The sequence below is a fragment of the Anabrus simplex genome, chromosome 6, assembly GCF_040414725.1.
Source record: "Anabrus simplex isolate iqAnaSimp1 chromosome 6, ASM4041472v1, whole genome shotgun sequence".
Taxonomy (NCBI): domain Eukaryota; kingdom Metazoa; phylum Arthropoda; class Insecta; order Orthoptera; family Tettigoniidae; genus Anabrus; species Anabrus simplex.
This window is the reverse complement of record NC_090270.1, coordinates 139,279,890-139,424,068: the sequence shown is the minus strand read 5'-3', so window position 1 is coordinate 139,424,068 and position 144,179 is coordinate 139,279,890. Positions and strand designations below refer to the sequence as shown.

General features: G+C 39.4%; 1 protein-coding gene across 1 annotated transcript; it reads left to right on the top strand.

The window, feature by feature from the left end:
* Positions 1-46,055: 46,055 nt before the first annotated feature.
* LOC136875565 (zinc finger protein 358) lies at positions 46,056-110,815 on the top strand. The gene is made up of 6 exons (XM_067149112.2): positions 46,056-46,215; positions 72,864-73,059; positions 82,785-82,877; positions 96,412-96,495; positions 101,540-101,613; positions 110,124-110,815. The coding sequence occupies exons 2-6, from the start codon at positions 72,925-72,927 to the stop codon at positions 110,644-110,646; spliced, it is 909 nt and encodes a 302-aa protein (XP_067005213.2). The 5' UTR covers positions 46,056-46,215; positions 72,864-72,924; the 3' UTR covers positions 110,647-110,815.
* The last annotated feature ends 33,364 nt before the right edge of the window (positions 110,816-144,179 follow it).

The following is a 144,179-nucleotide window of genomic DNA, read 5'->3' as shown; positions in this document are numbered from 1 at the left end:
TTATCTTCCCAAAACTTCCTCATACTTTACTATGGGCTTGTCATCTCTCTGATTTATTTATTTTATGCTTTAATTTGTGGCGAAGTTACGGCTCACGACCTTCTTTTACGCATAACCACATAATAATGAATATAAACTTTAGAAAACATGATAAATAAATAATCGAAAATCCTAACCACATTCATTCTTCCCTTCATTCTGGCATTCATTAAATATTTAATGGGTAATTTCGGCAAGACCGCTTAAAACAGGCTAAAGAGGTGTAATCCCTGACACTAACTGTAAACGAATTGCATAGCCTTGCACCAGGCACTTGAAAGGAGCGATTATATGTTGAACGATGTACAGGCAGTGATTTAGTTGGAACAAAATATTTACAGGAACTCACCTTATTAATTCAGCAATTTCAAAAATGGACTCGTTTTGGGTGTCAACATCAGCGGCCTCATGTTTCCGACAAGTTGTTTCATCAGCCGAACGTCTCCCCACGTATGGTTGTGGGTTAAATATATGCACAGGAGGTCCAACGCTCCTTATGAAAATAAGTCCGCTTGATCAGTCCGCTTGATCTTGCAACCAGGAGCCTATTTCTCTTTTCGGTGTGGATCTCATTCAAGGTACTGAAAGCTATTTCAGCTTCTGCTGAAGAGATGGAAATAGACTGTGGTACAGTCTTGATTAAAGGCATCAGCTCCACTGGAATTTCCTTTCTAAATGCATTAATGTACCTCCTCTTGTATGACATGTGGAAAAAGTCACAAAGGTTGCCAACACTCTCATCACCATAGCAGATATCCAAAGTAGAAGTGGAGGGCCAGTTATTTTTGTATAGTACCTTTGAATCACTGATAACTTTTGTCATTCTCTCATGTCTCTGCTGACTAGAGCTGGAAATAAGATGAGATGATGTGGACACATTTTCCATAAGCCTGTTATTTAAACTGTCCACAAGACTTCTAAAAAACTGCTTTCTGTTAATTTTTACAACTTTTTTAGAATCATGTAATCCTATGTTTCTAAACTTTTTTGTTTTCTGCTGCACCCATAACGTTTCAGCGCTATGTATAGATTATAAGATTTTCTTACTGAATTTAAAAATGTTACGTCATTCTAAAGCGGGTAAATATTTTCCGGAACGGCGTTCCGGTCCGTTCCGGTCCAACTAAACCACTGTGTACAGGTGTTGAAAGTGTAGAAGTCCATCGTGCGTTATGTTCATGAGAGGAGGAGAGTAAAGTAAACTTTGAGTATACAGTAGATACTGGCGTTATGATTCATTCAACAGACGAAAAAGTTCTATTTACCGTTATAAAATTGGTTCTGATGAGTATTCAGGAGTGGAAGCAGCCTTCTTAGAGCCTTGATTTAATTTTTCTTCTAATGAAAGACTTGAAAATGTAGTTTCTTGGAGAACACTGTTTCCCCCATTATCGTTTAAAATTGTTACTGTTACAAACATAATATGTAAGACATATTCGCAGTAACACTGGTTTTCACGCTGCTATAAGTAAAAGGAAGCAACGCAGGTCTCAGCTGCAAACTCATTCCTACGCATGTTTCGTAAATGAGATTCCCCTTCCTGGTGAAATATTAGACTGTTTGCTCCTAAGAAAATAGTTTATCCTAATCCTACTTACAGCTAGCCAGCGAGTAGTGTATAAACTTGCCCCGTTTCATTTACTTTAACAATAGCTGATATACACTAAGTGGTCAAAAGTCATGGGAAGACACTGAATGTGATCTTAATAAAGAGTTGCTCCTCCGCGAGCCCTCAAAATGGCAGCGATACGGCAAGGCATCGAATCTACAAGGTATTGGAAGCGTTCTGGAGGGATCTGGACCCACGCATCTTGCATTGCTACCCACAATTGGTTTTGTGTAGTTGATGCGGGGTTCATGGAGCGTACATCAGCATCAACGGCAACCCATACAAGCTCGATTGGATTAGGATCGGGGGATCTGGAGGGCCAATCATTGGTCACAACTTCATTGGAGGCTCCTGCAACCACCTGCGTGCCACCACAGAGCGATGGCATGGCGCATTGTCCTATTACAACATGGCATCTCCATCAGGGTACTATAGGACCAGAAAAGGATGCAGATTGTCTGAAGGAATGTCCACAACACGTGCACCTGTCAGCGCTCCCTGCAGCCGGACAATGGGGCCTAACTGCGACCATGAGAACACCTCCAAGACCAGCACTAAGCCACCTCCCGCCTGGACACAACCTTGTTGACACGCAGGATCCATAGTTCCATGGGGCATACGCCACACTCTCGCGCACCCATCAGCTCGATACAACTGGAACTGGAGTTCATTGGACCATACCACACGCCGCCGTTGTTCCGCGGTCCATAGCCGATGTTCGTGTGCCCAAGCACGTCGTTGAACTCTGTATCGAGGTGTCAGCAAAGGAAAACGAGTTGGTCGTCGGCTAGTGAAGCCTCCTTACAGTCCTGATAGAAATGGATTCCAGACTCTCAGCGTTCAACTGGGCGGTGATCTGACTCACAGTAGCCCGTCGAGCGCCCAGTATGGTTCTGCGGAGACAACGTGATGTCCGTTCGTTAAACATCTGTGGTCTTTCCGTGCGGCGGTTTATGTAGGTGGTAACATTCTCTCTGCGATATTGAAGATCCATCCTCGACACCATTGACCTCAGAAACCCGAATTCGCATGTAATCTCTGCAGTGCTATGACCCAGGCGCCGTGCGCCGATGATCATCCAACGTAGTGTTGCCAGGTCTCCCTGAATATTAGGAGATCTCCCGATTTTTTTTGCAACACGGCAGAAAATCCGAAAAAGCAAAAAATCTACCGAAATTCCTTCTAATCCAAATAATAATAATAATAATAATAATAATAATAATAATAATAATAATAATAATAATAATAATAATAATAATAATAATACAATTTCAGCTAACTATGTCATTCTTTAATTTAGTTATATTACAACATTTCAGTGCTCGAGAAAGCCTCCGTGGCTCAGGCGGCAGCGCGTCGGCCTCTCACCGCTGGATACCGTGGTTCAAATCCCGGTCATTCCATGTGAGATTTGTGCTGGCCAAAGCGGAGGCGGGACAGGTTTTTCTCCGGGTACTCTGGTTTTCCCTGTCATCTTTCATTCCAGCAACACTCTCCATTCTCATTTCGTAGCATCTATCATTCATTAATATATCACTTTGGGAGTGGCGACCCCATCGTAATAATAGCCTATATATGATTCATTCATTACATCCCTGACCCGGTCACTGACTGGAAAACAGGTTGTACGTTTTCATTCAGTGCTCGAGAAACTACCGAAATTTCAATTAACACTCCCGAAATTTTTACGCACAATCTACCGCTTATTTATTTGTAGACCTGGGAACACTGATCCCATGTTCAAAGTCAGTTAACTGACGACTTGTTGCCATCTTCACGACACTGGTGTCTGTGACAGACTCCTCAGATTCGTCGCAACGCTCAGGGGTCATATACGGCACATTTTCTAATGGGACACCCCTTCCCGTGATTTTCGGCCACTCAGTGTAAAATAATTTAACCCACTGAACATTGATTTAAGATTTTTCCCTTCTTTTTTTTTTTCACTCAGACTGAAATATTTGTGTGTTGCAGGTTTTGTACACAAAATGGTCGAGGAGGAGATCAGCTGATCATTGTTCCAGAAAAAAGAAGGTTGCCTGTCATTCGTCGGAGAAGCGATTCTTCAGAAACTCTATCAGTTGTCGTATAAGTGCGATAACTAGGCGTTCACTGTATTCGGTAGCGGCGAAAGAAGGTAACTTCTCACGCTCAACTCTATCAAAACCTGGGCGAATTCGGAAAGAAATCCTTGAAAGGTTCGAGAAAAAGAACTTGCTTTCCTCGGGAGTTCCAGAACGTATTCCTGATTTGCTCATGAATACATCCTCTCCCGTCATTACCCTGCTAAGTCGCGGAAAACCAAAAGCATCGAGAGGCAAACTACCCCAATGTCTTAGAGAGAAATTTGAAGTTATGAGTTGAGTTCTTCCCTCAGAGGTGGAGTTTAAGTTCTATTTATTGCATTATATAGAACTACTGTATACCAGTATATAACCATTTTGTATGAAAGGTATTCTCCCATCGTTATCGTCAAGGGTTGCAGGTTAACTATGTTCATGTGATATAGACATTGTAATCATATTTTTTCATATGTTGGATTTTTCCTTCCCATTGAGAAACATTTTTCTACTGTTCTTGTTTATTTATTATTAATAATCACTTTAAAAAGAATTTATATTGAGCTTAAAACATGAATGCGAAAAGCAATATATTTTACAAAGAATAAATAAATATTATTATCATTGATCTAATTTATTTCTTCAAATAGAAAATAAATAATGTTATGGCGAGTCTTGAAACTAATTTCAGATTTGATATATACACCGCAAAAAAGTTTGGAATATCAAGGATTCAGTGCCGTAATAAAGTTACGGAATGTTGTTTATAGTATCACAGAAACACATGCTAGAAATGTAAACTTTACAATTTTTTCCTTCTAAGATTTAATGCAAATAAGCAGTAACAACGAACAGGTTACAATTTGTGTGTGTGTGTTTCCCTTTAGTGAATGTCCCCCCCCCCCCCATTCACTCTGCTTTAATAAAGTGTATGACCACCTCTGGCATTGTTCAGGTCGGTGACAAGGTGTGGCATGCCTGCGATCGGTACATTGACGCCATCTTGAATAAGAAGGTCTCATTTCATCTGGGCAGCTCTAATGAGGTCTGGGAGTGTCTATGAAGGTTGTGAACGAAGAAATACATGCGATTTCAACATGTTACATGCATGCTCAATGCAGCTCGTGTCCAGTGAGTTAGATGGCAAATTCATAGGACTGATGCCCCCCTCTCTCATGACCCCTCTGTGGATGGGGGCAAATCTGTCCGTCTGTTCTACTGGACCGATATGCTTTAGTTTTGTTTTATTATCTCCGGAATTACCTGCCGGTGAATCATAAGACATTGATTGGCATCTAAGTTCAGCCGAATCAATCAATCAATCAATCAATCAATCAATCAATCAATCAATCAATCAATCAATCAATCAATCAATCAATCAATCAATCAATCAATCAATCAATCAATCAATCAATATATCAATCGATTGATCCTGATCTGCATTTAAGGCAGTCGCCCAGGTGGTAGATTATCTATCTGTTGTTTTTATAGCCTTTTCTTAAATAAGTACTAATAAAATGGAAATTTACTAAACATCTCCCTTGGTAAGTCATTCCAATCCCTAACTCCCCTTCCTATAAACGAATATTTGCTCAATTTGTCCTTTTGACTTCCAACGTTATCTTCATATTGTGCTCTTTCCTACTTTTAAATACACCACACAAACTCATTCGTCTACTAATGTCATTCCACGCCATCTCTCATCTGACAGCTCTGAACATACCACTTAGTCGAGCAGCTCAACCTCATTCTCCCAAGTCTTCCCAGCCCAAATTGTGCAACATCTTTGTAAAGCTACTCTTATGTCCGAAATCACCCAGAACAAATTGAGATGCCTTTCTTTGGATGTTTTCCAATTCTTTGACCAAATAACCCTCGTGAGGGTCCCACACACTGGAACCATACTCTAGTTAAGGTCTTACCACAGGATTTTATGTCCTCTCCTTTACATCCTTACTAAAAAAACACTAAATACCCTCATAACCATGCGCAGAGATCTGTACCCTTTATTTACAATCCCATTTATGTGATTATCCCAGTGAAGGTCTTTCCTTATATTAACATCTAGGTACTTACAATGATCCCCTAAAGGAACGTTCACCCCATCAACGCAGTAATTAAACGTCAGAGAATTTTTCTATTAGTGAAACTCACAACCTGACTTTTAAGCCCGTTTATCATCGCACGATTGCCGACTGTCCATCTCACAACATTATGGAGGTCATTTTGCAGTTGCTCACCATCTTGTAACTTATTACTCTATAGAGAATAACAAAATTCGCAAAGAGCCTTACGTCTGATCCCATTTATTTACTCATGTCATTTATATATACAGTATATAAGAAAATATAAGGGTCCAATATACTGCCTTGAGGAATTCCCCTAATTATTACAGGGACAGATAAAAGTTTGCCTACTCTAGTTCTCTGAGTTCTATTTTCTAGAAATATTGCCACCCATTCCGTCACTCTTTTGTCTAGTCCATTGCATTAATTTTAGCCAGTAGTCTCCCATGATTCACCCTGTCAAATCTCTTAGGCAGATCAATCACGGCACAGTCCATTTGACGTCCTGAATCCAAGATATCTGCTATATATTGCTGGAATCCCACAAGCTGAACTTGAGTGGAATAACCTTTCCTAAATAGGAACTGCCTTCTAACGAACCAGTTATTAATTAAAAAAAAAACATGTATGATATAATCAGAAAGAATGCTTTCCCAAAGCTTACATGCAATGCATGTCAAACTGACTGGCCTGTAGTTTTCAGCTTTATGTCTATCAACCTTTCCTTTATACACAGGGGCTACTATAGCAACTCTCCATTCATTTGGTATAGCATCTTCATGCAAACATTAATCAAATAAATATTTCGGATACGGTATTATATCCCAACCCATTGTCTGTAGTATATCCCCAGAAATCTTGTCAATTCCAGCCGCTTTTCTAGTTTTCAATTTTGTATCTTAGGTATTGTAATTACTGTTGTCATAGGTAAATTTTAATACTTCTTTAGTATTAGTCACCTCCTCTATCTGAACATTATCCTTGTAACCAACAATCTTACCATAGTGCTGACTGAATACTTCTGCCTTTTGAAGAGCCTCGCATACACGCTTCCCTTCTTCATTATCGATTCCTGGAACGTATTTCTTGGAACCTGTTTAAGATCCTCGCATACACGCTTCCCTTCTTCATTATTGATTCCTGGAACGTATTTCTTGGAACCTGTTTCTGCTTTAAATACCCTCCCATTTTTTCACTAAAATTTGTATGACTGTCAATTATACTTGACATCATATTATCCTTAGCTGTCTTCCTTACTAGATTCAATTTCCTGGTAAGTTCCTTCAATTTCTCCTTACTTCCACAGCCATTTATAACTCTATTTCTTTCCAACCTGCGTCTCCTTCTTAGTGTCTTTACTTCTCTGTTATAATAAGGTGGGTCTTTACCATTCCTTACCGCCTTTAAAGGTAAAAATCTGTTTTCACATTCCTCAACGGTTGCTTTAAACCCACCCCAGAGTCTGTTTACATTTTTATCGATTTTCACTGATCATAGTTACATTTTTAAACTTCCCTACGCCTGCTTTATCAGCCATATGGTACTGCCTAATACTCCTACATTTAAGACCTTCCTTTATTTCACATTTATTTTTAACTACGACAAAACAGCTTCGTGATCTCTAATAGGATCTATTACTTCGGTTTCTCTATAGAGCTCATCTGGTTTTACAAGCTCCACGTCCAGAATATTCTTCGCTTTTGTTGGTTCCATCAGTTTCTGAGTTAGCTGTCCTTCACATATTAACTTATTTGCCATTTGTTGGTCATTCTTCTTGTCTTTCGCATTACCTTCCCAAATGACATTTGGTAAATTGAGATCACCCTCTACAATCACATTCCTTTCCATGTCATGTCCTACATAGCTGATTATCTTATCAAATAATTCTGAATCATCTTCAGATTTGAATTATCCTAAAATGATATCGTTGAATGATCACTCCATTAATTGCTGGTGAAGGCTTACTCTAACTCGCAATACAGTACATTCTGTACTTAGCAGGTTGCTAAGCGACTAACACTTTCATTAATATTTTGATATATGTGATTTTCATCCTTAGTAATGTAATTGCTTGCAGTCATATTCGATTTCTACCTATCAACCAGAGAGTACATACTTCCTTTGATCATGGAAAAATATTATTATGTGCTCTAGGCCTATACTCTTTGATTCTGTGACATTTTCCAGCTTCTAAATATACACCACAGATGGCAGAACTTTCCTAATAACTTACGTGCTGTTAAGAGAAAACACCGACGTACGCGCAGACGGGAAGGTATCCAGTCGACTAGCTTTCTGTATGGTCATTAATAAAACGGAGGGATAAACTGTTGAAAAAGTTTGTGTCTACTTACCCAAACCAGTACGCAGTCACGGCCAATACGTTGCATTATCTCGGACAAAATCGTTTGAAAATGTTTAGATCCAGATACGCCCGAATGGTCGAAGCAGAGTGAATATTGTAAGGAAAGAATTGTTATAAACTACATTACGAATGAATGAGTTATTATGTACCGGTATTAAATGTTCATTAAACGACAGTATTGCAAAGCGCAGGGAAAAAATATGACTACGACAGGCGTAACAAGACGAGTTACCTGACCTATTTATAACGAATGCTGTGGAGAAACGCGAGTCCTCTAGTTAGTATTAACAGAGGATGGTTGCCCAGTTGTACTTCCTCTTAAATCAATGATCACCACCACCACCACCACCACCCCTACCTCTCCCTTGAAGTTCTTCACTGATGCATCTCGATAAAGTGAGCATTGTCGTCGACGAAAATGAATTCAGCACAATATTCATCCCTAAAAGGTTGTACAAATGCTCAAAGAATTTCGTCCGTATACCGCTGGGCAGTTAACGTCCCTCGAGTTGGTATCAAAGGTGTACAACGGCCATGCATAACCCTATTCCAAAACATTACACCACCACCACTCCAAATGCATGTACCTCTTGAACATGTTGGTACTTTCCACCGCATCCTTTACGTTTCCACAGCCTTCGTCGGCGGGTATCGGGCCTAAGTTATATCCGTGTTTCATCTGCAAACATGAAATTAGGCCATTCGTCTAACCTCCAATTAAAACGTTGGATGGCGCAGCTTCTCCTCTCAACGCGATGATGATACTCTAATGGAACACGTTGAATCGGTCGTAATGATGTTCTGGGTCCTATGTGGCCGACTGCGTATAATTTGTATAGGCACGCGGACCCTAGTTGCCCTCAAGTAGTCATCTCGTTATTGTTGAGCATTCGACGTTGGTCTCCTCTGCGCTGTTACGCGGATGTACTGATCTTGATGTGGCGCTGTTACCCTCGGTCTGTCAGTCACACCACTGGTCTCAACGGTACATTTTCCACGTTTTTGACTCTGGACTTTGGGTAACCCCTACGATGAGTGATACTGTTACTTGCGTATGTCCATCCTGAATCAATACCGCAGTTCTGGTTGGGTCAACTCCCCTGTGGGTGGGGGCGGTAGAATAACACTCACGGTATCCCGTGCCTGGCGTAAAAGGCGACTAAGAAAAGCCCCAGAGGAAGTGTTCACGCTCATTACGTAGCCTTTCCCGGGCCCAAAAATTGTGGACGCAACTACAATGTACAAAAATACTCACACGGACAAAAGCTTGTATCTTCTTTATGTAATAAAAATTAAGTTTGTAAACGGCACAACAGTGCAGGAAAACACTCACGCTTGTACAGTGTACAATAATTTTACGAATTAAGATAATTACTGCAAACTTTGTTGCCATTGATGCTTTCATGACCCGTACTTATAGACATGATATAGACTTTTGGGGTTGTGCCGTGTCAAGAAAATAAGGTGAAATTCTTTGCGTTTTGCAGAGAACGTTGCTCTGCGTCTTCAGGATTAAATCTCGAGTGTCCACGAGAAAGGCTTCTCAAACAATGAGGTTTGAATTTAGACATGATAATAGAAGTGGAAGTGGTACGTTCATTCGTCACCAGATGGCTCACCGGACGCGGCATAGCGCTAGCGTTCGAAGCGGAAGCTGACGGAACCATCAGAATCAGACTGAGAGGTCACATAACATAACATATGTACGCACATACGAAGGTATGACATAGACACAAGCCTGGAATGAAACATCTGACGATGAGGAGCGTACGAATTTGGAAAACACCGAAACGAAATAACAATAGTGAAGGGACAGGGAAGGGAACTACCTACGTAAATCCTTAATAGCTGGCAACCAGGTACTACTCCATTGATAGCCAGTGCCCCTGTTGAAACTGTTAGGATTTCTACGTATTTCCACACCTCCCCGTATAATCCTGGACCTGTAGGTCTAGTGTGAGTAAGAGCTCGAGCATTTTGGAACACGACATCATGATCCGACGATAGAGCGTGCTCAACTTTTGCTGATTTGTCAGGCTGGTTGAGACGAATATTTTATTCATATTCCGTGATACGAGTACCAGTGGACCGGCATGTTTGGCCGATGTATACCATACCGCAAGTACAGGGAATATCGTATACCTCAGGATGTAAAAGTGGGGACAATTTGTCCTTGGTTTTACCCAGACTGTGAGCAATTATTGTGACGGTGCCAAACGCGGTTTTTATATTTTGTTTGCGGAGGACCTTGGCAATTTGATCTGTGGTGGTGTGAATGTAAGGCAGGTAGGAAGTTCCCTTAACTTCTTCCTTCTGTGAACTTTGCTTGGTCGTTTCTCTGGGATGCAGGGCTCTATGAATCTGCAAATCGCTGTAACCATTACCCTTGAACGTGACTTTGAGTGTGTCCATCTCCACCCGAATATCTGATGGCTCACAAATTCGTCTCGCCGTCTTGGTGAGTGTCGTGAGAATGCCTTGTATTTTTTGCTGGATGGTGGTGAGAATCTGCATGAAGATAGCGATTTGTGTAGGTAGGCTTAAGATAGCCGGTATGTCCTAAGGAGCCGTCCGGTTTCCTTCTTACTACTTCTTACTACTTCTTACCACCTACTACTTACTATGACTATTTTTCTTACTAGAACAGAAACCGGGCCGCTCCTTAGGACATACCGGCTGTCGTAAGCCTACCCACACAAATCGCTACCTTCATGCAGATTCTCACCACCATCCAGCACAAAAACAAGGCATTCTCACGACGGGGTTCATTCTAGACGGACCTTGCGCACATTACATGAATTGAAAGCCCGTACCAGTATATTGCGGATAGATGGGCTTAGCAAGCTTCGAGATTGACAAGGGAGTTGTGAAAATTAAGTAGTTGAGGATAATTTGATATAAACTGGATGATCATTGCTCCATTGCGCTATACCAGAAACCGCCACTGGTCAGATTGATGATACGAAGCTGGAACAGGTAGGTAATTGCAAGTATTTAGGATTTGTGTTCTCCCAGAATGGTAAAATAACAAGTGAGATTGAATCAAGGTGCAGTAAAGCTAATGCAGTGAGCTCGCAGTTGCGATTAATATTCTGTAAGAAGGATGTCAGCTCTCGGAAGAAACTATTTTACATCGGTCTGTTTCCAGACCAACTTTGCTTTGAGGGAGTGAAAGCTGGGTGTACTCAGGATATCGTATCCAGAAGTTAGAAGTAACGGACGTAAAAGTAGCGAGAATGATTGCTGGTACAAGCAAGTGGGAAAAATGGCATGAGGGTACTCGGAATGTGGGGATAAAGGCTTAGTTAGGAATGAGCCCGATGGATGAATCTGTACGCATACGGTAAACCGGCTTCGGTGGAGGGATCATGTGAGGCGAATGGAGGAGGATAGGTTGTCTAGGAGAATAATAGACTTTGTTATGGTGAGTAAGAGAAGTAGAGGGGGACCAAGATAGCAATGGTTAGACTCAGTTTCTAACGATCTAGAGATGAGACATATAGAACTAAATGAGGCCACAACACTAGTTGCAAATAGAGAATTGTGGCGACGTTTAGTAAATTCACAGAGGCTTGCAGACTGAACTCTGAAAAGCATAACGGTCTATAATGATGTATTGTTACTTCTTATCGTTTATTTTTACAAAATGTAGCTTTTACTCGTAATTTACTTCTTGAAATAAAATTGTTATCGTTACATTCTCGTAATCGATATACATCGCATGGAGTTTTAGCAAAGTTGGAGTCCAAAGCATTTGCAAGTCGTCACTCCAGGAGTATAAAACCAAGGATAGGAAGCGCACTTGTTCATTTACTCGAAACTTGTTGTAGTTTCTCTTTGAGATGTAGATAATCGTACACTACGACGTGGCGAGGTTGCTTATGGTCGATAATGAAAGCGGAGGAAATATGAGCCGGTGAATAGGTTAAGGAATTTCCATTCTCCGTAACATCAGGGCAAAAATAAATTTCAAATTTCTTAGTTTGGTCACAGTGAATATGGCTAGCTAAAGTCTCTATGCTCGAAAAGCACAGCAAATTGTAAACTTTAGCGATATTCCTGTCCCATGCGATAAAAAAATGTCGGTGGTTTGGTTTTAAGACTAGAGTTCTGTGAAGTAATTACTGTACTTGTAATTTTACTGATTACTTGTAAATGTAATTCGTAATTGTAAATGAGTAAAATATGTCTCAGGTGATTGTAATTAACCTAATTACCGGTACTTTTTCCCATCACGAGATTCGACCATCACACCACCAGTGACGTTTGTTCGGTTGCTTAACAACAGAAAAGGTCCGGCGCAGCGGTTTCACCCGGTTTATACAAATTATTGTCTTATAAATGTACTGATAAACCCCTCAACTAACCAAGAGTCTATTTTAAAGGAATTTATTTCCTCTTGGCCTTGGTCTGTGGAATGACATTCTGTAATATAGAGCTGTCCAAATGAGTGCGCCGGCTCACCAGCGTGCCATCCGCAGAAGAGAAAACTGTATCTATTGGAAAGCTAATTAGAAGGAGAAATCCAACCAGGGATGCAGTGGTGCCGGAACGTGCCAAAACGGAGTCTGAAACCTATCTGGAAAGGCGGAATGCAGTCTGGAACCTATTCCCCTTTAAATTGACTGAATTTTCTTTGTTTTATGACATTTTAATGTTTTAAATCTCCCACAGTATTTCAAAGGCCAATAGTGAAGAACTTCTGTATTAAATCACTACTGCCAACTGTATTTCTACTTACACTGCTTAATCAAATCCCTGAAATGTATGATACTGAATATTACCTACTTCAAATTTCTAAATGTGGCAGAACCTTCTAATTTTTAAATTAACTGAAAAAATATTAACCGTTTTCAGCAGTATTGTTTCTTTCTTTCTTTCTTTCTTTCTTTCTTTCTTTCTTTCTTTCTTTCTTTCTTTCTTGTTTTAATACTTGATCCCGCTTGTGTCGATTTTTGCTGCTGGAAGTCTTGAGTCTTGATCAAGTTTATAAAGTATATTAAAAAGTTAACTTTAATAAACAGCAGATGTCTGTTTCACGAAAATGAAGAAGACCTTGTTCAGTTATTTTAACAAGCGAACGGGCTATATAAGGAATTTGGAGAATGTACTCACAAAAATGTTACAGATGATGGCCACATGGTTAATGTATGTGATTTAAGTTCAGATGCCAGTAGTAGTTCTACCTGTAAGCGAAAGTTTGCCTTCGTATCCAAAATACTGCACTGATCAACAATCAGAAAACTACTTGAATACCCTTGGCTAGTTACTGGAGATCAGAAAATTTGTTGTATGGTTGTCCAAAAGAAATGGAACTTGGTTTGGGTGTTGAAAAAGAATCAGAGTCTATATTTCAAAAGAATGGAAAACACTGAGGTTATGTATTATGGAAGCAAGAAACGGAAATAACATATTTTATTAATTAAAAGCCAAGGCAAACAGAACAATCTTAGATAAAGTTAACTTTGCAGAGAAGCAAAAATTACATCTTATTGTTAAACAATTCAGTATACAGCATGCAGATACCAATAACGCTTTTCGTACAGAATACTGTGCAGCTAAATGCTGCATTTCATATGATATAACAAATACCTTGATTTAATAGATCTACAAGTAGCCAGTGAACTGGAAAAGGGCATAGGCCTCCAGAGTCCTACATCAGCCTCCAGTATAAATAATTGTATTAATATTTTGCGAGGGAATTGTTGCAGCTGATTCTAAATTGTCTCCGGTCTATAAAGCCAAGTATAACGGCCGAGAAGATTCGTCGTGCTGACCACACGACACCTCGTAATCTGCAGATCTTCGAGCTGAGCAGTGGTCGCTTAGTAGGCCAAGGCCCTTCAGGGCTGTAGTGCCATGGAGTTAGGTTAGATTATAAATTGTCGTTTATTATATATGAATCGGCAACAATATAATAAAATCCTTTAATAGTATGCATATTTCACTGGTGACGAAACAATAATGTATTTCTTTAAATTGCTATACAGTAATTGGAGTCCAGTTCTTCTGAGAGTATAGTGAATACCTTTTTTAATTAATTATATTCTAATGGCCTCTCATATGAATTTTTAGTAAAAAGTTTGATTGGTGTATATAAAGATGGTGCGAGTTCTATGATGGGTAAAAATGTGGTGCGCTAAAATAAATGAATCTGAAGTATCCTACAATCACCAAGTGTTATAGCCTTTGTAACAGAAATAGAACTGAGGGAGGGTAAAAACGTAAACTCCGTGACTCGAATAAATTAATTTTAGATTTTCATGGGTAAAGTCTATTCAGTGTTCCATAAACACCAAAAAATCAATGCCAACTGTAGGCAAATGACATAGGACTGCAAATAGCAAAAGTAGGGAGAATTCTCTTTGTGCCCTGGGTACCTTTATCTCATAGAGTTTCTGACACAACCGTGAAGAGTTACAAAGCTCTGTATGTACATCTCCTAATGGCATCAGACGATCAGAATCACAGTTTTAAAGAGCATTCAATGTATAAAGGTCGCTGCTCTTTTACTTGTTCACACGAGGTTGTTTTAAATTTAGCACCACTGTATTTCCCAAAGTGATGCTGCCAATGCATCAAAGTTCAAAGCACTGATTGAACAAATTAAGTAATGGAACCTTCTACATGGCCAGTAGATGCAGATGTTCCATGGCTTGAAGGAGATAACAAATTTGCACAACTATGTGAAAGGTTCTGCATACTATTCGACATGATTCATGAAGACTTCAGGATTTCATAAACAGTAATGGTAAATGTGTGAAAGGCAATTTGAATAAAGTGAGACTGGCTATATCAACATTGCCAATAACTAGCGCTGACTGTGAAAAGTGATTTAGTCCTTTGAATGTCATCGTGACACCATCCAAGAATCGTCTTGTGATTGATAATATGCCTAATATGATGTTTATCAACTTATTCGAGCCAGGATTTCTGTGGGATACAACACTGTATGTACAAGAATGAAACATGGACGGCTGATGACACAAAAATCAGACAGCGTCAGCTTTAAGAAAATTACAGATACGAGACTCCCTGTAAGCTCTTTTGACTGTGAGTGCTTGCATTTTATTGCCTTTTGCAAGTATTTTTCATATAAAGTATTATAATGACAAATACTGTGCAGCTTTTATGTTATGTTATGCTATGTTGTGTTGTGTTATGTTATGTTATGTTATGTTATGCTATGCTATGCTATGCTATGCTATGTTATGTTATGTTATGTTATGTTATGTTATGTTATGTTATGTTATGTTATGTTATGTTATGTTATGTTATGTTATGTTATGTTATGTTATGTTATGTTATGTTATGTTATGTTATGTTATGTTATGTTATGTTATGTTATGTTATGTTATGTTATGTTATGTTATGTTATGTTATGTTATGTTATGTTATGTTATGTTATGTTATGTTATGTTATGTTATGTTATGTAGAACTGTATTACAGGTCAGTTAAGTTGGTATTGAACTTTTATGTGAATTTGAAAAATACCTTCATTTGTTTTGCTATTATTGTTATCGTTATATTTATTGTTATTATCATCATTATTATTTACCAAATAATTTAGAAAATTAGTAAGATATATAATAACTAATTTACAGTGCGTGTGGTAAATATGTCTTAACTAGCAAATGTACCCGTGCTTCGCTACGGTATTCTAAACTGTATACGGATTTCTACGTACATTACTGTATACGCAAAGAGTGAGATTTTATTACATTTTATGCCTCGTAGCGTTATCCGAGAAACACCACGGGGAGGTCTCCATACTTTCTTTCCGAGGTAAGGTGCGCATTGGTGAGTTTTGATGATCAGATTCCTTTATTAGTGGTCCACATGGTTGGTCCTATGATATTTTCTCGTATCTCCTCTATTTAAATGTTTGACTGAGTTATAAACTACGAATGAGGTAAATTTTCACACTTTGCTTTATTGTTCGCATACTATGTGGCAGCTAGAATCATAAATTTTGGCTCGCATATTGCTACTGTTTGTAGCAATGGGCTGCACTCTGCGGTACTGCCACAGGATGGCAGCTTGACGTCTCTCGCCTTCTACCCAACGAACAACCACGAGCTTACAGGAATGATGACGAAAAGGACATTACGTTTCTTCCCTGCTGGCGAGCAGTCAGAGACGTTTCCATGGTAACCGATAGGTTCGTTGTCGGTCTGCGACAGAGCACGAAACCCGCAGAAAATAGCAATTATCTCCTCATTTGAAGAGTAAACAAAAACATTTAAAATGAAGGGACGTTTCACACGCAGCCTACAGATTTTACAGGAAATCAATAGTGTATGAGAGACAATATAATCTGCCTATAGATCACCAGTCTATTCCGTAAATTTTAAATCGCATGCATATCACAGCCAGCTTCTGGATAAGTATACTGTAAAAACGTATGGTCGAGATCTATCGAGCCGTTTTGCGTGATGGTGGAACAGACAAGCAGACAAACAGACAGATAGACACGAAAGCTAAAAGCCACTGATATGGTCTTGACCTAAAACAGATAAATATCTGAAAAAATGCCAACATAAGGAAATTATAGACATCGGACCCCCTATAAATTTATTTATTTAGAAAAATGAAATTTTGAATCGAAAGGCTTCGAGTCAGGGGTTTGCCCAAGTCATGAGAATCAGGATATTCCAGGTCGCATTTTTGCGAATGACATCCGTTTGCCCACATCGACTCCCGCTAGCATGCAGGGAAGTATAAATGAAGCGGTAAATTACTGTAAAGAGTTGAATTAAAAATTAATGTACAAAAAATAGGATATCAATTGTCAAATAATAAAAATGGTGGATAGGTGAGACGAGATTAGAAGTTGTCAAAAAAGTAGACTATTTGGGTATGATATTATGTGCAAATGGAAAATGGTCACAACAAATAAAAAGAACTAAAGGGTATGAGTTCACTGACAGATATTAACATTTTGGATAAAAAGATGCCCAACACTGACTACAGAGTGTATAACAATACTTTTAATGCATTATTTAAATCTTCTGTCTTGCTTCACCGTAGAAGAGGAGCATGTCAACATACTCATCTTTTGAATACATAGCGAACAAATGACCAGGACTTCTAGGCTACACCAACTACACATTCCACATGCATGCTATTGGTCGAATGTGGCACGAATGGCCTCTTCTTTGATCCTCAAAGTTTAAAATGAGAATAAAAATATTCATCGGTGCTGGGATTCGAACCCACCTACCAACGCAGCATGCGTCAACACGTCTGTGGGTAGTCTACTACACCACAGTGACTGTTGCCTCCAGCTTATCAGAAAGCTTACTTGGTGTAAAACTGTGTCCCGCTTCACAAACTCGCACACGTTTTCTATCAGTATGTCATCGCTTTTAGCAACAATTTCATAACCATTCGAAAGCTTATAATTGGCACGAGCATTTTACATAACCGTATGACAGTTTGATCTATTGTTTAAATACCTATCACATACATGTTTTTTGCGAAAGTCATGCAATGATGACGCAGTAAGTGCTTTAAAGGCGACTGTAGCTTGGTATACGGCAAAGGAAAATCGACCATCACCCCACTTACGTTAGGTGGGATGCCTAACAGCATAAACCGTCAGGCGCGGCTGACTCACCCGGTATAACTCCGCTGAAGTCTAGAGCAGTTAGGTGCGTAGATTATAGTTATAGCATACAATTAATTTATCGTCGTAGTTCTATTAGTCTGCATGTTTTTGTTTTTCTTTCGATAGTCAACATTAATATTCATTTCAGGAGTCGTACATGATATAGAGAGATTGAGGATGACTACTGTGGTGGCCTCTTTGGGGGGGGGGGGGTCATGTTTCTGGGGTATCTGATGAACCTCGATAGCATGTCCTAAAACTTTAATTTCTTACAAAAATGTTTCTAACACAGTTTTCAGGCCATTCTCTGTTCAATTTCGAAATCACAAATGTTAAATTTTGATTCCTGTTGTTTTCCGGACACATATGTTTTATTTGTGTTTTTACTTCTTGTTTTTCAGTTATGCTATATTCAGTTTTGTAAACTACATGTATCGAATTAAGATTAACATAATCAATACCCTCTCCTAGATCTGTGGTTTGCGAGATTATGGGAGATGGGTAGGTATCTTATCTTAAATCTCTACTATAAATGTTTTCATTCCCCACCCTGAAGGGGTGGGGCGGGCCACCTAGAGGGTTACGTCCTCTCTCTGGCCAAGAGATGCGGGCGGGTTGAGGAGATGTGATGGAAGAAGGAGGTGGGTAAAGGATGTGAAGAAGGAGGAGATGGGAGAGGAATTTTGCCTATGCCTAATGATGTTACTACTGTATTTATTTATTTATTTATTTATTTATTTATTTATTTATTTATTTATTATTGTGTTAAGAACGTACATACAAGCTACAAGTATATGCATAATAAAATGGAAGGGTTTCGTACAGTTAGCTTTTTTTTCGTAATAACATACTTTACAGCTTTAACAAAACTTGAGGGATTGTCCATTATATCCGACGCCTGGGATACCAGGTATGAAAACAGACAGCGAACAGTGGAAATATTTGACCATGGGACGATGTTCTTGTACAACACTTACAGACCTGCAAGATATACGGTAGAGTACGGGAGGTTAAACCAGTGTTTCCAGAGGGGTGAAACTGAAATGAGAATTCAAGCCGGAATGCGTGGTGGAGAAGTGGAGGTTTAAGGTTTGGTTGGCTGCGGCCTGCAGGTGATGGAGGACTAAGGAGCGATTGTAGGGGTGAGTGTTGAGTAGATAAAGAGTGACGAAACTGGTGAGATCTTCAAGGTGGGTGGTGAGAATAGACAGCGATTGGGCGATGTGGGCGGGTCTATGGTTCTAATAGGGGCCACAATGTCTGGGCGATTATGGGGAGGTGAAGGGTGGCTTCTACAACGACGGGAGTATACAGGGTGAGTGCCTCCACAGGTATGACAGTGGAGTGGTTGGTGGGTGTTGGGACATCGGGGCGTAGCGTGTTGTTGGTTGCAGTGTCCACATGATGGGCTTTGGGCAGTGTAGTGCGTGGTGAGATGATGGTTGTAGGTGAGGCACCTCTCACACCTAATGGATTGAGGAGGCGGTGCACGTGAAGGTTCAACCTTATGGTGGTGACGGTGAATCGAGACTCCACTGGCCAGTACCCGGTCGATGTCTGCTGGTGTGGGGAGAAGAATCCGGACCATGTAAGTTGAACCCGTGGCGTTCCTGATCCGGAATGCCTTTTTCGCTTGGATGCCTTCTGCGTTGAGCTCGGAGATGATGGTGTCTTCAGAAATAGAGGGGTCGACGCCCCGAATGACGCAACTACGAAGGCTGTAGCGTGATGGGGGAGGTGGAGTTTTGAGAGGTGGCTGTGGGAGGGGTTGAACGGAGTTGTTAGATCCGAGACGTTGAGCGCCGATGGCCGTGGTGAGAAGGTTAGCAGTAGCGTCTCCGTTTGACTCCATGTGCAGTTTTGCGGATATCCGCTACGTCTTCTCGGCGCATGTTGTAGCGTAATAGTGTGGAGAAAATGGCATAGGGTGAGTGGAAGTCAGAGGAAGGACTAGTAAGTAAGAAGGAATGAGTTCCTGATGGGGCGGGTTGGAGGAAACGGGAGCGAGTGATAGGGCGTCGAGTACCGGAAATAGCGGAGAAAGTACGCTGGGGAGAAGTGGAGGTAGGAGTGGCAATAGCGGTTGGAGGAGGAATAGCCTGAACGGAGGTATCCAAGGGTAGCGGTGGGTCAGTTGGTGCCACTGCTGATGCGTGTTGTTGGACTCGTTCCTCTGCTGCTGGAGAATTTAGCGGCAAACTCGAAAATTTAAACTGGAAGTTGGAGACATTCCGTTGTGTATCCGGCGTCGTTGGGATGAATCTGGCCTGGTAATATGGCGCTGCATAACTCGACATGAGCGCCGAGTGGTACGCGACTGCGGCTGATGGGCTGAGATCCGTGGTGGTGGTAAAGGTACTAGTAGTAGTCGTTGTAGTAGCCAAACAGTGAGGAGAACATGGAAACATGGTGTTCACGTATGTTCCAGTAGCCTGGCAGGACAACGTAGTTCCTGACGGTGGGCTCGTCCTGAGGTGAAACCTCCCCGATTTTCGTTGTCCACCTGTTCAGTTCATTTTTTCAATAGGGAATGCCCTACGTTCCTGACTTGTGGTGATTGAAAACCCACCGTTGGACGGCGAAGGATGCTTAAATCTCCTGCTAACCCTATGGTTGTGAGTTTTTCTATAACCCATCAGCTACGGGTAGTACAGACAGTGTAAATATATTTAGCCTTCTATATTTGAATATTAAATAATACTGCGGTTAAGAACTGTGATGTTGAATTTTATTTAGCGAATATTATAGAGATAGACAAAATTATCCATACATAGATGTTATGACCATTCATTGATACCAACATTTACTGTTACGGAGTTTTTCCGTGGTAGGTAGAGGTGAAAGAAGGTGCGGGTGTGAATAGGTCTCCAGCTACGAAAGCAAAATTAATTTAAAATTTAACAAGGTTATATTTTCTTTTCAAAAACAAAGAAATAACAAGCATGGCAGGTACAAAGTAGCAAATCAAAAAGGGTAGTTACAATATTTACAGGAATTGGGCTTCGCGCCCTGATTTTACACTGCTTGGGCAATCAGCTCAGTTTTACCCCAAACACGAGTTTTAACAGAGAGGCAGAAAACCCCATTCATACCTAGGAACCCTTGCTCCAAATTACACAGAAAAGCCTCCACGAGGCATACAACACTCCATTTTCAAAAGAGCCACACGCTCTCAAAATTTAAGCCTCTCCCAGACCACACCAAACTCCACCTTCAAGTTGTCCTCACTGGACATAGACACAGGGGTAAAATACCCAACCTACTGAGGTCTATTAAATAAAAAAGGGCAATTACATGACCTCTAAAATAACAATTTGAGAGGAGGCGATCTTGCACTCCTAATACACTTGTTTTTAAAACCCTAATCTGGCTCTAGGCCACTAATGCAGGGGCTAATCCCATACTACCGAGGTGACGTTAGAAAAGAGCAATTTGTTTTACATTAACGAAGAATAGGTTGAGAAAATAAGTTCACCTCAAGACAATGTGAGTGGGAACTCGAGAGGGTTAGCACTCTCTATCCCAATATGCAGCTTAAAAGAGAATAGAAGAAAAGATCGTTACATTTTAGGAAAAGGTTACATGGAGGAACGCTTCGCACCCGCCCCGAGAGTTAAACTGCTGAGCTAGCAAAGAAAGAATTTATTAATCGGCCATTACCTTATTGATGACCGCTGCCGAGGAAAGAGGCGCTTCCCGCCTCCAGCTATGTACTTTATACACTGAAAGATGGAACAGAAGTGGCCCGGAGACCCTAAAATCAGCAGTTTATATCCTCTCGCGGAAGGTTCTAGGCGTTAGGGGAATGAAAACACCCTCCCACAAACTTTTTATTGGCTCGGGTACAGAAACATATCCAAGTTGGGGGAAGATACATCGGATTGGTCGGAAATAACTCAAAGAAATTCAGGATTGGTTAAATGCAAAACAAGGGGAAAGAGAGGGGTATACAGCCAACTTAAACAATAACTGAAAAAAAAATTTAGCAAAGACAAACATTTGAAATAAAAATTTCTCCAACAAAATAGTTCTTTGACTCCGCACTAGGTTGCACTATTGTTGATCTTCAGTAGTGTCCTCTAGAAGAGAAAGTTCACACTTCTTACTTCAAGTGAAACAAAACCACATCAAAAATGACACAGTTCAAAAACTCAAAATTTTCCACGTGGTGACATCTTCTGAGAAAGTAGAGAATTAATAGCGTAGATAAAGTTCAGACTTCCTCCAGCAGAGGAGTTTCAACTGGCGCACATTTTAAATTAGCGGAGTGGAGGTGTACCGCCCGGTACATTTACAATTGAAGCTCTTCACAGCAACTGAGCATGCGTCATTTTGTCGATTCACCTTTCACCGCACGTTTCTTCTCTCTTGTCAAATCGTGGGTAGAACTTCTCGTAGGTCCATCTGTCGCATCTATAGTATGTGATAAATCCACGAAGAGCAGCAGCAACAACTATAGCAGAGAAAGCATTGAAGAAACAGTTTACACAACACCTTTCAGCAGATCTAGCTGGAAGCTATCAAAGAAAGGTACTCTGTTACCTGTTTCTATTGTTAAAGTGATCCATGCCCTCACCCGTGGGGATGATCTAGAGATTCAGAGTGTGGGTTTTTTTCAGAATGTTTTCGAACGCCAATCTGGAAGTTAGGAGGAAGCTGGAAGACATCAGCGGTCTCGCAGCCAAAGAAAGTAGATTTTACGGACATAACCAATCATCCAAGGAGAATTTCGTTCAGTCTTGACATAACTGCAAGTCGCAATGGTGGCTACAATTCAGAGAGGGGGTGGTGGTGGGGTGCACTTTGTGTGCTTTCGGACGCGCACCGTACGCAACACTTATTTGCTGATGCCTCCGAGACTTGAGTTGGCCCCGCGACTCGGTCGCAGACTGATTCTAAAAACAGGTCAACAGTCCTGGACCTCGTCTGGAGTTCGACTGTCATCCCAAAGACACCATCAAATACGATGAGGGTCTCTTGCTTCCTTGACCTAACGCAGGAAGCTTTCGTAGAGGTGATGGCCCCTCCCCGCCATCACCCGTGGCGACCATCCAGTAAGTCGATGCGCTTTGTCGCCCCCGGAATCCTTTCGGACGCGCACCTCATCCCGCGTATTTGCCAATATCCCAGAAGTTTCAGTCGTTACCGACACTCGGGACTGAATCCCCAAACAGCGAAGAACCCTGTTCTGAGGAGCAGTGACCTCGTGTCGAGTTCGGCTGTAACCCCGAGGATATTAACAAGTACAGTGGGGGTAATACCAGCTGCGATCGCAGCAGGCTTCCCCGTAGTGATGGCTCCTCCCCGCCATCACCCGTGGCAACTATCCCGAGAGTCAGCACGCTTGATCGCCCCCGGAATCCTTACGGACGCGTGCTGGGTGAACGGGGAATAGCGAAAACTTTTCTTACCGTTCTTATATTAACTGAATGCGGACTGCACAGTAAGCGACCTGTCAACAATAGTATGTTTCTATCGTGTCTTGGTGTTGACTGTGCGCCGAATGTGTTGTGACTATAGAGCAGAATGAAGCCTTCTCCCAATCCCATTATTTCCTACCAGATATTAAAATTGTTATATTAAGGAATAAAGCCGTAAGAAAAAAGCACTGAGTTTCTCTCATGTGTTTTATTCTTTCCTACCGGAGGATTGTTGAATTGGGTTGTGGAACTCCTGCTCTCGCATCCTATTCTGGACACATATTCCTTTAAGGATATCAAATACTTTAGTAGTGTTACTACCTCAATCCTGTAGATGGTGCACCACGCTCAATGAACAGTGATTGCTATGCATCGCATGTATTACAAGCTGCCATTTCCTCATACATTAATACGTTTTTTTGACAATAATAAGTTTGTACGTTTCCTTAGAAACAAGTCCGACATATCAAGCTTCCAAAAACTGAACCGTAAATTTACTTCCAGTTATTTAGATCACTTCCTTCGTGATATAGCCTACAGGCCGTATCGAGGCTTCCATCGACCCGAGAGTCCACAAGCACGTCCCATAAAATCTAAATACTCCCTTAAACCTTAACTACTGACGTGAGGTCACTGTGACTGTTCAGCCCCGCATTTTCCGCTCTACACTTGCATCAGTATTGTCTTAAAAATCTCTTTCTTTATCTAGCTTCCAGCTTCCAGTCTTCTCTGTGTTCCCATTTTGACGAAAGTTGTCAGTATTTTCTGGAAGTGACTGTTGTAACCATTCTGTCCCTGGGACCTCACATCTGTAGTTACGTAACAAAGTGCGATTTTTATATTCCTCATTTGTGAAATGTCCGCTTCCGTAGTGTGATAGCACGATGACTTGCCGTCTTCAGAGGCCCGGGTTCAATTCCCAGTACGGTACTGCCATAGATTTAAAAAATGGCAGGAGGGCTGGCATATGGTCAGAATGGTACATGCATCTCACCTCTATAGAGAGTGTGGGCCAGAAAGGAGCTTCACCACTTCGGGACGAGGATATGACTTTACTTTTACTTGTATTTGTAAAGTACACACATTCGCATTAAACTGACATATGGGCAATAATCCTGTACTGTCAAAAATGAGACTGACGGACCCATGTTTTCTAAACAAAGATACACTTATATTTCAAAAATCTCAGAAGAGTAGTTTGATTTATAAGGTGAAAGGAAGTGTTGCACATTTTTTTCTGTTACGTGTGGTAATAATTCTAAGCAGCTTTTAATGTGCTCCGTTGTATGAACAGAACCTTTAGGATGCAGTTATGTAAATGTGTGTTACAAACTGCGAATACTCCGACATTTCCCAAGCCTCTTGTTTTGTTCCAAAGAAACTGCAACCTTACAAGTAATATTAGATTTCTTTTTGCTAGGGGCTTTACGTCGCACCGACACAGATAGGTCTTATGGCGACGATGGGATAGGAAAGGCCTAGGAGTTGGAAGGAAGCGGCCGTGGCCTTAATTAAGGTACAGCCCCAGCATTTGCCTGGTGTGAAAATGGGAAACCACGGAAAAACATCTTCAGGGCTGCCGATAGTGGGATTCGAACCTACTATCTCCCGGATGCAAGCTCACAGCCGCGCGCCTCTACGCGCACGGCCAACTCGCCCGGTAATATTAGATTTGGTGCTTTAATATTGCTGTAAACTGCTTATGTTTTATGTATCTAAATTCAGTGTTGTATGCTTTATTATAATACACAGTTAATCAGTGCCGGATTAAGGTGTTTGGAGTCCCTGGGTTATTTAAGAATGTGGGGCCCCTTCTTCGTAATCAAGGCCCCCACCCCAGGCAGCGTCGGGGAAGGTACCTGGGTTTTCGGGGGTGGCAGTCATTATTGCTACCACTACACCAACGAGATCGGCAATTTATTATTTACGACTCCGAGTATTCCATACAATGTGACTGAAGCTTAAAATACACATTAGGATTTCCTTTCATTGTTCCTAAAACCATCTTCCTAATGGTCATGCTTTCCAATTCCGTAAAGACCTAATCTCTCTTAAAACAGCAGACTTAGATATTCGCTTACCTGTAGAAGATTCCAATTCACCAGTAACAGTCTCTTCAGTCGTCGGTACACTTGTAGACTTCCTGTCAAAAAATGTTGATATTTTCGGCAACTTTTCAATTTCTTTCAAATGTTGTTCTTTTAATTTACGTTTTTTGGCACCACTAGGATATTCTATCCATTTTATAAGAACATTACAGTTGTTACTTATGAATGGTTCAATAATCAGAGGTGAACTGGAAGTTCTCTTCCTGATGCAAAGATATAGTATAGCATGCGCATTCCACCGTGCTTCCCCTGTCCCCTCCCGCTCACTTCCTAGACCTCTTCCTCCCTTCCCCCTCTGCCCGTACTCGCAAGCTGCCAGATTTAAATTTTCGTCAACAATAACCGTAACAATAATTCGTTCGTTCGTAATCTGTTTACCATCCAGGGTCGGTTTTTCCCTCGGACTCAGCGAGGGATCCCACCTCTACCGCCTCAAGGGCAGTGTCCTGGAGCTTCAGACTCTGGGCCGTGGGACGAAACTGGGGAGGATGACCACTACCTCGCCCAGGCGACCTCACCTGCTATGCTGAACAGGGGCATTGTTGGGGGGATGGGAAGTTTGGAAGGCATAGACAAGGAAGAGGGAAGGAAGCGGCTGCCCGTGGCCTTAAGTTAGTTACCATCCCAGCATTTGCCTGGAGGAGACGTGGGAAACCACGGAAAACCACTTCCAGGATGGCTGAGGAGTAGTGATGGGACATTCGATTCATTTTACTGAATCGATTCATTTGATTCCGTTCACGTTACTGAATCGATACAGTGATCCGATTCACGGCTCATTGGTCACCGCTCCTACTGCATCTGTGTAGTATGTGCTGGTAAGACAGCAGCAACAGCATTCAGTGCTCGCAGCTGTCATCTGGTCTTCATACTATGAACTCCTTTCTTAATAATAATAATAATAATAATAATAATAATAATAATAATAATAATAATAATAATAATAATAATAATAATAATGTTATTTGTTTTACGTCCCACTAACTACTCTTTTTACGGTTTCCGGAGACGCCGAGATGCCGGAATTTTGTCCCGCAGGAGTTCTTTTACGTGCCAGTAAATCTACCGACACGAGGCTGACGTATTTGAGCACCTTCAAATACCACCGGACTGAGCCAGGATCGAACCTGCCAAGTTGGGGTCAGAAGGCCAGCGCCTCAACCGTCTGAGCCACTCAGCCCGGTGAACTCCTTTCTTAGAAAAAATGCTAGTTACTCTAATACATCGAAGGTTTCCGGTGACGCAGGGTGGGAAAGGTTAGGATTAGGTAGCTAGCCGCCATGACCTGAATTAAGGTACAATCCCAGCATCTCCTGGTGTGAAAATGGGGAAACTACGGAAAAAACATCTTAACGGCTGCCGACGGTGGGATTCGAACCCACCATCCCCCGAATGCAAGCGCATAGCCACGCGATATTAACCGCACGACAACTCGCTCAGTCACTTAAAAAAAAGTATTTTTCTATCAGCTGAGGATTTTTTTAATAGTCATATTTTGTATAGGCTACCCGAGATGTACAGTAGCCCGCTGGTTTTCTGATTCAACATACTGTTATTGCGTCTGTCCACATATGATTGAAGTCTTGTGCAACGATATGACATATGAACTGAGAGAATACTGAGCCGTTATTCCCAATATAAAACAGGTACTTTTGAGTGGTCATGAGCATGACTCATAGTCATAGGGCAGGCTAGAGTCGAGTTTAATTGTCAAATGTCAACCAAGTTATAATACTAAGATTCATTAAACTAATAAATAGTATAACCTAATAGCCTACGTACTTAATAGCTACTTCAGAATTATGTTGTGACTACCTTTTTAACACTGCAAATAAATCCATCTATTATTTAAACCTCCCTGTAAGAAGAGGACAGTGAATGCAAATGGGTATTATTTTCAAATGAGCTGAGCTCGAGAGTCCATTATAGCATACGATTCTTTCAGTGTAGCACGGCTCTCTGTATGTCTCGCTGCAGTGAGCCGATAAGGAGCCGTGTGTACCTTGTGTCTCACTGAGCCGCGCTCGTTCACGATTCTTTCGATGTGCCATGGCTCACTGTATGTCTCGCTGCAGCGGAAGCTCGGCTCTCCGCGTGTCCAGTGAGCCGATAAGGAGCCGTGTGTATCATGTGTCTCACTGAGCCGCGCTCGTTCACGATTCTTTCGATGTGCCATGATTCACTGTCTAAATGCAGCGGAAGCTCGGCTCCCTGTCAACGTCCAGTGAGTGCGCCACTCAGCACTGTCCGCTGGGAGTAAGCTGAATCATGTGCCGTGAGCTCGCCGTTCCTGTGAATCGATTCACTCGGACACTTGAATGAATCGATACACTGCTTCGAATCATACATTCAGTAGCCAACACTACTGAGGAGGGAATCGAACCCCCCTCTACTTAGTTGACCTCCAGAGGCTGAGTGGATCCCGTTCCAGCCCTCGTACCACTTTTCAAATTTCGTGGCAGAGCCGGGAATCGAACCCGGGCCTCTGGGGGTGGCAGCCAATCACACTAACCACTACACCACAGAGGCGGACCTTTACAATAATTACAGTGCTTAAGTAGCAACGATTCGTGTCTCCGGGCGGTAATTGATTCTAGTAGTGATGAAATACTAATGCGGAAAGCTGATAAGAAGGAAGGTAGAGTGCGTGTTCAATATTTTGCGAGCGTAAATATTCATATACATGCACGAAGGTGGAGTAGCAGGCCTTTCTATACAATTTTAGGTTCGCACGCGGGGCCCGGGGCTGCAGCCCCTTTAGACCCCCCCCCCCTCCTCCACCACTAATCCGGCCCTGTAATTAATACATAACAATTAATACTTTTGTATTTACTAACCCCTATTTCCAGTAGTGGTCCGTGCGACCTCACGTCAGTAACTACGCACAAAATGTTAACGTAAGTAGTTAAGTGTAAAATAGCTACATAAAATGTTCCCTTCTCACATTATATCGGAAGCAATCATAAATAACATGTTCAATTTAACGTAATTTTAACATAATATGTACAGGCTTGAGTTCTTGCTTATTACGTTTAATTTCAATAATCGTTCAGTAGCCATAAATTAATCCATTCCTTTCGGTAAAACCTGTGAATCTTATTGTTATACAACAACATGAAAGCCGTAGGGGCTCTTAACTTGGGTTGGCGACCACGGGGCCCTTTTGTGTCCTGGCATTTTTTCCACTTACATGTGCCAGGCTCCTCACTTTCATCTATCCTATCCGGCCTCCATAGGTCAACTCTTGGTCACTTCCGACCCCGGCGGTATTAGGTTTCCAAGGCCTGTGGAGTCTTTCATTATCACACCCTTCGTGGCCTTTTTCCTTCTTTGGCCGATACGTTATTTTTTCTACGTGTCGGAACCCTTTTTTTCTCTTCCTGATTAGTATTATATTGAGGACTAGCTGTTGTACCCGTGCTTCGCTACGGAATTCTACACTGTACACAGAACTCTATGTTAAGTAGTGTACATCTTGTGAGCAAGATTGTATTATACTGCATAGCAACGTTACCCTAGAAACGCGACGGGGAAGTGACGAAACGTCTTTTCTCATACGAAAACTGGGTTAGGGAATTTTCATTATGATGGTAGGTTTGCTTGCCTACTTTTTTTGCTATTTGTTTTACGTCGCACCAACAGAGATAGGTCTCATGGCGACGATGGGATAGGAAAGGACCAGGAAGTGGAAGGAAGCGGCCGTGGCCTTAATTAAGGTACAGCCCCGGCATTTCCCTGGTGTGAAAATGGGAAACCACGGAAAACCATCTTCAGTGCTGCCGACAGTGGGGCTCGAACCCACTATCTCCCGAATACTGGATACTGGCCGCACTTAAGCGACTGCAGCTATCGAGCTCGGTTGCTTGCCTACTATCAGTCACAATCACGATGGGGAGTTTTCATTATAATGGCAGACACTCACTCTCCACCTGCTTTTTTACATTCTCAGACTGCCTTAGTGGTTTTCCCAAGTGAAATGAACATAGGTCATTACAATGACGTCAGTAGGAATGGCGCGATTAAAAGCAATATGAAATACTCGATCAAATGAAAAACCACACATGTTTTCACTTTTAACGAACAGTATTATGCTGCCGATCTAACATTCCAAAGTTCCAGAGCTGGAATGGCCAAGCCGCACAGCCTTGATCCGTGAACACTCTTCGTCTTTTTTTCGTCGGGGGGGGGGGGGGTCGAATAGTGGGGAGTCCCAGGACGACAAATCTATGCCCTTTCACGAATCTCTTTCCTAGGAGTACCCGATGAGTCGGGAAATATCACATTTCACCACACTGGTGACGGAAAAATCTAACTGACTTGGAGGCAAATTTTTCCTCCAAACCAGAGGAGAAAACCCCGCTTCACTGCTAATTTGGAACAAAATGAATGTAGAATTTAATAAAAGTGAAAAGGAAGACGCTTTTCTTAAGTAACGTCTCTTTTCAGGGTTGATTTTTGAATTATTTAGTGAATTGTAGTGCTATAATTTGGAATAGGCCTAACTTGTAATTCTAGACCAGGTCATACTACTATTACTAAGTGAGCCTCTGCCAAATCTGCACACTGCTCATTCAAAACAGCGAGTCAGAGTAGGGAGCGAATAGCTGGAATACTGATGAACCGGTGTGTTACGTATCAGCAGTATCAAACAATGTATGAACCAGAGGAATGGCATGCTAAAAAAAAAAAAAAAGTTTTCTAACTCCCCAGCTCTTTCCCGCCAATATTGAGTCAGGCTGTTATACTCGGTACTCAACAGTAATCCCATCTACCGGAGTTGAGGGCACGATAAGAGGCAAAGAACATCACAACAAACAATGATCAAGTGTAATGTTATTGTTGATCAATGTTATGCGCTTTCGATATTGTAGGCCTTCGCATTTAGTTTTCTTCTGACTCTGAAATACTACTCTTATCACAGTCGGTACGGTAAAACTGAATAAAACATAAATGATCGGAAATTGTTATAACTTTTGTTATGTAGTACTTTTCTATAGGAGCAATAACGAAGGTATTTAAAAATTAAATTTTAGGCGCCTACCCCTAAACTACCATTTCACTCAGGCTCAGTAAAATTGTTTATAGGTTAGACTACAGTTTTTTCTTCCCCTACTCTATATACCGATTTTCATTAAATTCTCTTCAGCCGTTTTCAAGTGATGCGTATACAGACAGACAGACAGACAGACAGACAGACAGAAATTACGGAAAAGAAAAAAGTGCATTTCCTTGTTACTGTGGACATGAACGATACAGAAATACCTTTTTCTTTTTTTTTTTTTTTTTTTTTTTTCAAATTCTGAGCAATGTACAGACAACACTCTTATTTTATATATATATATGTTTGCCTAGTTGTACTTCCTCAACAATAGTCACCACCACAAGAATATGAAAGTAATTCACATCGTCACTTTTTTTGTTCCATTCTTTTGCTGATAGCCCTACAACTATTCAAGATCTACAGGAAAGATTATATGTAGGGTTGGTAATATTTTTGCGTTTTGAAGTCTAAAATTTAGAACTTTTTAGCGTTTATACATTTTTGAATGAGCTTTCTATAGTGTTCTGAATATTTTTTTTGCTATTTGCTTTACGTCGCACCGACACAGATAGGTCTTATGGCGACGATGGGACAGGGAAGGCCTAGGAATGGGTAGGAAGCGACCGTGGCCTTAATTAAGGTACAGCCCCAGCATTTGCCTGGTGTGAAAATGGGAAACCACAGAAAACCATCTTCAGGGCTGCCGACAGTGGGGCTCGAACGCATTCTCTCCCGGATGCGAGCTCACAGCTGCACGGCCCTAACCGCACGGCCATCTCGCCCGGTGTGTTTTAAAGAAAGACAGAACATATGAGTTCATTCATCAAAAGGTAAAATATTAACGCGAAACTAAAAATCGAATTTGCATAGACCAAACAGTAAAATAAGAATGAATAAAATGAAGTAGAATTGCACATTTAAATTGATATAGACTAAAACATAACACAAAAAATAAATTTATAATTGACTAACAAATGTACCCGTGCTTTCGCTGCGGTATTCTATATATTGTATGGATTTCTACGTAAATCACTATACACGCAGTGGGAAATATTATATTAAATTGCGTGTCTCTTAGCGTCATTCGAGAAAACCCACGGGGACGACCGCATACGTTGCTTCTGATGTACGGTGCGGCAGGCAGGCCACGTTTCCTATTACAGTTCATAATCGAGGTCGAGAATTTCTACTACAACGGCAGGCTCACTTGCCTGAAGACATTCACAATGGAGATGGGGTGTTTTCATTATAAAGAGAGGAATACACCGCAGAACGACAGCTTGGCATCTCTCTTGCCTTCTATCCAATGAACCACGAGTTTACAGGAATGACAACGAAAACGGCATTACATTACTTCTCTGCTGGCAAGCAAGCAGAGACGTTGCCGTGGTAACCGGTAGGTTCGTTGTCGGTCACTCAAAGCAGAGCTTGAAACCCGCAGAAAATAGTAATTTTCTCCGTCATTTGAAGAGTAAGTGAAATTATGTACGTAACAAAAGTTGTTTAAAATGAAGGTACGTTTCACATACTGCATATATTATCCGGATTTTACAGAAAATCAATAGTATAAGAGAAAATTTAAAAAACCTGTTCTTGTCTTCCTATAAATACCAGTCTATTCTGTGATTTTTAAATCATATGCATATCTATACCTGCTCCTGGATGAGTATGCTCTAAATATGAAGTTTGGTCGAGATCTATCCAGCCGTTTCGCCGTGATGGTGGAACAGACGGACATACACGAACCACGGATACGGTCTTGAGTTAACCTAAAGCGGGTAAATATATGAGAAAATGGCAAAATAAACGAAATTACAGACAGCGGACCCCCTACAACTTTATTTATATAGATACGGAAACCAACTGCAAACATAACTGATCAACCCTTGAGTTACGGTGACACAGCGAAATAATTCTAATGTTTTGCTACAGCTATGGTGAACAGCTATGGCTTTTATTGCCGGGAGTGTCCGAGGACAAGTTCGGCTCGCCAGATGCAGATGACCTGCGCGTCGTGATAAGGGTGAAATGATGATGAAGACGACACATACACCCTGCCCCCGTGCCAGCGAAATGAACCAATTAAGGTTAAAATTCCCGACCCTGCCGGGAATCGAACCCAGGGCCTCTGTGACCAAAGACCAGCATGTTAACCATTTAGCCATGGAGCCGGACATAATAATAATAATAATAATAATAATAATAATAATAATAATAATAATAATAATAATAATATTAAATGCCCTTGCTGGCGAGATGTAGTGTTTACAGTGCACTATGTATTGTGGTATGGGCTAGAACAAATTTGTTACTTTCATTGACCTTTCTCAGTCTCATCCATGGCTTTGACAATATGAAAGTGACTGGGGCATGAACGATTCTAGTAATCCCTTTTTTTTTTTCAGCCAGTCCCTATAATGAATGGTATGAAAATATCACTCTTAGGGTCAGTTGGTGCGTGCATTTCAGTGGGCTTGGCAGACTGATATGGGAACAACTTCTGGCGAGGAAAGCAACGGGAAACTACCTCACTCCTCATTTCCCTAGTACGCCTCTTCAGTGATGCCTAGGCCATCTATGACAGCTGTTGGCAGTTATTATTATTATTATTATTATTATTATTATTATTATTATTATTATTATTAAAGAACAACGTGTGTGGCAATATGCTCTTATGATTAGCAAGTTGGGACTGTGAGGGCCATGAATCTAATCATCGTCCACTGGACATAGCAGTTGTGAAAGACCATCTTGAGCAGAATTTCCTCTCTTTATATTCAGAGAAATGTGAAACTGTGGAGGTAAAGTAGAGTTGGTGGTGCGGTTAGGGGCGCGCAGCTGAGATCTTGTATTCGGGAGACAGTAGGCTCGAACCTCACGATCGGCAGCCCTGAAGATGGTTTTCTGTGGTTTCCCATTTTCACACCAGGCAAATGCTAGGTCACGCCCACTTCCTTCCCACTCTTAGCCCTTTCCTGTCCCATCGTCGCCATAAGACCTATCTCTGTCGGTACGACGTACAGTTGTATAAACAATACTTGTCGTGAATAACTGTAATTAGGAAGTTATATTAATGATTATCTTGAACGTAATTATAGATACTGTTACCGTGTTTTAGCGGTAGGTAGAGGTGTAAGAAGGTGCGGGCGTGAATGGGTTTCAAACTACGGAATCAAAGTTAATGTAAAATTTAACGAGGTTATATTTTCTTTTCAATATTAAGTAATAACAAAGAACAGGTACTTAGTAGCCGAAACACAATTTGAAATGTACAATTACAGGGGTTACAGAGTTTGGGCTTCGAGCCCTGAGTTCACAATTCTTGAGCAACTAGCCCAACTTTCCGATATACAAATTTTAACAAAGGGGCAGAAGACCCCAATCAAACCCTGGAGCACTTGCTCCAAATTACACAGTTAAGCCTCCTCGAGGCACACAACACTCCGTTTCCAAAAGAGCCACACGCTCTTTAATTTAAGCCTCTCCCAGGCCACACCAAACTCCACCTTCAAGTTGTCCACAACGGACACAAACCCAGGGGTAAAATACCCAATCTACTGAGGTCTATTAAATGAAAAGCAGGTTAATTAAATGACCTCTAAAACAATTTGAGAGGAGGCGAACTTGCACTCCTAATACACTTTGATTTTAAGACCTACTTTGGCTCTTAGGCCACTGATGCAAGGGCTAATCCCATACTACAGAGGTGACTTAGAAAAGAACAATTTGTTTTACGTTATCGAAGAATAGGTTGAGAAACAATAAGTTCACCTCAAAACATTATGAGTGGGAGCTCGAGAGGGTTAGCACTCTCTATCCCAGTATGTAGCTTTTCAAGAGAATAGAAGAAAAGACTAGTTACATTTTAGGAAAAGGTTACATGGTGGAACGCTTCGCACCCGCCCCGAGAGTTAAACTGCTGAGCAAGAAAAGAAAGAATTTATTAATCGGCCATTACCTTATTGTTGACCGCTGCCGAAGAAAGAGGCACCTCCCGCCTCCTGCTAGGTACTTAACACACTGAAAGATGGAACAGAAGTGGCCCAGAGACCCAAAAATCAGCAGTTTAAATACTCTCGCGGAAGTTTCTAGGCGTTAGGGGAAAGAAAACACCCGCCCACAATGTTTTTATTGGATAGGACCCCGCAACAGATACAAGTTGGGGGATGATACACCAGATTGGTCAGAAATTACTAAAAGAAATTCGGGATTGGATAAATCTAAAACAAGGGGAAAAAGAGGGGTATACAGCCAACTTAAACCATAACAGAAAGAAATTTAACAAAACACAAACTTTTGAAATAAAAATTTCTCCAACAAAATAGTTCTTTGACTCCGCACTAGGGTGCACTATTGTTGATCTTCATTAGTGTCCTCTAGAAGAGAAAGTTCACACTTCTTACTTCAAGCGAAACAAAAACACATCAAAAGTGACACAGTTCAAAAACTCAAAATTTTCCACGTGGTGACATCTTCTGAGAAAGTAGAGAATTAATAGAGTAGATAAAGTTCAACCTTCCTCCAGAAGAGGAGTTTCAACTGGCGCAACTTTTAAATAAACGGTGTAGAGGTGTACCGCCCGGTACAGATACCACCGAGCTCGATAGCTGCAGTCGCTTAAGTGCGGCCAGTATCCAGTAATCGGGAGATAGTGGGTTCGAGCCCCACTGTCGGCAGCCCTGAAGATGGTTTTCCGTGGTTTCCCATTTTCATACCAGGCAAATGCTGGGGCTGTACCTTAATTAAGGCCACGGCCGCTTCCTTCCAATTCCTAGGCCTTTCCTCTCCCATCGTCGCCATAAGACATATCTGTGTCGGTGCGACGTAAAGCAAATAGCAGAGAGAAATTATAGATACCAAGACAAATATCACTTGGTCGGTTATGTGTAGCCTTCATTATGAATTAGTTGTTAGTTATTGTTCGCTTTCTTTCCTCCCAGGTTCACATGCCAAATGTATTGATTACTCTAGGCCTACTGCTAATAGGTTTGAAAAATTCTTTACACACATTGCACATGTTAAAAATAATGAAATCTTATATTATATGTAGACATACTAAAATAAATCACTACCTGTAATAAATGGAAATAGCTACGTACAAATCTACAGTACGTCGAAAATAATTCAACCTCTAGGCCTGCTGTAGGCTTTACTTTGCTTTAATAATAATGATAATGGCATGTAGCCTTCGAAGAGGCCTGATGCAGATCTTTCGAGCTGACGCCGTATAGACGACCGGCGCGTCCTTGAGGATGGGGCCCTACCTAAGTAGGACTGCCAGACGTCCTCTTTTTCCCATACATGTCCTTTTTTTAGGTCTTTTGCCACGTCCTCTATTGTCCTATTTTTCTAGAAGGGCCTAACGTCAAATTTACATGTCATTTACTAAATCGACATTGCATTTGTTAACAGCATTAGAATATTGATAGTTAAGAAGTATAATCCATTGATGAATTGATTTTAAACAGTTCAAAGACGATCGAATGTTGGTATAAAAATATTCATATTTCCAAGTGTTTGAAGAGTGATAGCACTGAAACAGGTATCATTATTATCTCTCTTCCTCTTTGTTACAGAAATTACTTCGTGCACATCTTTGAATGCTGCTAAGCCATCTAAACTTCCGTTTGTAGTTGTGTTGAGTGACTTTTGTTTTAAAAAATTGCTATGTGTTAGATATGCCAAAACGAAAGTGTAAATTCAATAAATGATAGTGAAATGTAATAATAACGATAGGCACTATTTGTGTGGACGTGAAGAATCTATATAAACAAAGTTGTCTGTAATTTCATTTGTTTTGCCAATTTTTCAGATATTTGTCCGTTTTAGATCAACTCAAGACCGTATCTGTGGTTTTTATTTTTCGTGTCTGTTTGTCTGTTTGTTTCATCATCACGGCGAAACGGCTGGATAGATCTCGACCAAACTTCATATTTAGAGTATGCTCATCCCGAGGAAGGTTTTGATATACATATGATTTAAATATCTCTGAATAGACGGGGGTTTATAGGAAAACCAGAACAGTTTTCTTCCATTTCATCTCATACTATTGATTTTCTGTAAAATCCATGGACTATGTGTGAAACGCCCCATCATTATAAACAGCTTTTGTTATGTACATAATTTCGCATACTTTCCAAATGACGGAGAAAATTACTACTTTCTGCGTGTCTCATGATCTGCACTGAGTGACCGACAGACCAACAATGAACCTGCAGGTTACCATGGCAACGTTTCTGACTGCTTGCCAGCAGGGAAGTAACGTATTGACATTTTCGTCATCATTCCTGTAAACTCGTGGTTGTTCCTTGGGTAGAAAGCAAAAGAGGCGTCAACCGGCTATTCTGCGGGATACTGGCATAATACCGTTGGAGGTTACAATCGTCCTCGAATAGCACCCATTATTTCACACCGTAAGGTGTTTTCTGGCATTTGCTATAATGTTCACTGTATTTCTATTCTACTTCTGTTTTCCACTTTAATTTCTTGCCTCTACCTTGCCTCTTTGGGCTTAACAATAATAATAACAACACCATAAGTAATATTCTTATCTGTGTCTATGAATCCCTGCACCTAAATTTCTCCTCTGTCACCGCCTTCTTATATCCGTAACTCATGCCGTCACAATTTATTGAGGAGCATTTTATTTTCAAATACATCTACTTGGTATTTACATATTTGCCTTATGCGGCTGTCCTCAGTTATAATTTTATTTTCTATTAATTTCAACTTCCTTAACTGTATTACTTTCTTCCTTCATTACTCCATATGTATGCGAATGCCAATTCCGAAATCTGGACACTCTTTTCTTTGAGGAACATTTCCAAGCTGTTCAAATCTATAACTTTTGGCTCTGGAAAATATCGAAATATGGATGCAATTTTAATGAAGGTGCAGACCTTCGTTTCGGGATAATTGGTGACTAAACGGTAAGTCGTACCAGAAAACTGATAGCACAATCGCTGTTCAATTTGGAGATCTACAACTTTGGTCCTATGACTTTTTGTCGTATCTCTATCCCTTATAAGTTTCTATTTATCAATTGTACAGTAAGTAAATTTTGCACTTTTTATACGCATAATTCCTCTGAATCACTTATAGGAAGACAGAATCATCAAATTCTATATGAACATTGGCCCACCCAGTAGCCATAATTATCCGAAAAGTAATGCACAGTGGGACAAACTTCCCTACATTTCACCCTATTGAGTGTTTCTAACTCAATCTGACCATGAAGAGACGAGATACGAAAAAATATCATAGGGCAAGCCATTTAGACCGTTAAATAGCATACTGCGTCTTATGATACAATCCGTTTGCCGATATGACGCACCGTTTAGCAGCAGTTAATCTGTAAATGAAGGTCTGCAATGTTTTAAACATGCATATACTTTCGTATGTCGATCTATATATAATCATTGATGTCGATTTGTAGCGATCGAGAAAGGATGTGTCTGCTGTTGTTATCAGTACTCCCCACATCGATTCTGACTGGCAGTAGGAATGGGGTCTTTCTCCAACTCCTGTGTAACTGGCATTAGTAAGGAAGTCCTATCATTGTAAATAATAATCCCCTTCTCGATTTGACTTGCAGAAGGCAAGGGAGCATGCAATTTTGTTCAAAACTCCCCTGCCCAATTGTGTTCGGCTGTAGGCAAGGGTGCCCGCCATTATAAACTAATGCACCGGTACCCATCTAAAATGTGACTGGCATTAGGCATAGTGGCCTGCTATTTTGATGGAAACTGACCAACTCGGTGTGAATGGCAGTAGGAAAAGAGACCTGTCGTTATAATGATAACAGCACAACTCAACTTTGACTGGCAGCAGGGAAATTGCCTGCCACGATAATAAAATCTCATCAAATGTAATTTTTTTTTTTTTTTTTTTGCTATTTTGCTTTACGTCGCGCCGACACAGATATGTCTTATGGCGACGATGGGATAGGAAAGGCCTAGGAATGGGAAGGAAGCGGCCGTGGCCTTAATTAAGGTACAGCCCCAGCATTTGCCTGGTGTGAAAATAGGAAACCACGGAAAACCATCTTCAGGGCTGCCGACAGTGGGGTTCGAACCCACTATCTCCCGATTACTGGATACTGGCCGCACTTAAGCGACTGCAGCTATCGAGCTCGGTCAAATGTAATCTGTCTGGAAGTAGGAAAGGGGCCTTGCCATTGTAACAAAAACTTGCCAAATCAATTCTGACCACGCATTAGGCAATGGGGCCTGCCATGATAATGTACACTTCGCAACTCGATTGTGAATGGCAGTAGGCAAGTGAGCCTGCCGTTATCATCACAACACCGCATCTCACACTCTGCATGTTGTTTCTCGGATAACGCTAAGAGACATGCAATTTTTAAAAATCGTATTCACTGCATGCACAGTAATTTACTTCGATATCCGTATACAGTGTAGTAGAATACCGTAGAGAAGCCCGGGTACATTTGCTAGTTATTATTAAATACAATGTCTTATACATGGGCGCCCGCAGGATATTTTCCAGGGGGGGGGGGGGCACATTAACACTTTTCTAGATCAACTTTCCTGTTATAAAGAAGATAAATTATTTCGTTTCATTACCTACCTAGATGACGATGATGCGCAAGCAGTCCCACCCCCACCCATTTTCGTTGCAGCGCTTTGCTGCTCTGAAACCGTTGGCTACTTTATGGCCGGAATGAATGGATATTTAGCCTTTAGTTCAGAGATTTTGGCCACAAAATTTTGTGTTTCCTCTTCTGTGATTCATTATCAAAAGGTTGAGTTCTTAAAATGGTTACAAATGATATAATGATCAGTTCGTATTTCCAAAAATTAGAAATCAAGCAATTCTTAAATTGGTAATGTTAACTATGGTTAGTCCACACCAAAGTTAATAAACAATGTTGACGAAACAAAGTTAGTAAACAATGTTAACGAAAACATTTCTCTATATGTCAATAAACTTTTGTTAACAAACTTCTTTAACATTGTGTCCACACCAAAATTGTTTGTGAGGTTACAATAGATAGGGTCAGGAAGAAGAAAATACCTACAGCTGCCGCTTTCATTATTTTAACTAGTGCAATTAGAGAAAAGCGCAGACGCACAGTGTGGCAAAGAAAAATATTGGTAAAGCGTTTAGAATTAAGTTTGGAGAGGACACTTATGTCAGAACTTTTAATTACTGGGCGAGTTGGCCGTACGGTTAGGAGCGCGCAGCTGTGAGCTCGCACCCGGGAGGTAGTGGGTTCGAACCCCACTGCCAGCAGCCCTGAAGATGGTTTTCCATGGTTTCCTATTTTCACACCAGGCAAATGCTGGGGCTGTGCCTTAAGGCCACGACCGCTTTCTCTCCATTCCTAAGCCTTTCCTGTCCATTCGTCGTAATAAGAACTATCTGTGTCGGTGCGACTTAAAGCAAATACCAAACCAAACCCCATGGCACTACAGCCCTTGAAGGGCCTTGGCCTACCAAGCGACCAATGCTCAGCCCGAAGGCCTGCAGATTGTGAGGTGTCGTGTGGTCAGCACGACGAATCCTCTCGGCCGTTATTCTTGGCTTTCTAGACCAGGGCCGCTATCTCACCGTCAGATAGCTCCTCAATTCTAATCACGTAGGCTGAGTGGACCTCGAACCAGCCCTCAGGTCCAGGTAAAAATCCCTGGCCTGGCCGGGAATCGAACCCGGGACCTCCGGGTAAGAGGCAGGCACGCTACCCCTATACCACGGGGCCGGCACTTAAAGCAAATAGCAAATTAAAAAAAGAACTTTTAATTCATGATGCAGCAGGTTTTCAAAATTTTCTGAGAATGTCCCTACATGACTTTCAGTTCCTGTTGACAGTAATCGGGCCTGAAATTGCAAGAAATGATACAAATTATCGGAATGCCATCTCTATTAATGTTAGGCTAGGTAGAACTTTTAGATTCGTAACAACTGGTGACTCCTACACTTCACTTACGTATTTGTATGGTGAATCGATTCGATTTTGAGTATTCCGCGCTACGAATTTGCGTGTTCTAATTGCGTCTTTGCGCATGTGCGAACCGAAATGTTAACGAAAACACGAAATGTTAAAGAAAAGTTTCATTCACAAAAGTTAAAGAAATTTTGTTTAGCAACATGCTCGAAAAGTTAATGAACACGTTATTTTGTTTATTAACACACGGAAATGTTCATGAACATTGTTCATTAACAATGTTTATTAACAAAGTTAACGAAAACATCTTGGTGTGGACGCACCATCGGATTTTCTAAACAAATGGATATATTTTGAGATAATACCAAGTCACTATGTTAAATTCAACTGTAGAAATATCTCTAAAACTCATCCTGGCTAATTATTCGAATAGCACACACAATGGGATAATTTGTCAGTTACTTAAAAATAATATTCCCAAATGTTTAAAAAAATCTAGTTTTGTACTCACCGTTACAGTGGATCATCACGTTTTTCCTCTTCTTCACAGCCAATCATGAATATCTTGCAGTGCTCTTGTTAGAATAATGAAACACTTGTACGGAATGACAACATTTGTAATGTTCATTTTATTTCCTCACACACTTAGTTTCACGGCAGTGATAAAAAGCACTAGCTACGCAAATGTCCTGTCTACTTTAAATGAGAAGAAAAAAGTACGAATCAAAAATCTGTACTGATTTAGCAGCTTTAGGAATATGAAGGCTTAGTTTCGTAATACGATTTCCAGCATACAAATTCATTCAATTAAAACATATCTATCACATGACAAATACTATCCATCATTTTTATTAAAATGGACGTAAACCACGCTAAAATCTGATTAATAGTTTAAATTACTTTTTTTAGACCACGCTTAAATCTGATTAATAGTTTAAATTACTTTTTTTAAGTAATATATCCCTAAACAACAGAATCGGGTAAGAGAAGTTGCATTCTTCTAGGAGCTTCTCTGGAAAATCGTGTAAGAACGTTTTTAATAAACTTCTGTTTGTCCTCGGCTATTCTTTCACGGTGCAAAGACAGCATGCAAAGCCCACTAAGTCGATCGTTTGTCATTGTTGATCTAAGCCAAGATTTCACCCTACGAAGCGTGCTGAAACTCCTCTCCGCTGTGCACGTTGTCGCGGGCAGGGATATACAAATTTCTAAAACAACACCTACGCTTGGGTAAAAATCCTTACTTTCTTTTAAAAGTTCCAGGAAATTCATATCTGGTTTACAGTCCTTGGTTTGCCACACGTCATACCACAACTCTGCGTCCACCATTAACCTGTCTATTTTGTAGATATTAGAAACAACTTTCATGGAATGCAAAAAATCTTCCTTTCTTAATGTCTTCATAACACAAGGATGGAGAGAATACAGCATCAGTATGGTTTTGTTTTGTTCTCCAAAACGCGACTCTAGAGACTGTATCAGTGAGTCCATGTAGGGAATGTAGATTGAAACTCTGTAATAGTCCTCGGCCATAGTTTCATTGTGGTTCGCCCTGTGACGCTGCTTGGCAGCGAGGCGAGGGATCGTTATTTCAAATCCACTATTAGAAGCTGTGTCCTCAGCATCTACCATTATTCTTTGAAAGTGGGTAATTGCGTCTGATCGTTGCTTTTTAAAAAGGTCCAGTAGCAACAAGATATGTTCTCTAACTTTGAAGAGCTCCAGTCCTTCCGCTTGAAGGGAGTTTGTTACGGGTTCTAAAATGCCACTGTATTTTGCCATTACGTGAATTGCAACAATAAAGGCTGAGTTCGATGCTGAACAGTGAAGATTATGTGCACGTTGTCGAGTCTTGGAATTGAAACTTCGGCAGTTAGAAATATTTTCGAGAGCCTTCATGATACTGGAAAAGTTTTTTGAAAAGAGCCTAATGCTTTTGTACTTTGAGGACCATCGTGTTTCACAGAAAAGAGGCAAGTTACAGATCTGCTTTCTTCGGAGTGGACTTTCACGAAAAAAGTTAATTATTTCCTTGATGGTACCTGCCGCATTATTCACAACAGAGAGTTCATTGAGGTCGTTTATTACCAGGTTAAGTTTATTACTAGCACAGTGACAGAAAATAGCCTTTTGATACCTATCTTGTATTAATTTTGCAACTCCACCTTCACGTCCTGCCATAGTAGCACAACCGTCGTATCCTTGACCACATAGTTTGGTTAAATCCAGACCAGAGCTTGTTAAAAAATTCAAAATTGAATTTGCGATTGACTTGGCATTCATTTCTTCCAAAGGCTGAAACCCAAGGAATTCTTCACATACTTTCAAATCATAACTAGATGTATTCTTGACGAACCGAATTCCAATAGACAGCTGCTCGGTTCCAGATATGTCAGCTGTCTCGTCAGCAATAACAGAGAAAGCATTGCATGAATTTGCTTCCGTAACCAGTATCTCTCGTAATTCCTGTTCACAAAATCTTATCATTTCATTTTGAATTCGATGAGAAGTGTACTTGGAATTTTTTGCAGAATTTGAGAGATGTTCTTGTAGTTGAGCATCTCCCGCCTCAAGACGGAATTCCAATAAATCATGGAAAATTCCGCTGTCTGAAGTTTTCCCTCGAAGTGATATATCATGGGTGCCACAGAAAATGATAGTTGACAAAACTGGTTCCAGCTTCTTTCTATTTTGTTCAATCTGATGGTGGAGACTACTATTTATTTGATCAGCCACCGTGAGTTGCCTTCCTTCGTAGATGTCCACAAAGTTTTTCGCCTTTTCTGATGATTCTCTATGCCAGTTTGATTTTATATGGTCTTTGGCACTGGCATTGAAGTCCTTATATTTTGTGAAAGGTTTCGTAATGAATGAACCTTGAAGACCTCTTTTAACGCTCGGCTTAAACAGAACACACGTTCGGCATAAAGCACCCTTCAGTTCACGAGAATAGCAGAGCCACGTAGAATAATCCTTCAACCACTGGTGTCTGAAAGCGCGGCTGGTTCCAGCTCGCAAATCACCTTTAAAATCGTAGGTTACTTGTGGGACCCATGGTTTTAACAATAATTCATACTTAAGAGTGTCACATATATTTTCCTGCATTAAGAACATGCCAATGTCTTTTCTGTCACTTTCATCTTTCAGAAATACTTCGTTAATAATCCCCCCTTGCAGTGCCGCTTTATCACAGCATTGTTCTATATCTTGTGAAGATTCCAGTTCGCGAACACTGCACTCTTTGTTCTGTTCAACACTGCCACTTGACGCACTTATTTCCTCAGAACTTGCAGCCCCTTCACTTAAGTTACTAAGTTTAGATTCTAGTTCGCGAACACTGCACTCTTTGTTCTGCTCAACACTGTCACTTGACGCACTTATTTCCTCAGAACTTCCAGCCCCTTCACTTAAGTTACTAAGTTTAGCCTTTTTGAAAAACCGTCTTATATCCATTTCTAATGCATAAAAGTCGCTAAATCGTTTGATTGTATTCGCAATAACTTATAACCGTTAAATCAAATAGATAAAAATTACTAAATCACTTCCCACTCTAATAGCCGCTTTGATAACAACACAAACATCCCAGAATCACTGAACTATTATACAATGATTCGATTGTAGATGATTTAACACTACAAGTTAAGAACCTACTGTACGACAACAATGGCAGGCTACCATTCTCTTATAGCAATCGTCACTTTGTTCACAAGAAATTAGCCACCGTATTATTGCACGCCTTAAAAATAACAATATACAGAATTTCGCAGCACGAACAAAGATTGCGGTAAGATGAAACGGCGTAAAATTAGGCGAGAGCACAATAAATAATCCGCTTTGTAAGCACGACCTTACTGGACTAATGTCTTACCAGTCAGCAAACACGACCTTGGTTTAGGGGGTTGAACTTCGCTAGAGGTGTGGTAATGTATAAAAATATCTCCAGAACGTGCTTTCCCTTATGGTCACTGCCGAGGACAAATTCCTAAGGTACCGTACGAGGGGTGGCAAAAGTAGTTAGTCGGCACTCATGATGATGATTAGTGTAATGGAAACATACGGTACGTAAAACTAGGGTAGTCATAACCACATTGGAAACTGAAGCAATATTTCCATTAGTAGCCTATTGTATGACATTATTAGAATATTTTTCTTAAATATAAAAACCAATATAACGTCAGCAACATTAAATTGTTTACAGAAATTTCCGGTTATAACAGATGTTTACATGACTGACTGTATAATCTGGTATGATATTAAACAATTGAACATCAACCCTATTAGAAATCCAGGGGGGGGGGGCAAGTGCCCCCCCTTGCGGGCGCCCATGGTCTTATAGGAGTTAGAATATTGTATGTATGTTCAGTCCGTCAGCGATTCCGCTGGTGGGATCCTCAACAGCTCTGCCATCAGCTGTCATAGATGGCCTAGGCATCACTGAAGAGGCATACAGGGAAATGAGGAGTGAGGTAGTTTCCCGTTGCTTTCCTCACCGAGCCAGAGTTGCTATTACATATCAGTCTGCCAAGCCCACTGAAATGCATACACCAACCGACCCTATGAGCGACATTTTCACACCATTCATAGCAGGGACTGGCTGCATAAGGATTGGCATTACTAGCATCGCTCATACCTCAGTCACTTTCATATTGTCAAAGCCAAGGATAAGACAGAGACAGATCTATGAAAGTAACAAAATTGCTCTAGCCTATACCAGAAGACATAGTGCACTGTAAACACTAGGTCCTGCCAGCAAAGGCATAGTTAGAATATTAGCCTATGTATTTATGTATTAGGTACTGGCACTTTCTTTCAATACATAAAGTTTCCACTCATAAATTACAATGTGTCGTCTTTACTCCAAGCTGAGATGTGGCAGCCTTATATATGTAAATAAATAAGACTTCTAACAAGGACGGCACACACACCCAGCCCCTGAACCATCGGAATTAATTAATGAAGGTTAAAATTTCCGACCCAGCCGGAAATCGAACCAGGAACCCCATGGATCAAAGGCCGGAATGCTAAATATTTACCCATGGAGCCGGAAATAATAATAATAATAATAATAATAATAATAATAATAATAATAATAATAATAATAATAATAATAATAATAATAATAATTCGGCAATATCTTATTCCCGGGCCTGGCTAAGTGACTCGGACGGTAAAAGCACTAGCCTTCTGACAAGTGAGCCTAAGTTGGCGGTGATATTTTATGCACAAATTCTTGTCGGTATATTTACCGGAAACCTAAAAGAACTCTCCTGGATAAAATCCAATAAATGAATAAATAAATAAATAAATAAATAAATAAATAAATAAATAAATAAATAAATAAATAAATAAATAAAATCTGCATTTAGGACTGTCACCTATGTGACATTTCGGTGCCTCGGCGTCTCTGAAAACCGTAAAGTAGTTAGTGGGATGTAAAACCAAAACTAATAACATTATTATTAGTGGCATTATTTCCGATCCTAATGATCATGGGCTTAATTTCAGTTGTCGACAAGAATTAAAAAATGTTATTCGAGAGATCCAGATTAAGAAAATAAATAAATAAATTCCTTTAAATCCGATTCGGTATAATTATTCCCAAACCTGTGACCATCAGGACCGATATACAAGATACAAGAAGCTATTACTATTAGTTGGCTTACAAGACGAAGCGAATCTGGCTACGGGTCGTTAGGTTGTGCGATATTCGTACTAAAGAATATTTGCAATCTAAAGCGAAAACATGACGTGTAATATTTTTCTTTTTCTGGCTCTTTTATACTTACCACGCTACCTGGTGTATCATTCTTGAACGATAACACTGTTTACAAATACTTGCGGAGTTGTCAGTGAGCAGGCGGCGATGTTGCTGCATAACTGTCGTTGACTGATTGAATGTGAGAACCACGAAATGAAGACCGTCGTATTATTAAGAAGAACCTGAATAGCTCTCTGCTATGACCAATCCCTTCTTTCTGGTTGATTGGTGGTGAGTAGTAATCTCATACTTAAGTAATATGTCAGTGTTTGAGGTTAGGTTGCATGTGTTTGATTTTGTACACTTGCCTTCCTTTTACTTGAAGTGTGTGATGTTTTTTCAGACATTATAAGAATTTGTCTTAACACGCTCTTGTAGTTAGTACTTCTCATTTGTCACTGAATTATCTTTCGCTATATTTCTAGAAAATAGATCTCAGAGAATTAGAGTAGGCAAAGCTTTATCTGACCCTGTAATAATTAAGAGGGGAATTCTTCAAGGCAGTATTATTGGACCTTTATGTTTTCTTATATATATAAATGATATGAGTAAAGGAGTGGAATCGGAGGTAAGGCTTTTTGCGGATGATGTTATTCTCTATAGAGTGATAAATAAGTTACAAGATTGTGAGCAACTGCAACGTGACCTCGAAAATGTTGTGAGATGGACAGCAGGCAATGGTATGATGATAAACGGGGTTAAAAGTCAGGTTGTGAGTTTCACAAATAGGAAAAGTCCTCTCAGTTTTAATTACTGCGTTGATGGGGTGAAAGTTCCTTTTGGGGATCATTGTAAGTATCTAGGTGTTAATGTAAGGAAAGATCTTCATTGGGGTAATCACATAAATGAGATTGTAAATAAAGGGTACAGATCTCTGCACATGGTTATGAGGGTGTTTAGGGGTTGTAGTAAGGATGTAAAGGAGAGTGCATATAAGTCTCTGGTAAGACCCCAACTAGAGTATGGTTCCAGTGTATGGGACCCTCACCAGGATTACCGGTACCTGATTCAAGAACTGGAAAAAATCCAAAGAAAAGCAGCTCGATTTGTTCTGGGTGATTTCCGACAAAAGACTAGCGTTACAAAAATGTTGCAATGTTTGGGTGAGGAAGAATTGAGAGAAAGAAGAAGAGCTGCTCGACTAAGTGGTATGTTCCGAGCTGTCAGCGGAGAGATGGCGTGGAATGACATTAGTAGACGAATAAGTTTGAATGGCGTTTATAAAAGTAGGAAAGATCACAATATGAAGATAAAGTTGGAATTCAAGAGGACAAACTGGGGCAAATATTCATTTATAGGAAGGGGAGTTAGGGATTGGAATAACTTACCAAGGGAGATGTTCAATAAATTTCCAATTTCTTTAAAATCATTTAGGAAAAGGCTAGGAAAGCAACAGATAGGGAATCTGCCACCTGGGCGACTGCCCTAAATGCAGATCAGTATTGATTGATTGATTGATTGATTGATTGTGAAATATCTATATTGGTGACCCTGAATACACTTGCGTGAAACGTGAATACATTTTGATTTTGGTGGGTAACGTAAATGAACAGGTGTACATAACTTGTTTTATATAATAGGTTATATATCTGTGTGTCTATAATACATACTAGGTGGCTAGAATTTATTTAGGTAATGATGTTAAGTGTCTAAATGAGCATGTGCCAAAGAAGGACCTTTCCGAAGGAAGTTTCCGGCACTAGGTGATTTGTTTTGAGAACATTTCGGGCAGAGATGGACACTTGTTTTTGACCTCCAAAAACATCAGAAATGAATTACAGTCCTTCCGACAGTAGATGTTATTTATGTTGGGACATTTATGAAGTCGAAATTATGATTTATTTGTCAGACTGAGGATTTCAACAGTTGGATAACACCAACTAGTTAGTCGTAACATCTGTCTTCGGAGAAATAAGGATAAAATGCTGGTATTCAGATTGATTTTTCTCTCTCCGAGGAAATGGTATTTTGCTTTAGATACCCGTGGAAATGTACTATTTTACCTCGATCTTCGCCTATGAACAAACCTGCCCTAATAGACAAGGACCAAGGGAGGATCAGGGGGGCGAAATGGTTTAGATCAAAGACCGCGGTACCGAGCTCGATAGCTGCAGTCGCTTAAGTGCGGCCAGTATCCAGTAATCGGGAGATAGTGGGTTCGAGCCCCACTGTCGGCAGCCCTGAAGATGGTTTTCCGTGGTTTCCCATTTTCACACCAGGCAAATGCCGGGGCTGTACCTTAATTAAGGCCACGGCCGCTTCCTTTCACTTCCCAGGCCTTTCCTATCCCATCGTCGCCATAAGACGTATCTATGTCGGTGCGACGTAAAGCAAATAGCAAAAAAGACAGCGGTCGCTTTCGGTGGCTATCCTGTACTCATTCCTCCATCGCCGCGCCAGGCTGAGTAGCTCAGACGGTAGAGCACTGGCCTTCTGATCCGAACTTGACTCAGATCGGTGGTGTTTGAATGTGCTCAAATACGTCAGCTTCGTGTTGGCACATTTACTGGCACGTAAAAGAACTCCTGCCGGACAAAATTCCGGCACCTAGGCGTCACCGAAAAGCGTAAAAGTAGTTGGTGGGACGCAAAACCAATAATATTATTACCGCCTATCCCCGGAGGATTTTTCACGCTTTGGCTTGGTAAATGCTTCTTTCAAGGCCCCACGGGCTTTAATATAACTCCTATAGCAAAAGGTTGTAGCTATTACTTGCAAAGCTTAATAATAGTTTTCGATACTTCTTTAGTAAAACAATCTATACGGTAGTGTTGTTGATTTTTATATAAGTGCGTCCCACTTCATACGCTTACAGTTTTCAGAGACGTCGAGGTGCTGGAAATGCCCCGTAGGGTTTTTTTTTTTTTTTTTTTTTTTCGTGCCGGTAAAGCTACTGACACCGAGACTGGCGTATTTGAGCACCTGCAGATACTGTACCACCGGGCCGAACCAGAATTGAGCTCGTCGGAAAGCCAGTGCTCTACACGATCTGAGCGAGCCACTCAGCTTGCCTTTGTAAAAACTAGCTGATGTACCCGTGCTTCGCTACGGGATTCTCAGAAAGACTGACTTGGTGGTTTTCCTAACTGAATTCAACATAGGTCATTACAAAAACGTCAATAGGAATGTAGCGATTGAAAGCAATGCTATCATATAAAATACTCGATCAAATGAAAAACCGCACACTTTCTCACTTTCAACGAACAGTACTACGGTGCCGATCTAAGAGTCCAAAGTTCCAGAGCTGGAATAACCAGGTCGCAGACTGCCGTGAACACTCCTGTGTCATTGTTCCGTTAAATATGCACACTACTCATTCCAATCGGTGCCTCAGAGTAGGGATTGAATAGCTCGAACACTATGATGAACCAGTGTGTTACGTACCAGATATATCAGAAAATGTATGAACCAGAGGAATGGCATGCTAAAGAAGAAAGTTATCTTACTCCCTAGCTACTTCCCGCCAATATACAGGCAGGCTGTTACAGTCGGTACGACCAGGCGAGTTGCCCGTGTGGTTGGCGGCGCGCAGCTGTGATCTTGCATCCGGGAGATAGTGGATTCGAACCCCACTGCCGGCAACCCTGAAGATGGTATTCCGTGGTTTCCCATTTTCACACCAGTCACACCAGGCTGTACCTTAAAGCCAAAGCTGCTTCCTTCACACCACTCTTCATTTCCTATCCCATCGTCGCCATAAGACCTACCTGTGTCGGTGCGACGTCAAGCAAATTAAAAAAAAATCTCGGTACGCTGCGGTAATCCTATCTATCGGGGATGAGAGGAAAGAGAAGACAAAAAGCACATCACAACAAACAATGGTCAACGTAGTGTTATTGTTGATAAAGTTTATGAGCTTTCTATATTGCAGGCCTTCACATTAGTTTTCTTTCGACTCTGTGATATTAGGGTGTCTTACAAAATTATTTATATCGTAGACTGTAGTTCCTTATTCTCAGACTTTACATACTGATTTTCACTAAATTCTGTTCACCCATTTTCTCGTGACTCGGCGCTGATATGGACTTAGTAACAAAAATCCAAATTCATGAATATCTCTGATTATATGCGGTACGGTAACAATGTATAAGACATAAGTGATCGGAAATTTAATAACTTCTTACATAACTACTTCTAACTTACGACATAACTAAAGTTACGTTATTTATGTAGTATTTATCGATACGACCACTAATAACCTAAATAACTTATTTGAGAATTACATTTCAGGCCTTCCCCTAAATTACCATTTCACTCAACGTGAAGAAAATAAATTGTAGCCTAGATTGCAGTGGATCATCACCCGACATCACATACCGATTTTCATTAAATTCTCTTCAGCCGTTTTCTATTGATGCGAATACATACAAACAGACAGACAGACAGACAGAAATTACGGAGAAGTAAAAAATGCATTTCCTTGTTACTGTCGACATGACAGATACAGAAATATCATTCATTTCAAATCCTGAGCAATGCACAGGCAAAACACTTATGTTATATATAGACTAGCTGATGTACCCGTGCTTCGCTACGGGATTCTCAGAAAGACTGACTTTGTGGTTTTCCTAACTGAAATAAACATAGGTCATTACAAAAACGTAAGTATGAATGTAGCGATTAAAAACAATGCTATCATATAAAATACTCGATTAGGGCCGATGACCTCGATGTTAGGCCCCTTTAAACAACAAGCATCATCATCAAAATACTCGATCAAATGGAAAGCCGCACATTTTATCACTTTTAACGAACAGTGCTGCGGTTAGATTGCGGTGCCAATCTAATAGTTCACAAAGTTCCAGAGCTGGGATGACCAGGCCGCAGATTGCCATGAACACTCATCTGCCATTATTCCGCTAAATATGCACACTGTTCATTCCAATCAAGCCTCAGAGTAGGGATTGAATAGCCCGAATGGTATGATGATCCAGTGTGTTACGTACCAGTAGTATCAGAAAATTTATAAACCAGGGGAATGGCATGCTAAATAAGAAAGTTATCTAACTCCCCAGCTACTTCCCATCAATATTCAGGCAGGCTGTTACACTCTGTACGACTGGGTGAGTTGACCGTATGGTTAGCGGTGCACAGCTGTGAGCTTGCATCCGAGAGATAGTAGATTCGAACCCCATTATCGGCAGCGCTGAATATGGTATTCGGTGGTTTCCCACTTTCACACCAGTCAAATGCTGGGCCTGTACCTTAATTAACGCCTAAGGCACTCCTAGCCCTTTCCTATCCCATCGTCGCCATAAAACCTATATATGTCAGTGCGACGTAAATAAAATAAAAATACTCTGTACGCAGCAGTAATCCTATCTACCGGAGACACAAAGCACATCATGACAAACAATGGTCAATGTAATGTTATTATTGATCAATGTTATGAGCTTTCTACTGTATATTGTAGGCCTACACATTTAGTTTTCTTTCGACTCTGTGATTTGTAAAATATTTTATACAGTAAACTGTAGTTTCTTATTCTCCGACTTCACATACCGATTTTCATTAAATACTGTTTACCTATTTTCTCGTTACTCGGCGCTGATATGGACTTAGTAACAAAAATCCAAATTCATGAATATCTTTGTGATCATAGCCAGTACGGTAACAATGTATAAGACATGAATAATAGGAAATTTAATACTATATAACCTTAGTTATGTAGCGTTCATCGATTACACCTCTAATAAGAAATATTTGAGAATTACATTTTAGGCCTTCTCCTAAACTACCATTTCACTCAGTGTGAATAAAATAATTTACAGCCTAGACTATAGCGACTCATTTCCTGACTTCGCATACCGAGTTTCATCAAGATAGGACTACTAATAAAAACAATATTTAAGAATAAATTTTAGGCCTTCCCCTAAACTACAATTTTTCTCAGCGTGAATACAATTATTGAAAGCCTAGATTGTAGCAATTTATTTCCCAACTTTGCATACCCATTTTCTTTAAAATACGACCACTAATAACATAAATAGTTGAGAATTCAATTTTAGGCCTTCCCCTAAACTACCATTTCACTCAGTGTGACTAAAATGATTTATAGCCTAGATTGTAGAGGCTCATCCCTCGATTTCACATACCGATTTTCATTAGACCACTAATAACATAAATAGTTGAGAATTCAATTTTAGGCCTTCTCCTAAACTACCATTTTTCTCAGCGTGAATACAATTATTGAAAGCCTAGATTATAGCAATTTATTACCCAACTTTGCATCCCCTTTTTCTTTAAGATACGACCACTAATAACATAAATAGTTGAGAATTCAATTTTAGGCCTTCCCCTAAACTACCATTTCACTCAGCGTGACTAAAATGGTTTATAGCCTAGATTGTAGAGGCTCATCCCCCGACTTCATATACCGATTATCATTAAATTCTCTTCAACCATTTTCTCGTGATGCGTGTACATACATACATACATACAGACAGACAGACAGACAGACAGACAGACAGACAGAAATTATGGAAAAGTAAAAAGTGCATTTTCTTGTTACTATGGACATGACCGATACAGAAATACCATTATTTTCAAATTCTGAGCAATGTACAGACAAAACTCTTATTATATATATATATATAGATTACATTTCACGCCTTCCCCTAAACTACCATTTCACTCAGTGCGAATAACATTATTGACAGTCTAGATTATAGTGACCTATTCCCCGACTTTGCATACCAATTTTCGTGAAGATACGACCACTAATAAAATAAATATTTGACAATTAAATTTTAGGCTTTCCCTTAACTACCATTTTTCTCAGCGTGTATAGCCTATATTGTAGCGACTTATTTCCCATCTTTGTCTAGCGATTTTCATTAAGACACGACCACTAATAACATAAATATTTGAGAATTAAATTTCAGGCCTTCCCCTAAACTACCATTTAACTCAGCGTGATTAAAATAATTTATAGCCTAGATTGTAGCGGTTCATCACCCGACTTTACATTCCGATTTTCATTACATTCTCTTCAGCCGTTTTCTCGTGATGCGTGTACATACATACAGACAAACAGACAGACAGAAATTACGGAAAAGTAAAAAAATGCATTTTCTTGTTACTGTGGTCATGACCGATACAGAAATACCATTCTTTTCAAATTCTGAGCAATGTACAGACAAAACTCTCATTTTATATATATAGATATTATCGAGCGAGTTGGCCGTGGGGTAATACAGTATAGTGAATATAGTTTTCCATGGTTTCCCATTTTCACACCAGGCAAATGGTGAGCTGTACCTTAATTAAGGCCACGGCCGCTTCCTTCCCATTCCTAGCCCTTTTCTGTCCCATCGTCCTGTCGGTGCGATGTAAAGCTAATTGTAAAAATAACTAGCAGTTTCCCGCTGGCTCCGCCCGCAATGTACAAAGTAGGGTTTTGTTCGTTACTATCCTCACGGATGTATTTGCAAGGTTCGAGTTAATGAAATAAAGCACATAATCTGCTGTGGTAATAGAATGTAATATTATGTCAACAAAACACTTGAAAATACATCACACAAAGACATTGAATTAAACGTTCCTTGGAACAACACTACGCGCCGAACTGTTTAAAAGTCCTTCAAAGATCTTCATCATGGAGACAGATGTACTCATAATTTTTCTCAGAATCTACCAATTTAAGTAGTTACTACCTCAAAAGAAAGCGCTTGATCCACCGAGTGTTTTAGACCAAAACGAACCGCGTACCTCAGTTAGAACGAAATATATGATTGCTTCAATGAGAAAAAATGTTAAAGAAATGAGACGTCAAATTGAATGTGCACTCATAACTTTCTTCAGAATCAACCAATTTGAATAGTTAAAAGCTGAAATGAAAGAGCTTGATCCACTGTGTGTTCTTAGGTCAAAACGAACTCCGTACCTGAATTAGAACCAAAGATATGATTGCTTCAAAGAGACAAAAAATTGAAAAATCAAATATTTTGACGAAGGCGGAAGTTAAGTGATTTATAGTACATGATGGCAAATCTGTGCATGAATGCCTTTCAGTTAAAAAAGGAATGAAGGAAATCGACCGGATAGAATGGCCGGACTGACTGACTTTATTTTTCATACATTTTTTAATATATAGATAATAATATTATTATTACATATTATGTAAAAATATTGTCGGGATATGTTAAACGCCTATGCCATTTATATTACACTGACCCACGAAATTATTTCTGTCTGTTGCCTGAAATGTTTCATTTAATTTCGACATGCTACAAGGTGAAAGTACAGAAGAGTGAAGTTTTATACTCATATTGCAATCGAAAATTAGTATTTTTCGCAGTACATTTATTCACATTGCACATTTTCGAAGAAGGTTTTCTTTCCTTCCTTCTTTCTTTCATCATCATGGCGGTGAACAATATTCACATCCACGAGTTCCAAATCATTTTCCACCGCTGTGCCAGAAGAGGCACCGAGCTCGATAGCTGCAGTCGCTTATGGGCGGCCAGTATCTAGTATTCGGGAGATAGTGGGTTCGATCCCTACTGTCGGCAGCCCTGAAGATGGTTTTCCGTGGTTTCCCATTTTCACACCAAGCAAATGCTGGGGCTGTACCTTACTTAAGTCCACGGACGCTTCCTTCCCACTCCTAGCCCTTTCCTGTCCCATCGTCGCCATAAGACCTAACTGTGTCGGTGCGACGTAAAACAACTTGCCAGAAGAGGTGTTCGGATGGGGCTCCAGTATCGCAGACCTCCCCTCACGACGCTCGGCCGCCTTAACTTCGAGACGCTCCCGATAAGCCGTTTGATACTCAGCGTTGGTGATTGATTTTGGACTTTTTGGTATTTTGACAAGCTGCTCTTTCCTTTACAATGCATTTACAATCATGTTGAAGCCATTTATTGCCTATATGCCCCAACACTTCACGAAATAAATTTTTTCGTGCATCTTCGCACCAACATTTTCTCAAATGTTCACTATTTTATTGATTTTCACCGTATACTTGTGGAAATCACGGAGAAGAATCAAGCGATATCTCACACGATGTGTTATCATGCCGGAGTCCATATCTGCACTAATCGTTAGCCGCGCGGAACGGTGATTTTCGTATCTTAAGATGGTTGGGCTATTGCATCACCCGATGACGCCATCCCGATGTTGGACCCTAGTTGATGGGTATAGTGGTCCTTCGTCTTTACAGAGGAGGTACTGAGCACTGCCATCGCACGTGTTTTCTAGAAATGATCTGTTTTAAAACTTGTTTTTGTAACGCTCACCGGCCCAGGTACGGTTCAAAAACTGTAGACGTATTCTACGTCAAAAGTAAGTAGAATAGATGGAACAGTACTAATGAGATACTTGAGCCTGCATCACTTATATCAGGCTCACTATTAACCCTAGGTCTGCCACCAGACGTAGTCTGTTACGATATTTACGAGTATCTTGGAGGAACACAAGTCTTGACAGTCATTCCTCACATAAATATGTCTTCGAAAAGGGCACCGAGAACTTGATTGCCCTCTCAACTAGTTCGGGGTAGTCATATCGTGCTTTAATCCGAAAGTCAGAAAGGGGATATTTAGAAAATAGGTTTTTCAGTGCAGTATTCAAGTTCAATGATCTGTCTTTTTCTCGATCTGTCAGCACTGCTGGCAAATGCTTCTCGATCAGAAACTGGTTTTGACAGTGGCTTTTTAGGTCTAACAGCGTATCAGGATCAAACTGGAGTCCGTTCTTTAAACAAAACGTTAATAATGAAGGGGTAGGAAGAAAAGGCACTGCTCATCTGCCAATTGGTGGTAGACTTATGGAAAATTTCCCATTAGATATTAGCGACCATGCAACAGTTATTAACCCGAAGCCTTCTGAACCAAAGACCTCGACACTGGCCATTCAGCCAAGGAGCCAGAAGTGATTCCCCCCCGAGGACATGATTAGCTAGCCCGCCTCGTGTCTACGATCGTCAAGACCTCGCGTCTATAAATGGTCTAGCACCGTGGTTAGCCGATTCGAGTACCCTTGGTTGAAAAGAATTTACCATCAGAATGTTGGCCGGCAGGGTAGGAAAATTTGTGGTATACAATTTCTAATTACTAGATTGCGTGCAAAAAGCCTGCACGTAATTCTGAATCTCTCTGCAGTGCTCATATGGAGTGAGGGCACATGACGCTGTTGATGGTGATTCGTCCGTCGGATGGAGACGCAAAGCCTTGAACAGACCCTTTCGTGCTATTCGATAGAAGTAGGCTATGTGCCGACACCGAGTTTCACCCTCTCCCTTCATGATGTCATATATCACGTCATTCATTTCATCTCATTAACTCCTCTGATGAGATTGACGTCAAGAAGGGCGTCCGGTCGTAAAAACTCGCTACGAAGATTCATCTCACTTCATAGAGAATGGGACATGTTTTTTTTTTGCTAGTATCTTTACGTCGCACCGACACACATAGGTCTTACGGCGACGATGGGCTAGGAAAGGCCTAGGAGTTGGAAGAAAGCGACCGTGGCCTTAATTAAGGTACAGCCCCAGCATTTGCCTGGTGTGAAAATGGAAAACCATCTTCAGGGCTGCCGACAGTGAGATTCGAATCCACTATCTCCCGGATGCAAGCTCACAGCCGCGCGCCCCTAACCGCACGGCCAACTCGCCCGGTGCGAACGAGACAAGGGTTGGACATACACATGTTCAGCTCGCCAGTTCTGTAGCTGTAGCTGTTCGCGGTACACCCCATAGGGATGAGCTACATGTATGTGAGCGTGTTGCTTGTGGGTGTAGATGTCATTTTAAGGGCTAGGAATGGGAAAGAAGCGGCCGTGGTCTTCAGAAAGATACCATACCAGCATTTGCCTGTAGTCGGAATGGGGAACCACGGAAAATCATTTCGAGGATGGCCGACGGGGGATTCGAACCCACCTTGTCTCCTGAATACAGATCTAGCAGCCATAATTGGCCATGTCGTTACGCGCTGAGGCCTGACGTGATAAAGACGAAGCATGAGGCTGAAGTGTGAAGTGTACTGGCAAAATTATAATTTTATTTATTATCCAATAGCCTATAATAACATCGATATCGATGGCACTCGTAATAGGACAAAACCATTAGTACTTCGAAAATCAGTTCACATTTTCAATTTAAATCAGCTTTTTTTTTTATTTCAAGACATCAGCGTCATCGCAAGCGAATGTTACCGGTGTGGCGACACTAGTGGTTCAGCGATTAGCGTTCTTAGCTTTTTGTTCTGTAGATCGTAGGTTCGAGCTAGACAAGGTCAGGATGTGTCCCTACCTAAGACGGTACAAACATCCAACCCCGAACCGGAAGAATCAACCATTAGCGGTTAAAATCTCCGACCAGGCCGGGAATTGAACCCAGGACTCCTTGGATGATAACCATTTAGCCATGAAGCTGGACAAAACTTCTGTCCTCGTCCCGAGGTGGTAGAACTCTTTTCAGACACAAACTCAATGAAGGTGAGTTAAATGGGTCCTTTTTAGTGAAAGGAATAGGTTAGAATGCAAACTTATTTTAGAACTGCACTTTAAAGCAATAACCACAAGCATCAGCAAATAAAAACGCTATATTTTTAGTTATGAAATAGATTTCATCGAATAGAAGAAGTTGAAACATTCTTAGAGCAGCACCATTTACAACTCAACGGGTTAAGTGGAAAAGTAAAGTCACAACGGTTTAGACGAACGGTTCCCAACCTGGGGGGTGGGGGGGGGCGGGGGTGCCGCCCCCGTGGGTAGGCGTTGGAGAATTTCAGAGAAGCGCCCTGAGCAATGAAAAACACACACGAATGTACTAAACAGTAAAACGTTGTGACAAAAAAACAAAACAACAGAATTTACTATAAAACATTATCTTAATCACTGCTAAATCGTACACATAGAAAAAGAATTTCCTAAAATTATTATACTGTACTTTACAGGAATTCGTGTTTATGAAATGTGTAAAAAAATTATAATACAGGATTTTTCATGACGTATAGTAAAAATTAATGCACTTTTTACACAAACATTTTTTCTACGTCTATAAGAAATGTAATAAAATGACAAAAATGAAAATGAACTGATAAATATGCATATATGAAACATTTACAGGAAATAATTTTAACATTTTAATTTTATTTTCAAATTTTATTGTGCAGTTTTCATCAACATATCTATGTGAATCTGGGTTTTCTGCGCTGGCTTACATCAAATCAAAATACCGAATACGATTTACAAATATATTCCTCTCATTAATCATTAATTCTGTTCTTACAAAATCAGATCAAATGATGTAGTTAGAAATTCTAATTGCAGCGAGTGTAGAAACCTCCGTAATATATTTACTGTAATTTGTTTTAATCTCTTGTTGTATTATTATTTCTGTTATTCATGACATTCTTTGTAATGTGACTGCATTATAATTATAACTTTGAAACATGTGATAGTATGTATTAAGCACTCATAATTAATAATAATAAAATCATTATAAAATATTTTTGGAGATATTAACCCTAACAGAAAAGTAGAACTTGTGTAAATCAATAATTCATTAGGAAGGCATGAAATAATTTAGGGATGAAAATGGGGTGCAGGTCCACAAAGTTTGAGAACCATTGGTCTAGACAAGGAGATTTGTCCTTTGTTTTAAAATGGAGAGACTTTTCAGGTTTGATTCATTTAAAACAAGATTATGGCGGCTCAATAACATGATAATATTTCTGTATGTTTATTAAAAATTATTACTTTGAAACATGTAATATTATGTACTAGCAAATGTACACGTGCTTCGCTACGGTATTCTGCATTGTATACAGATATCGAAGTAAATTACTGTACCTGCAGTGAATAACGTTCTTTTTAATTGCACGTCTCTTAGCATTATCCAAGAAACTGAAGATGTTATAGACATGAACATTCTTATTTTGAATCTCCTCACAGCTCACAGCTGCGCTTCCCTAACCGCACGGCCAACTCGCCCGGTGTACGTTATATGGACAAACGGATTGCACCATAAGACGCCTCTTTTAGCGGTCTAAATAGTTGATTCTATAACATTTGCTCGTATATCTTCTGCACCTGAAACGGATAACTGTACGAAAATTTCGCCAAAATAGTCAATGCTCAGACACACGTCGTTGCGATTTTATGTATATAGATACGTATTATAATAAAAATACTTCAGCTCCCTATTTCACTTCTTTTCAGTGGATTTTCCGAAAACAAAAAATACGTCTCTCTGTATTTTTAAAGGAGATTCAAAATAAGAATGTTCATGTCTATAACATCTTCAGTTTTTGAGATATAAGTATCCTCATAAGAGGTATTCAACCCGTTTTTAGTCCTTTCCACAGTCCCCTCCTACATCTCTTAGGTGAATGTTGCGAAAACAAATGAAAACGGTTTTTTATTTTAAAGGAGATTCCAAATAAGAATTTACGCGTCCTTAACATCTTCAATTTTTGAGTTATAAGTATTCTCATAAAAAGAAGTCAAATCATTTTTTCACTTTAATTCACCCACGCCCTTAAATGGATTTTCCGAAAACAAAATACGTGTTTCTTTAATTTTAAAGGATATTCCACATACCAATTTTCACGCCTGTAACCTTCAGTTTTTGACTTATCAGTATCCTGTATGTATGTATGTATGTATGTATGTATGTATGTATGTATGTATGTATGTATGTATGTTTGTTGGGTATTCAGCCCGAAGGCTGGTTGGATCCTCAACAGGTTCACCATTAGCTGTCATAAATGGCCTAGGTATCACTGAAGAGGCGTACTCGTGAAATGAGGAGTGAGGTAGTTTCCCGTTGCTTTCCTCACTGAGCCAGAAGTTGCTCTTGCACATCAGTCTGCCAAGCCCACTGAAATGCATGCACCAACCGATCCTATGAGCAACATTTTCACACCATTCATAGCAGGGACTGGCTGCACAAGGAATGGCATTACTAGTGTCACTCATACCTCAGCCACTTTCATATTGTCAAAGCCAAGTATAAGACTGAGACAGGTCAATGAAAGTAACAATTTTATTCTAGCCCATACCAGAAGACATAGTGCACATCAGTATCCTAATAAAATGAATTCAACCTCTTTTTTCAGTTCTTTTAGCCCTTTATTTATAAAGGAGATTCCGAATACCAGTTTTCACGACTGTAACATGTTACATTTTTAAGATATACTCTTGATATACTCACTTTAAAAATTCGCCCCCCCCCCCGTTAAGTGGATTTTCCGGAAACAAAAACATACACGTTTCGCATAAAAGGTATTGAATCCCTTTTTCACCATTTTCACCCCCCCCCCCCTTAAGGGAATAATAAAATCATTATAAAATATGTTCTGAGATATTAATCCTACTTAATTCGTTCTTGTTTATTATATGTGAATTTCATTCATTGACAACTCGCACTTACAGGTTTTTTTAAACAAGGCAGAAAATATAATTTGTCTATATATTTCATTAGTACCATTAAAGTATATCTATTTTTTGCATTTGGGTAATGTTGGTGGATTAGGGTCAATTCATATATATTTTGACTCGTATTATCATTTTCACTTCATTCTCTTCATTCTTCACGTCTGTCTGTCACTAATGATTTTTTTTTTCAAAAATGCGCAGGTGAGGACATTTTTTTACCGTAAGTAAGAAATGTTGTCTTTTGGCATAATGTTGTAAGCAACAATTTGTTCATACTAGTTTTGAGATTTTAGTAGGTACATAATATTCACTAATACGCTCTTTCGAAATGGGAAAGATTATGCTTTCTGTTCGTATAGAAGAAACTTTGGTAAGAAAAGATTAACATTTCATCAGTCATGTACACAAATATATGTATAAATGCTGTATTATCAGACAGCGAATTTAACTATTTCATTGCGTCTACTTACATAGTATAGGGCTTACTGTTTCATAAAATCAGTTTAAAATCAATTCATCTTCACACTCCAACAAACAATAGCACTTCACGCGCTTACATATAAATTATAGTAACATTTATCATAGCAATTTATATAATTTATAGTTTGTTTTCGTAGAACTTGCGGGTGTATTGTAATGTTAAAATAAGAATCTCGCGAGGTCACGATCAAACTGTATTATCAATGAACAAGTTACCTGGCAGTAAGAACGATACGATGGTGAGACGTGTGATGTCTGAATACGATTTTAGACTAACAAGCTTCTCTCCACTTTTACACATTTGCTGCAAAAGGCGACCCTTTAAATTAGGTGGGGAAAACAAAAATAATTAATAAGGAAAACGGTGCCCAACATGTGTTAGGTTTTCTTCAAGCTAGGGGTTCCCTTTGCGAGCATTTATTTTCCTGCTTCTGAGTCAGGGATTGGCCTTTTGTTAATCAGCTGACACAGGTAAGCGTTTTACAAAATGTGATTATTCGAAGGAAAATCCAAAATAATTAAATTGTTTAGTGACCACTACGAACAGTTTAAAAATGATTTGATATTTATAAGCATGAATGGGTGACAGCCATTCTGTATGGAATCTGGTGGGACATTGGAAAATTTGAGACTAAAATCTGAATATTTTGTTAACTAAACCGAATTTGTTATTTACATTATTTGCTGTACATGATCGAAATTCTCTTTAAAAAAATATTTCAGGCTCTTAATTAAAACCCGAAGTCCGGCTCCCAGGATCAATTTTCGGCGTATTGGCATAGGGCCCCGGGTTCATTTCAAGGATTAACCACGTTTGTTTAATTCTTCTAGCTCGGAGGCCGAGTATTTGTGATCATCATAATACTCCTTCCCCTCCACTCAACATATCACAGTATTAAACACCCCCACGTAGGGTTGGCTTCAGGAAGGGCATTCTGCATCCATAAAACAGGGCTTAATCCACATTAGTACCGATCCCAGATAACTGGGAAAAGGCCAAGAAGGTAGAAGAATCTCTTCACTACATATATATTTTATTTCATTTTTTTACAATTTGCTTTACGTCACACGGACACAGATAGGTCTTATGGCGACGATGGGACAGAAAAGTGCTAGGAGTGGGATGGAAGAGACCGTGGCCTTAATTAAGGTACAGCCCCAGCATTTACCTGGCGTGAAAATGGGAAACCACGGAAAACCATCTTCAGGACTGCCGACAGTGGGGTTCGAACCCACTATCTCCCGAATACTGGATACTAGCCGCACTTAAGCGACTGCAGCTATTGAGCTCGGTAACTACGTGTATCTAAATCATTATCCACATGAACCGATAACAGATGCGTCAAAAAGTGAAGACTATCGTTAGTTTGTAGGATATGACCATTCAAATATTCTTTATAGGTATTTCAAAACTTCAATATTTAAGCAATATACTGTACTTTGTTTTCAGTTTTTTACATTTATACGACGCTAATAAATGGCCCAAGCAAAACATTGTAGTGCAATAGTGCAAAAATAGTGCAACATTTATTAAAAACATTAAAAACAAGCAGATATCACAAAATTAACATTTTCATATTTATTTTTCAGTAAATTTGTTAACTATATTCAGAGAGAAGGTTAAATTCGGTTGTTTTGTTTTCCAAAATCTTGATTTCATAATAGTTTTAATTTAATGTGTTGAATTTTTGAAAACTCGTATGTGGTGTTTAAATTTATCAATTCGGTTCTTTTTTGGGGGGGGGGGCTACCCCCACCTTGAGTTCAGCCTTGCCCAGTGGGAGTAATGACTGAACAGTTCTGGTGATTACTTTTGAGGCACGAAATGTTCTACTATACGTTTATGGGGGTGACGCGTTTTTTATTTGATTGCTCTTTGTTATCTTATCAGTAGTTTAACAACGTAAACAGGTCATCGTTAAACACGGTGCGTGTCCATTCTGCAAGTGTCCAAGCTCTCCAGAAGCCGCTGAAACGTCGTCGTCGTCGTTGGTGGTGGTCGTGTACGAAGCTTTCCTCTTGGTGCACCGTATCTCCCTTTGGCTTGACTTAAGAGTTATCCACCCGGGACTAAAGTCTTACTTTTAATTAAATAATGATTAAAATTGCCTGCTGCCATTTCTTGATGGATACAGTACTTTTGTATCCATATCTTGGCACAGGCCAGAGTAAAGTGTAGCTTCCACCGAAGTCCCAGTCTCATCCATGGCTGTGACAATATGGAAGCTGCTGGAGTATGGGTGGTGCTAAGTAATGACATTCAGAGCTCGACTAGTGTATCTGAGTGTTATGAAAGGTGTTGCTCATAGGGTCAGTCGTGCTGCAATAGGACTTTCTGACCCAGTGAGGAAAGCAATGGCAAACTACCTCACTCCTCGTCTTGCCTAGTATGCCTCATTTTGGTGCTGCCATTGGTTTTTGCGGTTTCCTTATAACCGCATAACCTTTGGTGGTGCTATTTGAGGATCCAACCAGCCTCTAGGTCGACAATGATTAAAAGGTCACGTTTAATGCAAAAAAAAAAAAAAGTATCTTGAATTTGACAAATAGAAGCATGTCATGGAAGATGCTCGAAATGCCCATCGTCAGTGCTAATTGTCACATTCTTGCCCGGTATTCCATATTGGTAATGGGATATGTAGTATTGTGACGTCGACAGCAATAATTCCTAGCCTGATGTTTTATTTCAGTTTGTCCATCTATTTTGGCTTGTTAACATAAACTTTTCCCTTTAATTATTATTATTATTATTATTATTATTATTATTATTATTATTATTATTATTATTATTATTATTATTTTACAATTTGCTTTACGTCGCGGCGACACAGATAGGTCTTATAGCGACGATGGGATATGAAAGGCCTCGGAGTGGGAAGGAAGCCGGCCGTGGCCTTAATAAAGTATAGCCCCGGCATTTACATGGTGTGAAAATGGGAAACCACAGAAAACCATCTACAGGGCTGTCGACAGTGGGTTCGAACCCACTATTTCTCGGATGCAAGCTCACAGTTGCGCGGCTCTAACCGCACGATCAAACTCGCTCGATTTGCCCTTTAAATGTCCACAGGGAGGTCATGGACGCCACATGTATTTGGACAGAATCGTCTTCTGGAAACCTGCGAATTTGGGCCATACTCTTTAAGAGGCGTGATTAATTATCCCGTCTTGTTAAAATTATTTCCAATTCCTGGTCTTTCAACTACTTATGAGATAAATGCTAGACGCTAGTAGGACAATCTTCCAAACCAAACCAAAAAAACCAAACCCCATGGCGCAACAGCCCCGATGGGCCATGGTCTACCAAGCGACCGCTGCTCAGCCCTAAGGCCTGAAGATTACGAGGTGTCGTGTGGTCAGCACAACGGATCCTCTCGGCCGTTATTCCTGGCTTTCTAGACCGGGGCCGCCATCTCACCATCAGATAGCTCCTCAATTTTAATTACGTAGGCTGAGTGGACCTCGGACCAGCCCTCAGGTGCAGGTAAAAATCCCTGACTTGGCCGGGAATCGATCCAGGCCTCCGGGTAAGAGGCAGACACACTACTCCTACACTGCGGGATTGGCTGGACAATCTTTCCATTATGAAAAACAAACAAATAACAACAACAACAACAATAAGTAACAATTAAGGTTGGTTAAATCAGGTCATGTCCGATGATTCGGAAATCCAATTCAGATGGTAGATCTTACCTAATCCACATTCGTAAACGTGCTTAGTGATGAAATATAAACAGCCGGGTTGAGTGGCTCAGAAGGTTGAGGTGCTGCCCTTCTGGCCCCAATTCGGCAGGCTCAATCCTGACTCAGTCCGGTGGTATTTGAAGGTGCTTGTATACGTCAGCCCCATGTCGGTAGATTTACCAGCACGTAAAAGAACTCCTGCAGAATAAAATTCCGGCACCCCGGTGTCTCAAAACCATAAAAGTAGTGGGACGTAAAGCCAATAATAAACATACATACTGTACATCATACATCATTATAGACCGGTATGCCTTTCAGAGTTCGGTCTACAAGCTTCTATGAATTTACTAAATCTCGCCACAATCCTCTGTTTGCAACTAGTGCTGTTGCCTCATTTTGCTCTATACCTCTATCTTTAAATCGTTAGAAGCTGAGTCTAACCATCGTCGTCTTGGTCTCCCTCTACTTCTCTTACCCTCTATAACAGAGTCCATTATTCTCCTAGGTAACCTATCCTCCTCCATTCGTCTCAAATGACCCCACCACCGAAGACGGTTTATGCGTACAGCTTCATTCATCGAGTTCATTCCTAACATCTGACGCATCACATGTTGGAGCATATACTTGGATGATATTCACCAAAATTGGTCATGCATTAAGCTGTAATAAACATACTCTATATGATCCTGGCTGAATATGAGCAAATAGAAAAACCATATTTTTGGCTCACAAATAGATTTTATGGAATAAGAGCTTTTCAGACAATTTTTATACAATACCTTTTACAACACGATAGGTTAAATGGAAAGGTCAATTCATTAGCAGTCAAGTGGGTGATAACCCCGTTTATGATGCACGTTTAAAATGTTTAAAAGTTTGACATATTTAAAAAAAAGTCTTCTTGTGGCTGGACAGTGAGAAAATATTTATATGCATTTATTAAAATTGATTATCAAAATTAAAAAATATGCTTCTGAATATCATATTTTTCATTTAATACTGAAGTTTGTTCTAATTGTTGAATTTCATTAATTTGCAAGTTACGAATTGTAAAAGAGGCACTCATGTTTTGACTCATTTTATTATTTTATTTTTCAAGTCTGTCAGTCACAAATTAATTTTTCAAAAATATTTTTCTTATTTTCTTCATAAATAACAAATGTCGCCTTTGACATAATTTTGTAAAGAATAATTTCTTCATGGCACCAAGGAAGCATGTGAATTGGCTAGATACTGGTCACACTACATTTAAATTTCATTTGTGTAGGGTAGGCCCATGTGATGTGATATTACCTTGTTACCAGAAATGATAATATGCTTGGAGTACCAATGTTTGAACGTATTATATGTTTTCTTTTAATATCTTTGACATTATACGTTATGTTTCTGACACAATTAAATAGATTTATAAGATTTTAGTGTAAATTATATTCAGTAATACATACATAAATCACGTACAGAAATAAATGTATAAAGATTATTATGCCGCAAATTTTATCTGGTAACTTCTAACTACATAAGTACATTGCTGCATAAAATCATTTAAAATCATTTCATCTGCACACTCCAATAAACTACAACACTTAACTCAAATATTTATTATAATATATATTATTGTAATTTTCTGGTAATTTATGTATTTTATAATATGTTTTCATAAAACATATAAGTGTGTTTTAATGTTAGAATAAGTAACATGCAAGATCATGATCAAACTGTTACTATCAACAAATTAACTGTAATTCAAATTGATATGATGGTGAGACTTGCAATGACCAAAAATTGATTTTAGACTAACTGCTTCATTTCTTCATTTATTTGTTGCAAAAATAAATATTTAGATAGTGAAACCAAAAAGAACTGAAATGAGTATTCTAGGAAAAAGGTGCTCACGTATGTTGGATTTTTCCTGAAATTCTCTGAATCTGTACTACATCTGTTAAGTTTTCCTTGGGCTAGAGGTTCTCTTGAGAGCCTTTATTTTCATGCTTCTTGGTCAGGGATCAGCCTTTTGGTAATTGGCTGCCTCAAGTTAGGATTTTACAAATGCAACCATCATCATCTTCAACATCATCACCACCATCATCATCATCATCATCTGTATCATCTGTGGATCCTTCCAGTGGGCCATGTAGGATTTGTTTAAATGATATGCCTCCATCTGTTTCTCTCTTCGTAAACTTCTTCTCTCATTACATCTTCCAATATCTTTAACTACTGTACTCTCAAGGAAATTCAAAATGATTAATAATTTGTTTTAGCAGTCACCATGTACTATTAAAAATTAATTACTTTTCATTTATAAACAAGAATGTGCAACAGCTGTCCAGCTGGACACTGAAAAATTGGAGATTAAAAACTGAATATTTTGTTTGCAAAAAAACAAATTGGTTTGAATTCTTTACTTTAGGCTATTAAAAAATGCCTTTGAGCATTTTAATTTCAGACTCTTAATCCATTAACTGCTGTGATCACAATCTGGGGATTCTTTTGCTGCATAAATTTGGAAGCAGTTCGTAGGGTGGCAGTGCCAATTTGTTCTCTCTGTTATTGTCCAGAACTTGTTTAAGCCTGTGCATGAAGTGATTGTTCAGTTGTTTAAAACATATTAGTTGTGCAGTGTTAGTTGTAGTATGAACACAGATTTTTCAAAGTTTCTTCATATCTCTGTTTTTAAAAATCTGTAAATTGTATAGAGACATCCTATAAGTCAGGGATATTTTCCCTATAATTTATAGATTCCAATATTATTTTGTTCTTCACAACTGATTTCCTGTTGCTGTAGAGCAGCACTTCAAGAATGATCCCTATTTGGGGTATTTGGTGGATAATAGTTACAATAGTTATTGTCTGCTTTTCTAATGATATGGCCATACCACCGGAGTTGGACCTCCCTCACTTTCTCCACAATTGGTTGTATATCAAGTCTTTGATGTATGCTGTCATTTATCGCATGGTCATAGCGGGCCAATCCAAGGGACCACCACAGCATTTTCATCTTCATGGTGTGAAGGGCATGTTCCTGTTTCCTAATCAAAGGTCTGCATTCTGTCCTGTTAAAAGCTACTTGGCGCTCCGTTGTCGTACAAATTTTGACCTTCAGCTGTTCAGGCATCTTCTTGTCATAGAGAACACCAGTGATTTGTCTCCATTCAAACCATGCTGCATTGACTCTTGGGTAAACTGTGATAAATTCCAGGGATTGGAGTTATCTGTTTCCTAAATTCCAGGGATTGGAGTTATCTGTTTCCGGAAGATGGGATAGGCGTGGCAAAGGTAAGGGCTTACCAAGAGATGGGTTGGAATGGTTGGCAGATGAACAAATGGAAGCATAGAGGAAAATGAGAAGGAAAGAAACCCAACAGATCATTACTTTTGTTTGAATGCTCTATTGATAAATAGTTTTACTACAAATATTCTCTAATTTAACCATTGGAAAAATAAAAACATTCACAGTTAATTAGCAAAGATTAACTTCATGACTAGACGGATGATAAAATATACACAATTTATTATTGAAAAGATAGAAAGATGAAAAGTTCACTGAAATTCAAAATACTTGAAGTGAACGAATCTCACAGACAATTATTGATTAAATAGATTTGAAGTACAAATGTATAAATATTGATACAGGGAAAAAAGAAAAGTCAAAGACTCATAATCCAAAATTTTACTTGAGGTACCTGAAGTGAAATTTTTTTACAAGACACAGTGATTGATCAAACAGATTAAATAGATGCACTATTCTTGAATTGATTACTGTAGCACTAGTTGTTGCAAGAAAAGAACAATATTTGTACTTTAGATATCACAATATTGGTGGGGGAAAAAATTAGTTTATAGAATTTGGTTTCCTATCTTCATTCTCTTCCTTTAACATACAGCATGATGTTGTCTGGCTCCATGACTAAATGGTTAGCGAGCGTGCTGGCCTTTGGTCACAGGGGTCCCGGGTTCGATTCCCGGCAGGGTCGGGAATTTTAACCATAATTGGTTAATTCTGCTGGCACAGGGTCTGGGTATATGTGTTGTTTTCATCATCATTTCATCCTCATCACGACGCGCAGGTCGCCTACGGGAGTCAACTCAAAAGACCTGCATCTGGCGAGCCGAACTTGTCCTCGGACACTCCCGGCACTAAAAGCCATATGCCATTGCATTTTCATTTACAGCATGATGTTGGACAAATTAAAGGAAAACCACACAAAAGTGCGGTCAAAATTTTCAAGTAGTAGTCCATAGGAAACCAAAGATCTTGCAAATAGTAGAAGTTAAATGTCTGCTCCCGGCGGAGTTAAAAGCAATGTATAACTTCAATCAGCCATTAAAGAAAAGGAGTGGGACTATAAAACCACTTGCAACACAAGGTTACGGCTGACTTGTCATAAGAGTATCTTGTGAGTCACCAGATTGCTGCATGTTTGTGTCCAGGAGGCAGCTAGCGCGGCCTTGGAGAGGAGAAAGTTGCAGTCGTTGTTTACATTGTAGACTTGTACAGCTGGACAGCGAGCAGAGTTCTAGCCCAGGCCAGCTTAATGTTATCAGATGGAGAATGCCAACATGGCCCGCGTGTCAGCCGTGAACGATGTAGAGCTTCAGTGTGACCAGCTACTTGAAGAGCAGAGACGCAGGTTTGCATGGCCAGCATGTAGATGGCGAGTGACGTAGGCTGGCACAGCCAGCGTGTAAATGACAAGTGATGTAGGGTACTGGCGAGGCCAGGTACTTGCAGACGAGTGACAACTGAAGAGAGTAGAGTGCCCATTTTATACCCAGAGTAATGGACAGAGCTAAAGCAGTAACTGAGATTTTGCAGGTTAGGGTAAAGAATTATGAATTGAAAATAGTACATCAATACACTTAAATATAAGAAATATAATAAGGTTACAGTGATTATCAACAACTAATAAAGATTGAACTAGAAAACAGAGAAAAGGCAAAATAACTATATAATGTCAAAATGAGAAACGTCACAGTACACAGGACTATCGACCAATAAAATTGAAAGAATAGAAAGCTTGAAAACGGAACAGTTTTCATGTGAAAAGGCTGATCTGTATGTTAAATGCTACACTGAAGTGCAGACACAAGACAATATATAGGCAAAATAGTATATAAATTGAAAGAATAAAGTTACAACAAGAGAGAACAACAAATGGAAAGATACTGTGACATCAATTTAACCCCAAATGTAGGGAATAGAAAACAATTAAAGATTTAAAAGTAATAATTAGAAACTTAATTTTTGTGAATATGCAAACAACTCTCATCCAGATATCCAGACTGGTATCATTTGAGGACGTTGTCAAGGATCCAAAGTATTTAAACTTGGTGGTTTCCTTCACATCCTGGCAGTAAATGGTACCACTGACTTGAGGACCACTTTCCAGATATTCTTTCTTTTGAAGATTGAGACACATTCCATTTTCTCCATATGTACTACCACACTCAATAAGTTCATAGACTGGTGCTTAGGTTGGTATAGCTGTTGGAATCACTGCTGAAAGATATTGGCAGAAAGATCCTGTACAGCTGTTCTTGTGGCAGTAATGATCTCCTTGGCAGAATGAAATCTATGCCCATGTAGCTTTGGAGGTTGTGGCAAAATGGTGACCTCTTGCCGTGGCATTTCTTTGTGGACAAGCATAGAGTAATGCAAAGGGGAGTTGTATAACAGCAACAACCTGTTCTTCCTATGCTACAGCTCAGGACAAATTCAAATTCAGTCATACAGATGGTGAATGATCTCCTTTTAGCTCTTGTTGTTTACACTTGCTCATTTTGGGATGAACCCTAAAGGCACAATTCTGAATTAATCAAAAATCAGTTCAAGCCTTACTTTGCCTATTGACCTGTCTTGTTACAGGTTCCCCCTCCCCAGGACGTTGTCACCGTACACTTGCTTTATCATCTGAAATGTTTCGCTAGCAGGTTTTCTTAATGTTTGACAGAACTTGACATGTACCTGTTGCTAAAATTGTAACATTCTCATGTTCTGCTGCTCATATTTAACTATCCTTCACAATCATCATCATCAATGTCCCACTCCAGTTGCCCGGGAATGGTTAACAAGCCTCCTCCACTCCTTTCTGTCCTTCTACTTTTCCTGCTCCATTATTTCTGCCACATCCAATCCAGCTTCTCTAATGTCCTTCCAAATCTGATCCATCCACCTTCTGTGAAGGAGTTGTTTATATATTTCATGCAGTTGCATGCATGCAATCATTAGTGCTGATTCTTACTGCCAAACATTGAAGTAGTTGTGCCAGCTGGATCAAGATTTGTTTAGAGAGCTATTGCTCCTGTTTCATTCACCCTTTGTCCTGGTTTGTACTAGGCAGAGCCTAGGTTCCTTACACTGGACTGAGGATGGTAGGCTTGCCTTTCAAAAACCACATAAGATAAATATTTCTAAAGTTAACTATGTACCTTATATTGGATAAACAAGAGTCTAGCCAGTTAAGAGTAAACAGTTAATCCTGTGTATACTGTGGCAGAGGTGGATCCAGGGAGGGGGTAAGGGTGCTTTAGACCCCTTCCCCACTCTAGTTGCTCTTAAAAGTTTAAACAATTTTATTAAATTTTCAAGATTTCCTGGCCCAGGGGTTTGATATTGGATTAAATGTGTCAGATAAATTCATTGGAATCCAAGCACTGATTTTAAATGAGAAACCTCTAGAATTTTACACACACTGCTTCTGCCATCAACGGAACTCTTGTATTACAAACAGTTGTGATATTAAACAAATTGATAATATGTTGGGGATTATCTCATCAGTGACAACATTTGTCTCTGCTTCTGTGAAAAGAATGTCTGCTCTTCAAAGAATGTTATTAGTGAACCTGATATCAGCAAGTCAAAAAAAAAAGAAGACCAAGTTAAAAGCCTTTTTCCTACTCACTGGGTAGAAAGACATAATAGTTTCATTGTATTTCAGAACTAATGTTACATGTAAGGCTTCTTGAACAAATAGAAGAAAATCCATATAGTGAGACTTAAGTAAAGATGTTGCCTGGCTTTAAGAAGAAGTGAATTTATCACTGGTTTGGAAACAGCTGTTCTCTCTTTGGCTCACACTGTGAAACTAAGCAAGTTCTTGCAAGATCCTAAACAATATTTATTTTCTGCATTGTCTTACATTGGCACTGTAATAGGAAGGTTGAATAAAATGAGAAAAATTACCAATGAAAAGTGTAAAGGCATTTTTATTGTAGCAAGTGACATGGCTGCTTCAGTGGGTGAAGAAATCCATCCCCCTCGTATTTGTGGCAGGCAAACTCAAAGAGTGAATGTGTCAGCTAAGAATCTTGAGGAATACTTCAGAAAGGTTATTCTTGACTTGTTGACCCCTTAATAAGCCTTTGTGATAATGTTAACAAAGTGACCCATTTAGAAGGGGTTATTCCCATTAATTAAAAATTTCTAAGTTTTCAGTAGACAAAATTATTAAAGCAGCAGAGATGTATGAAGCAGATTGCGCAGCAACAAGTGCTGAATTAAGAGTAGAAATATCAGTATGAAGAGATAATTGGATGTCTCATCCAGAAGAAAGTAGAAGGCCAAACATTTTTGCATATATTACCTCTATGCAATGAAGCCTTTTTCCCCCAGTATCAGACTACTGCTACAAATATTTGCCACCCTGCCAGTCATGACAGTCTCTTCAGAGAGAAGATTTTCGGCCCTACATAAGCTAAAAACCTACGAGTACAATGGGAAAGAACTGGATTAATGGCCTTGCATTAGCATATATCCATAAGGAAAGGGGAATAAATGTTGAAGGTCTCTTAAGTCAAAACCACAAAGGCTGGATATGTCTAAGTTAAATCTTGATTGATGTGAACTGCTAATACATAAATGTTAGTTAAGTTTATGTAGTACTTTAAACATTATTTAATGGAATTTTGTGGTGAAATAAATAACAATACATTACCTTAACTAGCGTTTACTACACTGTAACAATTTCCTTAAAATAAACGTGGGAAATTTCACCAGTACGGAAGTAAAATCTCCTAATTACTAGTTTTTGGTTTGTGGTATGGTATGTTTTTAAATTAGCCCCTCTCTTTATGGATTCCTAGATCCACCTCTGTACTTTGGATCTCTCTTTCTCTCTCTCTCTTTATTTTTTTGAAAGTAAGATACTTGAATTAGTTAATTATTTCCTTTTCATTTGTCAGTGTTTGGTAAATTTTGATAGTGCTATATGCAGTCAAGAGAATCCACGTAACTTCTTTATTGAATGTCACATCACTCACAAAATGCTTGTGTTAGGTAGATATTTTGTACTTCTCTAGATCACTATATGATAATTGATTTCATTTTACTGTAGCCCTGAGGATGTCCTTCCAGTTTTGATGAGCCATGTGTGCCCATACACAGGCTGGTAGAACATGGATGAACCTGCCACTATCAAACCAGAACCTCTTTGGCTGGATAAATATGATGATGAAGAAGAAGAAGACGAGGAGAATGATAGTGATGATGAAGATGATGATGATGTAGTTGAAGAAATAGAAACTGATCCTGTGAGTAACCTGAAGTTATTTTTCTTTTCCATTCCCCACCTCTTTACTAATATTCTTTAGTCAAGTTTATGGAAAGTACCTTCCAAAAATAGTTTCTGTCAGCTGTAATTAATATTTCATCAACATGATCATCATCAAACGTATAAACCTGATTCTGAGTACAACAGTATTTTCTTCTGAGTGCATCAGTGTTATTGATTATGTGTTCTTACATAGCTGAAGAGACCAATTTTAGAATCACAAGCTCTGCTGCAATATTGACACACCAAATCTAACAAAGCTCCTTGTTTTTTATACAAAGGCACTTCAAAAAATAAGGTAACAAGAGCTCACAGGAGAAACTGTATTTTAAGGGTAGATATAATGATACACAGTAGCATGGCAGAGATACACATTACTATCCAGCATAGTCACCATTCTTGTCCAAGCACTTGTTCCAATGGTACACGATGGCATTGATGCTGGCAGGAAAGAAACCTGCATCCAGTCCCTGAAGCCACATCCTAACACCATGCTGAATGGCTGTATCATTGTTAAATCTCTTACCACCCAGGCAGTTCTTCAATGGTCAAAGTGAATGCTACTAGTTTTTGTGACACACTGGAGTATTTGCGGGTAGCAGTTACCAGAAAACGACTTGGACTTTTCTCAACAGGCGCCACATTGCTGCACGGCAATGCCATATCACACGTAGCCATCGCACGTGTGAATTGTTCTGCACTTCTGGTGGTAGGTACTGGATTTATTCTCCCTATAGCCCTGACTTGGCATCCAGTGATTTCCGTCTCTTCAGACCATTGAAGAAGTGCCTGCATGGTGTGGTGACAGGTAGCTGAGTGGTAAAGGCAAGTAGCAAAAGGAAGCAGTGGTAAGGTACTTATGGGGTTCATTCAAAGGAAAGGTAATAGGACAAACTTCCAAACTGATCCAACAAATATTCTCAGTCTTCAGTTTGTCTTTTTAAATTTTTTTTTTTTTTTTTTAAGGTATCACAAAACACTAATACAAGGGGCAAATCAAATAGGATGGGTATATCAGATTTGTCAGCACTGTTATTTGTATAGCAAGATACAGTAGTCACAAACAGCATAGGGAATGCTTTGGATGTGAGCAATGTTACCTCCTGCCCTATTATTAATTTTTCTGGTTTTATGATGTGTAGTAATGCATCTCTTGCTGATATCAAACATGAATTACCCTCTACAGCTTATATTTTAAAGAGACTGTTATGAGAAACACCTGGGGTCACAGTAGAGTCAGCTTGAGAGCAAAACCTGGGAGTAATGAAGTGTTACACTATAATACGACGACACATTTCAATAGAAACAAATATTTATGGTTAACAGTATAAAAGGAACTGTTCCCGTATATGCTACAGTGCTGCATTGCATTGCTATCCTAAATATGACATAAAACCTTATATCCTAATACGGGTATCACAGATAATCACAGTCTCCATTATTTACATTATTTACACTTATTTATATCTTGCCTATACTCAAATTATTGCACCACACACACATTACACGCATATTTTCTCACACGTGCACAACCCCCCATTGTTGTAAAAACTGCTATGGAAATATTTCATCTTAGAACCTCATCTAAAGTTCAGTATTGTGCAAATTATAACAAGGTTTTCTTTTTTTTTTTTTTTTTTTTTTTGCTAGTTGCTTTATGTCGCATCGACACAGATAGGTCTTATGGCGATGATGGGACAGGGAAGGGCTGGGAGTGGGAAGGAAGCGACCGTGGCCTTAATTAAGATACAGCCCCAGCATTTGCCTGGTGTGAAAAATGGGAAACCACGGAAAACCATCTTCAGGGCTGCCGATAGTGGGATTCGAACCTACTATCTCCCGAATACTGGATACTGGCCGCACTTAAGCGACTGCAGCTGTCAAGCTCGGTTTATAACAAAGAATTCTCATTCTAAATTATACAGGGTGTATCAGAATTATACCGACAAAAAAATCAGGGATGCTCTTTGTGTTATGTTAAGAACGATGGTGCAATTGGATTGGCAGAGAACATTTTTCTTTTAGAGAAAATGAGGGTACTTTGTTACTTCCGGGCGAGCAGTTCAAATTGACGAACTCACCTTATTTGCTATGCCAGAGAGCCTGCTGCTGCCTGTCGCTGTGCATCAGGGGAGGGGAGGGAAGGGAGGGGAAGTAGGAAACAAAGGTAATGCTCGGTGCGAATGCACAGGTTTCTCATTTGTTTCGCATAGTTGCTTCCCAGCCCCAGTAGGCAGTGTACAGTTTGTTTTGCAGAAATTGTTTACTTTGTGAAGCCCGTAGAAAGAGAAGATGAACTTGTACCAAGAATATAGTTAGATTTCCAGGTCGTTTGCGACACACCACACATCCTGAACAGAGTCCAAAGGTCACTACTACACCGTTTCAAACTGTGCATTGAAGTAGGAGGGGTGCATATTGAACATCTACTGTAATCAAACCATTGGGCGTATTGTTTCCTTTGTTCATTATTTCATTCCATTTAGAAAGTTATGAGTGAAGGAATACACAATTCATGGGGCAGCAGTATTGCATCTTCAAGCAGGTTACTGCGACCAACAGAAATGATCTAGTGCATTTTGACTGACAAGTGTGTCTTCATTACGGTGTGTTTTTGTACTGTGTGTGCAGTTACGGCTGTTTAATAAATGAACTGTGGATATTGCCTCTAGACAAGAACAATCGTGTGCGAGTCGAACGAGGAAACTTGTGCATACGCACAGAGCATTATCTCTGTCTCCATCATACACTCCACTTCCCCCCTCCCCCCTCTCTTTCCTGAAGCGTGGCAGTGGTTTTTGCTTTAGCATAGCAAATATGGTGAGTTCGTCAGTTTGAATTGCGTGCCTGGAAGTAACAAAGTATCCTCATTTTCTCGGAAAGAAAAATTTTCTCCACCAATCTGATTGCACTATTGTTCTTAACATAACACAAAGAGCATCCCTGATTTTTGTTGCTATAGTTCTGATACACTCTGTACATGTGGTCCGGGTCAGTATTTCTCCAACATCACCACATACTGGTTCTTGCAGCCACAGCAACAACATACCTAGGTATATTTACACACACGTACACTCACGCAAGTTCTCCTATGGAGGGCAGCAGTAGAATACATCCATGGTATTCCCTTCCTATTGTAAGAGGCAACTAAAAGGGGAAAGTACAGGTGCTCTCAACTTGGGAGCATGGGTTGGTGACTATAAGACCGCTAGCTGAGTCTAACATTGCTTCCACTTACTTTTGCTAACCTCCTCACTTCCATCTTCCCTGTCGAGTTTTCTTGATCAACTCTTGTTATCTTCTGATCTCAACATTATTAGGGTTGTGAGGCCTAAGGGGTCTTTCATTTTAATGCCAATTTGTCACCCTTCTCCCTTTTTGGGCAGGATAGGAGCTTTATTGTGGATGGAAGACAATTCTTGAGTTGAGCAGAATGATGGTGAAACCTTGCAAGATGTGCAGTTGAGAAGGTAAAGAGGGGACGGGGTCAGAGATTACTTCCAAGCCTCATTGAGCAGTGTGAAAAGAGGGTGAATGATGAAAGGCAGGGAGTTGGGCAGTACAAATGAAGGACTTTGAAGGAAACAGAGGTCTCTTTCTTTCGTAACAGCTTTGAGGGAAGTGAGCCTCTTCTAGTAATCAGTTATTGTGCTCGATTCTGAATCCTCTCCATTTTTTAAAATGTTTTCACCAGAGGTAGGATGCCAGGCTGGTAGCCCATATATGAGTGCTGCCAACTGTTTTTAGAAGACATATTTAAGCCGCTTTCAAAATACTGTATTTAACCTTACTTCTAACCTCTTCTGTCTGTGGATCCAATGTGGAGTCTGATGTGATTCTAACTCCTAATAATAGCATCAGTTTAACTTCTGACTCAGTGAGGAAAGCAATGGGAAACCACCTCACACGCTTATTTTCCTGGTATGCCTCTCCAGTGCACCTAGGCTGTCTATGACAGCTGATGGTGGAGCTGTTGGTTATCTAACCAGCCTTTGGGCTGAAAACTCAACAACAACTTAACTGAATGCAAGGCCCTATTGTTTAGGTTGTAGCTTGTGTCTGTAAGGTTATGGGATCTTGTTAGTTTGGTGTAATTACATTTCCATGCATGTACACTAGGAATGTACACTGTTATGCAGGTGAAGCAAATCCTTCTCTTTCTGGAATCAATCTGAGGTGGTGAAGACAATGCTGGATGTAGTGTAATTACTGAACACTTTCCTCTACTTCTTTGTTGAACCCAGATGTTGCCAAAATCCTTTTGCTCATAACTATCCTTATAGAATAGTAAAGGTCCTGCTTTCTGACCTCCATAATCTTCATATTTGATCACTTCATACATTTTTCATTCCTTGAAAAGTGTGGCTTCATGACTAAATGGTTAGCATGCTGGCCATTGGTTACAGAGGTCCCGGGTTGAATTCTTGCTGGGTTGGGGATTTTAACTTTCATTAGTTGATTCCTGTGGCTCAGGGGCTGGGTGTTTGTGCCATATTCATCATTAGAACTCATTCTAGGTAATGCCTTGTCCTTACAGACACACAGGTGTCCTATACGGGGTCAACTCAAAAGATCTGCACCACGCCTCTATGGAGGCCACATGCCATTATTTATTATTTCTTGAAAAAAATGTTTTGATGCGCTGGGTAAAGTCCCTCAGTCAATCAGTCATTGATCTGCATTTAGGGTTCTTACCCAGATGCTATGTCAATAATTGTTTACCTAATCATTTCTTAAATTATTTCAGAGAACTTGAAAAGTCAAATCTACAATCCAGCTTGGTGACTTTGTTTCTCCTTCTTCTTATTAGCCATCTTCATTACTGGAACTCATTGAGATAACTATGTCATATGGCCACTTTTAAGAAGTTATGTCTTTTCACGTTCAGCGGAGGCATGCATTGAATTGTTTTAATTTGGTCTGCAGTCTGTGTTAAAAAACTTGTGCATTATTTTATTTATGTGGCTTAGATATTTTACCAGTGGCGTATCCTGGAATCTCCACTGAGGCATGCAACTAGTAACCATGCAGTTAACACAACGTATTAAGTAAATTTTAATTCTACTCACCCTAATTACATGTAGGTGAACTCGAGCCAAACAGTTTTACTGTAAGTTTCTGGATTGAGCGTGCGTACACAATTCTTGTTTTCTGTTTTTAAATTTACGAGGGTCCGTCTCTGTGGTGTAGTGGTTAGTGTAATTAGCTGCCACCCCCGGAGGCTCGGGTTCGATTCCCGGCTCTGCCACGAAATTTGAAAAGTGGTACGAGGGCTGGAACGGAGACCACTCAGCCTCGGGAGGTCAACTGAGTAGAGGTGGGTTCGATTCCCACCTCAGCCATCCTCGAAGTGGTTTTCCGTGGTTTCCCACTTCTCCTCCAGGCAAATGCCGGGATGGTACCTAACTTCAGGCCACGGCCGCTTCCTTCCCTCTTCCTTGTCTATCCCTTCCAATTTTCCCATCCCCCGCAAGGCCCCTGTTCAGCATAGCAGGTGAGGCGAGGTACTGGTCATCCTCCCCAGTTGTATCCCCCGGCCCAGAGTCTGAAGCTCCAGTACACTGCCCTTGAGGAGGTAGAGGAGGGATCCCTCACTGAGTCCGAGGGAAAAGCCAACCCTGGAGGGTAAGCAGATTAAGAAGAAGAAGAGGAAGAAATTTACGAGGGAAGGTTGAGGTCTCCCGGCTTTAACTATTTGAATCTTTTCATCAAACGAACGGCCAGTAAATGACTTTTCAAACTGATTTACAATTATATCCGTTTTAGACTCATCCATCGTTAATACCACATCTGCGCAAGATATAATAAAACACCGAAAATACAATGAATTAACTCACTAGTTAGCCACAACTCAAGCACTGGAGGTAAGTCACCCCAGTGGCATTGGTCAGTTTCGTCCCCGTTCGCTGTAAAGATGCCGACTTTCACCAAGTTGCTAACAGATGGCAGAGGGTAGCACGGATATAGGGTGACAAATTTTGACCAAGTTTCAATTGCAGCGACATCGTTCGGAGGGTTTCAGAACTACATCTGCCACCGAATGCAATTTTAAGATTGAATGCCTTTCTTCCTGAACTCGTCCATTCGCTGTCTCTTTCTTCCTAGAGTGGTGTAGACGGCGAGACTACACCAGCACCACACGTAGTCAAGCAACGGAACCAGTACAGTTGCGCGGACATTTTGAACTTCTGAGAGATGAAATCGTTAATATTCGACTTGAAACAACCTAAAATCGTACATCGGACAGTTCTTTGTGTTGTCATAACGCATGCAATGAATGCCTTGCATTCAAGGAGAATACGCCCCTGTATTTTACACAATACTAAAATGAAGAGGCAGTGAACTTAGTATTTTCATTTTGCCCTGTACAGTTGTCAGAAAATTAAAGGTACTTTGTTCAATAATATGATGGGCGGATATGTGAGAAACTTACAAATCATGTGCCACACACATTCAAATCTATGCCCTCAAGCCAAAAGAAGCAATGACCTTGATTGTTTGGATTATGTAGACTGAAGAAGAAAGTTCTATAACTGTTCTAAATGCTTCTCATAGCACTAGAATATATTTAGAGATGTAGCAGTTTTTCAGAATGCAGAAATGTCAAAATTGACCTGTTAAAATCTCCCACCTAATCAATACTTTATTTTACAAAGTGTCTAGAATATTTACATTAAAAGACCGTACCGGTTTTGACCTGTAAATAGGTCATCATCAGCTGTGGTCCGGCTCCATGGCTAAATGGTTAGCGTGCTGGCCTTTGGTCACAGGGATCCCGGGTTCGATTCCCGGCTGGGCTGGGAATTTTAACCATCATTGGTTAATTTCGCAGGCACGGGGGCTGGGTGTATGTGGTGTCTTCATCATCATTTCATCCCCATCACGGCGCGCAGGTCGCCTAGGGCGTCAAATCAAACGACCTGCATCTGGCGAGCCGAACTTGTCCTTGGACACTCCCGGCACTAAAAGCCATGTGTCATTTTATTTTCATCAGCTGTTGATGAACCTGCTTAATAGCAATTGTGCAGAATAAAACACTACTAAAATTAAACAAGAATGCCACTATTCTAATAAAATACATAATATTATGTTATTTACATATGGTATAACAAAGGGCTTTGACTTGCTGGAGTCCCATGAATGCCACATTTTCCAAAAACAGTATTGCTAAAAGTTTAAAAATAGGGTACCCTTCTTAGAGTTCAAAAAATCACTGGGGTTTTGTTGTCAAGTTCAAAAATCTATGTTGTATGCCAACATTATGTCATACGAGATATATACATATGGTAAAGTTGAAGGGCTTTGGCGTGCTGGAGTCCCATGAGTGCCACCTAACATTAGATATTTTATTAGAATAGTGGCATTCTTGTTTAATTTTAGTAGTGTTTTATTCTGCACAATCGCTATTAAGCAGGTTCATCAACAGCTGATGATGACCTATTTACAGGTTGAAACTGGTACTGTCTTTTAATGTAGATATTGTAGACACTTTGTAAAATAAAGTATTAATTAAGTGGACAACTCATCCTTCATACTTGTGTGCTCAAATTAACAATACGGACATGAAACTGATAGATTATAGTATAAAATCTCCCAAGGTATGACATTTCAATAGGTCAAGTTTATCATGTAGTATAAAGAAGAAAATTCCCCACATGATTAGAGAAGAAATGCTTGTAGATCAGAGCAAGAAAAACTGTTATCTTTTGATTATGTTTAGCTGGTTCAGTGTCTTTATGCTTTTCATCCCATGACATTTCTTTTTCTTTAAATGTGTATCATAACTCTCCTGCAGTTTTACCTTCTCTGTTTGAGTGCTGTTCTTGTATTCATTGCTTACATAAAATTGATCTTTCTTAGCCTGATCAAATGATAGGTTAAGTGAATGACAGTAATACATTTCTCTGACCAATAGTCTTTATGGAGACAATAAATTACACTAAAGTTTAGGCTACCATCTAAATACTGCTTCTGTGTATTTTTTGAAAGTAGTACAATCCAACACATTAGAAGGGCATTATATATTAACAATTCATGTTTAAACACCGTGTGCCATCTGCAGTAGCAAGAAGACAACAATACACAGCAGTCCGCCGCCAGGAAACCATCGTCATCGTGCTTGTCTACAAACATAACCTTGTCAATGGGCAGATTGTTTAAGGTAGAAACGTGAAAACTGTTGTAACCCAGAATGTAACTCTGCTGAATTGAAGAAAAAAAAGTGAAGAATACAATTTTATCACTGTTGTAACTGCTTCTCCTAACCATTATAATATATTTAGAATAACAGTTTTACACATTGCAGAGGATGTGCACTGTACATGATGGTAATAACTCAAATATCAATTTTAAAAAAAGTTGTAACCCTTTCTGAAATCAGGAATGGAACTTCCTGAGTATTACTCATAATGCACTATGAAAAGAGAGAAGTCTTCAAGTTTAGATGTTTAAATCTAATTTATATCGAACATGTTTTTCTACTTCACCACAAGTAAACCCATGCAGTACAGTATTCCTTAAATTCATAGCTTTGTTTTATGTTAATTGTTTGATGAAGATATTCTGTGAACTAAAGTGTATAATGTTTAGAAATATCAATGCATGCTATTATAAAGCATGGAATTTCATTCCTAATGTCCAAAATACATAAAAGTTGCAAATAAACTTTTAAATTTAAATAAGAATTTAAGGATTTTCTGAGGTACCACTGGTGTCAGTTCAGAGTTATTTTGTAACAGTTTAAGTATTTGTATACATAATTATTTTGGAAAGTTTGTTATTTGAGTCATCAGTAATGGAATGTTTTGATCCTGATCTCCATGCCACCCTGAAGAGTTCAAGTCCAAGAGATCCAGCTACAGAATGACATGCTGTAGTTTGTTTCTTCAGCCAGTGCATGGTTGAGTTTATGACTCTTGAGTTGGTGTTCTATGATGAGATGTGGTTTTAATCTTTATAGTCACATGAAAACTCATCATGTTAGGCATAAGATATTCCAAAATCCTGAATGGAGAGAACATTTACTGCATACTCTAAGCTTGATATATAGTAGTTTCTAATTTTTATATCATTCATATCTGTTTCTTTTGGGTAACAGATGTTAGCTCGCAGCTTTGTAGCTTCTGCGTTTTTCATTTGACTCTTGTACACTTCGTCCGTTGTCCGGCTCCATGGCTAAATGGTTAGCATGCTGGCCTTTGGCCACAGGGGTCCCAGGTTCGATTCCCGGCAGGGTCGGGAACTTTAACCATAATTGGTTAATTCCCCTGGCAAGGGGACTGGGTGTATGTGCCGTTTTCATCATCATTTCATCCTCATCACGACGTGCAGGTCGCCTACGGGTGTCAAATCAAAAGACCTGCACCAGGTCTCTCCGAAGGCCACACAACATTATTTCTTTGTTCATTGTTGGTAGCCCGTTCATTTGGGAAGATGATGAGTTAATAAATCATATTTATCTCTCTAACTTCTTAACTATTCATTCTGGCAAGTGAGGGTCAAGCTAGTACCAGGTTATGAAAAATTACAAACTGATATCTGCTATGTTATATTAGAACTAATGGAATGCTTTGTAATACTCTGCAAACAACACATTTACTGTGAAAGTAAACAGCACCAAGTTTGAAGTTTTATGTGATTATTAACATTGTGAACATAAATATCACCTCATGAATTAAATGTTTCATAGTTTGTTTTCAACTTTAGGGTCAGCAAGATGAAATTCCAGATCCTCGTCAGTTTCTGCAGGTGGACATCAAATTAGAACCAGACCTTTTGAAGTTGGAGGGATCTTTTCAGGTGAATATAAAACTTAACCTTGTTAAGAGGAAAAGGGATCGTTAACTTTCAAATCCTCTCTCTTCACTTACTGGATAGCCCACCTGGTACCCATAATCATTAAGACATCAGGTCTTTGTGATCTGACACGATGGTTAGTTGGTTTGAGTTGTGGTAGAAAAAAAAAAAAGAAAATTCATCATAAGAATGTTGGCCAACAGGGTAGAGATGTGGTGTTATATAATTAATTATCACTAGATTGTGCACCAAAAGCCTGGATTCAGTTCCCAAACTCTCCGCTGTGTTCATACGGAGTGAGGGCATATCGCCCTGTTTAATATGATTCGTCCATTAGATGGGGATCTTAAGACTTGAACAGACACTTTGATGTTATTCAGCAGGAGTAGACTGCATGTCAGTACCGGGTTTCAGCCTCTCCCCACCTCATTATTATTATTATTATTATTATTATTATTATTATTATTATTATTATTATTATTATTCGCTGGGGCCATCAAGGACCACGTTAAGTCTTGTTGCATTTGACACTGAACTTGGCCTTCTTTAGAGCCCAAATTTACCTCATTCTTTGTGAGTGGGCCTGCTTACGCTTCTCTGTCCAAGGAGCACCGTGTCTTCTCTTCGGTTGCTCGTCTCGGTTTAGCCCGTTCATCAATATTTTCTTGTGAAAGAGATCTCTGTTAAGGGTGCCTTCAGCTGAGATATGTAGCATTTGCAGGTCTTCTTTGGTATTTCTAAACCAGGGAATTGTGGTTTTGGGGTTTGAATCAAAAAAGTGAAAGATTTCTTTAGTTAACTTTCTTCCGTCCATTCTTTTCAGATGACCGTAAAATCGTGCCCGTCTTTTTCTGATTGTGTCGGTAATTTTCTCTATTTTGCTGTAGACTTCTTTGTTGGATCTCTTTTGATGGATTCCATTTCTGTACTTTGATCCCAAGATTCCTCTCACAATTTTGCGTCCTCTTTTCTCCAGTTCTTCAAGGAGTCCTTTGTTGGCATTTAGAGACAGGGTTTCAGCAGCATATAGAACTACTGGCTTCAGAAGTGTTTCATAGTGACGTATCTTGGTGTTTTGGGAAAGGCATTTTTTATTGTAGATTGTGCGGGATGTTTGGTAGGCTATTTCCAGTTTGTGTACTCGCTCCTGAAGTGCTTCTTTGTCCAGTCCATTTTTCATGATGATCTCACCCAGGTATTTGAACTTGTCTACTCGGGTGATGTCCCCGTATTTTGTATGGAGTTTTGGTGGAGCCTCTTTGATGTTAGTCATTACTTCTGTTTTCTCAAACGATATCTGCAAACCAGTTTGTTCGGCAATTTCCTTTAAAATTTCAACTTGAGCTCTAGCGGTTTCTATGTCGCTTGAGAGAACAGCAATATAATCGGCAAATGCTAAGCAGTCTGTTGCGATCCCCTTGGATTTGGTTCCTATTCTCAATGGACTGTAGTTGGTTTCCTGTAATCTCACCCGCCAGGTTCTGATGATCTTTTCAAGAACACAGTTGAAGAGTATCGGGGATAGCCCATCACCTTGTTGGACTCCTGTTTTGATGTCAAAGGAATGCGAGAGACATCCATGGAACTTCACCTTGGATTTTGTATCGGTCAGGGCGGCTCTAATTAATGCCAGCAGTTTCAAATCGACTCCAAATTCATTTAATATGTTTAGCAGGACTTCCCGGTCAATGGAGTCGTACGCTTTCTTAAAGTCCACAAAGACAGACACATACTGCTTGGACCTTAGTGTACAATATCTGATGATCGTTTTGAGATTTTGGATCTGTTCAGCTGTTGAGCGACCTTTTCTGAACCCTCCTTGGTATTCACCTATTTGATGTTCGACTTATGCTTTCAAACGCTCCAGGATGGAAAGTGATAGAACTTTGTAAGTCACGGGTAGCAAAGATATTCCTCTGTAGTTGTTGATGTTCTTCATGCTGCCATTTTTGTGTAATGGATGGATCAAAGCTATTTTCCAATCTTCGGGTAGGGCCTCCTTGTTCCAAATTTCTTCTATTTGCTTTTGCAAGATATCAAGTGATTCCTCTGGGGCATATTTCCATAGTTCTGCTACTACTGAGTCTTCCCCCAGCGCTTTGTCATTTTTGAGACAGGCAATGTGGCGCTTGATTTCATCTCTGTCGGGTGGTCTGGAATCTGGGTACCTGAGTAACAGTTCCTTAGTCTCAATGGTGCTTTGCGGTTTAGAGCAATTAAGTAAATTCTTGAAGTAATCTGCCAGAATGCTGCAATATTCTTCATTTGACGTCGCCAGTGTGCCGTCCTTTCGCTCAAAGCATAGAGATGGTGGTTTATAGCCAGTGAGTTTGCGTTTGAAGGCTCTGTAGACTCTCTGCTTTCATTCTTCCTAAAGTTTTGTTCTATCTTTTCAATGAGAGATTTTTCGTATTTACGTTTCTCAGTTCTGAACACCCTAGCTGCTTGGCCACGTTGGGTTTTGTAGGTTTCCCAATCATTTTCTGATTTCGTAGAGTAGTACGTTTCCACGCATTGAGTCTTTCTTGGACCCTTTGCCAAAGTTTATCATTGTCGAAGCGTGTGATCTGTTTGGTTGTCTTCCTTGTGTTTGCGGGAATTGGTTTGCATTTGATAAGAGACATATAATGATCTGAGGCCACATTGATGCCTTTCTTTACCTTGACATTCATAATCTCTGGGCTGTTTCTCCTGGAGATTGCAAAATGATCAATTTGGAACTCTCCGAGAGCTTGGACGGGAGAACACCAAGTGATTTGCTTTCTGGGTAGATGGCGAAAGTGGGTCGACATGACCTGCAGGTTGTGATTTTCGCAAATGGACACCAGTCTTTTGCCGTTGGGATTGGTTCTTTTGTGACCAGGGTAATTTCCTATAACTTTCTTGTACTTCTGTTCACGACCTAGTTGGGCATTGAAGTCACCCAAAAGAAACTTGACATGGTGTTTGGGGATTTTGTTTAATTTTTCATCCAGTAGGTCGCAGAAATTATCAACTTCATCTGGATCAGACTTGTTCTGTGGTGGTGGTGGTGGTGGTGGTGGTGGTGGTGGTGGTGGTGGTGGTGGTGGTGGTGGTGGTGGTGGTGGTGGTGGTTTGGATCATTCAGTCCATATACTGGTTTGATACAGCTCTCCATCCCACCCTATCCTGTGCTAACATTTTCATTTCTACATAACGACTACATTCTACATCTTCTCTGACCTTGGTCTACTCCTGCCGTCTTAAGATGTGTCCTATCATTCTATCTCTTCTTCTAGTCAGATTTTGCCTATTCATTCTCCTTTCACCAATTAGATTCAGCAGCTCTTCAGTCATAATTCGGTCTATCCATGTCACCTTCAGCATTCTTCTGCAATACCATATTTCAAAAGTTTCTATTCTCTTTCTTTCTAAGCTAGTTATTATCCATGTTTTACTTCCATACAGTGCCATGCTCCTGATGAAAGTCTTATAAAACATATTCCTAATTCCTATATCAATGTTCGAAGTGAGTAAATTTCTTTTCTTGAGAAAGTCCTTCCTTGGTTGTGCTAGTCTGCATTTTATGTCCTCCTTACTTCTTCCATCATTAGTTATTCCACTACCAAAGTAACAATATTCATCTACTTCCTTTACAATTTCATTTCCTAATCTAATACTTCTCGCATCACCTGATGTCATTCGACTGCACTACGTTACGTTTGTTTTGGATGTATTTATTTTCATCTTGTACTCTTTCTTCAAGATTGTATTCATACCATTCAGAAATTTCTCCAGATCTCCTGTAGACACAGATAAAATAACAATATCATCAGCATATCTCAGTGTTTTAATCTCCTCTCTTGAATTGTGATTCCTTTTCTGAATTCCTCTTTGATTTTCTTTACTGCCTGTTCTATATAAACATTGAAAAGAAGAGGGGACAAACTGCAGCCTTGCCTCGCTCCTTATGGACTGCTGTTTCTTTTTCATAGCCTTCGATTCTTATCACTGCAGGCTGATTTTTGTACAGATTGGAGATCATTCTTCTTTCTCAGTATCTGATCCTGATCATCTTCAGAATCTCAAATAGCTTGATCCAGTCAACATTATAAAATTCCTTTTCTAATGGCGTGTATCACATGGGCTTGTTCTTCTTAATTTGATCCTCTAAGATCAGACTTTATATCAGGATTGCTTCACATGTTCCTACATTTCTTCTGAAGCAAAATTGATCTTCTCCCAACTCAGCTTCAAATTGTCTTTCCATTCTTCTGTAAATAATACAAGTTAAAATTTTGCAAATATGATGTACTAAACTAATGGTGCGATAGTTTTCACACTTGTCAACACCTGATTTCATGGGAAAAGTTATAGCAACATTCTGTCTAAAATTGGATGGCACTTCTCCTGTATCATACATCTTACACATTACCATGCTGGTTTCTCCTCAGGCAGTCAGTAATTTTGAGGGTATGTCATCAATTCCAGTTTCCTTGTTCCTGTTTAGGTCTCTCAAAGCTCTGTCGAATTCTGACCTCAAAATTGGGTCTCCCATTTCATCAGCATCAACAGCCTCTTCTTGTTCCAGAACCTTATCATCTACTTCTTTCCCTTGATACAATTGTTGGATATGTCCCTGCCATCTTTTTGCCATGTCTTCCTTCCCTAGCCCTTTCCACCCGAGCCCACACGATCGTCACACCGGGCTGCAATGATCGTGCAGGTTCCGTGTTTCGTATTGCAGTTGTTTTTATTTCCATAGTTGGGTACAAGGAGGCAGCATATGTGTTTAAACTTTTGTAAACAAAACATACCATGCGGCCTCAAGTTAAATTGTCCCTTTTTATTATCTTTTACATATTGATTCCTCCTCTGCGAACCATGTGACCTTGCCGCGGTGGGGAGGCTTGCGTGTCCCAATGATGCAGATAGCCGAGCCGCAGATGCAACCATATCGGATGGGTATCTGTTGAGAGACCAGACTAACGAATGGTTCATCGAAAGGGGAGTAGCAGCCTTTCGGTAGTTGCAAGGGCGGCAGTCTAGATGATTGACTGATACGGCCTTGTAATAATACTCAACATGGCTTAGCTGTGTTGATACTGCTACACGGCTGAAAGCAACGGGAAACTACAGCCGTAACCACCTCCCGAGGACATGCAGCTCTCTCTGTATGAACGATGGACTGATGATGGCTTCCTCCCGGGTAAAATATTCCGGAGGTAAACTAGTCCCCCATTCGGATCTCCGGGTGGGGACTACACGAGAGGGGGCGATCATCAGGAAGATGGATACTGACATTCTGCGAGTCGGAGCGTGGAATGTTAGAAGTTTGAATCGTTGTGGTAGGTTAGAGAATCTGAAAAGGGAGATGGATAGGCTAAAGTTAGATGTAGTTGGTATAAGTGAAGTACGTTGCCAGGAAGAACAGGATTTTTGGTCAGGCGACTACCGAATTATCAACACGAAATCAAACAGGTGTAATGCAGGAGTTGGTTTAATAATGAATAAGAAAATAGGGCAGCGGATAAGCTACTACGACCAGCATAGTGAAAGAATTATTGTCGCCAAGACAGACACCAAACCAATGCCCACCACAATAGTGCAGGTCTATATGCCTACTAGTTCAGCGGATGATGAAGAAATTGAAAGAATATATGAGGAGATAGAAGATTTAATACAATATGTGAAAGGTGACGAGAATCTAATTGTGATGGGAGACTGGAACGCAGTGGTAGGCCAAGGAAGAGAAAGTAGCACAGTAGGAGAATTTGGATTGGGACAAAGGAATGAAAGAGGAAGTCGGCTGGTTGAATTCTGCACTGACCATAATTTAGTCCTCGCCAATACTTGGTTCAAACACCACAAACGACGGCTGTATACGTGGACGAGACCTGGAGACACTGGAAAGTATCAAATAGACTTCATTATGATTAGGCAGAGATTCAGAAACCAGGTGTTGGATTGCAAAACTTTCCCAGGAGCAGACGTGGACTCTGACCACAACTTGTTGGTCATGAAATGCCGTTTGAAGTTGAAGAAATTGAAAAAAGGAAAGAATGCAAAAAGATGGGATCTAGACAAGTTGAAAGAAAAGAGTGTGATGGATTGTTTCAAGGAATATGTTGCACAAGGACTAAATGAAAAGGCCGAAGGAAACACAGTAGAGGAAGAGTGGAGAGTCATGAAAAATGAAGTCAGTAGGGCTGCTGAAGAAATGTTAGGAAGGAAGAAAAGATCAACTAAGAATCAGTGGATAACTCAGGAGATACTAGACCTGATTGATGAACGACGAAAATACAAGAATGCTAGAAATGAAGAGGGCAGAAAAGAATACAGGCGATTAAAGAATGAAGTGGATAGAAAGTGCAAGGTAGCTAAGGAAGAATGGCTGAAGGAGAAGTGCAAGGATGTCGAAGGCTGTATGGTCCTGGGAAAGGTAGATGCTGCATACAGGAAAATCAAGGAAACCTTTGGAGAAAGGAAATCTAGGTGCATGAATATTAAGAGCTCAGATGGAAAGCCACTTCTAGGGAAAGAAGACAAAGCAGAAAGATGGCAGGAGCATATCCAACAGTTGTATCAAGGTAACGATGTAGATAAATTCGTTCTGGAACATGAAGAGGCTGTTGATGCTGATGAAATGGGAGACCCAATTTTGAGGTCAGAGTTCGACAGAGCTGTGAGTGACCTAAATAGGAACAAGGCACCTGGAATTGATGATATTCCCTCTGAATTACTGACTGCCTTAGGAGAAACCAGCATGGTAAGGTTATTTCATTTAGTGTGCAAGATGTATGAGACAGGAGAAGTCCCATCCGATTTTCGGCAGAATGTTGTTATACCTATTCCCAAGAAAGCCGGTGCTGACAGGTGTGAAAACTACCGCACTATTAGTTTAGTATCTTATGCCTGCAAAATTTTAACACGTATTATTTACAGAAGAATGGAAAAACAAGTTGAAGCTGAGTTGGGGGAAGATCAATTTGGCTTCAGAAGAAATGTAGGAACACATGAAGCAATCCTGACTTTACGTCTGATCTTAGAGGATCGAATCAAGAAGGACAAGCCCACGTACATGGCATTCGTAGATCTAGAAAAGGCATTCGATAATGTTGATTGGACCAGGCTATTTATGATTCTGAAGATGATAGGGATCAGATACCGTGAACGAAGAATTATCTACAACCTGTATAAAAATCAGTCTGCAGTGATAAGAATCGAGGGCTTTGAAAAAGAAGCAGCAATCCAGAAACGAGTGAGGCAAGGCTGCAGTTTGTCTCCTCTCCTTTTCAATGTTTACATAGAACAGGCAGTAAAGGAAATCAAAGAGAAATTTGGAAAGGGAATCACAGTCCAAGGAGAGGAAATCAAAACCTTGAGATTTGCCGATGATATTGTTATTTTATCTGAGACTGCAGAAGATCTCGAGAAGTTGCTGAATGGTATGGATGAAGTCTTAGGTAAGGAGTACAAGATGAAAATAAATAAGTCCAAAACAAAAGTAATGGAGTGCAGTCGAATGAAGGCAGGTGATGTAGGAAATGTTAGATTAGGAAACGAAGTTTTAAAGGAAGTAGATGAATACTGTTACTTGGGTAGTAAAATAACCAACGATGGCAGAAGTAAGGAGGACATAAAATGCAGACTGGCACAAGCAAGGAAGAGCTTTCTTAAGAAAAGAAATTTGCTCATTTCAAACATTGATATTGGAATTAGAAAGATGTTTTTGAAGACTTTTGTGTGGAGCGTGGCATTGTATGGAAGTGAAACATGGACGATAACTAGCTCAGAAAGAAAGAGAATAGAAGCTTTTGAAATGTGGTGTTACAGAAGATTGCTGAAGGTGAGATGGATAGATCGAGTCACGAATGAAGAGATACTGAATCGAATTGGTGAGAGGAGATCGATTTGGCTAAATTTGACGAGAAGAAGAGATAGAATGATAGGACACATCTTAAGACACCCAGGACTTGTTCAGTTGGTTTTTGAAGGAAGTGTAGGTGGCAAGAACGGTAGGGGTAGACCAAGGTATGAATATGACAAACAGATTAGAGCAGATGTAGGATGCAATAGTTACGTTGAAATGAAAAGGTTAGCACAGGATAGGGTGGCATGGAGAGCTGCATCAAACCAGTCTATGGACTGATAACTCAAACAACAACAACATATTGATTTAATTGTGAATCTTTTTAAAACATCCTAGAATCATCATAGAAGGTATACATATCCTTAACAAGCTACCTTTTGAACCTAACGGTTATAATAAACTGTCAATCTGTAAGTAGCATGATGTTGCGGGTTAGGGTTTAATTTGAGGTAATGGTGCGTTTCTAACCTCAAAAGTGATCATTAGTATTCTGGGAAGATTTCTCTAATTAAGCATTAATATACTTATGTGAATACAAAATACATGTTTTTATATGAATTTTAGGGATATCAGATGAAGAAATAGCAAAGTTAACATGTGCATCTGATTGTGAGGACTTACTCAGTGAAGATGGTGGTGATGATGAGTGGGTACCTGAACCTATATCTTCACATGTAGGCAATGGTTCTGATGATTCTCATCACGGTGGCGATATTGATGAAGAGGAAGAACACGCAGGAGATAATTATTCTACTGATAATCATTCTCTAATCATTTACCTACACGTCAATCACCAAGTCCCCAACCGGCATCGAACCAAAGACTACTTTCCAGAGAATATTTTCTTTATATAAGTCCTATATTGATATTTTTTAACCTATTTTATTTCATATATTTGATTCACTGTAAATAAAATCATCCAATTACAGAATTTCATATTTTCAACATGTGTCATTCAGCAAAGAAATGTGCTCAAATAAACCCTAACTAGCACGATCGTGCAGGTGGTTTTCCATGAGAACGGCAAAGAAAATATTTTTTTTACTATTTTTCCTGAAATCTAGGCTCAAAATTATGTACCTTGAAGTAAGAAAAAAATTCAAATTTCAAAGAAAATATCTCAGGGTGGAAAGGGCTGGAAGTGGTCTTCAATCTGAGCTCTTAATATTCATACACCTAATTTTCCTTTCTTCAAAGGTTTTCTTGATTTTCCTGTACGCAACATCACCCTTTCTACAACCATACAACTTTCAACATTTTTGCACTTCTCTTTCAGCCATACTTCCTTAGCTGTCCTGCACTTTCTATCCACTTCATTCTTTAATTGCCTGTATTCTTTTCTGCCCTCCTCATTCTTTTTTTTGCATTCTTGTACTTTTGCCGTTCATCAGTCAGGTCTAATATCTCCTGAGGTATCTGTTGATTCTTAGTTGATCTTTCCTAACACTGGAAGGTAGGAGGGGCACTGAGAGAAGATCAGTATGGCTTCAGACCACTTGGTATTTATGAGAATATTTGTTAGGACAAGGCTTTGATTCAGTCCAGAAAAGATATTGTTTTTCAGTGGTAAAGAAAGAAATATACAATAAAAAGGTGTGTTAGGGTCGCATAGCTGTGAGCTTGCATTCGGGAGATGGTGGGTTCGAATCCCACCGTCAGCAGCGCAGAAGATGTTTTTCCAGGGTTTCTCACCAGGAAAATGCAGGGTTATACCTTAATTAAAGCCACGGCTGCTACCTTTCCAATCCTAGCCCTTCCCATCCTCCCATTGCAGAAAAGCTTTGATGTGTTAGTGCAACATTAAACCACTAACAGATAAAAGGTGAATACCCGCTCTTTAATCCTCTTAAGGGCCTACTGTGAGTGAGTATATTGCATAACTTTCTTAAATCCACGGACCACACATTTCAATAAAACACATGATGGTTGTTTGAATATCATACACAGGGTTAGTTATAGAGGTGCTTACTCTAGAGTAGACCCCTTCTTTTATTGACCTGCTTTACTCTAGAATGATGAGTTAGTTATAAGCTTCAAAAACTAAGGTAAGAAAAGCTTGCACTGAGAAACTTTTATTTTATAGGCAGATGCAAGGATACACAGTAGTAGGGCACTGATACACATTGCTGTTTAACATAATCACTGTTCTTGTCCAAGCATTTGTTCCAACAGCACATTAAGACATGCTGGGATGGAAGAATTCTGCATGCAGTCCCTGAAGCTACCTCAAGATGGCATGCTGAATTTCCATATTATTATCGAATCGCTTATATCCCAGGCACTTCTTGAATGGTCCAAAGAGATGGAATCCTTGGGTGGTAGGTCAGGGCTGTAAGGAGGATGATCCAGTACCTCCCACTGGAAGCGCCTTAACAATTCACATGTGCTATTGTCTGCGTGTAGTCTGGCGTTGTTGTACAGCAACACAATGCCTGTGTGAGAAGTCCAGGTTGTTTTCTGCGAATTGCTATCCGCAAATGCTCCACTGTTTCACAGTAAGTGGCAGAATTGACTGTCACTCCCCTAGTGAGAAAATCAACCATCTGGACCATCCTCCCTGCAGTCCCAACATGGTACCCAGTACCAGACTATTGAGAAAGCACTTAAGTTATTAGCGATTCAGCTACGAAATGACCATTCTGCGTACTGTCATGATGTCGCTTCATGGACTGAACACAGATTTCTTCTATGTTGGTATTGCTGCCTTGGTGTTCCATTGAAACAAGTACTCGGACAAAAGTGGTGAAGGCTGATGACCTAGATATTGGACCCCTTTAAACAACAGTCATCATAAAAAATGCTGACTATGTTGAATAGTATTGCATATCAATGCCCTACTGCTGTATATCCTTATATCTGCCTGTAAAATGAAGTTTCTCTGTGTATGTTCCTGTTACCGTATTTTTTTGAAGCACCTTTGTGTTTAGAATAGCACGTTATGAAATGATTTTTATCTGTTAAAAAAGAACATCCCACAGTTAGGGCTATTATTGTTTAATAAAATTCTACACTCTGTAGTATGTATTATCTGTACTTTTTGTGATGTGCCTAGTATAATGTACTCTAATTGTAATTCTTTGGGAAGAATTCTGTCCCAGAGTCCTTACATATCAGTCATCATGGGAGTGACGTAAAGAAAAAAAAATGTGTATTATAAACACCTATTTCATAACCTTGTCAACATTTCTATGTTATGTCAAAAATTAAGTTCCCTGAAGGAAACCATCATTTAGTTTTCATTGCAAATGTTACATTGAAACTCTTTCTGTGTTTCTATATTTCTTAGTCAGCAATTATTTTTATTTTTTTCTGCTACCGAGCTCGATAGCTGCAGTCGCTTAAGTGTGCCCAGTATCCAGTATTCGGGAGATAGTAGGTTCGAACCCCACTGTCGGCAGCCATGAAAATGGTTTTCCATGGTTTCCCATTTTCACACCAGACAAATGCTGGGGCTGTACCTTAATTAAGGCCATGGCCGCTTCCTTCTCTGTCCAATCGTCGCCATAAGACCTATATGTGTCGGTGCGACGTAAAGCAACTAGCAAAAAAAAAAAAAAAAAAAAAATCTGCTAACCACAGACCTCTCATTACAATAAAACACATGGTTTGAAACTTATACATAAATTAAGATGCAGAGTTATCCAAAGATGTTCAATGGGGCCACTCACAAGTGGCAATTAGATATAGTCTAAAATTCTAGGTGTAGTGCAGCACAGTTCGTTGTAGATTGTAGCTATGTGAGCATCAAAAAGGGCATTGTTATAGCTAAACATATATATCGTAGGTATTAATTAATAAGGCACTTCCTGGCACTCTAGACACTACTGGGCGAGTTGGCCGTGCAGTTAGGGATGCGAAGCTGTGAGTTTGCATCTGGGAGATAGTGAGTTCGAACGCCACTGTCGGCAGCCCTAAAGATGGTTTTCCTTGGTTTCCCATTTTCATATGAGCAAATGCCGGGGCTGTACCTTAATTAAAGCCACGACCACTTCCTTCCCACTCCTAGGCCTATCCCATCATCTCCATAAGATCTATATCTGTGTTGATGCGATGTAAAACAAATTGTAAAAAAACTCTGGAAACTTGAAACTTAGTACCTGAGAACCTGATACCCCCTAAGATCCATAGAAACATAAAAAGAATTCCAAAAATCTCTAAGTGGGATGAGTTAGTGGGAGTTTGAAATTGGGCTCAGTTGCAGAACATTTTATCCACACAGGCATAAACATTTTTTTTAACACTGTAGGAAACTATTTTTCTTTTTAGCTTCTTGTGGGTTTAACAGATTGTTGCAAGTCCATTAAACCTTAAGAAAGTGTTGAGGGAAATTTTAAAGATTTCAAGAAGGAAAGGACAATCAATCAATGTCATCATTGATCTGCATTTAGGACTGTTGCCCAGGTTTCAGATTCCCTAGCAGTTGTTTTCCTAGTCTTTTCATTAATGATTTCAGAGTACTTGGAAATTTATTGAACACTTCTCTTGATAAATTACCCATTCCCTAATTCCTCTTCCTATAAATGAATACTTGCCCTAATTTGTCCTCTTGAATTCCAGCTTTATCTTCATAGCCTATTGTGATCTTTTCTACCTTTAAAAGCTCCACTCAACCGTATTCATCTACTAATGTCATTCCACACCACTTCTCTGTTGACAACTTGGAACATCCCACCTTTAAATTCTTCACATCCCACTTAGGAGAACATCTCGTCTCCTTACTCCCAAGTCTTTCCAGCCCAAAGTTTTAATCATTTTCGGAACACTACTCTCTTGTTGGAAATCACCCAGCCTAATAAAGAATAAATGTGCTAATAAATGAAGCTCCTTTGAAGTGATCCCATTTATCGACCTTTGCCAATGGGGGCATGCAACAAACACAGTATAACATGAAACATCATTAATCAGAGTTAATTGTGGGGTCGTTACTGTCTAGATCAATAGATATCAATATCCTTCTGCTAATCAGTGGCAGAGTACTGGCCTCTGGATTCCAAGATCATGGATTCAAACCTGGCAGACGTAGTTAACTTTTTGAAGGGGAGATAAAAGTCTGTTCGACACTACTTGTCATATGATATTGGTATGTGAAAGGTCTCTAGTGATACATTTCGTGTTCACCTGACAAAATTAATAAAAAAACTCGGCCTTGGGTTGCCGTTGTTTCTCTGTCATCTGGTGAAATAAAACGGAACATCAAAATTTTAGAGCACACAGTTTGGATGATGTTAAATTTAAAATATTTGCACATGATAGCTGAGGCCATATTATTATTATTATTATTATTATTATTAGTTAAAATAACCTAGGTGCATATGCATAGACCCTTAAATTTTATTCAAGAAAGAACTAATATATATCAGCTACATATCTTTCTGAAAGTATTTTGATCCTTTAATTTGAAAAATGCACATGGTTCATTTCATTGGATAAACTTTTTTCTTAAAACTAATTGTGATTAATATGAGCAGTGAAGCACATATGTACCATGAGTTTTTTTATAATTTTAGAAGATTATTGTGGTTACTCTCATTGAATATCAGAGTATCAAATTTTGCGTACTTTTAAACTTAGTTGTAGTTGCAGTTTTAAACTTAGAGGAGATATAAATCACTCTTTATCTCTGTTTGTAATGTAGGACTTTTATAAAAATATTTATAATTTTGGAATAATTAGAGATATTGACTTTCAGTTAATATTTGGTAGGACTTTGGAGATAATGATGATGATGATGATGATGATACAACCAGTGAAAATCCAGACGAGGATCCTGTCACGGGCGTAAAGAGGGTGAGTTTTTTTTTACTATTTAATTTATATGATTAATATATGACTCTATTCATAATGTGTTCACTGATCAGTTCTGTGCATTTGTTATCTAAAATGTAACATTTGCTGTATTTCCCAGTTAAAATTTTTCACCAGATAGACTTATGGTTGCATGTGGACTGACAAAGGCACCATCCATGATTCTTGTGATTTTGAGATGAAAACTTTGTTCTATGTGCTATTTGTTTTTGTTATAATTGCACAAGACACACTGCCCTGGTAGTTCAGACCTATAGTGTCGTACCCAATTTAGTGGGTTCAGTCCTGGCCGGTGAGCAATTTTTGAAGATACAGCAAAAATCTTGGCACTCCATTACATAATTTTTTAATGCGATAAAAACTTCTGGTCGTGCATTGCGTATCTAGCTAACAAAATCGACTTGGATGTAGGCCTCGTCCACAACAAAGCACACTACCTTGCATTACCCTTAGCACTGCTCTTACCATGAACCCAAAAATCAGAATCCTTTGAGCCATTGTTGCCACATTTGAGGATTGACTAAAGTCCACAGATTTTGTCCCAGTTGTGGTACAGTGGTCAAGATGTGCAGGAGGGGAATTCTTCCTGGCAGTATTATTGGACCTTTATGTTTTCTTATATTATATAAATGATATGAGTAAAGAAGTGGAATCAGAGATAAGGCTTTTTGCAGATGATGTTATTCTGTATAGAGTAATAAATAAGTTGCAAGATTGTGAGCAATTGCAAAATGACCTTGATAATGTTGTGAGATGGACAGCAGGCAATGGTATGATGACACATGGGGTTTAAAATCAGGTTGTGAGTTTCACAAATAGGAAAAGTCCTCTCAGTTTTAATTACTGTGTTGATGGGGTGTCAGTTCCTCATGGGGATCACTGTAAGTACCTAGGTGTTAATATAAGGAAAGATCTTCATTGGGGTAATCACATAAACATGATTGTAAATAAAGGGTACCAATCTCTGCACACGGTTAAGAGGGTATTTAGGGGTTGCAGTAAGGATGTAAATTAGAGGGCATATAAGGCTCTGGTAAGATCCCAACTAGAGTATGGTTGCAGTGTATGGGACCCTCACCAGGATTACTTGATTCAAGAACTGGAAAAAATCCAAAGAAAAGCAGCTTGATTTGTTCTGGGTGATTTCCGACAAAAGAGTAGCGTTGCAAAAATGTTGCAAAATTTGAGCTGGGAAGAATTGGGAGAAAGGAGGCGAGCTGCTTGACTAAGTGGTATGTTCCGAACTGTCAGTGGAGAGATGGCGTGTAATGACTTTAGTAGACGGATAAGTTTGAGTGGTGTCTTTAAAAGTAGGAAAAATCACAATATGAAGATAAATTTGGAATTCAAGAGGACAAATGGGGGCAAATATTTGTTTATAGGAAGAGGTGTTAGGGATTGGAATAACTTACCAAGCGAGATGTTCAATAAATTTCCAATTTCTTTGAAATCATTTAAGAAAATGTTAGGACCACAGATAGGGAATCTACCACTTGGGCAACTGACCTAAATGCAGATCAGTAGTGATTGATTGATTTTTGATTGGTTGATTGATTGATTGATCGATCGATCGATCGATCCATGGGTTTCAGTTATGAAGTTAACGACCTCAAATCAGGGTGACTACTGGGTCTATTTTCCCTGCTGAGCTCAAATGTGAATACTGATATTTAGCCCATATTTTCTAGGCCCTTCCCAATTCAGGGTGGGTAGAAGAAATCTTAAATAAGTGTTCCCAGACACAGATGATGAAATGGATTCCTTTGTTATCACCGCGTCTCAGGAAAGGTTACCATCACACATCAGTTTCACTCAAAGCCTACTTCTGTCATCTTTATCCCATTAGTGTTAAATTAAGAGAGATCAATCAATCAATCAATCAATCAATCAATCATTCAGTCACTACTGATCTGCATTTAGGGCAGTCACCCAGGTGGCAGATTCCGTATCTGTTGTTTTCTTAGCCTTTTCTTAAATGATTGCAAAGAAATTGGAAATTTATTGAACATCTCCCTTGGTAAGTTATTCCAATCCCTAACTGCTCTTCCTATAAACAAATATTTGCCCCAATTTGTCCTCTTGAATTCCAACTTTATCTTCATATTGTGATCTTTCCTACTTTTAAAAACACCACTCAAACTTATTCGTCTACTGATGTCCTCCCACGCCATCTCTCCACTGACAGCTCGGAACATACCATTCATCAGATCAAAAATTAGATGTATGGCTTTTCAGGCGTTTGCTCTATTAACCAGCATTTTGTCTTAGGTCTGACACTAGACTCTTCAGAGTGGGATGTGTCAGACCCTACCCACTGATGCTGGGGTGTATGCAGGTGAACTTATCACAAGCCTTTTATGAGGCACAGTCTGATAACTGCATACGGGAGATAAGGCTCCACAATGGAATTAATGCCTGCCTAGCAATTCCAAATGGAAATTCTAAGTTCCCATGGAGGGAATAACTTATCTCCTTTCTCCCAATCTTCCCAGCCCACACTTTGCAACATTTTTGTAATGCTACTCTTTTGTCGGAAATCGCCCTGAACAAATCGACCTGCTTTCCTTTGGATTTTTTCCAGTTCCTGAATCAAGTAATCCTCGTGAGGGTCCCATACACTGCAACCATACTCTAGTTGGGGTCTCACCAGAGACAAATATGCACTCTCCTTTACATCCTTGCTACAACCCCTAAACACTCTCATAACCATGTGCAGATCTCTGTACCCGTTATTTACAATCATATTTATCAATTCCAGCTGCTTTTCTAGTTTTCAACTTTTGTGTCTTACTGTAAATGTCATTGCTGCCATAGGTAAATTTTAATACTTTAGTATTAGTCACCTCCTCTATCTGGACATTATCCTTGTAACCAACAATCTTTACATACTGCTGAGTGAATACTTCTGCCTTTTGAAGATCCTCGCATACACACTCCCCTTGTTCATTAATGATTCCTGGAATGTCCTTTATGGAACCTGTTTCTGCCTTAAAGTACCTATACACACTCTTCCATTTTTCACTAAAATTTGTATGGCTGCCAATTATGCTTGCCATCATGTTATCTGTTGTAACCAAGGTTGAGATTTACAAAACACAACTTTATTATTCGCTTCAAATGCAAAATACACTATTTACACAAATAAAATTGAAATTTAACTTGAAGCAAAATGAATTAAGAATCTTGAGAAAGAGTCTATCTTCTGTACACTATATACAAGTTTACAGTATTTACATCCACTTCTATCTCGAAAAGATAGTCCTTGATATGAAAAGTCGATAGTCGAAAACTATCCGAAGTACTGACATAAATGTTTTGGAAAGTCCTTCCTTGCTGAGTTCATAAAAGCAAGTTCAATGTTGGAAGAATTCTTACTTGGCGAAACCAAGGGAGCTTGCATTAATTAGGGAAATATTACGGTATGTAATAGTACGACTGGATATGGGCAGCGGAATGGGAAAGAGGAGCGGTGACCAGAGGTGAGACCTCGTACTGCCAGAAATTCAGTCCACCTGGCCGAAGCACATTTTCAAGAGGAGTAGCCTCCGTGCTCGACGTAGGGTGTATTCTGTAGCTGGACACCGGGGCAAGTGGGCATCTGGACAGGCTGGGAGTTCCTCTTTATAGTACACACACGATGGTTCAGGCACGCGCACTGAGGGCTGCGCGTCGAGGCTAGAAGAATGACACTTGGCGCGCGTGTAGCTGGCTGGCGGAGCGAGAAGGGAGCGCCGGACATACAACATTATCCTTAGCTGCCTTCTTTGCTAGATTCAATTTCCTAGTAAGTTCCTTCAATTTCTCCTTACTTCCACAGCCATTTCTGACTTTCTTTCCAACCTGCACCTCCTTCTTAGTCTCTTTATTTCCCTGTTATAATATAGTGAAGCTTTACCATTCCTTACCACCTTTAAAGGTACAAACCTATTTTCAAATTCCTCAACAATTGCTTTAAACCCATCCCACAGTCTGTTTACATTTTTGTTTACCGTTTTCCACTGCTCATAGTTACTTATTAAAAACTCCCTCATGCCTGTTTTATCAGCCATATGGTACTGCCTAATAGTCCTAATTTTAATATCTTCCTTTCTTTCACATTTATTTTTAATTACCACAAAAACAGCTTCGTGATCACTAATACCATCTATTACTTCAGTTTCTATATAGAGCTCATGTGGTTTTACCAGCCCCACATCCAGAATATTCTTCCCTCTAGTTGGTTCCATCACTTTCTGAATTGTCTCTCCTTCCCATATTGACTTATTTTCCATTTGTTGGTCATGCTTCCTGTCGTTCGCATTACCTTCCCTATTGACATTTGGTAAATTGAGATCACCCGCTACAATCACGTTCCTTTCCTTATCATTTCCCACTTAGCTGATTATCTTATCAAATAATTTTGAATCAGCATCTGCATTACCCTTTCCTGGTCTGTACACTCCAAAAACATCAAGTTGCCTATTATCTTTAGAGATGAGCCTTACCCCTAGAATTTCATGTTTGTCATCTTTAACTTTTTCGTGGCTTACAAATTCTTCTTTCGCCAGAATGAATACTGTATTATTATTTCAGTTCAAGGAAGTGTTTTATCTAATATAATGTTACAAATATATACTAAGTTTACACAGCTGACATGGGGTTCTCTTCTTCATCTTCTCCTGCTTCTACTGTGCTTCAGACGTAATTCTTAAATAAGAAAAAATGTAGGAGCCGTGACTTTGGGCATTGACAGATATTTAGCTGATGCAGAGATGGAAACGTACTGGTATGGTGCTTTCTCTGTAGTACTCTTTTAACTCTCTTGGAATGAGCTCTGACTTAGATAAGTTAACATCCTGAGACTAGAGATTGCATTAAACTGGTGAGCCTTAGGTACCTAATGGTTACAGTATTATGTTGTCTCAAAACAATATATGTTAAGTTTCTCTAATTCATGTTTAACTGGTGGGAGAGTCCTTCTTTTCCAAAAGTGATGATATTGTAGCTGTTTGCTTTCTTCCCTAATTTGCTGTTGTCTTTTCTGTAGGTCAGTTTTGAACAGCCAATAGGAAAGCAGCCAGCTGGTGACAAGAGCACTGGTTCTAAGCCAAATAAAAACCAGTAAGTTTCTTTACCAATTTATGGAGTGTGAGAAATGTACTTGTGATTCAAATCAAAATACTTTATTTGCAAGTGAGGTGTCTACCTCAGTGGCAAATGATACACAAAAATACATCATTCTCAACAACTAAATTTTAAATTAAAAAGAAAAGAAGACATTTTTCCTAAAATACTATTATACAATTTACATCAACAATTTTTCTATTAAACACACAGCTCATCCTTAATAAATTTATATTATTTACAAAATTCTACTCATAATATCATCTGTAACTTAGATACATAATCAACTCATATACTGTATGTGTGATCACTTAAAAAAAAAAAAACTAAACAATTGCTATAAGATTAATTGTACATTGCTTTTTTTTAAACCCATTTTGGTACCTAACTTGCATAATGACCTGCTGCGTCTTAACCAGAGCCCATTTTGCCACTGCTTTTCAGAGTTTGTGAAGGGCCTTCACAGCTACTGTAGTGGTTCCAGGGCTCTCGAAGTCCCCACTGGACTTTACCCCTACAGGCAGTCCCCTACTTCAGCTGTCCAGTCTCCATAGACAAGGGGATGGAATTAATTTATTCACAAAAATTCTTTATTTACAATAATCTACACAGATCAAATGCCCTCTAACATTTCTTTTCTCTGTTGCAGTTTATTCTTTACTTGAATATCTGTACAAATTTTGGAAAAGAGTCAAACATTTCCCCAGGTAAACTGTTCCACTCCTTCATGCCCTTCCCAATCAATGAAAATTTACCCCAATCATTTCTGCTAAAATCCTGTCTAATTTTATTGTACTTGTAATCAGCCCTGTGAATATAATTATTTTCAAGCTGAAGCCTCTCATGGATTTCCCCCAAGTATCCTCTCCTGTATAGGCTGTATATAATCCTATTAGTTTTCTCCCTTCTCTTATTTAAAGAGATTGTTCTGTAATACAGTCAATGTTTGATTATCTGTGGTAATAGATGGTAGCCACCCCCTGAATAAATAAAAATTTTGTTAATATGAAATTAGTCATACAGTAAACATGATAAAAATGAGGGTTATTTAAAAGAAATTAATCAATGAAAATGCCCTTCAGCAGTAGAATTACTCACTAAAAGAGGTTATAAACTGTTCTTATAAGTAAGCATTTCCATTATAGGCCAGTTTCATCACCATTGATATATGCTCCAGTAACAAGCCTTCTGTTTGTATAATCTGTTCAGATTCATTGCAAAATTCTTTAGCTGCAGTCTCATCTCCAGATAATTAGTCTGCTTGCAAGCTTATTTAATGAATTCCAGCTCGCTGTTTCAGCCAGCCAGGAGATACATTGAAACTGCCTCCCAAACAAAGAGATTCAAAGTAATGTTTGTCTTATTTAGCACAGATTATTGCTTATACTGGGAAACCCTGTTGTTCCCTTTAATGATTAAACCAAAGGATGGAGGAGGAGGACATACTAAAACAGATTATGGAGGTGAAATTTGAGGGAAAGAGAGCGAGAGGAAGACTTAGATTCAGTAAAGAGGAGTGCAAGAAAAGGAGACCTGGATTGGGACAAAATGATGATAGAGGAATGGTGGAAGGAGAGAGGAAGGTGGAGAAGTGCCATAAATGACCCGACCCAACAGGGGCTGGATAAGGGGAAAGGAGGAGGATGACCATTGTCATATTCAAATAATTATACGTCAATTCTTCATTGTTTTCTTGTGTTTCCTCCCATTTGAATTGGAAGATGAAGTGAACGAAATTAATTCATTCTTCTTTTTCAGTTTGCAGCTGTTTGCTTCCCTGTTTGGTATTGTAGTGCTAGTTGTTTAACATTGTCTTTTTTTTAATTGCTTACTTATTTTCAGTTTTTGTTGAATATTAAGAACTTTTCTTTTACGTTTTAGTTCTGTTCACTAACCCTCCCCTTTTCTATACAATATATCAAGTAAATGATGTTACATAAGTCTTAGGACTAGTTTCAGCAAATTAGTGGCCATCTTCAGCCAAATAAAAATTAAACGGAGTACGTGATGACTAAAACATATGTATAACAGACAAAGACAATGTTGCAGGAATAATTATAACATTAAATTACATATAATAACAAAATTTATGGTTATGATCTTCTTGTCATGATCTGATGTCTTAATGTTCACTTAGGATCTCAGGCAAAGAAGTAAATCTCTAATGTCTGATGTAGAATAAGCACTGACTTGCTGGAGGAAGCAGGCAGGCCATGTACGGTAACAAAGGAGTGGGTAGGGAACAAGCACTGACTTGTTGTTGGAAGCAGGCAATGCAAACAAAGGTGGATATAGGGAGCCTAGGGGAAGGGAAGGGGAAGGAGGGGAGGGGAGAAGTGGTGTCTAAGGTGTTAAACATATTTTTTACTTATCACATACTCTGTTTAATTTATATTTGGCTGAAGATGGCCACTAAGTGGCTGAAACTAGTCTCAAGACTTATGTAATATCATTTACTTGATATATTATATTGAAAAGGTGGACCCCTCTTGTCAATTTATTCTTATAATTGCACTTCAGTACGGAACAAAAATAAAATTTATAGCTTATAACCCTCCCCTGCAAACCATGTACCTTGCTGCGGTGGGGAGGCTTCCGTGTCCCAGTGAAGCAGATAGCCGAGCTGCAGATGCAATCAAATCGGATGGGTATCTGTTGAGAGACCAGATTAACAAATGGTTCATCGAAGGGGGGCTAGCAGCCTTTCGGAAGTTGTAAGGGTGGCAGTCTGGATGATTGTCTTATATGGCCTTGTAATAATACTCAACATGGCTTAGCTGTGTTGATGCTGCTACACGGCTGAAAGCAACAGGAAATTACAGCCGTAACTAACTCCCGAGGACATGCAGCTCCCTCTGTATGAATGATGTCCTTATGATGGCTTCCTCCCAGGTAAAATATTCTGGAGGTAAAATAGTCCCCCATTCGGATCTCCGGGTGGGGACTACATGAGGGAGGGCAATCATCAGAAAGATGGATGCTGACATTCTGCGAGTTGGAGCGTGGAATGTTAGAAGTTTGAATCGTTGTGGTAGGTTAGAGAATTTGAAAATGGAGATGCATAGACTAAAGTTACATGTAGTTGGTATAAATCAAGTATGTTGGCAGGAAGAGCAGGATTTTTTGTCTGGTTACTACAGAATTATCAGTACAAAATGAGACAGGGGAAATGCAGGAGTAGGTTTAATAATGAATAAGAAAATAGGGCAGCGGGTAAGCTACTATGACCAGCATAGTGAAAGGATCATTGTTGTCAAGAAATACCAAACCAGTGCCCACCACAATAGTGCAGGTCTATATGCCTACTAGTTCAGCAGATGATGAAGAAATCAAAAGAATATATGAAGAGGTAGAAGATTGAATACAATATGTAAAAGGTAATGAGAATCTAATTGTGATGGGAGACTGGAATGCATTGGTAGGCTAACGAAGAGAAAGTAATACAGTAGGAGAATTCAGATTGGGACAAAGGAATGAAAGAGGAAGTCGGCTGGTTGAATTTGCACCGATCATAATTTAGTCCTTGCTAATACTTGCTTCAAACACCACAAACAGCTGTTTACGTGGACGAGACCTGGGGACACTGGAAGGTATCAAATAGACTTCATTATGTTTCGGCAAAGATTCAGATACCAGGTACTGGATTGCAAAACTTTCCCAGGAGCAGACGTGGATTCTGACCACAATTTGTTGTTCATGAAATGTCATCTGAAGTTGAAAAAGTTGGAGAAAGGAAGGAACGCAAGTAGTTGAGATCTAAAAAAAATTGAAAGGAAAGAGTGTGAGGGACTGTTTTAAGAAACATGTTGCACAAGGACTAAATGAAAGGGCTGAAGGAAACACAATAGAGGAAGAATGGACAGTCGTGAAGAATGAGGTCTCTAGGGCTGCTGAAGAAATGTTGGGAAAATAGGAAAGATCAACTAAGAATCAGTGGATAACTCAGGAGATACTAGACCTGATTGATGAATAATGAAAGTACAAGAATCCAAAAAATGAAGAGGGCAGAAAAGAATACAGGCGATTAAAGAATGAAGTGGATAGAAAGTGCAGGACAGCTAAGGAAAAATGGCTGAAGAAGAGGTGCAAGGATGTTGAAGGTTGTATGATCCTAGGAAAGTTAGATGCTGCATACAAGAAAATCAAGGAAACTTTTGGAGGAAGGAAAACCAGGTGTATGAATATTAAGAGCTCAGATTGAAAAACCACTTCTAGGGAAAGTAGACAAGGCAGAAAGATGGCAGGAACGTATCCAACAGTTGTATCAAAGTAAAGACATAGATGGTATGGTTCTGTAACAAGAAGAGGCTGTTGATGCTGATGAAATGGGAGACCCACATTTGAGGTCAGAATTTGACAGAGGTGTGAGAGACCTAAATAGGAACAAGGCACCTGGAATTGATGACTTTATGAAAACAAGTTCAAAACAAAAGAAATGGAGTGCAGTCGAACAAAGTCAGATGATGCAGGAAATATTAGATTCGGAAATTAAGTCTTAAAAGAAGTAGATGAATATTGTTACTTCAGTAGTAAAATAACTAACAATGGCAGAAGTAAGGTAGACATAAAATGCAGACTAGCACAAGCAAATAAGAAAAGAAATTTGTTCACTTCAAACATTCATATAGGAATTAGAAAGATGTTTTTGAAGAGTTTTGTCTGGAGCGTGCCATTGTATGGAAATGAAACATGGACAATAACTAGCTCAGAAAGAAAGTGAATAGAAGCTTTTGAAATGTGGTGTTACAGAAGAATGCTGAAGGTGAGATGGATAGATCGAATCACAAATGAAGAGATACTGAATCGGATTGGTGAGAGGAGATTGATTTGGCTAAATTTGACCACAAGAAGAGATAAAATGCTAGGACACATCTTAAGACACCCAGGATTTGTGCAGTTGGTTTTTGAGGGAAGTGTAGGCAGTAAGAACTGTAAAGGTAGACCAAGGTATGAATATGATGAGCAGATTAGAGCAGATGTATTATGCAGTAGTTACATAGAAATGAAAAGGTTAGCATAGGATAGGATGGCATGGAGGGCTGCATCAAACCAGTCTATGGATTGATGCCTCAAACAACAAGAATTTTCACTAACTCACTAACTATAATTCACGTTGTGTTCACTATGAGGTTCTACAACAGACTAGGTTGAAAGTGACTTGGAACATATGCAGCGTTACGTTGCGTATGGTGGACGGTGGTGTTTATGGAGTCTAAATTCAGTTCACAAGTATGCAGAATATTGCAACATCTGTGACAAAAGTGTCTTATTGTTTTACTGAACTAAAGAAAGTTTTGGGCAGGCTTTCACAAGGAGTGGTTACACAGTTAATCCGTAAACCCATTAGTCTGTATCCGGATAACCGACAGTTGACTGAATCTTTAGTGCATGTCCTTGGCTCCTGGTAACATGATGAACTCCTGCGAAATACCAGACACCATCTGATCAGGAGCAAGATAGCGTCAGTCCTGGCTGAGAAGAGCTATGAAGTGAACGAAGAAGTCCACTGTGTTGCAGAAAATCAAAGTAAATGCAGACTTAATATCATAGCAATCAACAGTAAAACTAGATCAGATTTATTATTGATCCCACTGTATGGTTTGAATCTGACAAAAATCAGCCAGTGGCAGTCAGTTGAGAGAAGGAGGACACCTATGAGCCAACAACAAACTGTTTTAAGACCTTCCATGACCTCAAGAACGTCACAGAGTGTTGAGGCATCATTCCAAAAATGCACTCTTGACTTCTTTATAAGTTTTGGTTTGCAAAACAGTTAGGTCAGAAGGTTGCCTTATAGGTACGGAAAAGCTCCCTTTATATTCTACAAAATATTTATACTATCCTTATTAATTGAAATTGTTTTTGGATCAATCTTGCTGTGAATGGCAATTTATTGTCAGTTTTTTTAATAGCTAAATTTATGTATAGAAATATGGACACAAAGACTTGTATAGTATGCTTAGTCATAAATAAATAATGCAGTGGTATACCAGGAAAGTGAGTCAATAATACACACAGTCAGAAAAAGGAGAATTGCCTTTTTCTGTCATATATCAAGATTAGATGAAACCAGGTTATTGAAACAAATATTTAACTACGTTTGGAAAAGTAAAACAAAAAATAATTGGTTCAAAGATGTCCAAGATGATTTAGAAGAGTTGAATTTTACAACACAACAAATTGCAAATAGAAAAGAGAAAAGGATTCTGAAGAACAAACATATAAGACTTAAACTAAAAATTTTGAAGCATAAACAATATGCCGTATCTGATGAAGAAAGGGCAGCCAGTCCTCGTCGTCGTCATCATCATCATCATCATTTCTCCTTATCCAGATGCAACTAGGTTAGAGCAGATATGGTTTCCCTCATCTCTTATATCTACAGTACTCCTCATCCCTCAACCTGTTACAGTGCACATCATGATACTTCATGTTGTTCATAACCAAGTCCATTCACCTTAATCTGAACCCTTTTCTGCCCATTGTTCCTCTCATTTGTATTTCCATAGGTTCTTTTGGCATTATTGATTTATTTGCGTGTTTTTAATGTGTCTGAATTATTATCTCAATTGGTTTTCTCAATTTTTTCATCACCTTGTTTCTTTGTTTATCTTTCCTTCGTCATCTTATTATTATTATTATTATTATTATTATTATTATTATTATTATTATTATTATTATTATTATTATTATTATTATTATTATTAACAACAACCACCAGCTCTGTTACCTGCAATGTTTTGTAGTGACCACTCTGCAGCTTGATGGGGTATTGAACATGATGCAGTTTTGCGGTGCCCAAGAATGAAAATCCACAGCCTGTTTCCAGTCATTTGACCAGTTCAGAAATGGAATGAATGAAGCCCCCATCTAGCGGCGAGGATAGGAAAAGTGCCGGTTGCCGAAGCCTGTCGCACTCCTCTGGAGCAATGATTAATGAATGATTAATGAAATGAAATAATATTGGAGATTGTTGCTGGAATGAAAGATGACAGGGAAAACTGGAGTACCCAGAGAAAAACCTGTCCTATCTCCACTTTGTCCAGCACAAATTTCACATGGAATGACCGGGATTTGAACCACAGTATCCAGCGGTGAGAGGCCGGTGCGCTGCTGCCTGAGCTACGGAGGCTTGGTGCTCAGGAATGTTGTGCAAAATAGGGAGGCTTCAGACCATGGAGAAGCTCCACAGGACATATTATCACTTAAAATTAGTCATGGCATATTACAGGAAACAAAACAAGCCTCTAGACCTTTCTAGACTTTAAAAAGGCATGTGACTGTTTCCATAGACCTTCAATATTGAAAGTATTAAGAAATTTTGGACTCCACCCAAATTTAATCAAATTTATAGAACTTGCCTAAACCAACACAAAATCTAAAGTCAAGTTCAGAGGAGAATTTTCTAAGCCATTCCTCATAAAAACAGGTTTACAACAGGGAGATTGCCTGTCACCACTGCTGTTCAACTTTGCCTTGGAATATATTATGAGATAATGGTAAAAGGTTAAGCTGAATAGTGTCAAAATTGAAAGATCTAAAGGTAAAATACATTTGAACTGCCTGGGATTCGCTGACGGCCTTGCTTTCCTGTCCAACAACATTCAGGAAGCCAGAAATGTTAAATCCCTACAGAAAACAGCACAGAAAATCATCCTCAGATTAACTTTCAAAAAGACAAAAAATCATGTTAACTCGTCCACCGCTCATAAATACAGTAAATTCACAATAAAGGAGCAGGAAATCAAAATCATTGGCAAATTTAAATATTTAGGAGAAGTGATGACATATGACCTCAACAAAAAGCTGACATAATAGAATAAATAAACTGATCAGAGCACAGTATATCATCAAGAACACGTACAAGAAAAAAGACTTCTTAATAGCCACAAAATTAAAACATTATAAAACAGTTACACAACCAGAAATAACATATGCATATGAAACCTTTTCAGACCAACTAACAGTGTAGAAATAGAATACTTGGGATTGAAGGAATAATAATCAGAGCATGCATAAATAAAAACTACCAAGAAAATGGACACTGGAGACTAGCTTCTAATGAAATAGTCTACAAGAAAATGGAACTGGTAATGAGCACAATCAGAAAGAAGATTGTCCAGCTCCGTCGCTAACTGGTTAGCATGCCAGGCTTTGGTCCAGTGTATCCGGGGTTTGATTCCTATCCAGATTGAGGATTTTAACCTTCATTGGTTAATTCCACTGGTTTGGGGACTGGGTGTTTGCATTGTCTTCAACATTAGTTTTTATCGTTGGTAGGCCCCCATCCTCACGGATATGTAGGTTGTCCATGGGTGTCAACTCGAGAGACCTGCACCACGCCTTCTCTGGAAGCCACATACCATTGTTGTTGTTGTTGTTCTTCTTCTTCTTCATTATTATTATTGGTTGAAAGAAATATTTTATGTTCTTTTGAATGAAACTGTACTGAACAACAAAACTTTTACTTTATTGTTGTAATAAATTAATATGGTGCTATTTTTCAGGTTGAATGAAATTCTGAGTGGTGGAAACAAGCTGGAGCACTTTGGACACAGTGGCAGAAGAGTAAATATCATTCCTTGGTGTGAGAGACCCTTTGTTTGCAATGTGTGTGGCCGGCGATTCTCCCAGCGGTCGGGTTTGAAATCACATACGTACACACACACTGGTGAGAAGCCGTATTCCTGCCCACAGTGCCATCGAAGTTTTTCTCATCGTACACATGTGACTCGGCATATGTTAACCCATACTGGTCTCAAGCCCCACTCTTGTTCTTTGTGCAGCAGAAATTTTTCTCTTCGCTCTAATTTAATTAAACACATGATCACGCATTCAGGGGAAAAACCGTACACGTGTGTTCAGTGTAACAGATCTTTTGCTCAACGATTCAATTTAAACACCCACATGTCAACACATACCCGAGAGAAACCATATGCTTGTACTCAGTGTTCTAGAAAATATTCTCATCGTTCCTCATTGACTAAACATGCGTTGACCCATACAACTGTGAAACATAGTGGTTGTTGAGGTTCATGTTCTTTTATAGATGATTGTGACAGTGGTGGTTATGTGACTATTGTTAATGATAGTAATGGTATAGATTTTAGTGAATTTTTGTTCTTTCCATTACTTTTTCCATGTTATGCTGTACAAAATAATAGTACCACCAAATAAATTGTACTTCATTTTAGTTACAGAGAAATTAAATTTTTTAAAATCAAATCAACGTGTTTGTTGTAATGATGAGTAATTCACGCAGAGTAGAAATTCTACAGTTTAATGTTACCAAACTTGAATATAATAGAAACCTGCCTAGTGTGAACATATCATACCATCCACTACATGAAATAGATTTGTATTCATTGTAAGAAGTAGAATGGGGTCAATATCCACAAACTGAAAGATTGACATTGTATGAATTTTTAATGTTCATAGCCACATTGTACCTGAAATCGACTTTCAACAAATTAGGTCATGTTTGGTACATATTGAAGAGATGTTAAGTACAGAACAAAAGTGGTTAGCCGGACACCAGTGGGATCCAAACCCACAACTTTCCAATTTTGCATTGGATGCTCTTTCAGCCTTATGTCAACAGAAACTCCAATTCTATGAACTGTGCCGAGTTCTGTGTGGCACGACTGGAGCCTGCCTTAAGCCGATAGAATGACAGTGACAGAAAACCCTATGTAATGTGCGGCTATAAGATGACCATCTGTGCCATTCTTCGGCTGGCACAGGCTGTCAAGCCAGGTAGCCAGCCAGACCACCCACTGAGCTTTCAACCCTCGCAAAGCAATTAATTAAAGTTGCAGCAGTTGCTGGTAGATGGCAGATTAACTGTAAATAGCTTCAGGAAAATAATACCCAGACTTTTTCTTCACAGCACCATTCATTCTCCTGGGTTTCATTTGCTATTATGGGTTGAACGCATGTAATGAGTTCTTTGGGATGCAGTGGATTACCATGAATAGTATTAGTGGTTAATTAATTAAACCTTTTCTCAGCGTGATTGTATGAAGCTATTATTGGTGAATGTAGCATTTTGGTTTGATGGGTAGAAGGTCTACCAAATATTTTACTGATATCAGGTAACATCATGTGTATTTGATTCTGAGGAATCAAGCAAAACTTTTCTCCCTGTTATCATCACTACCAGAAATTTATTTGTATACTGTACCAATAATTTGGAAAGTTGAGGGAGTTAGAGTTGAGATATGGGGAATTTTGTGTGAAAAATGTTTCTAATCACTAGATTGCATGCCAAAGGCCTGGATTCAATTCCAAACTGCTCCTCATTGTTCATAGGAGTGAGGGCATATGGTGCTGTTGAAAAGAATTCATCCATTGGATTGCATTATTCAGGTGGTCATTAGTCACACGGCAGATATTCCCTTAGAAGAGTCACTATTTCTCCGATAGGCTACTTCATCAACTGTAATGAACCTGTATTCTGCATCCAGTAAAGCTAATAACACAAAGCTGAATTGCTTATGGTCATTAAAAATAAGGAGCATGTGTTTGGCAGTTTTTCATACACCACATGTGTACCATCGAGTACACCAGTGCAGTTAAGCCTTGAGCAGACCCCTGGCTGCTATTCGACAGGAGTAGACTGTGCCAACACTGGGTTTCACCCTCTCCCTACTATCATAATATCATGTCATTCATTTCAACTCATTAACTCCTCTGATGAGGTTGAAGTCAGGAAGGGCATCTGATCATAAAAAGTCGCTACGAAGATTCAGCTCACTTCTACCTGTCCCCGTGGAGAAACAGGATGAGGGTTGGTTGTACATACACAATCCTGTGTCAGTTTTGACTTGTTCTTAGACTTCTGTGGGAAAAGTAGATACAGAATGTACCAACGATATTTGAAACAGAAATTTTTTTAACAACATACTGAAGGTCTTTCTCTAAATAGTAAGATTGATTTGCGATACAGAAAGAGGAGCTGAATGATAATGACAACAATAAAATGGGCCAATGCAGCATTCATTCCTGGCAATGATTTCTCCTCTGGTAAGTCTAGAGTTAAATTTATACTATTTTTCTTCTTAAGTTTGAAGCCTGAAAGCTGCTGCCGTCACTATTTCTCCAATAGGCTACTTCATCAACTGTAATGAACCTGTATTCTGCATCCAGTAAAGCTAATAACACAAAGCTGAATTGCTTGTTGTCATTAAAAATAAGGAGCAAGTGTTTGGCAGTTTTTCATACACCACATGTGTATCATCAAGCTTGGATTTCGCCATAAAGCTGCATATTTTTCTTCAATATTTTGCCACTGTTCTTTTGTTGGTACCGGCATGAAGTCCTTTATTAAGGTGTCCCAGATGATTCTGCAGGACTCATATACAATTTTGCAAACTGTTGACTCGCTTAGCCTGTAGCTGAATGAGATACTAGTAAGAGGATCTCCATAATCAAGAAGCTTGTAATTATAAGATAAACATGTGCCCTTAATATCTAAGTTAAAATTCTAAAAGAATTTAATTGTATAAAGTCCACCTGTTCAACATGCCATTTGATAAATGGTCTGTCTAAAAAGCTACATAGGACATGTTTCGACTTAGCCTAGAGTCATCATCAGCTAAAATAACAGAAAGATGAAAGACATGCAAAAAGAGCGATACATAAAAACTTCAGATAAAATACAATCGACAAATACAATGAAAATACAATTGACAAATGCAATGAAAATCTATGTTTAAAATGTACATAGCTTCATTATCAAAAATTTAGTTGTAACAGGTGTGGATCCACCATATTTAATACAACTATTGGTTGGCTGGGGGAAATTCTTAAAATTGTGAAGACTGTTAAATGTTGTTCTGTCCGGTTCCATGGCTAAATGGTTAGCGTGCTGGCCTTTGGTCACAGGGGTCCCAGGTTCGATTCCCAGCAGGGTAGGGAATTTTAACCATAATTGGTTAATTTCGCTGGCACGGGGGCTGGGTGTAAGTGACGTCTTCATCATCATTTCATCCTCATCACTACGCGTAGGTCGCCTATGGGCGTCAATCAAAAGACCTGCATTTGGCAAGCCGAACTTGTCCTCGGACACTCCCGGCACTAAAAGCCATATGCCATTTCATTTCAATGTTGTTCTATTTACCATGCTTCTGGAAACAGAGCGAAGTTTTAAAAACTGTTACATTTCTTCATGGAGAATACAGGTAGAGCCAGGATATAAAAGTGGAAACAAAAAGTTCAATGTGAGAACGAAGAAATGAATTATAAGTAAAAGATAATATCAAGAGTCGCAAAATATTACTCACTTCCTCTTTCCTCCAGCCCTGTGCTTGTATAGATCAGGTTGGGTCGGTGTTGACCTCCACAATGACTGGTGACCGTTCTGATGTGTTGGGTGGGGGAAACAGCGGGTGAAGGGAGGGAGAGTGAGTGGAAGGCTGGGAGGACGGACCAGTAATGAATTTGAAAGCCAAAAATTCGGCATCCTTTTCAAAAAAAATTTCACTCTCCCCAACATGAACAACAAGTCAACGATGAATTTCATTCACCAGTTATGAATCTCAGGAATTTAGATATGAATGAGATTGATTTAGAGCTCCTCAGCAAGGGACCAAAACATAACTGCGTCAATTTTCCTAACAAAAGCAACATAATCAACACTGTAGCGGAATCAAAATTGACCATCAGCAAATTACCCTATGAGAAACAAGATGAAATTAGATATGATGTAAAGAAAAACTGCAGAATTTGTTCACAGAAAAACATGCAGATAAACCCAGCATCCCAACTAAACACGTCTTAAAATTGAAATAAAAAATAAAAAATAATGCCATAATAGTTACAAAGGCAGATAGGGAAACACCACGGTTCTAACGAATAAGAATGATTACATCAGTAAAACAGAACTTTTCTTTTTTGATAAAAATTCACCATCAGAACTAAAAATCCCACCAATAAAATTCAAAAAAGCCTTAAAGGAATTTTAAACAATATTGTAACCCTTTTCAATGTACAACAAATTTCCAAACTTATTTTAATGAATCCCAAACTCCCCACTGCTAGATCTTTACAAAAGATTCATAAGACCAATGTTCCAATCAGGCCAATCATTAATTTCAAAAGTAGTCCGACTTACATTGTTTCTTGTTTCTTATAAAAATTCTTGGCTAAATATTATACCTTTTCCAGTAGAACATCTGTCAAAATTTCCGTAGAATTCAGTAACATCACAAATAAACTTCAATCAATATCACACTACGCGTTCGTTTGATATTATGAATATGTATATTAACATTCCCATAGCTGAAACCATTAACCTAGTTAAAGATAACCTAAACAAACATAACCTTTTAAGTAAACTTGAAATAGAAGAATTTTTACATATTATAAATTATAAATATATTATATTATTATAAATATTATAAATCTGCTATAGAGGAGAGGATACAAAAGATGGAAAGAGCATACGGTATAACTAAGAATACTTACAACAAAAAGTGCTTATCAAGGAAACTTAAAATAAAGCACTACAACACAGTAGTGAAACCAGAATGCCTTTATGCCAGCGAATGTCTAGCACTGAACTACAAGCTTGATAAATTAGAAATATTAGAAAGAAGAATTATAAGGAAAATATTAGGTCCTCCAAGAATTGCAGAGTTTTGGAAATTAAGAAGTAACAATGAAATTTACCAGAACGTAGAAAACATCAGAAACAATAAGAAAAAGGAGATTGCTATTTCTTGGACACATTTACAGAATGGATGACAATAGACTAACTAAACGAATCTTCAAGTACCTTTGGGAAAAGAAATCAACTACCACCTGGATTCAAGAAGTCAAGAAAGACCTGGAAAGGAACAACATACGAGAAGAAGAATTATTGGAAAGAAAGATTTTTAGGAAGAAAGTCTTACAAATGGAAGGATTCCAAGGGAGGAAGGAAAAGAAAACAGGCACAAAGTGGACTGAAGACAGGAAAAAGAAACACAGTGAAACAATGAAAGAATACTGGAAGAAAAGGAAAGAACTAAGGAGGAACAATTGAAATTGTAACGTGGTCCTTAGAAGGCCGGAACGCAAGAAGAAGAAGTTTGTTCTCACTAATAATTATTTTACGTTTAATAACACTTTTTATCTGCAGTCCACCTCCGTAGCGTAACAGTTAGTGTTATTAGCTACCATCCTCGGGGGCCCGGGTTCGATTCCTGGTACTGCCAGAAATTTAAGAATGGCAGGAGGGCTGGTATGTGGTTGAAATGGTACATGCAGCTCACCACCAACGGGGGTGTGCCTGAAAAGAGCTGCACCACCTCAGGATGAGGACACGAGTTTAGTCCGACTCGTTGGCTGAATAGTCAGTGTACTGGCCTTTGGTTCAGAGGGTCCCGGGTTCGATTCCCGGCCGGTCATTGGTTAATTCCAATGGCTCGGGGGCTGGGTGTTTGTGCTGTCCCCAACAGCCCTTCAACTCACACACCACACACAACACTATCCTCCACCACAATAACACGCAGTTACCTACACATGGCAGATGCCCCCCACCCTCATCGGAGGGTCTGCCCTACAAGGGCTGCACTCGGCTAGAAATAGCCACACGAAATTTATTTATCTGCCGAAAGGACTCCCTATGGGATGCCCTATTTTTGGAATTTTGGCAGAAATTTATATAGCCAATCTGGAAAAAACAAAGATACTCAATAATTCACCAGGTGTATTCCATTGGTCGAGATACATAGATGATATTTTCACCATTATTGATCAACGTATCACTAACAGTACAACCCTCTTTAATAAGCTAAATACTTATGACCCCTACATAAAAATCACAGTTGAATCTGAAACAAATAGATCTTTACATTTTCTAGATCTTAAAATAAAGAGAAGCGACAACCATCTAAAATTTGAAATCATCAGAAAACCCACCCAGACAGCCAACATGATCAGACAAGATTCACTGCAACCTGGCTCTCACAAAAAACAAAAAACCTCATTTTATATGATATATAGAGCCTTGAATATTCCTATGTCCAAGATAGCTTATAAGAAAGAAATTAACACCATCCACACCTTAGCATGCCTTAATGAGTTTAATAGCAATTTCGTTGACAGAATTCTCAATAAGATAATAAATAAACCCACTACCACACTTAAAAAACGAAAGAAAGAGAATACCGACTTTGTCACCTTCACTTTCAACAACAATAACCTATACCAAATCTCATACATTAAATAAAAAAACCCTCAATGTAGCTTTTAGAACCAACAACACTACTTTTAAATTTTTTTCTAACACAAACACACTTAACAAATCCGACAAACATTTGCAATCAGGGGTCTACAAGTTGACGTGTAACCAGTGCGATGCCAGTTATATCAGACAGACTGGGAGGAACGTTCAAATCCGTTACAAAGAACATTTTAATGCGGCTAAATACAGAAGATTTTCCGCTATGAGTGAACACATGAAAGATCACAATCATTCATGCTTCACCATAGATATCCTACATATAACGAAAAAGGGAACTTTATTAAACATTTTAGAAAATATTTATATAAACCTCGATCAAAAATCCAATCCCATTAATAATCTTAACGAAATCCAAGAAAAAAACTAACATCCTGGTTGACACGATAATAGAGAAAGATCTGAAGCAAAGCTCAATTAAGTCTGTCGCAACACGCATTACTGGTCCGTCCTCCCAGCCTTCCACTCACTCTCCCTCCCCTCACCTGATGTTTCCCCCATCCAACACAACATCAGAACGGTCGCCACTCATTGTGGAGATCAACACCGACCCAACCTGATCTATACAAGCACAGGGCTGGAGGAAAGAGGAAGTGAGTAATATTTTGCGACTCTTCATATTATCTTTTATTTCTACTTCATTTTTTCGTTCTCACACTCGTTTTTGTGTTTCCACTTTCATATCCTGGCTATACTTGTATTCTCCATGAAGAAATGTAATGGTTTTTTAAAACTTCACTCTGTTTCCAGAAGCATGACAAATAGAACATTTAACAGTCTTCACAATTTTAAGTATTTCCTCCAGCCAACCAATAGTTGTATTAAATACGGTGGATCCACACCTGTTCAAACTAAATTCATCCAAGATTGAAGCTATGTTCATTTTAAACATAGATTTTCATTGCATTTATCGATTGTATTTTCATTGCATTTGTTGATAGTATTTTATCTCAAGTTTTTTATCTATCACTGTTTTTTTATATGTCTTTCATCTTTGTGTTATTTTAGCTGATGATGACCTCTAGGCTAGGTCAAAACATGTCCTATGAAGCTTTTTAGACAGACCCTTTATCAAATGGCAAATGTGTATTGAAGAGGTGGACTTTATACAATTACAGTAAAACCTTGTTAATTCGAAGTCGTTGGAACTCAAAAATCGGACTTCGAATTACGTGATTTCGAATTAACCGCCAATTCGCAATTCAGAAGTACCAACCCTTGCCGCGTTACAAAATATTCTGTGGCCCGTTACTGCATGCAGTTAACCTTGATTCACAGTTTATACCCTTCAAATGCCACGAAAAAAGAACTATTTCCCAAATGTATCCAAGAAGGTGCATTTACAGTATTCAAGTAATGCACTCGTATATCTCACTAGTAAACATAACGTCACGCAACGAAAGAAAAAAAAAAGCACGATTCAAAGACGAGGAGAAATCTATGCTGGCTCCCATGTGCAAGTGCTTTATTAAATGAATTAGTATACTGTATGCATTTTACATGCCTTGTATTTACAAAGGAAGTACCCGATGCCCTTAAAATCGAACTTTTCTATGACTCTATCCTTGTAGGATTTCCCGCCATGGCACTTCTCTCGTACTTGAGAAATGTAAACACTTGCCGCGTCACAAAGTACTCTAAGACCCATTAATACATGCAATCACCTCTGTGTTTTCCTCAATTATTTCTCAACTCTGCAGAAAACATTACCTGACTCAGTTTTACAGAGTCATCCACTCGATTCACAGTTTAAACCTTTCAAATCCCATGGAAAAAACTATTTCCGAAATGTATCCAACAAGGTGCATTTAAGTTACAATGTTCAAAAAATGCACTTGGATAAATCCCTGACAAACACACATCTTCTAATACTCAACTACCCACGGGAGTCATGAGTTGTAATTGAAGACCATATGATGGACAATAGGCTGAAGATGCCCAAAAACAGGGTGAAACATGTACCTATGTAGTGTATACAAATCACTTAGAATTTAATCACCACAAACGGTGAATTGTATTGAATAGGTGGCTACAATAAATTTTATTCTAATAGAATCTTACTTATTGTTATCTTCAATACGGAACAAACATGAGATTAGTTACTTGTAGCACAGAACCGGAATGAAGTTCATTACATGTGCCCTTAAGTTTAAAGGTTCAAATTCAATGTATAGCTAATATTCCTGCAGCTAAAATTAGATCATTTTTCCCTTTGGATTTCAGCTATCGAGTGAAAACGAAATATTCCTTGCAAGACAACTATAGGAAACACCTAAAGGGGCAGAAGATGAGTGGCCAACCTGCAATAAGCATCAAAGAGTGGAACCACCATGAATCCTTGAGTTTTTTCATCCCCCTTTTCTCTGAGAGATCTCAGCAATCAAACATGCTGGTAGAAACCCAGGAATTGGATGAAGAAGAGGAATCATATTGTTGCTGAAACATCACCGATATCAAGTGAATCGACAAGAAGCGATAGTGAGGTAGCAGCTCCATCCACAGCTTCTGCTCAAAGAAAGAGGTGAAATACATCTGTGGTTGATGTGCTAGAAAATTTCTTAAATGCCAAATACACAAAAGGAATCCTGCATATTCCCTAAAAATAGCTTTTTTTGAAGCCATGGAAGAAATGATTAGATTTTTGCTGCAAATTGAAATTAAATTAAAATTCATTCTCTTGTGACAGAATATAAACTGAAAAATTTGACTGCTGCCACAGACGGAAATGTTCAAAATATTACGTCATTATACTCTCTTTTACATACAACCTAGTTAAATAAAATATGAAAATAAATCATTATTTACTTCACTGTCACTGCTGGTTGTTCACCAGGTGATATATATATATATTTATTTCTTTGTCAACTCAAAACTTGTAGCTTGACATTCTGAAATATTTATGGAATTTGTCATCATCAAGTAGCAAGTCTTAAAAGAAAAGGTAATACTTACCACATTGTTCCACTTTTGGAATTTATTTCATACATCCAAAATCATAATCATCATCGTCTTCTTTGCAGGCTAATGCAATAATTATAATTTTTCCCTCTTGGTATTCATGCTATTTCAGGCCACAGAGGATGTGAAAATGAAAGATTCCCTAGGCTTTGCAAACAATACAGTTGGGGTTGGAAGCGAGCTAGAGTTGACCAAGGAAGGTTGAATAGGAAAAATGAAAGTGAGAAGCCTAATATAAGTGGAAACAATACCAGGTTTAGCTAGGCGCTTCATGGTTGCAACTAAGCTAAGAGCCCCTGAGGAAATTTGTGACGGCCTGCTGCAGTTTCACATTACTGTAATATGTTTACTGATCAGAAAAGTAATTGGGCTGAATTCAGTTACCTGAGAAATATTGTACTCAAGTACAATTATAATGACTTCACAGAATGCAAATCTTTAGGAATTCACTGGAGCAGTGGACGAGTGGTCACTGTACTTGTCTGCAAACTTCGACATGAGTTTGAGTCTCGTTGCAGCAACATTCCTGTACAAAATAAATTATTATTTGAGGGAACATAAAGATAAAAGTGCAAACAAAAATATTACCCAAATTACAGTACACTTTATTTTTCACCTGAAATTAACATGAACGTTCTCACAACTACTATTATTTTGATCTCTCATTGATTCACTCACTTTAACTTTTTCATGCTTTGTCCTCACAGTGCATTGGATGGTATTCCTCTGTACCAAGCACATTGGGTGAAAACCACCTTATTGCACGCACATTTCTCCCAGCCAATATTCTTCGGAAAGCAAACCTGGTTTGCATTTATGAACACACGTCTCTTCGTGGTTAATTTTGACGCATTCCATACATATGATGTCATCGCCTGGAATATTAGTGCCGACAACTGATTATGTACGAGGCTGTGAATCTTTACAGCATCAGCTCGATTATGAAGTTCTCACTGTGTATCGAAGAGTGTGTGACAGTTTTGAAGCTTTCCAATAAAGTTCTTCACTTCGTGGAATAAATAAACATCGCACAGTTGGTACATAGGTGTGCACTTCGGTGAAATAATTTTCACCCTGCACGTCGGCCGGCTTTTGTCATCCACAAACGTGGAATCATACACGACCATATCAGTTTGTCTGCCCCATGAATCCAGTAGTAAAAATTTTTTTTATCCATGACATAAGAGTTTCAAAACATTTTTCATGTACAACTTGTAAATGCCAGCTGTCAATTTACTGGATTTCGGACATGTAACGTACACTTTTTTGCACATTTCTGTGAGACAATTTACTTCTTGTGCCACTCTCACTCTGAATTTGTAAGTACTTTCCTGTAGGGATAGAAAAACCTTTGGCAGCAATTTCCCAAAAACTGTTAAAGAACATTGCACCGTGTAAGAATGCGTCACTTTATTAATACTACTGACCGCAACAACGGTTTCTTTTTCACTCTTATGGGACCGAGTATATTGGATATTTAAACGATATTTGAACCCTGTTTGGTCTGTATTGATAACGTAATCTGGATTAAATGTTTTGACTTCTTCATGAATCAGTTCTTCTTCATCAGTGGGAAAAACAAGGAATGGCCGGAGAGGGTTTCCAAGTTTTTCCAAGGGATCAGCAGTCACAACATTTATTATACTAATAATGTAAAGATGACAATAAAGACTAGAGGGACTTTGACAATAATTAATGATTGAATACACACTTATTATATTGAGCGCATGACCTTGAGCAAAAAGGTAGCCACTGGCTGTGCATATAAAAATGTTAATATAAGTAAGACTGTTGTCTTACGACACCTGAGAAATTTAGAATATCTGAGTGGTTACATTAATCTGGAGGCTGGTCGAAACCAGACCGATAATTAAAGCTAAGTAACATGAATAAGTAGATAAATATTAAAGTTATCAAGAGAATAACAAAGTTGAATGTACGAAATTTCGATAACAAAAGTTTACATAGTAAAATTACAATTTGGATCAGAAAATCTTAAGTTTAATCTTACAGCACTCAATTCTCCACCAGGGAGTAAAAAGTTCAAGGAAAATTGTAAAAGACCTTAGTCCAGCAGATTCATTATCCGGTAGTGAACTGCAATTAACAACCTTCATATATGAACCAGCCGACATATAAAATAAATGTGTCCTTGCCAAGTATTAGACACGACTGGTTAAAATAGTCAATAAAATCTCTGTAGATTAGCGCATATCTCACTACGAAGAAAACCAAAGCCCAGGCTGGCGTTCATTTCATATCTGAAGTAAAAATACAAAGGTCAGCCAAGCCAACAACGAGTGCAGCAATGCTGATTGACGAGTCATGCTGAAGCGCTCAACACATGAGCAAAAGGCGAGGTAATTGACCTCGAGCAGAATGTAGTGAAGGACATGTTGGCGAGTAGCCGCTATTGCCAATGCGTGTGGATCAGTATCTTGCCAAGATGAAAGTGCAGCAAAGAAGCTGCCGTAGAGTACTGGCGGCGATTCCGGTAAGACCCAGAGAGTGAGGGCAGCATTCCTATAGACTTGATTGAGGTAGCCCTTAAATAGTGCTGTAGAAGATTCCAGATAGGAGGCAATATAGTGCTGTAAGACTAACAGAAATAATTACACAACAGTACATGAAAATCTTAACAAAAAATACAAAATGGTGAGGGAAAGGGAGTCCAGGAGGAATATTAAAAATTTTCAATTAATTAATTAATTAATTAATATAACAAGGCTAAAGGCAAATAACAGAAATGACCAATGAAAAATAGAAAAGCGCGGAAGAATTTCATTCTCGGTAGCAATTAAAAAGGAAGTTGCCGGTGATGCAAACAGTCATGTCAAGGTGATGCAACCAATCAACAAGCAGGAAAAAATTATGTAAGGCAGTGAAGAAGAGAAAGAAAATAGGCAAACAGTGTTCGTATGACCTGTGACATGATTGCACATCGAAGGGAACTTATAATAAATCAACGAAAAGTAACCAAACCGAAACAATTAAGGTAAGAACAACATATAACATAAATTCAGACAAATAGGAGAGGTACCAAAAATAGTGAAAATTACCAACAAATCATACGTTCAAGGATGTATGAACCAATCAGCGAACGCCATTTCAGCTTGCATATTCCAAAATCGTTGCAGAATTTCCTCTCCCATCAATTTCGAGCGCTTGCTTCCGGATTTATAACGCCTCCCTTTTCCTATGCCTTGATGAAGAAGTGGACAACATCAGTCACTTCTTGTTTTATTTCTTCTGCGACTAGTCATAGGTCATAGAAACCAGGTTGGTCTGGCAGACAGACGCTTGTCAAGGGCTGCTCTTCATTCATAACTGACTGTGAATTGATGCAACCTCCAGAGCAACTCTTGTACATGTCAGATAGGTTACCAAACCTGGAATGATGGACATAATTTACTTGAAATGGCTTGGCAAAGTAAAGTTAAGTAATAACTGTATATCATATATGGAGCTTAATGTGGTGATCACTGATCAGTTATTAAACACGTATTTCATTAATAGACCTATCACTATTTTAGAAGTCTTTGCTAGCATGCTTGATGACTCACAATGAACTGACGAGTAACTAACTACCTTTCTAGCTGTTTCATTTTCACAGGAGGTAGGGAGGTGAGGGGATAAAGAGATCCAGCAGTAATTGTGAACAGGTTTAGGCCTATATATCAATTTCAGGTAGAAAACAAAGTGTACTGCAATTTTTCTTTCTTAATCTTTTTACCATCCAGGGTTGGTTTTTCCCTCGGACTCAGCATGGGATCCTACCTCTACCACCTCAAGGGCTGTGTCCTGGAGCATGAGTCTTTGGGTTGGGGGTTGGAACTGGAGAGGAGACCCAGGCGGCCTCATCTGCTAAGCTGAACAGGAGCCTTGTGGGGAATGGGAAGATTGGAAAGGATAGACAAAGAAGAGGGAAGGAAGCCCTTTCCTATCCCATCATCGCCATAAGACCTATCTGTGTTGGTTTGACATAAAGCAACTTGCATCCTCACAGATGCGCAGGTTGCCTATAGGGCATCACTTCCAAAGATGTGTACCAGGCCTCTCCGGAGGCCACATGACATTAAAGGTATTGAATAAACACCTTTGAAAGAGAGAAGTTTTACGGTATATTCTGATATAGGTAGCAGTGTGGTGGCCAACATAAACTATACCTGCTGCTCTGATGTGCTTTGTTTCTACTTCCTGTACTTACTCTTGTTGTGTCATCTGTTCTGAACATTCACGCTTACACTGTATGCGTTCTGTGGGATTTCAGCTTGCCATAACTGGACTGTTGCAAGATTTCTGTTGTTTCTTTTGTACGAGAATTTGCTCAGTTTTTGTGTCGGGAAGTGTATTTTTTCATTAGAATAATGGGGTCACACTGAATATTTTACGATATTCGAAGGCAATAGGCCTGACACATACTTATTGTGCCCTCAGTGGTAGGCAAAAAGATGTTCCTTCATAATCACCCAGATCGCTCTCTACAATTTACGATTTCGATATTCATGTGCTACAAGTAACTAATGTCATGTTTGTTCTGTATTGAAGATAACAGTAAGTAAGATTCTATTAGAATAAAATTTATTGTAGCCACCTCTTCAATACAATTCACCGTTTGTGGTGATTAAATTCTAAGTGATTTGTATACACTACATAGGTACATGTTTCGCCCTGTTTTTGGGCATCTTCAGCCTATTCTCCATCATATGGTCTTCAATTACAACTCATGACTCCCGTGGGTAGTTGAGTATTAGAAGATGTGAATCAGGTGGATGACTCTGTAAAACTGAGTCAGGTAATGTTTTCTGCAGAGTTGAGAAATAATTGAGGAAAAGTAATCAGATTATTTGTAACAATTACATTCTTAGTCATTTTTATTTGTAATCATTACATTTTACAGTTGTAATTTACTTTTTGAAATAAAATTGTTATCGTTACTTTCCAATATTTGTTACTTTCAAGCAATTGATATACATCATATGAAAACAAAAACAGGGGTAAAATAAATGTTTATGAAGGTAACATTTTTTTCAGCTTGACTACAGCAGAACCAATAGCTTCACCAATGCTTGATGAGATATTTTCTTACCTCCAGTACTTTCCAAGACATCATACGTATACCAATGACTTTCTTAAAATAGTTATTCCTTCAAGTGCCCCTGTAGGGCATCTTTTCAGTAAATGCAAAGATGTACTTTCTGCCAAAGAGATTGAGGCTTAATAATGAGAATTTTAAGAACCAATTCATTTATTTGAAAATAAATGACAAATTATTTGAAATTCACACACATGCACATGCAAAAAAGAGAAAAGTCAGTGATTTCCTTAAGACTACCGTTCTGAAAGTTAATTGTAATTTTACTGATGACTAGTTGAAAAATGAATTCATAATTGAGTTAAATGTTTCTCAGGTAGGCCCTAATTGTAATTCGGCCCAATTACTCTTTTCTTGTACTCTTCCCAACACTGGTTTTCTGTTGATCACTTCTACCTTGTGAGTATGTGTTTGACTGATTGCATTATAGGCTGCAGTCTCTGAAGTTCGGAAAAGAAGCAGTGGTGGTCAGTCTTTATGAGCTGTATTGACCTAAACTCGATGGATGACACCTTTTCTTTCGAAACGTAAGCCTATAATGAAGCGTGGTGATTATTTGAAGCATTCGCTTTTTAAATAGCTAGTGTTGAGTTGAGTTGACTTACGTCTGAAATGATGCAGGCTGGTGGGGCCACATGTAGAAAATACTTGTACACATGATGTGTGAAGAAATTATGTCATCATGGCTGCAATTTGTCACTGTAAGAGCTGAGATGCTCATCGCACTACAGTGGATTGAAGTGTGAGATAAGAGTGTGAATTTTATATGTGTGGTGTATTTTCTTTGAATGTTATAACTGTTACAGCATGGTGAACATATTTCTGATTTCTTTCATAGGGGACTCTCATTGTGAAGTCATATGTGCTCAGGGCTCTTGCAAAGCAGCTTAATGTGGTTATTGTAAGAACATCTCTGCTGCCATTGGTTCACTTAGTGAAGTATTGTTTGATAAAAAACTACTTGTTCTAAAAAATTTGGAAAATAGTCTGAGCAATAGATGCAGAAAGAGGACTACAAATTTCAGTATTTATTTCCAACTAAACGTTTTTGTAAATATGGGCATTGTTTATGCATGTGTTCCTCAAGACCTTGCTGGAATTCCTTCACCTGCCGTCATCATCATAAACGTACACTTGTTGGTGAGTATAGAGATTGTCTTCCGAGTGCTATGATCGGTGATCTCATTACGGGTTCTTAGATGGCTGAAGAAAATAACTCTAAAACCACAAACTCTGCCACTATGTTATAATCTTCCAAAGCTCCTTGTTGTTGTAGAGTCTGGCGGTCATTTTTTTTCTCTGATAATTTTATCTCATTCTTTTCTATGATCTTTTTTATTGGACTTGTGACTTTGTCACTGATCAAAAACTGGTGGGTCCATCATGAATTATTATGCATCATCACGCCTACCGAACAAGTGGTACATCCCTCTGAGTTTGTGATGTCAATGTGCCACTTCTTCATATTAGAGTTTAGGATGTCCTTGTATTGTTTGTGCTGCCTGCTGTAAACAGTAACGGAAATGGGGGACGAATCACATGCAGAAGAGCACAGTGCATTACATGATATACTTAGAGCAGGCCTGTAAAACTGGCTGATAGCGGGCAACTTAGCCCTGACGCTGCCAAGGGCAGTTTCCTTCTTGCTGGATATTTCTGTCTATGTTTTCTTCATCCGTATGCTCCTTCACCCTTTTGGTTCTTACCTGCTGTCCATTAGTAAGGCAGTTATCAGCCCCAGCCTCACATATTCCTCTTTCTTGTTGTTCTCTTTGCTAGCAGACAAGTGCAAAACTAATATACAAAGGGCACTAGGAAAGTTTTGCAATATGCAAAAATGGTTGGCTGGACACCCCTCTTATGGTGAAGGATGAAAAGATGGGCGAAAACCGGTCTAGAAGACAGCAAGGCACGACCTTCACACCAGTTGTTACCAAGCAGTGGGACTGAAAGCAAGTTAAGATGTCAGTGTGGTCTAAAGGTGAATATCGCGCAATTATCCGCTACATTTTTGCTTGTGGATTAAGTGTTGACCAGTGCCTGGAGGAAATGACTCCTATGCTGGGGAAACACTGTCCACATCAGACAACAATTTTCCGCTGGTACAAAGAGTTTCAGAGGGGAAATTTTGGGGTTGAAGACAATCCTCATTCTGGGTGACCGTCTAAATCAGTGACTGAGGAAAACATTGAAGCTGTGAGGAAAATGTTGCAGCAAGAGAGGTTGACATATCAGCAGGTAGAAGAGACCCTCCACATCCCTGCATCAGCTATTCATTCAATTCTACATGACCATCTCCATGTTAGAAAGGTTTGTTCCCTTTGGATGCCCCATTCACTTTCAGAGAAACAAAGGGCACATTGAGTGAAATGGTGCCGAAAAATGCTAAGACAGTTTGAAAATGGAACTTCGCATAACGTCAGTAGCATCGTTACAGGTGACGAAATTTGGCTTTATTATTACGATGTCCCAACGAAATCCCAGAACAGGTGTGGCTGTTTGAAGGTAAGGGTACTCCTATGATTGTGCGAAAGTCAAGGTCAGTGAAGAAAAGGATGATTGCAGTATTCTTCACTAAACAGGACATCCCGACTTGGGTTGTGCTAGAAACACTAAGGACAGTTACTGCAAAGTGGTACAGTGAGACTTGTCTGCCTTAGGTCATCCAGGCTCTCGAGCAGCTCCGTCCAAGGTCACGGCTCAACACTTGGCTCTTGCATCACGACAATGCTCCAGCACATCGTGCTAATGTAACAATGGATTTTCTTGCCAGATCAGGGTTGACTGTGCTTGATCACCCTCCAAACAGTCCTGATCTTGCCCCATGTGACTTCGCACTCTTCCCAGAAGTGAAGATGAAGTTGAAAGGGCGGCGTTTTGCATCTGACGAAGAGCTTCTGGCAGCATGGGATCAAGAGTGTGAAAATGTAACCGAAGAAAAGTGGCAGAGTTGGTTCAGTGACTGGTTTCGACGTATGGAGAAGTGTATTGAGTGTGGTGGAAATTATTTTGAAAAAGTCTAAAGCATTCACTCACATTGCAAAACTTTCCTAGTGCCCTTTGTAATGTTAAGTTATTCAATCTCAGTCAAAACCGTAACTTTGAAAATAAATTGCATATCTTATACATCAGTGTGTAACTTTTGCTCGAGATGGCAGTTATAAAAACAAGGAAAATGACAATTTGCCTTTTAGCTGAAGAAACATGGGAAAAAATAGCTAACAAAGAAAACACTGTATTGTTAATGTTGATAAGTAGAACAGTTGTTAGTCCGCCTCTGTGGTGTAGTGGTTAGTGTGATTAGCTGTTAACCCCAGAGGACCGGGTTCGAATCCCGGCTCTGCCACGAAAATCAAAAAGTTGTACGAGGGCTGGAACGGGGTCCACTCAGCCTCGGGAGTTCAGCTGAGTTGAGGGGGGTTCAATTCCCTCATCAGCTATCCTCGAAGTGGTTTTCTATGGTTTCCCACTTCTCCAGGGAAATGCCGGGATGTTACCTAACTTAAGGCCACGGCTGCTTCCTTCCCTCCTCCTTGTCTATTCCTTCCAATCTTCCTGTCCCCCTACAAGGCCGCTGTTCAGTATAGCAGGTGAGGCCAACTGGTTGAGGTATTGGTCCTCCTTCCCAGTTATATCACCCCAACCCAAAGTCTCGCACTCCAGGACACTGCCCCTGAGGTGGTAGAGGTGGGATCCCTCTTTTAGTCCAAAGAAAAAGCCAATCCTGGAGGATAAACGGATTAAGCAAGAAAGAAGAGCGAACAGTTGTTCGCAAACTATGCACTGCCATGCCACCAAATGAAATGAGGGTGACAGTGATATTCTGTCATTCTTTAGTTGTGAGGTTTGAAAAGACAATCAGTCACAGTAATTTTGTGTGGCTATTTCTAGCCGAGTGCAGCCCTTGTAAGGCAGACCCTCCGATGAGGGTGGGCGGCATATGCGTGTTGTTGTGGTGGAGGATAGTGTAATGTGTAGTTTGTGAGTTGCAGGGATGTTGGGGACAGCACAAACACCCAGCCCCTGAGCCTTTGGAATTAACCAATGAAGGTTAAAATCCCCGACCCGGCCGGGAATTAAACCCGGGACCCTCTGAACCGAAGGCCAGTACGCTGACCATTCAACCAACGAATCGGACATCAGTCACAGTGATATCAAGAAACTGGATATAACCAGTTATAAGTGAGAGCTTTCCATATACCTCATAGTACTTGTGTGAAGATGATTCCATACTATTTTCGATGTAGTGAAAATTATAAGAAAAGTGCACTTTACTTTGAATGCCAATTAAAACTGAGGACATTTTCACATAGCAGATCTTGGTACTGAATCAAAGGCTTTTTCCAGATCATAGAAAACTAAATACAGAGGCTGCTGCTGTTCTCTGCATTTTTCCTGGAGTTGTCTAGCACAGAAGATCATATCTGTTGTGCCTCTGAAGGTTCGGAAACCACATTGAGACTCAGACAGAATCCTCTCCGAGATAACTCGGTGCTGGTTTAATAGAATTCTTGCGAGAATTTTACCTGCAATTAACAAAAGCGATATACCACGGTAGTTCCCACATACACTATGATCGCCTTTCTTGAAGATAGTGATGATGGTAGCATTCTTCAAGTCGTCAGGTACTTCTCGAGTTTCCCAAATCAAGGGAATGAGTGTGAAAAAGTCTAGTCTTCAAGGGTATGCCTCCATTTTGTGTCATTTCCAGAGGGATGTTATCAGGACCAGAAGCCTTTCTTGGTTTTAGTTATTATTATTATTATTATTATTATTATTATTATTATTATTATTATTATTATTATTATTATTATTATTATTATTTTCCACTAATTGTAGTTACAATTTAGGGATGGTGAATGGAGAAAGGGCATAGCCCCACATACACAAAAGTGCCTCCATCACCACTTAAAATTATAATATACAAATATACAATTACATTCTACATGGTGTTCTTATATACAGTTACTGTATTTACATAGGCATATTTACATAATACTCACAAGACCTGTTCAACATTCAAGTCATTCGACACCCCCCCCCACCCACCCACCCACCCCCACACACACACACACACACACACAGAGTCTCTCTCTCTCTCTCTCTCTCTCTCTCCCTCTAGAAACCCCACATATATTTTAGCTAGGCCGGCTCACTCATACCCATTTACCGTCTCAAATCACTCGGGACCCCATAACTTTCATCCATCCTCCCACTCATACTGAACATTCTCACAGTAGATAAATTATGTTTTGTACAGAGGGTTTCGTTATATATACATCCTTTTTACATCTTTACAAAATTTTTCTGCAGGTAGTTCTTTTATCTGCGGTGGGAGTTCATTCCACAACCGAGCAGAACGACTAAAGAAGCCACTTTGATATGATGCTGTTCTTGCAAATGGAGGGAAAAGGGACACACCTCGACCTCTTTGAGCGGAACAATAGTTCAGCTGTAAGCGGTTGAAAGGGTTTATATGAATGTTACCTGCGAGGGATTTTCTCAGGAAAGTAATATCTATTTGTTTACAGAGGGATGTTATGGAGGGCAGTGACCTAGCTGTATTTAAATGACCGTGTTGAGTAATTAGTCGTTCTGCTCGGCGTTGAACTCTCTCTAGTTTCGTCATGTTCTCCACTGTAGTAGGGTGCCAGGAAGGAAGCCCGTACAACAGTATTGGCCATACTAATGACAAATAGGCTGTCTGAACGGCTTTTTTCCTGGCTCCCAGTAGAGATCTGCGGATGAATCCCAGGACTCTGTATGCTTTGCACCTTATTTCTTCAACATGCTTATTCCATTTTAAATTGCTGCAGATGTGAATGCCAAGCAATTTTATTGAGGTACAAGGCATCAGGTTTTTACCACACAGTGAAATTTCGTGTTGTAACTGTGATCTTGCTCTAGTAAAGCAGATATATTTACATTTCTGTACATTTATACACATTCTATTTATTTTGCACCACAGAACCACGTTATCGAGATCTGACTGTAACTTATTTACGTCGTTCTCATTGCGAATGGCTCTGTAAATGATGGTGTCATCAGCGTACTGTGCCATAGAAGACGATACACAACCTGGCAGATCCAGCGTAAATATTGTGTACAGCAGCGGCCCTATCACACTACCTTGAATCACACCCGAGGTGACTGAGGTTTGTTTTGACCTGGCCCCACTGAACACAACGCTCTGCGTCCGACCTACCAGGAATGATCGAAACCATGCCTGCAGGTTGCCTTGAATGCCATACTTGTTAAGTTTTAACAACAGTCGTTGATGAGGTACCTGATCAAAGGCCTTACTCCAGTCGAGAGTTACGCAGTCCACTTGGGATATATTAGACTGGTCCAGGGAATGTTGCCACTCATCAGTAACTGTTGTTAAAAGTGTAGTACAGGATTTTCTAGGGAGGAATCCATGTTGGTTGTTATTCAACAGGTTTCTCTCATTCAGAAAATTCAACACATGTTTAACAATTAGGCGTTCCATGCATTTACATAAGCCAAATGTAATAGAGACTGGGCGATAGTTGTCTACATTTTCCCTGTCACCATCTTTGAATACGGGAACGACATTTGCTTTCTTCCATTCTTCTGGAACAGTCCCACTGTTCATTGAAATGTTAAATATTGCACACAGAGAAGGTGCTAATGCTTCTGCACAGCGATGGAGAATTCTGGCCGGCACGTTGTTTGGGCCGTTCGCAGCATGAGGTCTAGTTCTCCGAAGACTTGTTACGACCTCGTTAGCAGTGAAGTACAAGCTAGTTAGGGGCAGAAAGGGAGGGGTTGACCTTGGAGTGAACATGTCTTCATCCTTGTCAGCAGTGGAGAAGTTATTTTTAAATTTACTATTGAATGTGTCTGCTATTTCTTGGGGAGAGGAAACTGATAGTCCGTTGTACTTGAAGACGGATGGAGCACTTTTGCCATTTTTGTTTCTAATGAAAGCCCATAGCTCTTTACTATTGGAACTAAGGCTGTGGATATATGAACTGTAGGCATCACGGATTAATGATTTGAGTTTGTTCCTAGCCAGTCTGTACTTCTCCCACCTACTGTCACTTGGGTTTTCCTTCTATTTCCTGTATAAACAATTTCTCTTTCGAATACCTGATGTTATCTCTTTATTGATCCATGGCGTTTTTCGCTTATTAGAGATAGAAACTTTCGGCACAACTTGATCGACACATTCAAAAAATACTTTTTTCCAGTTTTCCCAGATCTCGTTGATATTTATAGCGCCGGTGAAGGACGCAAGGGGAATAGGAAGACTTTTTGATAGAAGAGAGGAAAGATCGTTCCAGTTGGTGCGGGAAAAATTATATATTGTTCTGGAGTGGAGTTTTGGGGAGGGTTTTCTGTAGCTCAAAGTTGTAATTATGGCTTGGTGATCACAAAATCGAGGTATTACGTCCAGAAACTGGATGGATGATGGAGAGTTAGTAAGGAACAGGTCTAGTATGGAGTGGGAATTTTGAGTAATACGAGTTGCTTCAAACACTAACTGATGGAGGAAAATGTCGTAGAAGGTGGAGAGAAAACTATTAGCAAGAGGATTGTTTGGTACTGGGGCGGAATTTCTAGACCAAGTAATTTCAAGATTGAAGTCACCAGCAATATAAACTGCGTCATAATTATTCTGTACTTGTTGCACACGATCCAGAGAGGAGAGCAAGGCATCGTTCATTGTTTGTGAGGACTTTGGTGTACGATATACAGATCCAATGAGGAATTTATTACTACCGCACGTAATTTCTACCCACACGGCTTCAGCTGTCGTCTCCAACTCGGGACGTCTAGTTGGATTACACTCTAGTTTTGCGGCAATAAGAACTCCGCCTCCTGTGGTTAGAGTGCGGTCCTTACGGAACAGGATGAAAGAATCTGGTAGCACTTCTGAGTCATTAATTGTGTCTGAAAGCCATGTTTCACTGATACACACAACAGAGGGATCTAGGCTTGAGAGCGAAGCGAGAATATATTCTTTTCTACCTGGACGTAAAATGCTGCGTGCGTTAAACGCAAAGAGAGTTAGATTATTATTTACATATTTACAGTTGTAGCTATTTACAGAGTCACTGGTAACGTCACTGGTATTGGTAAAGAAAGAGTTTGTTAGTGGCAGCATTTCGCATTGCCAGCAAGTCCACGTTCTTCCTCCCTTCTTTAATTTCCTGTAGTCTGAAGTAGAAATTTGTGCACATGTCCTGTGACTACTTGACGAACAATTATTGCAGTTTACAAATAGTTGATTACGACACCCGCTGCTTTCACATATTGTACAATGCTGAGGTCCGGGGTTCAATTCAATGTCTCCAATTAGCGCGAGAGTTAGGCACCACAGTGGCCGCCCAGCAATCGGAAGTCTGACAACTCTGCCTTCCCCATTACGACGCGGCCGGGGCTGCTGAGGGACATTACGAAGAAAGTTCTCAGCAACATTGGAGACACGATTTAGAATTGAAGAGAAATGTTCCTTCCAATGCTCTAAAATTTCTCCATTATCAGTTAAAATGATGGAGTTGTCAGCAGTCTTCAATGACCCCGACGAAGATCGAATTGGACCATATATCTCCTTTATGCCAGCATAGAAGTTTTGCAGGTAACGGGCATCAGACAGTCTTTTCAGTTCTTCAGCTTTTTGTTGCCACCAGTTATTCTTAATTTCCCTAATTTGTGCCTGAGATTTTTCTTTAAGTTCCAAGAAATGTGATTTCTTCACATTAGAAGATGGATCTTGAAGAGAGGACAGGTGGGCTTCCCGTTTGGCATTGATCAGACATTTAATTTCATTATTTTCATCAAACCAGTCCTGTCTTTTTTTCCTGAAAAAAACAATTGATTCCTCAGCTGACTCAGTGATGACCTTCTGAAGCGTGGCCCATTCCTGATTTGTTCTATTACTGCTGACTGGATGACTAACCAGTTTGTTTGAGATTGCATTTCTGTAATCTGTAGCAGTGGATTCAGTTTGAAGTTTAGAAGTATCGAATTTCTTTCTGGGCAGGTTGTGGATGGATCTGTTCGGTTTGTGACAGATTGAGATTCTCAACCCCCAGAAAAGGAGCTTATGATCTGTCCAGCAGTCATCTACGTTTCTTGCAATCCTTGTAACAAGGACATCTTTTTTTTCATATTGCCAGTGCTTTGAGCGAGGATGCATCCAAGTGGTCTTGTAGCAATTAGGCAAGCGGAACTGAGTATTAGTAATGAAGAGTTCATGTTCAGCACATAAACCAAGGAGCAGTAGACCATTGGCATTACATTTGCCAAGTCCATGTTTTCCCATCACATTGCCCCATAATTGGTGATCTTTACCACCTCCAGCATTGAAATCGCCAAGTAGTAAGAGTTTGTCTCTTGGCGGTACTTTGGTGATGGTAGTGCTCAGCAGGTTGTAGAATTAGTCTTTAGCTTCTACATTAGCATCCAAGGTGGGAGCACATGCAGAGATGAGTGTCATAGATTTGGCTCCAGAGAGTGGGATTCGGAGAGTCATAATTCTTTCACTGACTGCGGTTGGAGTTAGCTGATAATCATTCACCAATGTGGTCTTTACAGTGAATACCACACCATGAATGCAGTGTTCTCCCTCATCTTTTCCCTTCCAGAAGATTGTGTAGCCTGAGCTGAACTCTGTAAGTTTATCTTCGCCGGACAGTCTGGTTTCACTTAAAGCAGCAATATCAATGTTCATTCGTCTAAGCTCATAGGTGATAAGCGCTGTTCTTCTCTCAGGTCTGTTATTGTCTTTCAAATCAAGTAAGGTTCGAACATTCCAAGTTCCTATAATCAAAGTTTTGGTAATCTTCGTTTTTCGACCGCATAAGAGGTGACCCACTGGGTACGGCCTCCTAGCTGGCTGCGATAGGGTAGATCATGGGAGACTACTGGTAAAAAATGAGTGCAATTGGACTTGACAAAAGAGTGACTGAATGGGTGGCTATGTTTCTAGAAAATAGAACTCGGAGAATTAGAGTAGGAGAAGCTATATCTGTCCCTGTAATAATTAGGAGGGGAATTCCTCAAGTCAGTATTATTGGACCTTTATGTTTTCTTATCAATGATATGTGTAAAGAAGTGGAATCAGAGATAAGGCTTTTTTTCAGATTATGTTATTCGGTACAGAGTAATAAATAAGTTACAAGATTGTAAGCAGCTGCAAAATGATCTCGATAATGTTGTGGTATGGACAGTAGGCAATGGTATGAGGATAAACAGGGTTAAAAGTCAGGTTGTTTCACAAATAGGAAAAGTCCTCTCAGTTTTAATTACTGCATTGATGGGGTGAAAGTTCCCTTTGGGGATCATTGTAAGTACCTAGGTCTCAATATCAGGAAAGATCTTCATTGGGGTAATTACATAAATATGATTGTAAATAATGGGTACAGAGATCTGCACATGGTTATGAGGGTATTTAGGGTTTGTAGTAAGGATCCAAAATAGAGGGCATATAAATCTCTGGTAAGACCCCAACTAGAGTATGGTTCCAGTGTATGGGACCCTCATCAAGATTACTTGATTCAAAAACTGGAAAAAATCCAAAGAAAAGCAGCTTGATTTGTTCTGGGTGATTTCCGACAAAAGAGTACCGTTACAAAAATGTTGGAAAGTTTGGGCTGGGAAGACTGGGGAGAAAGGAGATGAGCTGCTCGACTAAGTGGTATGTTCCGAGCTGTCAGTGGAGAGATGGCATGGAATGACATCAGTAGACAAATAAGTTTGAGTGGTGTCTTTAAAAGTAGGAAAGATCACAATATGAAGATAAAGTTGGAATTCAAGAGGACAAATTGGGGCAAATGTTTGTTTATAGGAAGGGGAGTTAGGGATTGGAATAACTTACCAAGGGAGATGTTCAATACATTTCCAATTTCTTTGCAATCATTTAAGGAATGGCTAGGAAAACAACATATAGGGAATCTGCCACCTGGGCGACTGCCCTAAATGCAGATCAGTAGTGATTGTGTGCAGCGAGTGCTTGTGATTTGTTCATGAAAAGTCAAAAGGAAAAGTTAGATACAACTGTTAAAATGTTAAGGTCAGTTTATGTAGCAGCAAAAAGAGAGTGGAGTTTCCATGATCATCCAGATCTTATAAATCTACAGATCACAAATGGTTTAGACATGGGGACACATCTTAATACAGACAAGACTGCGGCGGCAATGACCAATTTTATTGCGGAACAATTACGTTTAAAATGAGTTAATTTAATCAAAGTGACTGACTGTTTTTCAATTTCTGTGGACGAGTCTACGGATAGATTTTCTGGAAACCATTTGATTTTGTACATTACATACATTGATGAACAGAATGATGCTTGCTGCTGTTTCTATAAGCTAGTACCTGTTCAAAATGCTGATGCTAAGTCACTGGAAGAGAAAATTGTCCAAGCCTTTTCAGAAGATATATAGATGTAGAAATGTTCAAAGATAAACTTGTGGGGTTTGGTTCAGACGGGGCTGTAGTGTTTACTGGCTGAAATGAAGGTGTTGCTGCTAGAATCAGGAGGAACGTGTTTCCCCACTTGATCAGCGTGCATTGCATGGCTCATAGAATGGACCTTGTTTCAGAACAAGTTTTTAGTGTTGTGAATGCTGTTCATAATTTTGAATGCATACTAGATGAACTTCATAAACTTTTCAGTAGACCATCTGCAACTGCTGAACTGAGATATAATACGGCAGTCACATGTGTTTCAGAGTTCTTGAAAGTCAAAAAACTCTTCCAGGTTCATTGAATTTCAAGTGAGAAGGACTTTTTATTGGCAGTTTTCAAAGACTTCCCTTGCAACATGCAGTACCTAATCTGTGAATCTGAAAACCGTGAAGTGTTGAGTAAAGATCGTTGTAAATTTGCAGGTCTGTACAGAAAGTTGTCGCAGAGAAAAAAATATTCTATTGTTGGGCTTTCTGTTAGATGTGTCGTGTGTACTGTCCCTCATAAGTACAATAGTGCAAAAGGAATTGGTTTCTTATTGTGAAATCGAAAACAAGCTTAATTCTACAATGCAGACCCTTAAAGAAATGCGCATGAAAGATGATGTTTATTTGACTCTTTCCAAGGAAAAGTATTTGACATATTGCAAATGCAATTCTGAGGAGGATGAAAAGAGAGAGTCTGACAGAGTAAGAGCACAAATAATTCAGGGTTTAGTAGATGAAGTAGAAAGAAGATTTCCTTGGAGGTAGTATAAGATAGGCTCTGAAACCCTAAATGATTTGGTTCATTTGAAAGTATTAATATGAAAAATTTGTTCAGTGCCTATGTCAACCGCCGCTTGTGAACGAGGTTTCAGCGTTGATCATAGCATCAAAACAACCGAAAAAAATTGCTTGTTGGTAAACACTTTGCAGGCTTTGATGACTATCAAACTCAATGGATCCCCTTTGAGATTGTGGGATGCAGTTACTGTCACTGATTAACGGGTCACTTCTGGGCATCACTTGGCAGACCAACGCTTCTCATTGAAGAACAGCAGCAAGGAGAAATACAACCTCAGAATTTTTCTTTGAGGTGAGTTTCGTTTTATTATCTTTCTTATCCTGTAATAATTTCCTTTTCTTTAAAATAAATCTGCATTTTCATTTTTAAGATTTTAAATTACTTAAATTTTTCCAAGATACCTCTGTGACGCAGTTGGTAGAATGTCGGCCTCCGACCATTGCTCTGGTGGTTGAAACACTGATCACTCCATGCGAGATTAGTTCTGGACAAAGTGGAGCAGGAACAACTTTATTCAGGTTTCTCCTGTCATCTCTCATCCCGGCAACACTTTCCAAATTCTCTTAATTTTTCATTCATTAATCATTGTAGAGAGGACTTCAATAGGCCTCACCAGCTGGCACATTTTATTTCCTCGGAGTCAGTTACGCGCTTCATTCATTCACGTTTTTTATTTTCTTCCCTTATGATTTTCCAAATTAGTGCACTGGTAGTTAGCAGGATTTCTGTCAGAAAATATCTTCTGGGGGCCTATTTCATAATTTGGGGATGTGGTACAAAGATGGGACAAAAATGATGGACCATACAATATTTAGTATACTCTATGTTTATAAATTGTATCTTTTATTTATTTATTTATTTATTTATTTATTAAGTTAAATTTTGTTTACAGTTTTACTCCCTTATTATTATTATTATTATTATTATTATTATTATTATTATTATTATTATTATTATTATTATTTTCCACTAATTGTAGGTACTGTCGCTATAGGATTCCATGGTCACTATGTGTGCAACGATCCAGCATCTGTTGCAGATAAATTATTGCTCAACATTGCAACTCATAAGGTCTGCCACCAGCCGTGCTCAAGGGGGGAGGGGTGCGTAAAGGAGGGGAAGAGAGAGAGAGAGAGATGAGTGCCTAGACTTCCGAAATCCAGATTGACTTTTTCCATCGTTTACGCCTAGGGCTTCAGTGAAATTGCACCTAGTTCGAAGTGCCTACTTGTTACTAGTAATTTTATTGAACTGTGTAATGACTTAACAGAAAAAATGTAATTGCCTACAAGGAACAACTTCCCAGTAATTATTATTCTTGTTATAACAACAGAATTCAAGTAAAAAAGATTTTAAATGTACATTTTCCTGGGAGAGGGGGTAATTTACTTACAGGGAATTAAATGCCCCCTCCCCTGCTGGGCACTGCCTGAAATAAACACTAGTAGTTAAGCCCTTCTCCCCACCCCCGACCGTTTTTTTTTTCTTTCTGATTTTGCACCCTGGCTGTGGTGTACAGCTTTCTTGCCTGTTTGATTCTGTATTTTCTTAATATACATAGTAGCATAATAGACTCAATTGAAGAATTTTCTTCAAAATCTTCGAGGATGGCACTTCTAACAATTAAAGTAGGGAATAAAACTTATACTTTAATAAATGTCCATGCACCAACAAATGACAAAAACAATAAAGATAGAGAAGGAGTTGAAAACTTTTGGGAGGAACTTGATTACATATTAGCGAAGATCCCTGATGAGCATATAAAAATCTTACTTGGAGATTTCAATGCTAAAATAGGCAGAGAAAAGAAGTATCGCACAGTTGTAGGAAAATGGCCAGCTCATAAATTAACGAACAAAAATGGCCAAAGATTAATTGAACTTTGTGCAGATCATAGACTCGTTTTGGAAACCACCAGATTCATGAGGCGACCACATAAACTTATGACATGGAAATGCCCTAACGTAAAATTGGGAGAGTTTCAGATTGATCATGTTGCCATGGATAAAGATTATCATAAAGAAATTTATAATGTCAGAGTCCTCCGTGGGGTAGACATTGACTCGGATCATTATATCTCAAAAATAAAAATCAAGTTAACACCAAAAAGGAAACACAAACATAATCATCTCAAAGCAAGGAGAAATTATGATCCCAGTTACTTAATAAATAATAAAATATATTTAGAGAGATCCAAAACACCTTTAAATGACAAATTAGAGACAATGATCAACAAACTTAAAACCATAGCTGAAGAAATTGCCCCAATCAAAAGGAGAAAGAAACATGCGTGGTGGAACGAGGAATGTGACAAAGCAATTCAAGCAAGACACAAGGCATGGATAAATGATCAACAGAGGAAAACGGAAAAATCTCGAGAAGAACTAATTAATGCCAGAAGACAAACAGCTAAAGAAATTAGGACAATTAAAAGGAATTATCAAAAGGAAATGCTTAGCACTATAGAAGAAACATTCAATCAGCATAAAACAAGAGACTATTACAAAACATTCAAGCAATATCAATCTAAATTTACCCCTCCCACACTTATGTTAAGAAATAAAAATGGTAAAATGGCACACAATAATCAGGATAATGCTAACATTCTTGCAAAATACTTTAAAGAGTTACTTAATTGTGAGGATCCTGTGGAACATTTAGAATTTGATCCTAACCCAAAAAATAAAACTCCATTACAAAAGATTATACCACCAGTTTACAATGAAGTGAAAACGGCAATTAATGCACTTAAAAACTACAAAGCAGCAGGAGAGAATCAAATAGTAGCAGAAATATGGAAGAATGCTAATGATCAGACTATTCAAAACCTACATAAATACATCATTGATATTTGGAACACGGAGAAGCTTCCTGAGGAATGGAATACAGCGATAATCCACCCGCTGCACAAGAAAGGTGATCGCTCCGATCCAAATAATTATCGGGGGATATCCTTACTTGATATTACATACAAGATTTTATCCAAGATTATATACACAAGAATCCAAGAACAACTCGACCAAGAACTTGGAGAATATCAGGGAGGATTTCGACCAGGTAGAAGCTGTCCAGATCAAATCATTAGTTTAAAATGGATAATGAAGCACCAAAGAGTTCGAAGTAAGGGTCTGGTCATCACGTTTGTAGATTTTAAAAAAGCATACGACAGTATTCATCGTGACTCATTATTAAAAAGCCTTAAAGAATTTGGCTTACATCAAAAACTTGTTAACCTCATTAATATGACTTTTAAAAATACGAAGGCAAAAGTTAAATTTAGAGGTGAATTATCAGAATCATTCACTATAAGAACTGGACTTCGACAAGGAGACGGACTTTCACCATTATTATTTAATTGTGCATTGGAGAAGGTTATGCGTGAATGGAACAAGAAATGCCAACCAACTATCAAGATCGGTAGAAATATTAAACTCAACTGCCTTGCTTTTGCGGACGATTTAGCATTACTTGCAAATACAATAGAAGAGGCTAAATTTCAAATTGAACAACTAGAAATTATAGCTAAAAAAATGGGATTACAAATTTCATTTGAAAAAACAGAAATGATGCCAACTTTTAAAGTTGATTTACCAGTTATTCAGCTGAACAGTAATAAAGAGATTAAAATTGTTCAGAAATTCAAATATCTTGGGGAAATAATAACATGGAACACAAATGAAAAAGAAGCAATAGAACACAGAACAACTAAATTTAAACAAGCACAAAGACTTACCTGGCCAACCTATAAAAAAAAATCTCTTTCGATAAACGCTAAGCTGAAACACTATAATTCCATAGTTAAACCAGAGGCAACCTATGCTAGTGAAACTTTATTCAAATTAAATGTAAAATCTACAACAGACAAATTACAGAAAACTGAGAGAAGAATTCTTAGAACAATTATTAATAAAAAACACCAAGTTGATGGACAGTGGAGATTGTTGCCTAACAACATTGTCTATCGTGAATGTGAATCAATAATATCTACAATGCGTAAAAGAAGAATTTCCTTTTTCTGTCACATATCAAGATTAGCAGACACCAGGATATTGAAACAACTATTCGATTACTTTTTGAAGAATAAAATCAATAATAATTGGTTCAAAGAAGTTCAGGACGATTTGGAAGAATTGGGTATAACTCGGCAACAAATCAAAGACAGAAAAGAGAAGAGGATTTTGAAGAACAAAAGCATAAGTCTCAAACTAAAAGCAGTTGAACGGAAACAATATACTATATCGGACACACAAAGGGCTTCCAGGTCGGAGAGGATGAAAAAGTTCTGGGAGAAGAAGAAGAAGAAATTAACTCAAATGTATTGATTTCAGTGCTCCAATGTGGGCGTAAAATATGTAAATAAATAAATAATACAGTGTATATTGAGACATTTAAATACAACTAATTTCATACAATTATTTTCCTTTTTTAATTGGTGGAAAGCCCTCCAAAGTAACCTGTTACACGCACATTCATCTTTAATTTGTCATTTCACGAGTGGATCTGAAACTTGTTTCTGTTACCACTGCAACCCTACTGGAGGGAACAAATACAATAACTTACCACACGCCAATTCTTATTGCATCAATCCCTTACAGTGAAATGACTTTAGGTGTAAACATAGTCACATAACAACACCTGCTTTTGTTTCTCTATACTTACGGTACGCGTAACCATTATAATGAGCGGAGGGCATATCCCTGATCGTGACAACAATTTCCATACTCAATATTGCTAACACTATGTCCGACCCATTGGCTGAATGGTCAGCATTGAGACCTTCGGTTCAGAGGGTCCTAGGTTCGATTCCCGGTCGGGTCGGTGATTTCAATTGTGTGTGATTTAATTCTTCTGGCTCGGGGACTGGGTGTTTGTATTTGTCCCAACACTTTCGTCTTTGTATTACGACAATGCACTACACTACCAACCACCACAGAAACACGGAATAGTGATTACATCCCTCCATATAGCGTTGGCGTCAGGAAGGGCATCCGGCCGTAAAATATGACCAAATCCCCCATGTGCGACACAGTTTGTACCCGCGACCCCACAGATGTGGGAAAAGCGGTAGAAGAAGAAGAATATTGCTAACGCTATGAAGGTTAAAAGTAAAGTGAACAAAAGTACGTGTATGCGCCCCGAACCGGCGATGGAAACGGTCGCAGCGGAAATCCCCACTATTGTTCGCATTAGTTACAAAACTACCTGGTAGATGTTTGTGACATGGTGGGAGGTTGCAAATACAATGTCATTGTTAAAATCGGAAAGCTAATCCAGGGTAGATGGGATTCTCAGATTCACAGGAACGGCAACGAAATATTTACGAAGACCTGGGAATCCCTAGTCAGGTATATGGTATAGCAATGATCCCTAGGATGCGCGAATTTCCGCTTTAATTATGTGTTCGCACTTTTCCGGCATCCGTGGCTCACCGCCTCTGTATTCGAGAGGCTGGCTCCCAACATCGGCTGTCCTGAGAATGGTATAGGCCTACCTTTGTTTCCCATTCTCCTGCACTAAGACGAATGCCAGGGCAGTTCCTAGAATACGCCACGACCGCCAACCTCCTCATCTTCACCAGTACAAATATCCTGGCGTGAGACAACGTTCCCGTCTAAGAGGCCCGTCTTCCCTTTCAATCTCGACTTCTGAAAGGTAAACTATACCTAGCATATGTTGTGACGTGTATTTTTCTTTACCAACTAACAAAATCTATACCCATATCCCTTACATTCTATATACTGTATAGTGTATGTTGTGTGTGTTTCTTTGCCGCATTATTTGTATAAAATGGCACTTCTTTATAGCTTATCATATGGCCATTATTATAATAAAATGATGGTACCGTATTTATTCTAAATCAGAATATTGTATCTTTACTCAAACTATATATTCTTGGATTCATTTCTCTTGTACTCGGAATATATGAAATGCTGCAGTTACGTTGGGATGGGAATAACAGAGGTTGGCGGGGGGGGGGGGGGGGGGAGTTGTCGTCCAAGGAGTCCAGACACACCAGGAGTTTTAACGAATATACTTTTATTAAGCATTGTATATATACCAGTAATGTATATTATTATTAGCTTCCGGAATCCGCACGAATCCACCACTCTTACTTAGATCCAAGGGCACTCATTTCCATTTTAGGTACGGTATTCTATACCACCTAAACTCTGGGAGTTTGGACACCTATCGAAATAAAATTCTGGATGAAGAACTACCTTAATGGATCACCCCCAAACCGAAATCCTGGCTACGCCACTGGCTGCAATATCGGCTCCACATCAAGTTTTTCCCTCAACTCAAGTGAGTGGGTGCCACTTCCATATGAAGAAATGCTTATGGAGAAAAATTCAAAGTCTGGGTCTACAAGAGGAATACCGTACCGTAAGAATGAAGAGTTAAAGCTTCACGTAATCGTGTGTGCGGCACTGGCATTTTTGAAACCGGAGGACGTAGATGACGGATGGCTCCAGATTTATGTGGAAGCTCCCGACAACCAGAAATTCTTCGTTTCGACTACTTTGTGGATGCATGGCTACAAAATGAAGAGACCCCCATCGAAATGTGGAGTTGCTACGATATCACGAATGCTGTAGAAATTTTTTCGGGGGCACTCAGCTCAATCTACATTGCCTCCGACATGCTCTTAATTTCTAAGAAGAAAAGAGAGAGCAGGGAAGAGTGGGACGTGATACAAGGAGTATCTGCCGGTTTCCGAGTTAGACTCGCTACCACAGCGAGAGTTTGTGCTGGTAAGGTGGTGTTAAGGTGTGATACTAAGGGTCAGGGAAAACCACATAGGCAGAAAAGAGAAAGAGCCTAGGCCTACGTGTAAAACGTGATAAGTTTTCATAGCACATGCAAGGATGTGGGCTGGAAAAGTCCAGAGGTTGCGTTGGTTAGGAATATGTGTCATGCAATCATAACAATTTCCTTGCCATTGTCAATTGGGGATCAGTCCTTCTTGTCACTGCCGCATCGGCTCGGGTCCGCTAGCGTCTGGACTTTGGGCCACAGGTTCGTCCCACTGTCCAGCAGCCAGTGGTCCCTGGTGCCAAG

Excerpts from the sequence above, each read along its gene's own strand:
- LOC136875565 (XM_067149112.2), top strand. The coding sequence starts at position 72,925 with ATGGATGAACCTGCCACTATCAAACCAGAACCTCTTTGGCTGGATAAA. Across the intron at positions 73,060-82,784 it reads AAGAAATAGAAACTGATCCT|GGTCAGCAAGATGAAATTCC; the intron begins GTGAGTAACCTG and ends TTTCAACTTTAG. Across the intron at positions 96,496-101,539 it reads CTGTCACGGGCGTAAAGAGG|GTCAGTTTTGAACAGCCAAT; the intron begins GTGAGTTTTTTT and ends TCTTTTCTGTAG.